This window comes from Netta rufina, assembly GCF_964035555.1.
Source record: "Netta rufina genome assembly, chromosome: 2".
NCBI lineage: Eukaryota > Metazoa > Chordata > Aves > Anseriformes > Anatidae > Netta > Netta rufina.
The window spans coordinates 133,450,703-133,594,881 of NC_140124.1; the positions used below are offsets into that span (position 1 = coordinate 133,450,703).

General features: G+C 37.1%; 2 protein-coding genes across 2 annotated transcripts; both read left to right on the forward strand.

Moving 5' to 3' along the window:
* The first annotated feature begins 4,670 nt into the window (after positions 1 to 4,670).
* Positions 4,671 to 14,833, forward strand: OTUD6B (OTU deubiquitinase 6B). Its single transcript, XM_084281318.1, has 7 exons — positions 4,671 to 4,871; positions 7,104 to 7,258; positions 9,692 to 9,787; positions 10,379 to 10,691; positions 11,026 to 11,087; positions 11,778 to 11,884; positions 12,426 to 14,833. The coding sequence occupies exons 1-7, from the start codon at positions 4,748 to 4,750 to the stop codon at positions 12,508 to 12,510; spliced, it is 942 nt and encodes a 313-aa protein (XP_084137444.1). The 5' UTR covers positions 4,671 to 4,747; the 3' UTR covers positions 12,511 to 14,833.
* Positions 14,834 to 41,228: 26,395 nt separating this feature from the next.
* Positions 41,229 to 107,456, forward strand: SLC26A7 (solute carrier family 26 member 7; the record flags this gene model as incomplete). Its single annotated transcript, XM_084281686.1, has 19 exons — positions 41,229 to 41,371; positions 43,552 to 43,844; positions 55,915 to 56,025; positions 59,089 to 59,261; positions 67,489 to 67,653; positions 75,239 to 75,391; positions 76,792 to 76,874; positions 77,713 to 77,860; positions 80,017 to 80,130; positions 83,237 to 83,314; positions 84,534 to 84,629; positions 92,304 to 92,410; positions 95,129 to 95,195; positions 98,803 to 98,919; positions 100,634 to 100,682; positions 103,639 to 103,739; positions 105,287 to 105,341; positions 105,431 to 105,534; positions 107,421 to 107,456. The coding sequence occupies 19 exons, from the start codon at positions 41,229 to 41,231 to the stop codon at positions 107,454 to 107,456; spliced, it is 2,193 nt and encodes a 730-aa protein (XP_084137812.1).
* Positions 107,457 to 144,179: the final 36,723 nt, after the last annotated feature.

Consider the following 144,179-nt stretch of genomic DNA (forward strand, 5'->3'; position numbering starts at 1 on the left):
ATGTGATTCATTACAGATTTAAGTGACTAGATTTGCATTAGGTCCAGACACTTAGATGTATAGAATAATAGAATCATTTAAGCTGGAAAAGCCCCTCAAGATCATCAAATCCAAACATCAACCTAACACTTTTAAGTCCACCACTAAACCGTGTCCCTAAGCACCACATCCACAAGTCTCTTAAATACCTCCAGGGATGGGGACTCCATCACTTCCCTGGGCAGCCCATTCCAATGCCTAAGCATCCTTTCTGTGAAGAAATTCTTCCTGATATCCAGTCTAAACCTTCCCTGGCACAACTGGAGGCTGCTTCCTTGCATGCTGTCACTTGTCACCTGAGAAAAGAGACCAACACCCTCTTTGCTGCAACCTCCTCTCAGGTAGTTGTAGAGAGTGATGAGGTCTCCCCTCAGCCTTCTTCTCTCCAGACTAAACAACCCCAGTTCCCTCAGGGTCTCCTCATAACTCATTTTTTAGTCCCTTTACCAGCTTTGTTGCACTTCTCTGAACGCATTACAGCCACTCAATACCTTCCTTGTAGTGAGGGGTCCAAAACTGAACACAGTGCTCAAGGTGCGGCCTCACCAGAGCTGAGTACAGAGGGACAATCCCTTCCCTGGCCCTGCTGGCCACACTATTTCTGATACAGGCCAAGATGCCAGTTGCCTTCTTGGCTACCTGGACATGCTCCAGGCTCATGTTCAGCCAGCTGTCAGCCAGCACTCCCAGGTCCTTTTCTGCCAGGCAGCTTTCCAGCCACTCTTCCCCAAGCCTATACCTGTCAGATACAAGCCTATACTTGTCAGATAGATGTTGAAGAAATATTAGGAAACAGTTTCATGGATGAGGGATCTTAGCTGCAGATGTCCTATTACTAAAATATACTGACGCTGTTTCCAGAAAACATAACTAACAACAGGAAAAGCTCATGTAGCTCATTTACAGCTGTAAGTGAACTTTCAGATAGCGCTCCGATCCAAGGCTGGCATCTTTAAGATAGAGGTATGGCGTAAACAATCTAAACATCTTAATGTGCACATATACCATGTCAGGTTTTAGGAGCAAATTAAAATGTGCTATATTAATCCTTATATTATGTGGAGGATTCAGTGCAATTTAATGTATACTTCTTAATTTATGCAGAATAATTGCAAATCTTACTACAAGCTGATTTATGACACCGAGAAAAGGAAAATTTAGCTACTTCTTATTCAATGCCCTGCATCAAATGATCCAGAGTGACTGGTTACATAGTGTGTAAGTCAGAAAACTGTCAACAAAACCTCAGTGAAACAATAAAGCTACTTTAAGAATTTTGTGTATGGCTACAGCCAAGTCTGTAATTCGCTACAGTGCACAACCAGCAAGAAACATCTGGGAGATAATGGAGGGAAATGAGATACACATTTACCTAAAAGTAGTAAGACAGCTTCTTTGCTTGACTAATGTTTTATACCATTCAGTTGGAGTAAGATGTGGATGCTCATTACTGCTGTCATGAAAACTGCCTGCTACACAGCACTAGCTTACTGATTTTGGCACTGATGATACAACATCTAGATTTTCACAGTGCCAGAAGTACTACAGGTTCCACCCTGACTTATAAAATACCTATGAACAAAAGGTCCTCCTGAACTTCAGCATGCTTACTAAACACTGGGAAACTACTGGGAGAAAGATACCAGAAATTATGTCAAAGCATAATACTACAAATAGCAATGCATTCTTTCATTTTCAGAAAATTAATATGAAAAAAGAGAACAAAACAGCTTGTAAATTCACTGTCCCAGTCAGCTGTTATCAAAGGTAACCCTCAGTCAACGACTTCAGTGACTAATTTGCCAATATTAAGGCACATTTCAAAAACACACCTTAATTCTGAAAATTCCTATTTTGACACTATGTAAACCAGATGATGCTTAGTACAGACCATTTTATAGCTATCATTGGTTTGGATGGGAAGTTTGAGTTTCTCTTTCCAAAACAGATTAATAAAATCCTAAATGTTAATACCAGAAAGGGTGATTATAATAATCCAGTCTCCAGACTCCTTTGAATTCTGAGAGAATTTTAATAAACTTTTCTTGCATGAAACCTGTAATTTACAGATGAGCTACTGCATATCCACAGGAAGGCACCTAGACTTGATTTAAAGACTTGTGTGAGTGAACCTATCACATCCTAGATAAAGTGTTTCACAGTTAGTTACCTCAGATTTCAGTTCTCTCCTTTTTTTTTTTTTTTTTTTTTTTTTTTTTTTTTTTCCAGCTTCTAACCGTTAGATTTTATTATGACCTTATTGTTAAATCATCCTTTCTGCCCAGGAACCATAATCAGCTGAACTGAGCTTAGACAAAATAAGGCTTTATTTAAACATTTTATTTAAGTGTTGAACAGGGAAAAGGCACAGGACATTTTTGGGAAAAAATTCTAATGTGCATGTTCCTAATGAGCTGGCAGGCCAAGACATCCTTGAGGAGCCAGGGATCATGGGGCAAGCAGGCAAGGGGCATCAGGACCCTTAGCACAGGCAGGGAGAGCAGGTAGCACACTTGCAGCCCTGTCAATCCCCCTGACATCATGACTGCAGATCCCCATAATGATGATTTGCATGAGAGAGCTGGCAGGCAGCCTTTGGACTACACCCCTAAGCTGTATCCACACCTTGTGGTACTTGGGAGCCCTTCTTTCTCAGGTCTCAGCAAATCCCTCCTGTTGCTCAGTTGTTCTTCTCTTAGCTGCTGCTGCTCTTCTTTGGTATGCTCAGAGGAGTCCTTCTCATAGTTTGCAATCCTGTGAGAACTGGTTGTTTATACTGTTGGGCTCTCGGTTTTCAACTTGTTCCAGTATTTTCAAGGCCTTTGCTGTTATCCCACATTAAACTCAGTTCAAAATAGGTGTCTGGCACCAAGCTCCCTTTCACAGGTCAGGTTCTCACAACAGGTTGATAACAAACCCCGTAGAACAGGACTGAGGCCTTGAGAAGTTGGCATTAAGCCTGTGGCCTATTACTAGCAATGGCAGTGCTCTTCTTAGTAATTTTCATTCATTCTACGCTTTGCAGCAGCAGAGGGAACTCAGGTTTAGCTGGCCGTGTAGCATGACCTCCCCAGCATTTATTGTACCACTAGTCTCTAAAATGTACTCCCTCATACATACTGTGTACTAAAATCTCCAATCTCATGTAGCCTTGATAATTGAGTTAAGATGTGTGGTGTTCAAATATGGGTAGTGTATCATGAGATCACTTGTAACAGCCCACTTCTATCATCACAGCACTTTGCATTTGGTCAGCTTAGGAACTCACTGGTATTTGTTTTATATATATCAGATTACTGCTGAAGATGTGACAGAAGTCTGACAAAAAAAAAGTAGAAGACAAAACCAGTATTTATTATTTTTAAATATAAAGTATTTTTAATGTATTACGTCAGTATATTCATATATGCATACATGTGTGACAAACAGGTCATTAACAAATTGATATACATGTAGAGTATATATATATTTTAATCAAGACAAATCTATCCCATATCTGGATTTGTCCTTATTCTGTATTTGTTAATAGTATACAAAAATACTTACAGAGGCAATTCTATCAAGTTCCAATGCTAACCTCTCTTTCTAGTTGAAAGCAAACCCCTCCTCATAGTTCTTCAATGAGACTTTTTTTGTTGTTGTTGTTTGGCAATTGAGATAAGGTTTGTTATTTGGTTTTATTCCAACAGGCAGGAAAAAAGCAGATGGAGGGAAGGGCAAAATATAACATATATTCAGGATACAGATAATTGTGTGGTTCGGTGCAGCACAGGAGTCTGACCCGTCAGCTTACAATTCTGCTTTAGATCAAAGTTTCCTTTCTTTGTGCTTGGCACTGTACTTGCAGAGGATCTGCTAATTCAAATGGAAAACAATAACAGCAACGCCGTAACAGATGAACACAAATATTTCCACTAGCAAGATTTTTGCTCAATTTACGTCATTTCGAAAACAATTATTAAAATTTTCAATTATATTTTTACCCAAATGAACACAAAATAAATGTGCCAGCAGTGAACTGAGCTTTGCACTCACTCCACACTAACACTCAGCAACAACCTGTAGCTCCGACATCCTCAGGAAGGTTTGCACACTCTTCAGTACACTTTGTGGTGGGGATTTAACCCCAACCAAGACATTTGGCTTTTACTATAATAAAAAGAGATATTATTTTATATTACCATAATAAAAAAGACTGGAGATAATGAGAAATCACGGTGGTGAGACACAAACCACAAACATCACAACTTGGAAAAGCTGGAGTCTATAAGCTACTTCATAGCTTTAATTAACTCCAGGTAATAAATAAATGAACAAACATGTACATAACACTCTATTTTGCACAAAAGTCAACAGGATAAATAAGCTCCTTATCGAGCATTGGTCGGCGCAAGGAGCTGGGCGGTTATTTCATCAGGGAGCAGAAAGGAGACGGGGGCTGCTCTCCCCCTAAACACCCCCTGCCCTCTTCACCCCCTCACGGCCCTACAAAGCAGAAAACCGTTCGGGCTGGCTCCGGCGTCCATGCCGAGCGGCGAGAAGCCCTTGGCCACCATCGCCCCCCGGCGACAGCGGCGGGGAGAGCGGCCGGTGCCGGCGATGAAGGAAGGGGAGGGGAGGGAAGGGCGGGACGCGTCATGGCGGCCGCTTCCCCTCAGCGCTGAGGCGCCGTGTGCGCGGGGCGGGAGGGAGGTGCCGCCGGGCGCCCATGGAGGGCTGCGGGGCCGAGGAGGAGGAGGGGATGGCGGCGGAGGAGGACGAGGAGGAGGAGGACGGCGGGCCCTTACAGCGCCTCGTCAAGCGGCAGCGCAAGGAGAAGCGGGAGCTCCAAGGTGAGGCGCCTCGCCGGGAGGAGGGAGCGGCCTTCCCTGCCTAGCGCCTCGCTTTGCGAGGGGGGGGAGGAATGTTTTGGGGTGCCCGGTGGGGTTACAGCGGCCCCAGCTCCAGGAGAGCAAGGGACATCGCTCACGATGGGAAGGAAGACGATAGTCGTGATATTACTGCTGCCTGCCGGTGTGGGATCTGTGTCTGGCCGCGTAGGAAGGGCACGGAGGGTGAGGTAGCAGCCCCGCCATAACAGCCAGGCTGCCAGCACCGCGCTGCCTTGCCCTGAAGTTGAGGGAGATGTGTGCTTTTGTGAGGTGTTCTAGGGAAGCCGGCCTCCCCGCTGCCCATGCGGCCACATTTCATTATCCCAAACGCGGCTGATCTGCAGTGATCCACCTCCAACCTCCCACCCGGCCATCCCTGTAGTAGAGGACCTGTGTGGGCTTACAGCACCGCGCTTCAACTGTTATGAGCCCTGTTTTACTGGCCCCATTATATATTAATGTTCTGCCAGCTGGATTCTGTTGAGTTTCATTGTTCATTGTAACCTTTTTGTTAATCTACATTGATATGGCCTTTTCCTTGTTTGGTTTCTTTGGTCTTTGGTGCGTAATATGTCAGTTGCAGTCTTCTTGTCAAAGGGTTAAAGAGGTGGAGAGAAACTATTTGGCTATTAACTAATAACAGCTAACAATTATTATTATATTTGTAGGAACTTAGTATTTTGAGATGGTTTTTCATCCCCTGAAGTTAACTGACATTGAAAAGACAGGTAGTAATCAAGAATTAGGTAGCTGGAGCACATGGTTCGCTAGCTGGGAGATGCTGAGGAATTTCAGTCCTCCCCTGCCTAAAAGGGCAGCAGGTTCTTTACAGAAGACTGAGTCCATCTTTGTGATGGAGAGGCAGGTAACTTAAACCTACTCACTTGAAAAACACATTCCCGAGAAGTACAATGATTAACTGACAGCAAAACAATTTGTTCCAAAGAATTAATGTAAGGTACATCTCAGCCTCTGAGAACCCAGCATCTCTTCCACTTAATGATCCTTGTAGCTGCCACCCCACAATGTACTCTCCTTGCGTACTGGTGAGTCCGTGCATGGATTTCCTTCTCCCTCATTACATCAATCTTTATGATCAGAACTGCTTCTTTGTCTAACTCAAGTGCTTCATCTGTGAGGCTGAATACTTGACATAAATCTTTTAGTGTAAGTATTCTTGCAGTCTCTTTTTGAAAAGTTTCATTATCATTGCCGTCACCCAGTCAAGGGTGAAGGGCAGTAAAAATGTACTGGTGATGAATGGCAAGCAGGGTGTTAAGCAGTTAGTGCTGGAACACTAAAACGGTGAATGCAGAAGTGAGGAGAGCTATCAGGGTATGTTTGTGTAAGTGCAAAGGCTGTGGAAGCTGAGTTTATTCAGCCTGGAGAAGAGATTATGGGGGATCTGGTTGTTTTCACTACCAAATGGAACAGGTGGAGCTGGACTCTTCAAGCAAAGCATAGTGAACAGGCTAGAGACAGGAGTTGGAAGTGGTAAGAAGAAAGATTCTCTTGGGAAGAAAAAAAGAAAAACATTTTCATAACAAGAATGGTTGAATGCTAGAAAATAATGCCCCCAAAAATTGCAGAACGTCCATCCCTGGAGATGCTCCACAGTCATGTGAATAAATTCCTGATCAACCTGATCTAACTTTGACATCAGCCCTGCTTTGAGCAGGAGGTTGAACTAGATCACTTCTGGACATCCTTTCTAACCAAACTATTTTGTGATTGAAGAAATGAAGCCTTGACTGAAGGCCTAAAAATACTTAAGGAACTTAAGCAACTTGATGCTTATCTTATTCAAGATGTACTTCTTGAATTCAGCTTTTAGAAACTTTATTAAGGATAAGTAATCTCTGTTTTTTCTTTGTCTGCTATAAAAAACATGCACATCTTTTCTGTGATAGGATTTGAGAACTCAATGACCAACTAATTTTATTTGGAAGAAACAGGCTGAGGTCTGTTGTGTTGATAAAATTTTTAAGTATTTTTAATAGCAACTGCATACAAGCTTTTTTCTTCTTTGGATGTTATGATTGTGTCTGTTAAGAAAATGTATGTGATTTTAAAATGTGTTAATTGTGGTATCTTGATGTATGTAATTTCTTTTAAGACTAGCCCTCCTTCTTCCAATGATTGTGGAGTAGCTATATTTAGAGGTAATATTTTATCTCGCTGCTTCTTTAACAGCAAAAATTCAAGGCATGAAAAATGCTGTTCCCAAGAATGATAAAAAGAGACGAAAACAGCTGGCTGATGAAGTTGCAAAACTGGAGGCAGAACTTGAACAGAAGCACAAGGAGGAATTAAAGCAGCTGAAGGAAGCTACACCTGAGCAGAATAAGGTATATGCCTTAACTTCAGCTGAAGCTGTACAGATACAATTAGTATTAGGACTTCATTAGCTTTTTAAAATGATAATGAAGTAATGTGTAATGATTTTAAAGCATTTCTTCTTTTCCTTGCAATGCTGGTAACTTTGGGAAGATCTAGCTATTATGCTGGAAGGGTTATTTAGCTGTATTCTTGTTGGTGAGCAGTATTTGATTTTGCTCTTACAGTGTGTTAGTAGCTCAGGCTTCTCAATGATTTTTTAATATATTTTTTTTAGTTCCTGTTGTGTGATAATTCTAATTATTTTATGTAGGCTACTAGGGTATTGATGGACTTTGACAGGCAATTGACTAATGCTGTGTGATTGGCTTTGCAATTCTGTCCACAGTATAATAGACCTTGTTTTTAAGAACGCACTTTCTGCAGACATGGGAGTTGGCTTAAATGCTTCTGTTCTGCCGTGTTGGCAGCATAACTATTTACTTGGATTCCAGTTTCCAGTGTGCTGCTGGATGGCAAACCATTTAATTTTTAACAGAGGATTAGTTTTACTAAAATCTGAGAAATACTGAGTGGAGTAAATCAGATACAATTAAATACTTTAATAAGATATTAAAAAATTACTATGCTTTAGCACTTAATAAATAGAATCCTGTTGTTGCAATCGATAGACTTAATTCTGTATATCCAGTACTGAAAAGATCTCTTTATTTGTATCTTGTTCTTGAATTTAAGTGCTGTTTGTGCAAGCAGGCCTGTTCATATACTTTCTTCACCTAAACAGCAGTACAGCTTCTGCCTAAATTGATGCAATATGGTTCTCTCTGACTGATGCTAATGCTCCATACTTTTCCATCTCCTTGAGTGATTCCCTAACAGAGTGTGGCTTTTGACTAGGTAAATCTTGTAAAGAAACAAACAAAAACCTGTGTCCTGGTTTCAGTTAGAACAGAATTAATTTTCTTCCTAGTAGCTGGTGGAATGCTGTGTTTTGGCTTAGGATGAGAAGAGTGCTGATAACACCCCGATGCTTTAATTGTTGCAGAGCAGTGCTTATACCAAGCCAAGGACACCTCAGACTTTTGCTCTGTCCTGCCAACAGGCAGGCTGGGGGTGCAGTAAGAGCTGGGAGGGGACAGACCCAGGACAGGTGACCCGAACTAGCCAAAGGGGTATTCCATACCATCTGACGTCATGCTAAACAATATATAGGGGTGGCTAGCCGGGGGGAGGGGGCCGGACTGCTCGGAGTTAAGCTGGGCATCGGTCAGCGGGTGGTGAGCAATTGCATTGTGCATCACTTGTTTGTACATATAATTATTAGTAGTACTATTATCATCATTGTATTATTATTATTATTATTATTATTTTCCTGTCTTATTAAACTGTCTTTATCTCAACTCACGGGCTTCACTTTCCATTTCTCTCCCCCGTCCCAGAGAGGGAGGGGGGAGGGTGAGCGAACGGCTGCGTGGTGTTTAGCTGCCAGCCGGGTTAAACCACGACAACCTGTCTGTGTGACACTTCCTGGACCAGGTGTTTTCAGATTTGTAACTTAATAGAGGCTTAAGCAGATTGCCCTTTTGCTTGAAAACAAGACTGAAAAAGATTTGTGAATGACTTTCAGGGAAATAATCTTGACTGAGAATCGTTTGCTGAGAATCCTTGAGAAAAAAGCAAGCATTATGACTCTATAAAAATCTTACATAGTAGTCTTTGCTCTGACGCTTAAGAGATGATTAATTTGTAAGCATTGAACAGAATGTGTCTTAGATTAGTTACAAGAAGCTGCTTCATTTTGCTAAGCAAGCTGTCAAAACATTGTGATGGAGGACTTTTCAAGCTAACGTCTTTGCTATGGTTATAGACTTCCCTGACAGGATTTTGGTTTGAGGTATATGGGTTCTTTCATTTCTCAACCTCTTTGTTCAGGTTGAAAGTATTACTGTGCATCCCAAAGTGACATCTGGTTGATGCCATAGTGAGATTAGTTTTGACTTTCTTTTTGAGAAAGGTCAACTCTGTCTTTTTCAAATGGTATTTATGTTTTGTTATGGACGGTGTAGCCTTCTCCTGCTTTAATTGTTACAGAACTGGGTAACAGCTCTCTGGGTGCTTAAGCTTAACATTCATTTGCTGGTAAGGCAAGGAAAATTTTCCCTTGCAGTGTTCAGACAGCTAGAGTTAAATTTGAGCTATGCACTTAGTAATAATTTATTTTCTGGGGAACAGTGGAAAAAGTAACCAAGCCCATGACAGTGGGGTTGGGGTGTGAAATGCTTGACTTGCAACTTTGACAGGCTTTGTGCTATATGGATCTTTGTGGAAAGCATTGTAAATACACACTGAAACTACCTGGAAACAGCTTAAAACTGTTTCAGGAAATGCACGTCTCATTTATCATTTATGCTAATAGAAACTTTCAACTTTTTTTTTCTTTTCAGATATATTCTATAACTGATGGGGTTGCAAATGTAGAGCTTGAGCAACTAGAGCAACAGATTCAGCAACCTCGAATATCAAAAGCACAGAAGAGGAGGGTATGTAGTGTTTAAACATTTTACAAATATGTTTCAGTTTAAATGAATATAACTGAAGTCTAACGATTTTACAGGAGACATTACCTGGCTAATTCAGTATTAATTTTGTACCTCCTATGTGTCTTCAAAATCTGTAGGGTTGCTACATAGAAATACATAAGGATTTTTTTTAAAGATCCACTTTTTTATGCTCAACCATGAATTGGGAATCAAAATAGGAGATAAAAGAAAAAGACGTAGGAGACAAGAAAAATATCTAAACCAAATTATTTTATTTCTTTATTAGTATTTTAGTGAAATTCTTATGAAAAATATGTAGGATACTGCGTGGGGAAAAAATTGAAGTGGTAGAACTTTACAGATTTAATAAAAGAAGCTTACTTCTGAAGTTTTTGTAAATATTTGAGTTTTAGGATGTATTGGTCATCTAGCATTTGTTAGGTTTAGAAGGTTTCTGAGACTTAGTATTACTAATTCAGGAGAGCATTTCACTAACATGAATGTACTGAGGAAACATTTGAAGAGTTAGAGACAAGTACTAAGACAAGAACTGTACAGACATCTTAATATTTGATGTGTTTTCAATCTAAGGAAAAGAAAGCTGCCTTGGAGAAAGAAAGAGAAGAAAGGATAGCTGAAGCTGAGATTGAGAATTTAACAGGTGCTAGACATGTTGAAAGTCAGAAACTTGCCTCCCTGTTGGCAGCAAGACACTTGGAGATTAAGCAGATTCCTTCCGATGGCCATTGCATGTACAGAGCTATCGAAGATCAGCTCAAGGATCGCCAGAATTCCTGGACTGTTACAACTCTGAGAAACCAAACGGCAAAGTATATGCAAAGCCATTTTGATGACTTCCTACCATTTCTTACAAATCCCACTACTGGAGACATGTATAGCAGAGGTAAGAATTGTGTCATAAGAGACTTTAGAAAACTTTATTTTATAATTCTTCTTCTTCATAATGATATGTTTGTTCCTGAACTTTATTAATTTGTTGGTTCTGCTGTGTTCTACAGAACACAGATGTACTTTGTTACTTGGTACACCTGAGTCATAATTTTATTTTATTAAAGAAATCTAGCAAATATTATTCCTTCTCTTCAGTGAGCAAATATATTTTCCTGCATTTGGACTTCTCTGGTTCTAGTTTTTCACTTTAGGATCAGTATTTTTCTTCACTTGCTTGCTCTTTGCTTGAGAGAACTACTAAAAGCTGACTTTTCCCTTCTCCACAGAGGAATTTGAAAAATACTGTGATGATATAGCAAATACGGCTGCGTGGGGTGGTCAACTGGAAGTAAGTATTCACTTGAAATTGTATCACAATTTCACAAATTATCAGTATATCTTCAAAAAAGGATTTATGAAGAAATAATATGCCTGTAGGCATAAGGAAACACATTCATAATTTTAGCAAGAATTTTCTCCTATAGCTATAAATAGTTTCCCAATGTCAGTAGATTTCTGATGGTCCCCTGCTGTCCTGATAAATTTGATGATAGAAGTTAAAGAATTTGATTGTCCAAAATATCACTATAAAGAATGACAAAAGGTGAGGGGGAACAATATTTCTTAAAGGGAAAGCATCTTATTATGCAGACTTAGGTTGTAGCAAAGCTGACTATACTGGAGCAATGTTGTTTTTTGTAATGTGAACTTTGAGCTTGAGAAAATGTTTGTTTTCGTTTATGTCTTTGCTTTTTATCTTTTACTGCTTTCTAAAACAGTAGTTATTAAATTATTAAAGCTAGCACAATGTTACCTGTTTTTATCATCAAAACTATTACCTTAAGGCAACTTATTTTAAATTACAGCTCAAAAAGTTTATTTTTTTGCTATTTTGCTTATTTTAACAAAGTTTAATTTCAAAACGAAATTGGAAATGTTATGCCTAAACTTATATTTGCTAAAACTAATTATTATGTCTTCTTCCCCCCTCACCATGTTGGATTTAATCCTGTTGTTGAATTCTTTTTATGCCTTACAGCTAAGGGCTTTGTCGCACATTTTGCAAACACCTATTGAAGTAGTGCAAATGGATTCCCCTTCCATTATTGTTGGTGAAGAATATTCAGGCAAACCAATAACACTTGTGTAAGTGTGTCATTTTACCCATTTTTAAAATCAGTGCATTTATTTCTGTATGAGAGAACTCACCTTTGATTCTCATCTGTTTTGTTTCATTTTCATTTATATGCCTGACATTGACCTTCAAGACCAATGGTCATTTTTTTCAGAAATGGTAGTTGTGATTTACAATGACTTTGAAGATATTATGATTAACATTCTTAAAATGCTGACAATGAGTCTGAAGCATGATTCAGTCACTACTTTATAGAATGCTGCAAGGTTATTTGCCTGTTAATTCCAAAATCATTGTGAAATTGATTTAAAAAAAATGCATCAGGAAACTTTTATTCAAAGCTTATGTCAATTTATGTCTGTAAGTCACCAAAATTAGAAACTCCTCATTGACTGTATATATTTATATTCAGTCCTTTTTTTATGACCATATATTTTTTCTAAGAACTTTTGCTAAAACTTGAATTTACTTAAGCTGTCTTCGAGTGCTCTTGATGTTTGTCATGCAGTATATTTTAGTTAAACTAAGCGGTTGTTTTCTAACTTTTTTTAGGTATATGAGACATGCCTATGGATTAGGAGAACATTATAATTCTGTAAAACTTCTAACAGACACTGCTACAGAAAATGGCAGCTAACATTAAAAAAAAAAAGAAAATCCACGTGTATAACAGTTGCATCTTCATACGTTGGGCTCCAAACAATTCTCAGAGAGACTGTGAAGTAAAACTACCTGGAATGGATTAACAATTAAAAAAAAAAAAAAAAAAAGATGTACCAGGGTTTTACTGTGAATCAGAAAAAGCTCTTGGTTTGAAACAAACAAAAAATGCAAACAATGCAACAGTATTTTGAACTTGTTGGTATTAATCATATTTAGAAAATCTCTAAAATGCTGGCTGTATAGATTAAAACTTTTTGTTTTAATAGAGCTTTATCACATGCCACAGTGAAAATACTCAGCAGTAAATGTTTTGATTAATCTCCAGTCTACGGAAGAATTAAGGTTACCTGAAGGTTCCTGTCACATTATTTCTGGCAGATTTTCATGATCATGGAAGAGTTGAGGACTTGAAAAAAGTTGACAGACTATCCTTTGCGGTGTTTATTTTAGTTTCAACAGGATATAGCTTTAATATTGTAATAGGGATCTGCTCCTTTATTTGGGCAGGGAAGAGCTGGAGGGAAATTCAATAGTAGAATCTCATGCTTGGTTGAAGGAATTGCAGTCATACGATTTTATGGATGTCTATTTAAGTTTTGGCCAAGGTTTGAGGGATTCACTTGTGTTTTGCAGCTGGCAGTAGGAACACTTGATGCTCTTCCAACTACTAAATCTGTTTGGAAGAGGATTGCTGTTTATGTACATCGTAGCATTGATGCGAGTTCATCTTTAATCTTCATCTGTACATTTTGATAACATAGAAATCTTAAAACCAGAAAGCTTCTCAATTTCTTCAGTTCAGGTAGTGAATTCTGTCTGAACTCATCATTTATGGATCTGCTGATTTAAGTGTCACCTAAAAAGCAGTATTTTATAAAGCTTAAAACAGCTGGTTCCTACAGGTATAAAAATAACCATTTTATTTTATGCCAGTAACTTTAAAGGTGATCTACAGAAGAATTAATTTCATTTTCATTGCTCCTTATTATGCACAGAGAAGACTTGAAGGGTGTTTGTTTTTTTTTAAATATGGCTTGTCTTTTTACATTGGAAATGAAGATTTCTGTATTGAGGTTGCTATAATTATGACTTCAAAATTAGCAGCGTTACTGTAATGCAATCATTGCTTTTAACAATAGATTTTTTTTTTTGAAGTCTTTGCCAATAACATCATAAATGCCTGTGTTATTTTAATGCTGATAAGTTGGTGTGGAGAAAAGCAGTTCTTAGCAAATTTAAACAGGTATGCCCTGGATTGAAGCTTGAGCTAACAGTGCACTTTTTGCAATCCTTTAGTGAACCTAGCCAGTGGATTGACCTTTTGGGACTTACAAATTCTAAAAAGTAAATCTGCTCTAACTCAAAGAGATACGTGTTCACTTTATGGATCAGATTATGTCTGATTTAAAGCACTTTGAGAGAGAAAAACAAAAAATAAATAATTATAGCAGAAGTCTAGTGGGTAGACAGGAGCTGGTTCAACAATAAGAACCTGTGCATTATAAGTTCTCTCCTGCAGTCACTTCAGTAGGGTCTTCTAGTTTGAAGGAACCTTCAGAGGCCCTTGTTTGGTCCTCACACACCGTGGCATTCGGAAAGCTGGGGTCTCTATTTCTGCATTTTGTTGCGTCAGGTACAGCCTCCAGTGCAACCCACCTTGTGCCTCCTGCAGCCACAGTTTGTTTCCACATCGGCCCTTGCAGGACCACCCCATGACGCTCTTTTTTTCCTCCTTTGACTGCTTTTATTGGAACCCGTTCTGCATCCTCCTTCTCTCCAGGCTCCGCAGTCAGAAAAAAGCTCTTCTACATCCATTCCTGGGGTTGGTGCGAAGGGTTTTGTTACTGTTTGCCAGAGGGTCTTGGGTTTGGGTGGAATATAATCAAAAGAAGAATCTGGAGACTCGGGCAGCCCTTGCTGAATGCGACGGAGCTTCTGTCCACTGGCAATATGAAACCGTGAATCTAATTTCAAAGTGTGTAAAAGGTGTGTCTATTCATAATACCACTGAATTTCACTAAAAGTAATACCCTTCTTGGTATTGCTCAAAATTGATACGAAATGCATACGCTGCTTTTCATAGATAACTTGTGAAAGAAGTTTGGTTTATTGGATTTTCATTCTTGTTTCATTACCTGAAAGAGAAAGATACCATGCCTGTACCAACAGTTTGTGATGCTACTGATGTTTACAATCTGTATAAAGCAAAAGAGTGTTTTAATATAGTGAGCGAAAGATCCTTGCTCATGTTGTATGGAACTTGCCAAAAAGTAATAAATTGGTTTATTTGTGGCGAATCTTGTTGTGGTCACTTTTAACTAACTGCATAATACTGTTATTTCATGGACACAGCTTTTGAAGCATTGCATTCTTAATTCCTTTCAGCGAGAAGTTCTTCACTTTATCACAGTTGTTGGCCATGAAATCTTAGATCTGTGGAGTGATATTTGAGCATGTTTCCACTGGCAGCCAAGCTGGAGATAGCATCTCAGTGTAATGGGATTAATAAATTAGTCAATGTGATGGTGAGGGTGGGGACTCAATCTAGGTGTCTCCTTAACCTGGTTTGGAGACTGGGCTGAGAGCAGGAGGCTACATAACGCAGCCCAGTGAACATGATGAAGTTGCTGTCTTAGTAGATGCAGTGGAGGACTGTGGTGGGCTGACCCTAAGACAGTTTGTACCACCTGTCCTCAGGGCAGGGAAAAGAATATAAAGAACAAAAACAAGAAAACTTGTAGGTTGAAATACAGAGGAGGAAAATCCATGCAATGCAAAGGATGTCTCTAGCCACTTCCCCAGCCCTTCTCCAAGTCAAAAACAAACAAACAAACAAACAAAAGAACAAAACCCACCGTTTTCCTTGCCTCTGCCTCCTTGCTCAGGTTTTGTCACTGAGCATGATGTTACGTGGTAGGAATACCCCTCAGGTCAGTCTGGGTCACCTGTCCTGCCTGTGTCCCAGCCTCTTGTCCACCCCCAGCCCACTCACTGCTGGGGCACGGTGGGAAATGGGGACTCCATTTATTTCTAATTAAAAAAAATCACCCTATTGTCTGAATAGGTTGTTGTTGTCCAGAAGTGTCCGCTACAGATGAGCGGTTCTCAGTCTTCTGTCATATGTGTAACCCATAGCCAGCTTTTTAATGGTTAAAGTGCAATGTTATTCTGGCAATTTAGAAGTCTCACTATGTGCACGGGCTAAATAAGTGGTTTTTCGAAGTCCATCCTTTGGTCCAAGCCTTCTGTGAAGAAAGGGAAAAACAAGAAATCATGACTACAGTACCTACTGCTCTATTTGTGTTGATCTGAGAGGGGAGTTCATATTAAAATACGGCATGCATTGATCTAAATGGTAGGGGAGAGGCGCATAAGCATGTGTAAAATTTTCAGTTAATTGAAATGAATAAATAGAATCTTGAATAAAGTTAGATTAATAACAAAAAGTACAAGCAGCTAGAAATCTATTGTAAACTGGTACCTGTAAAGAAGGCATTCCACTGCTCTAATAGCTAAACAGGGAGACCACATGTAGTGTCTGACATTTATTTTCTCTTAGTAAGACAAAGTGGCAGAGACCCATCCTTTCCTGATGAAAACCAGACTTTATAAGACCCTGTTGATTTCAACCACAGCAGCCTGCTACCAGTATACAAGGAAAGGCTTTAGAAGCTCAGCAGAAGGCATGATCAGAACACTAACCAGAATTTGTGTATGTGTATTTGATATAAATATTATAGTTTTATGGAGACATCCAGGTCAAGTTCTTTATATAAGTTCCAATAAAACAGATATCTTTCAAAATAAACAGGCAAAAGATTTGCCTTTCGTATGGTGTCATATGAAGGAAGAACCGCATAAAGATCCTTTCTGAAGAATCCTGTTCGCAGTGGATCTGTTTTCATTTGCAGTGCTATTGACATGGATTAAGTGTATGTTCTCAATTACCTCTTGCTGGAATTCTAGATGTTTTAGCTTTTGCTTATCACCTTTTTTTTTTTTTTTTTTTTTTTTTCTCCCTGAAACTGCTTGCATTTGTGGTGGTTGGGGACCTTTTATTCGCATTTTTGTTTGCTTTATAAGGAGCTAGTGCAATTGTGGGTGATGTTTTATTATGTCAATGCTTGGGAGGAAAAACTTTTAGGTTCTGTATAGAATTTAGTCTGTGTAGAATCATTTTCTCATATAACTGTACTCATCTTTCATATCTGGTCACTGGATTAATGTTGAGAACAACAAGTAGATATGAGAGAAAATGGATTAGTCTGGCTCTGTTGCACGACTGTGGCTCCTGGTAGGCTTTGAGCTCTCTCTGAAAGATTCTTTTTACAGCATTACAATTGCCTAATATGGATTTCCATTGGAATGTTAAACCAATTTCACATCTGATGTGATAGCACAGACAGCTAGTACAGAAACCATGGTCTTTGTGAATACTTACCAGCAACAAAAAGTCTAAAATCCCAAATCTTGGTTTTTAGTATGAGATTTTCATTTTTAAAGAACAACAGAAGGTCGTAATAATTTGGATGAATTCTATATTACTTTTGAATACTGTATTACTTACATAAACAAGAGCTAAATACAGAGATTAGGTATTTCTGTTGATGCAAATTAATACAGTATTTTCCTACCAAGCAACTCTACCTGAAAGCAAAAGCTGTCCAGTGTGTTGGCTTTACTTTGCCTCTGGGAGTGTGGGAAAGCCCTGGGAAGATTAATATTATTAATCTTAATCTATGTTATTAATCTATGTGGATCGGGTAGGGGCAGGAGGGAGAGCAGGAATGCTCACCTTTTACCATAAATTATTTAATTTTTTTTTTAGTAAATATATAATAAGAAGTGCAATAAAGCAAAAAAGTTCCTTGTGGATACATGTACAATTTTCATAATCTGTTGTGTTTGCATATATTAAAATATTGTCCCAGAGCTAAAACATTGGGAAGAGGAGAATTTGTTTCATAACAACTTGCTTTGGGGCAAAAATTTCACTGGAGATAGATCTTGCCTACTGTCCATGCTTGGTTCTTACCTTCCCTTTTTCACAAGCAGTTTAACAGGAGTCGTGGCAGGCCACACTAAAAAAACGTAAGGCTGAAATTTCAGGTATATGCACAGCACATCACCTCTGGTTCCTCAAGGAATAAGAGGTGCTAGCAGCAGTGTGATGGGACAGATCTGACAGGGTGGGATGGTGGCCCTCCAGCTGCTATGTTTTGCCTGAGTGTAATGTTTTTATGAATTGCAAAGGTGAGAATCATAGCTACCTGTGCTGGCAGTAGGGACGCTGCCTCATGTGGTTGGTATCAGCCCCATGCATTTTGCCAAGCTCTCCAACCTTCCTTCTTGGCCAGCTCTGGTCACCTTGTGGCTCGTGAATTCATTGATGTGAAGGTTGAGTAAGCAGAGATAGGCTCTTTCATAGACGGTGTGGGGGCTACATTGTGGTGTGTGTTCCAGGACATCCCAATCAGGTTTGTAGGACAAGTGGCATCTTCAGGGGTGCAACAGCCTTTGTGCAAGAGGAATGATGCTGAATGCCCAAGGGATGCCCAGAAGGCTGCGGTGAGAGTGTGTCAGGAAGTCCCATCTGCATCATCTGGTTAGTCTAAAAGGAGCGCTTCGGGCCATCATCTTTCATAAGCCATGAAACTGTTGCAAGTACAACTTTTTTGTTTTTAGCTCTCAGACACAGGCTGCCCTTTATCTCCCAGCTGCTCTCTGTGATGTATTTATTAATGACAAGCAGCCTGTGTTGATTACTTAATCTATGTAAGCAGCTGAGCAGACATAAAAATAAGACCTGCAACATAAAAAGCATTTTTTTCTGCTTTCTTTGGCTCTAGGAAGAACACTAACCCACCAATTCCTTTGTTTTGAGAAACTAATAAAAGCAGCAGATGGGTTATGATTAATGACCAGAGGCATACGGTATGTGTACTTTCAAATAGAATTAAAGTCCTTATCAGTTGCCTCCATATGTTAAAACCAGGTATATCATAAAATGAACTGTTCACACATATACAGACACACAAATCAGTAAAATTGCAAATAAAGTGACATAATCTCTATGTTCCTAATTAAACACATAAAGGTGTTGACTGAAAAGCTTTATCCTCTTTATTCTTTTTAAAAATTAGAAAAAATTGGAGCGCATAGCCTTAAATAGCAACAAAAATTAAAAATATATATATTTCCAGGGAGACAGATTTTCTGCAAAGGCTCCCTGAACTTTATCTGTCCTGTAAATGTTTTGTCTTGACATCTGAAGAGATTAGATTTATGAAGAGTCTGAAGATGTTGTGTTTGTTCAGAAACAAATTTAAGAGCTTCTCAGATGTGAGTAATGTTGTTTTATGTTTTAAAGGATTTTTTTTTCTTTTAGAGAATGTTTTTTTCAAAAACATTTTGTATGTATATATGTATACACACACACACGCTCGTATGTACATATTTAATGATTATTAAGTCCTGAAAATTCACTCTAGGAATTGCATTCTGGAAGGTACTTGAAAACCATTCTGATGAAACTAAGGCTGTGATGATTTTAAACTAATAGTTCTTCCTCACACATGTACATATCCTATAAAAATCAAAATCCAAACGAGACCTCAATGGTACAGAAAGTCAACAGTTTGTTGTTAAATCTTATTCAGGCTCCACTGAATTTGGAAGTAGTGAGGAACAAAGGGTGGCACATCTACCAAAGAAGCATTTTTCTCTTACCTGTATGCAGAAAGTTGGAGCACAAAACACCAAAAGCAGAATAGAGAAGGCTGTTGGTAACTGGGGATGCCTGTGTGAAATGCACAAAAATATCCAGGCAAAGAATGCCAACATGAAGGCTAGGTTAGCTATAAAGTTAGCTGAGTACAGAGATGTCAAATTAAACCAGTAGCATGCATTACAGAAACAAAACATGATCTGCACAAGGGAGATTGTGTATTCCTCCACAGGATCTGTTCTTATGTTAAAAAAGTTTCTTCAGAAGGGGAAAGAAACAAAGGCAGAGGTTTACAGGACTTACTGCTTTTTCTAGCTCATAATTTTCTTAATAAAATGAAAAATAACAATATACTGACAAGAAGTTGGAGAATGTAATAAAAGGATGTTTTAAATCCAACTTGAGAAACCGAGCTATTTGGTAAAAACAATAATGAAAGGGTTCATAAGGAAAAGCCAATAACAGAGAGGATTCTCAAGGAAAACGACCTACCTGTTATTCCAAAACTCTAAATTTTAGTTTTTCTGTTTTAGTTGTGTCAAATAAAATCTTTGTTTATTTTAATAAAGAAGAAATTGGTTGCCACGCCTCTGACAGCGTACCCAGTTTTTGCAGATTCTGTTATTTCTAAAGGAATGATAGCTTTCCCCGACATAACAAATGATCTTCCCCCCTCTAGTGCAAGGACACGTAACAAAAATTGTGATAAGGGTCTCTTTCTATTTAGACAGCTTTTAGATCCTAACATCTTCACTGAAATAGCCTTGATGCTGCATGTAAGAGTAGGGGTGCATTTTTTATTTATTTATTTTTTAATTAAGAGAAAGTGAATTCACATGATAGGTCCTTTGGAAAAACATCTTAGCTACTGAGTTTTTCCCCTGATGCTGGAGGTCTGTGGACCATTGCAGATCTAGGGCATCTTTATAAAGAAACTGGGACTAGGTTGTGCAACTGGAGTGGTGTGTTGGCTCGATGTGGGCTGTCCAGGGAGGGCAGGCTGGGAAGGTGAGGAGATGAGGCTTCTGCTCTATGAGAGAGCAGCTCTGATGTGCTCTGCTGTGGGACTGGTGACTGCTCTGTCCGTAGCTTGTGGGTCAGAAACACCGGGGTGCCTTCAACACACCAACCAATGTAGAAGAGAAGGTATGCGAAGCCTTTAAAAACAGCTGAAAGAGCCTGTAAAAGCCATTGGAAGAGCCTTTAAGAAGAGGTTTCTTGGTTGCAGGCCCTGAAGTTAAGGTCCATCACTGGTAAGTTGATTTCATGCATGACTTCTCAGGCACTGCATCACACTCATAAACAGAAACCTATTTCTGTTTATCATCATGCCAATGATGGAAATTCAAAGTATCAGGATTTTGATGTTTGACAAGAGATCTGAGCACCTGCTTGCTAATTGCTTTCCAGGACACAGATTCTCTGTGTTCCTGATGCAATATTTGAGAACATGTATAATTACACTTACCAGAGGCTTGACTCAAAAATCCGTTGTGTTGATTGTTCAAGACAAAAGCTTCCTAGACAAAAACACTTGAAAAATGCAGATAAAATAGGAAATTAAAGTGTGATTAAAAGGGCATGCCAAGAAATGTAAAGGTCAGCAAAACCTGGATGTATCTTTCAGACATAAAAAGATTTTCCCAGAGAGCATTTTAGTAATTGAAAATGTATTATTTAAGTAAGGTCAAACATAATTTTTTCCAATGTCATTTTTCTCTTTTGAGCAATTCACAATTGTTTTACTGGATTTTCTATATAGCAGTTAAGGTCTTCCATTTGCTTCATTTGCCATGATTCCAAGAAGAAATAGAATCACAGAATGGTTTGGGTTGGAAGGAACCTGAAGGATCATCTAGTACCAATCCCCTAATCTAAGTACATTCTAAACTATCATTCCCTTACAGAGGTTTCCCTGTTCACTCTGTGTCTTCTATACAAAACATAGGACAAAATTATGCTGTTTCATTCTATGTTTTAATAATCAATATTTGCTACTGTTATTCAGGAACACATGATGACCATATAATAAAGTAGGAAAATTTAAAATATGGATGTGATTTTGTCAGAGTATTGCACAGTCAACTACACTTTAATGCATTTTTAATCAAGCTAAAAGCTTTTAGTGGTTAATATAAATTAAAATATGAAGATTTTACTCCTTTTTTTATTAAGTTTCCAATTTTCTAAATATATTTTTTTTCTGCTCTACAATTTATCTGAGAGAATAGTATCTACAGATATTATTTCTCTGCATGTACCTGTCTTTGACTTACTGTGGTTTGTGATATATATTTTTTTGCTTACTGGAAAGATGCTAAGATTTAATTTTCAGATATGGGTAGTTTTGTTGTTGTTGTTTTTCTTTAATTTATTTGTTTCCCAAAGAGGATCCCACTGTATTTTTTAAATGCTGGATGCTGTAAAATTACTGACACTCAAAAAGAATAATCAAAATCAGATTGCTACAAAGCTGGAATAGACTTCAACAGACCCACATCTACCCCTTCTAAGCAGGATCATGCTCCCAAAGACCATTTCTCATAGATAATATACAAAGTTTTCTTTTTGTTTTTCAGTACTTAAGGAAAAGGCTTGTAGCAGTTGCCCTCTTTACAACTACTCAGAAACTGATCAGAAAACCTGTTCTGTTCTTTCTGATGAAAAAAAAAAATAAAATGAAGGCACTCTTCTCTTCCCTGCATGTCATGATTTCTAGTCATTCCTTCTAACTGTTTCCATCTCTGTCCTCTGGACACTCACTGCATTAACTCATTAAGATAGGCATCACTTTTAAATTATTTACCCAGTTTGTGGCTTAACTTCTCATTTCCGTAAGAATTCTTCCCTCAAAAAAGAAACAAAAAAAGAAAGAAAAACAAACACAAAATCTGCTCTTCCATCAGCAATGGAGTTAGAAACCACCCTGATTTCGCTGCGTTCATTTTTGGTCAGCCTGGCTAGCTGCATTCATGGTGAGCTGCATTCTACCCCAGATGGTATGTGGTAACAATATCCATACTGCCAGAGAACAATGTTTCTCTGATGCTTATTGCCATGCTTTATGTTTTATGCCATGTTTTATGACGCTTATTGCCATGTTTTTTTCTGGGATCTTTCCATGGTCATTTCCAGTGGCTGGAATGCAGAACCAAAACTGACTTCCCACCTGCTTGAGAATCAAAGGTGAAACTGCTGCTCATCTGTATACTGTACCGGAAAAGAATAAGGGGGAAAAGATTTGCTGGAGCAAGGTGCTTTTTGTTTTGTTGTTGTTGTTTTACTTTTGTTTTATTTATTTATTTATTTATTTATTTTCTGAGAGTTCTAGTTCCCTGGCTAGCTCTAGATCTTTAATGTAATAATAAGACAGAGTAGGCTAAATTTGAAAACTATTGCTTAGTAAATACATTTTATAATAAAATCTCCCTTTAATCCATTATACATGTCTTTTCCTGCAAAATTTATTTACATATTTTGAAAAGAATACTCAAGGTAGTGTATTTGTACAACAGGTGAAATTACCTCAGTAGAGGTCTTTTATCCTAGCTGATTCCTTACAATGTATAAAACATATTGCAGTGATGCATGTAACATTAAATGTTGCCAGATGGGCAAACTAAGTTGTTGCCTTCAAAGACTGGGCTTCCCCAGACTTATTACAGACATTACATGATATAAGAAGTCTTGAGCTAGTTTTTACAAATTTCATCTGCAACAGTGTGTAACATTTTTCAGATCAGATCACTATTAAGATATCTCTTCAACGACTGTCTTCAAACATGCATTTTAGTGATGGGAAAAGAAACAACACTATACTGTACACTGTAAAAAGATCTGTTAGATCTGTTAGATTATTTTTTTATATATATAGAATTTCTTGTGCATATAAAAAATGCATTTTGTGGGCTAAAAGTTGGTTTAGTGAATGAAAGCTATCATCTTAAATAGGAAGGGCATAACTAGGATGGAATATAAAATACAAAGTATTTCCTAGAGTACTTCCTATGATTCAATTTTAAAAGAAACAGCAAAGATCTATAAAGCCACTTGCCCATCTCTCAGAATTTATTCTGTTTCTCACAAAGCATTGACTAATGCAAGACCTTTGATTTCATGTAAAACAATAATTTTCAGAAAAATAATGTTATTCACATCAGTACGTTAAGTGAAGCAAAATGCACCTTTAGAATGGTGAATAAAACAACCTCCATACTGTTGCCTACTCTGTTCTGCTTTGTTTGTGGGTACATTCCTGTTAATCATGACAGTGAACAGCACCAGAAGAAATAGCAGAGAACTACATCAATAGAGTTGATAATCTGGAGTTTCTTAAAATGTTTTGCATTTCAAAATAATTCAAATAGTTAGATTTAGTTATATGACTTTAGTCATATAAAGGAATATTTGAATTATCTCATTACTAATCTTAAGAAGACAAACCTGTTCTTTCAGAATGATACTGATGGGCTTTTTCTAAAGCAGTGGATAATCTCACAGTATGATTTCCTTAACCTAAGAACTTCCCTTTACTTCAATTAAAAATATTTGAAGCATCTAATATCAATGACTAAGCAATTTTGCTGCTTCAGTTTACATGAACTGTTTTACAAATGAAAAAGAGAGTTGAAGAAATGTAAGTTTAAAGAAATAGATAGATTCTTCATGAAGTAAAAGCATAAAAAAATAAAGACATGCTCCAAGAAGTATGTGAAGTTGAAGCTCTTCCTTTGCAATAATTTAGGAGCACATAGTCCCCTAGTACTTCTGATAAATAGTTCCCATATTTTAATCAGACAGTTAATCCTTATTTGCTGTACTAGATTAATCTTGCCAATTGAATGACAGTTTACTGGAGAGTTAGAAATTGTCAGAAACAACCCATCAAGATCAGAATCATTGACATTAATACATTAAAATATCTTCTACTTGGCTTCTTTTAGATATGCCTAAATTTTATCTATAACTGTTTCAGTGCTAAAGACAGAGCAGCATACTGTCTCAGTAGTGAAACATTTCTTGCTTCCAATTTTTAACATGAAAGTTGACAAATTATTTATTAAAACACTGTACAAATTAATTATTCATTGTCAGGAATAAAACTGTTAGTCAATCTTAACGAAAGAGACTTTAAGATTATGGGAACAACTTCACTTCTCATTTTGCATACAGTGCATCTAACAAACATTTACTTTTGAAATATAGAAGTCTAGGAGTAGATAACCCATAACTATGTTGAGTAAATCCACTTATATTTTAATTATGAAACAATTCTGCATGCCACTCATCTTCCCATGGACATATAAAACAAACAAACAAACAAAAAACCTACCAATTGGGTACTTCTGTTTTCTTCAGTTTATGTTCTAAAGTAAAACAGTAGCTACACAAGCTTTTTTTCTGGAATCAATGCTGAATATTTTACAAGAACACAAGATTAGAGCACATAATATTCTTTTCATTCAGTTACTGTCTGCAACAATACTTTAACTAAATATTTAAATGACTGCACACCAAGATTAGTGGTATGTATTAACTCTCATTTACTTTTTATCTCTAAAGGATAATAACCTGTTTTAAAAATAGCAGGAAACAAAAAGTTAAGGTGAGGTGGGGTTAGAATATGATTATTAAAATTGGGTAAAAAAAAGTTCTTAATAACGTTATCGGTAACCTCAGTAACAACCACGTTTCCATAAATCCGAGCTTACTACACGACTACCCCGCAACAGCTCATTTGCAAAATGTCAACATTCAATCACAATTCTCTAAAATTCAGTTCAAAACAGATTAATAAATATGAAGCACAAATTTCATAGTTATATTCAGTTACAGTGTATGTGGTATGGCAGAATCAGAGAATATTTCAATTTTGCATATATCTCTGAAGGTCCTCCAGATGAACATCTAGCTCAAGACACCACTAATTTCAGATAGACCAGATTATTCTTTCTTCCTCTTTATGAGCATCTTCCTGTATGTAAAAAAAAAAAAAAAAAAAAAAAGGAAGGGAGGTAAGCGTATGAGCATCCTGTAAATCCAGACAGAAGAGAAACACTGGTCCTATATGTTTCTGACTGTGGTTCCCACATTTCTGATGCCTAGCTGGCCAGAGGGACCAGAGAAGATCTTTAACTGAGAACTTCCTCAGTTTCTGCTGAGTTTTACAGCTTCTTTGGACTCTGCCTCCTGGGTCATAGGACTACGAGGTTTCACTGGATTTTTCTACTTACATTCTGTCCTAGATTGATAGATCCAACTGACAGACTAGAACAGCTTGAGAGATATTTCTGTCTCTTCAGCCTATTTGCGATGCTGTGTTGTGTTCAGTAGGACAAAATTACCTGATGCTTATTCCTTTAGACAGGTCTTACATCCATTCCATTCTCATCCTTAGCCATCCATTTCTTACATGAGCTATCATACTTAGGTCTTTCCAGATAGGTCATCTTATTGGAGAATCATTCAGGATTAAAGTGATGGATTGTCATCTCTTTCTGCTGGGGCTGGTTACAGTTGAAATTGTTACTTAAGAACTTTGCCTGTTTGACCTCAGTCATTCCTCCCAAAGCTCTCCCCTGTATGGGTATCATGAGCACATCCCATGCCAAGAGGTGTTTTGTCCACATTTGTGCAAATGGTGAGCAACTCATACTTTGTTTTCTACTTGAATTTCAGTTTGTTATTTTTCATTTGTATTCCCAAAGATCTTTTTATTATTGCATCTCCCTCCAATTTAGCACCAGCTGCATATCTCATTAAAGTATTTTCTATTTCTTGCACCTCATTAAATGAATGTTATGTAAGACTGGGCTGAACAGCAGTAATGTACTTTGTCACACAGCATTAGCTATCTCACTTAGCTAATGCAATTTGCCCTGAGTATTTATTTCCTGGAGCTCCAGTCCCAACAAACATAGAGCATTTCTGGCAAATTTTGTTATGTGGTATTGAATATCTTTTTGCCTATTCAGACCTAAACTGCATCAACTATCACACATTTTATATGACTTACACCTCTTTTGAAAGGACTTCTCCACCTCAGAGTACATAACAATTTCTCTGCATTGCCAGATCTTAACACTTCTGCTGCAACTGCCAGTAAAAATTCCCACTATACAGTGATTTTTTAAAAAATCTGGGCTTCATCCATGAGTATCTGGATTCCGGCCATGGAGCTAATACCAACTAGTTTGTAGTAACAACTCTCAATTATTACTCATGGAATACATAATGAAAAGAGTGACTTAGAGGTAGAAGGTCCTAAATTCCATTGCCATCTCCTGCAGCCTTTCAGTCCCCAAGACACACTTTTATATATATTTACTTTCTGCAGTGCTGATAATTCTAACTTTTCCCTAGATCCTCTTAAAGTTACTGAATTTTTGGAGTAAAAAACTTGTGTGTTGGGTAATGAACTTTCAACCCCATATTAAATGATGTAATGCAGTTAAAAACTACTCTTGAAAGAGATTGAAGTGGATATTCCTCATTACAAACGTGTGTGACTTAAAGGATCACGTTATGGAAAAATAAATATAGCTTCATAGCCATAATTACTTTAGCTGACGTTCAGCTGAGCAGCAATAAAACATAGATCATCTTAATATGTATTGTTGTTAATCTTACCAATGATTTATAACATGCAAGCTAAAATTACCTCACTGGGTTAGACAGAATAAAGTCAGTGAAAAACAGCTAAGCTTGATAATTAAGCTAGACAAAGTGGCAAGTAGTTTTTTGTATTATTATTATTATTACTTTTTACCTGCTTAGTATATATTACCATAATATATTTAACTACTAAAAGACAATGTGAAATTCCTTATTTTTAGCTATGATTGGTCCTGCTGAGAATATATTCAAATAAAACAGATATTTCGGGTATTTCATAACAGTAAATACACAGTGTTTTATTTAATTAGCAAAACAGTATTGGAATGTGCTATGATTTTAGGTTAAGAAATACCTCCAGCCTTAAAATTCTTCTGGTAACTTGTGGAAGCAAAACAACAAATGAGAACTTCACTTTTTTTTTTCTTTTCTTTCTTTTTTTTTTTTTTTTATTTTCTTTTTGTTGTTGTTGTTGGTATTTCTTTAATAAGTTTCTTATCCTGTTTGGGATAGGGCACTTTTATTTAGGTGGTTTTCTTGCCTTCTTTTCTGATCTGAGGCAAGCATAGATCTGATAGGAACTGGGGATCTTTGTAATAAAAGAAAAATCAAATTGTGTAGTCCTCTACCTTTTTCCATTTGATGGTAATAATTATTTTTTAGATCAAATGCACAAGATTTTTATACTTATCGGGATATTTTCAAGTACGTTAGAGCAAAATGAGATAGTTATATTTCATCAGTCAACAATATCTTTATTTTCAATTTGGTCTTTGGGACCATATCTGCAGCATCTTTGTGCAAGATGGACTTCTCAGTTCACTATTTTTTAAGAAATCCATGGTGGAAATCATGGAGCAATTCCATTTAAAAGAAATAAGACTGGTAAACCAAACTTAAAATTTGGAAGAAAAGAAAATCCATCTGTATTTTATTGTTGTTGTTGCTGCTTGACATTCTGAAACAACTTGGAGCAATGTCTTAGTTCAAGATTTCCAACAGGACCTGGCTGGCTTTTCAGTCACGGACACTCTGTCATTGAAGTGCACTAGCACTTCTGTTCTGTAAGCCAGAAAACATAGGAGAAGATAAATCACTTCAAAACAAAGGCCTGATCGGATAGCCTATTTCAGTTCCACTTACTTTTCGCTCATGACCAAGTTGTAAAATATGTTCTCTTACACAAACCTAATTTTTATGAGATGTTGTGAATTGTGGTTGCTCTTTCTATGCTATCAGTTGAACACAGGTGCATCTTTGTGCTAGTTACACAGGCCACCGATTTGCTATGGTAGATAAGGTCACAGAGGTTAAATGATTTGTCTGTAATATGATGAATAGTACAATAGAAAAGAGAATTGGGTTAGATGTGGATGTGGGTTGAGAAACTGAGATGGAATTGTAAATCTGTAGAAAGCATTTGGAAATGCAGTACTGAAAAACAGGAAATCCTGAATGTGTACTATTCAGCATGAGCATATGTTTCTTTGGAAGTAAATAGATTTTAAGGAAGTGGCAGAAGTATTTGGACTTAAAGCTCTGTTGGAGGATCCTAGGTATGTGGGTTTACAGTAGTTTTCACAGAAGGACTTAATATTTGGTTGTTTTTATATAGCTTCCTAATCACAGGCTTTATAGTACATTATGTTTAATGATTTATTTACCTATAAAGCATTTTTAAGACATCACGTATGAATGCATTGGGTCCCAATATGGGTGATAAAAAGAGATTTGAAGAAGTTCAGCACCTTGGAAAACCAAATCTCTTAAGAGCCACTTGAAGGTGGACCTACTCATATCCAGCATGAGTGCTGGATTTCACAGCAGCTTCAACAGCCTCCCAGATGGATGTTGCTTCTGCTGCCACTGTCAGGACTTGGTGCGCTCTCTCCTTGTGTTACTCTAACCACTGCTTTCACTGCTGGACCCCAGCTCTTTGCAGCATCCTGTCCCTTTCCACATAGTGTAGCTCTTGGCTTTGGTCATCTTGATCCAAAATAGTGTGCGTGTGGCTCTAATGAGCAGCCTTTAGTTTTTTTGTGTGTGTGTGCTTTTCTCATTTTAGTGTTTCTGTAATAAAGTGAAGGCTGTTTGTCCAGCCCACCAGAGAACAAGCGTGTTTTACTCTGAGGATTTTTAGGGGATGCGGAAACTTCTGGACTGTAGTTCTGAAGCACTGGGCATGCAAAAGAAGACAGGACTGATGCAGCCTTATCCGTGCTGCCTTTTGGCTCTTTTTGTGTGTGAACCTTCCTCCTAACTTTGCTCAGTTACTTGAAATAATCCAAAAGATCAAGGGAGTGAGATAAATATGAATCAATATGGGCACCAAGGGTCCAAGGCATAATTTCGTTTTCAGGCCCTCAGCTGTTTATCTGTGTAGATGTTTCCCATGAAGTCCAAGCTAACTAGGCCTGTAGTGCTGCTGTGCAAATTCATTCCTGCTTCTTAATTTGAAAATAAGCTAAGTTCCTTCTATAGTCTCAGACAGCTGTATATTCCAGAAATAATGTTTTCAAATACGAAGAGGTTTTGTTTGTTTGTTTGTTTTTAAATATATTTCCTGCTTTAATTGTAAAAATCTATCTGAATTATAGAGTTGCCATCAGCAGCTGCATAATAAACACCCTTTAGGAAACTGTAAATGCAGATCACCATGACCTAACACTGACCATCCAGACCCTCTGGACATGAAATACAATCACTGGTGCCATTACTTAGTATCTTGTTAATTTAAATATTTTAAAGGCACAAATTTCTTAATATCTAGTAGTACTATCTCCTGTTATAATGTCTTGATTTTCTGAAGTAATTGAAAATTGAAAAGGAATATTTCAGTCTTTGTCAAATTTTTTCATAGTATGACCTTATTTAACTTCATTCCTAATCCTCCAGTCTTTTATATAAGCAGTATTGCTGTCTGCTCCTAGCTTAATGTTGTGTACATGACATAGAAGATAGAAGGTTCCTGTCCTAAGGATCTCAAAAAGAAAACATCTGTCTTAAAGACACAATTTTAGTTTAAATTGTGCCCTTGGAAGCCTTTGTGCCTTGCAAACCTTTTTAAAAAGCTATTTACAGGTTGCTTGACAGAATAAGAAAGTGAAAAGTGATTTCAAAATACTGATGTTATGACTTTTCTTTTAAAAGTATGTAAAATATCGATGTGTTTTACATTCAAATTTACATTTTTATTTTTCTTAAAAAGCTCTATCAGAAGAAAATGAAAATAGTCCAAAATATACACCTGGTGTCTATAGGGACTTTGCTATGCTCCTGCCCATCACGGTCTTTGCTGCTGCTGCACCGCAGAGTAAGGAAAGAATGTGCTCAGTAGATCAATCAGATTGCTCTCTTTGGTATTGTTTACAATAATTGTTAATTAGTTTCCTAGCATAGTACCTCATTTGTGGTCAAAATAAGATGCACACCAGATGGAGAGAAAATTAATTCCAAAGTAGTAATCTATCCATATACATAATTATTCCTTGTAACTGTGTAATGGTGGTGGTTTTGGCTGTTTAAGCTCTAGCAATGGATAGATCAAACAGATGACATTGCTTAAACATTATTCAGGGTTTTATTGGGTAAGCTGTAAACAATTGATATATGATTGCTTTTTGATTGGCTTCTTCTTGCAATCCATGCCTTTTAATGTGATATTGGGATTTATGTTTTTTGTTTACAGACTTTGGGTTCAAATTTTAAATTTGCATAAAGTGTTGCCTGCTAATGTATTTTGTCATTTCCGTTATAAATCCTACCTGCCATAAGTTTATAAATTGTCTTTTAAAATTTGTTATACAGGTGCCTTGATATGGAAGAAAATGAAGAAATGATGAAAAATATGGAATAAGAATCAGGTTTGAAATGTTTGGAGTTTTTTGTTTAACTTTTTTTTTTTTTTTTTTTTTTTTCTGTGTGTGTGTTTTGTTGTTGGTGTTTGATTGTTTGTTTTGTTTGTTTTCCTGGAACAACTTTACACTTAAAGAGTCTCTTATGCCTCATGGAAAACACTGAAAAAGCATGAATGAATTTATATTTACAAAAAAGATTTATACTCTTTGTTCTTACTCCTATGGACTTTTTCATGTGGAAGCAAGATTACTCTTTCTTTTATGTTAAGAATCTGATTATTCATGTTATTTCTCCCTCCTCTGAAATTACAGTTGTTTTTTATTTCCCACTCTTTGGAAATCATGGTGATGTTACACAGACAGAGCTGATTCAGGAAACATAATCCTAAACTTAAGTACATAATTAGTCAGTAATTTCAGAGGGATTCTCAACGCGCCTGAATTTAGGGATGTGCTTTTTAAGCTTCTTCAGCTGGTCCAAAGTTGCTTTGAAATTACTTTGCTAATTACTACTCCTATTATAGATACTGTAAGGCTTAAGAACGAGTAAATAAAAGTTCTATAAACATGCAGATTCTTCTGTAATTGAAGTACTTCTATAAGCTTTCTGTTTAGAATAAAGGATCATTGGAATGCAAACATTTCTGGAGACTTTTAGCTCATAGCATGATCTTTTCACTTTGAAGGATGCAAATTGCTGAGAGGAGATGAACTTTTGTACTTTTGTGCAAGCTGTGAGAGGTACAGGTTGGGTTATCTCAGCAAAGCTCCAAATATTCTGACACCTTTCTAGATTTGAACATTTGAGCAAGGGAGTGATATAAAAACATTCCATTTGCCATTTACTCTGAGGCAAAACTGTAAACATAACATATTAAATTTATTCTTATCATGACGGAGATATTGCTAAGAAGGCTGTGAGGGGTGCCCTAATGTATGAGAATGACAAAACCAGAGTAAGCAGTGTGAGCTTAGTGGTGTTTTCCCTTTAAGGTCTTTAGAGATTGTTGTCTTATATGCAGTCATATTGTGCTTCCAAATACAAGAAAATCAGAGTCAGAATACTTTCATATATGACTAATCTAAGATGTAACATTATACATGATTTAAAGATCAATTATTTCAATAGTTTAAAGAGAAAATATGCAGTTTCTCCTTTGGGTAGGGCATAAATCAAAATCCATTTGTGACAAGAAGAAAAACATCAGTGGTGTTTACATAAGTGCTGTCTGTGTGGGCATTTGCACAGACTTTTTCTTTATGTAGGAATACATGCACACATGCAGGCTTACCATTTAGAAACCTCAGGAAAAATATATATGGAAAAATTAGTATAATTTGGATACAAAAAGTAATTAATGTCTGATACAGGTTTTGTTGTTAGATGTAGATCTAATTGATGCTGTTTATCTGATTTTTCCTTTTCAAAAACACCTTCACTCCAGCATCAGGTTTCTCAGTGCTTCCTGTTTGACCTTATACTGACATTGGTTTAAGCAGCTGTCTCTTTCTTTAAATAGCATACTTTAAAAATCAACACACATAAAAATAAGGCAATATAGTGGCAGATATTAATTATATATGCAAATAAAGTAAGTCATTACTGGCAGACAGGACCCTCATTTATCAGACAGTGAGATCTAAGATGGTTGGAAAGGAGCTAAAAGAAGAGCTGAAAAACAAAGTCATGGTGTGGCTCTAATAGCTGCCCAAATCTTTGGTCTTTCAATGTCAGTTCCCTTTACTTCAATTAAGTTCTGTACAGTCAGTGTAAATGAAGGTCATCAGGACTTGCCACTGCTTTCCCTTTTCATCAACTTCTCTGTAAAATTTCCTCTTTCTCTTTACTGATGTCCAGAAAGCATCTTCAAAGTAATGGAAGAGCATATATTTTGGCCCATGAAGACTGAAATTTTAGTTGAAGATGACAAACTGCACATAGGTGAAATGAGCCTCCTTTCTCTCTCAAAATGTTTGAGTAAGCACACCAAATTTCTTTGAAGTATGGAAACTCACTCTCTGAATCTGAGTTTCTCTCTCATAACAGATCTCAAGTTTTCTACAGAAATTGTCCCAAAACATGTTTTAAAACAAGAGTGGTTTTTCAGGTTGAAGCAACAAATGTGTGCTATATGTGCCTTGTTTGAGGCACTGTTCTGCCTAGCTTCTAACATACAAAATTGTGAATTTCTGAAGGACAAGGAAAGACTCATTTGAGGGCAGTATTTCGAAACTGGGAAAGTACACAACTGACCTATGAGAGAAAAAAACATTAAATAATCAGGAAAAATCCTGTCCCATCAGCAAATTTGAGCACATGGGACAGGTTTTAACCAGGTGGAAGGGAAATGTCTGTACAGAATGTGAGAATCAAAAAGTGGAAATCTTGCATGAAAGGAAAATTAATTACAAGCCAGTGGAATAGAAAGAAAAACATGAGCTAAAAAATATAAAAACTTCAGAAGTAACAACATAACTTTGAGGGGAGAAGACCAAAGAAGGTGGTTTGTGCTGTTTAAGAGAATAAGGAACTAAACAAAAGCAACTGCTAAGCACCTGAATCAGCAAACTATTCAGCCATATGCTCAAGTACATTTTTTTATTTAACAAAACACTCTGCAGTCAATTGAGTAATCACTGGGGTCTGCAGAAACCTTTCCATAGCTGCTCTGAGAATTAGTTTAATCCCTTGGACAATCTTATTTATTTATTTATTTATTTATTAAATTCAGTGAGACATAGGTTTGTAGGATTACAGGAAATGAAGATGAAAAGATTATTTTTAAGAGTTTAATCTGAAAATTTTAATTCATATAACCTGAAAACCACACTCTTCCTGATTACTTTTAAAACTGTATTTGGAAAATCTGCATATAATCAATTGATATTTTTCTGTTTTGGCAATACATCTTGAAATACATGTTATGAGGAGATACTGAAGACACTCGGGCTGTTTAGTCTGGAGAAGAGAAGACTGAGAGGTGGCCTCTTTGCTCTCTGCAACTTCCTGAGGAGGCGAATTGGAGAGGGGGATGCTGGTTTCTGCTTGCTGGTAACTGGTAGTAGAACACGAGGGGACAACACAGAGCTGTGCCAGGGCAGGTGTCCTGGTTTTGTTAGGACAGAGTTAATTTTCTTCCTAGTAGCTGGTAGAATGCTATGTTTTGGCTTAGGATGAGAAGAGTGCTGATAACATGCCAATGTTTTAATTGTTGCAGAGCAGTGCTTACACCAAGCCAAGGATGTCTCAGCTTCTTGCTCTGTCCTGCCAACGGGCAGGCTGGGGGTGCAGCAGGAGCTGGGAGGGGACAGACCCAGGAGAGCTGACCCAAACTAGCCAAAGGGGTATTCCATACCATCTGACGTCATGCTAAACAATATATAGGGGTGGCTAGCTGGGGGAGGGGAGCCAGACCTCTCGGGGTTAGGCTGGGCATCGGTCAGCGGGTGGTGAGCAATTGCATTGTGCATCATTTGTACACATTATTAGTAGTAGTACTATTATCATCATGATTGTTATTATTATCGATATTATTATTTTCCTGTCTTAATAAACGGTCTTTATCTCAACTCACGGGCTTCACTTTCCCATTTCTCTCCCCCATCCCAGAGAGGGAGGGGGGAGGGTGAGTGAACGGCTGTGTGGTGTTTAGCTGCCAGCCAGGTTAAACCACGACAGCAGCTTCACACTGAACATTAGGAAAAATTTCTTTGCTGTGAGAGTGATCAAACATTGGAACAGGAACAGGCTTCCTAGTGAGATGGTTGCCCCACCTGCCAGTGTTCAAGAGGCATTTGGATAATGCCCTTATTAATTTCTTTTAATTTTTTACTAGTCCCAAAGAGGTCAGACAGTTAGACTATCTATGATCTTTGAAGGTCCTTTCCAACTGAATCATCCCATCCCATTCCATCCCACTCTTTAAACATAGTTAGAAGAGAGTAGGGTCTGGAAATGGTCTCAGCTGTCTGTGTTCCCTCAGTATGACAAAGGACAGATGACAACATCATAAGAGTTGGGGGTGTCAGGGGCATTGATTGGTTGGAAAACCAACTGAAGTTCTGCAACCCTTTATAAATATCTGTGGTGGCTTTCTCTTGCCCCTAGAAGCACATTTCAAACATCTTAAATTCATGATTTAATTAAAATATGCGCAATTCAGTCAGGTGATTATGAATTTACCTTTAGTTTTTGTGGACAGAAGGTCTTATCTCCCTGCTCCCACAACCAGGTTTCAATGCTATACACCACAGCAACGCCAAGATGTAGTTGTAGTGATTTAAACAGTAGTCCACTGTTTTCATTATAGAATGATTCAGTCATTTCCAGGAAAGAAAGATACCTAGTTTTAAATTGTCTAATGTGAGCAACAGTGGATATTTAGGAAAGCAGCATGTTCTACATAAATGCAGTCATAATAGAACAGAAGTATATACTAATAAACATGTGGAGCAGCAGTGCAAAGATAGAATACATTGCTCAAGATGATCTAGAACAGATTTTTTCTGCTGCAAATATAGGCCAGTAACAACTGGAGCAAAAATGTCCAAATGATAGAGTCTAGGCCATGGAAGTCTTGTCATATGTAGACTTTCTTTCTCTTATATTCAGTTATAGAAAAGATGTGCAGCTGCATAAAATGGTCAAGTAGCTGCATTTTGTTGGGTTCTCATCTCAATTATTCCGTATTTTAATGCAAATTAAAACTGGACAATGCATTTGAGTGCATTTGGAATTGGGGAATATACATCTGTGTAGTGGAAACTTTGAGTGAGTTATATGGAGTTGTCTGGTTGTAGTCTTTGGGTAAGTCATGGCTTATTAAGGAGCTGGCATGCTGAGTCACCCTGTGCTGGGTGACTGCACCCAGACTGAGCTGGTTTTGTTCCTCACACTTGGGAAGAAAGTGCTGGAGAGGTAGCAGCACCACTCCTGGTTTCTGAGCAGTTGGCAAGTACACTGGGGGACTTAGTTTGACTTATTTCTAAACAACTAGCATTTGCAAATTTTTTTATAAGCTATGGAGACATTATGGAGTAGTTTAAAATACTTCATATCAAGCCTAATTATTTTGTGTGTCTAGATCACTCAGTCCCAGATACTTTTTATTGAAGCACAAAAAGACACTTCAGCACAACAGTTTGTTGAGTTTGCTGAAGTTAATATCCTTTTTAGTAGCAAATTATTTATAAAAATATTTTTCTTATGAATATATATATATGCCTGATTTATATTTGGTATCTGTAAAAGCTGATGTTACAATTCAGAGTATTATTAACACAGGTTTTGTCTTCTCCCTGCCTTCTTAGCCATTAGGATAGCATTGTGTACAATACATTGGGTTTTCATATATATTTGCTGATATTTTTAAAGTGAATTTAACAAACAAGTTTTGAAAGGGAAAGCATTCAAGTCTTCTGGGGCTCATGCTTGAAAATTAACCTCTTTTTTTTTTTTTTTATTTGTTTGTTTGTTTAATTTATCATGGACTGTACATTCTTTTTGTGAAACATTTTTGCAAAGTATGCAGACTACAAGACATTAGTCTCATAAAGTACATTTTAAGACATTTGAAATTACAATGAGGAAACCAAGGATTATATGTATTTTTTAATAATTTTAGACCATTTATTCAAGAATTGTTTTAGCTGTTTCTCAGCTTCAGGGAATTCATTTGGTTGCCACTTTGGAATTTCTCTGGCTTACTGTCTCTGAGGGCAGTAAAATGTTAGCTATTTAATTACTAAATTATAATTATTACCCTTTATAGGCTTTTCTTTTTGAGTGGCTATATTTTCTGTCACAAGCTGTAAAATATATTACCATTGTAATTCATATTATGGCAGCTTACAGATCTGGTTTAACATGGTGCTTGATAATTAAACTGTTTCTTCAGTTAAGTGATTAAGTATCCTTTTCACTTTGTTGAAATCAAACCAAAGAATAAAATCTATGAACACTCTAAAGCTGCAGGTTTTTGTAACTAACACTTGCACTGAATCATACATCTCTGTAAAACATGTAGCAGCACAGTATGCAGTAAGAGTGGGAAGAAATTAGGTATTTAGAGGCTTTCACACAGAGAAAAATGAGTGAGATATTACCACGGGATGCAAAACAAGGGATTTCATCTGTTGAATTATCTGGAGGCAAGCTATTGCTGATTATTCATATAGCAGTATCTTATCTCTGTAACAGTGTCAGAACAGAAACTTATGTGAGAAAGAAGGCTACAGAAAGTGGGATAATATTTGATTTAGTAGTCTATCCCCCTGCCATAGATGATGTAACACTAGAGAGAGTGTGAAGAACTTTCTACATTGCTCACAGTGTTGAATGTAGTGTATGTTTGGGGGAAGAAATGGCAACTCATGGGATGCGACAGGAAAGTGATTCCTTCTGCACCATTTTTGAAGCAAAAGGCAGCGATATCACATTTCAACATTCTTTATCTCTTCCTTGAAATTCATTTGATTAATCTGTTATATGGCTCTGAAAATTATCCTTTTTCATCATCCTGATGGTGTTTAAGGTTTTCCTGTTTTTAGAATGCTCACAGACTCACAGTAGCTGTGGCACTGTGGGTAGTGCTTTTCAGTCACACCTTGCTACTATTCCAGGAACTGAAGTTCTATTTTCCTTCAATAAACATTGTGTGTCTGAAACTTGAAATCAATTTATGTTGTCTATTGATATAAAAAAACAATTACCATTTTGAATAGCTTCTTATATGATCATTTTTCTAAAAAGACTATTATTTTTTTATTTCACTTGAAAGTGGAGTAAATGAGGCAAGTGGCTCTCCTTTCTGAAGAAGAAATACCAGAAGGTGACAGAGCAAATAGAACCAGGCTGTTGTCAGAGTTGTATAACAGAAGGATAAGTGGCAATGGTCACAAGTGGCAGCAAGGGAAATTCTGTTTGAAAACAGACACACAGGGAAAAACAGAATGCAGTGAGTAGTTAAGCACAGGAATTGTTTGTCCCCCAGCCTTGGAGGTTTTCAAAATGCTCCTGAACAAGGTCCTGAGCAACTTGAGCTGACTTTGTGGTTATTCCTTCTTTGAGGAACTGTTTGGATTAGATGGCCTTCTGAGGTCCTTCCTGACCTAAATTGTTCTATGATTCTAAGGATATTTGGAGATAAAATTCCTCAGGAATGCTTGTTTCACAACAGTTGTTCCCAAATGCTTTTCTGGTAAGACAAACTGTAGTTATTGAGCACCTAATAGAGAACATTTAATCAGGTAAAAAGTAACTTGATGCATACACGAGTCCTTTGTGGGCTTGGGAACAGCATGCTGTATTTTTTGAATATAGCTACATTTTAGATGGGGATTTTGTCTTCTCGGCACTATCAGTGTCTCAGTGTCCCACAGCTGTGGGAGGGCCAGGTCCTGGAGCTGTAGTTCACGTTAGGTCTCAGACACAAAGATGGATATTTCTTCAAGAGATTTAAATGCTCAGCACCCAGCACCCACTAATCATTTTCAATGGAATAAGATCTGGAGTGACAAGAGGAGGTTGTTCTCTGGAGGACAGGGCTAGAATTGGAACTGGTGTAAATGTTTCCCTTCTCACAGCTTGCAGAGCACAAGTCAGCCTATAAGGTCTTCAGTGAAAGGAGCAGACGGTAGTAACACAACAGGAGTGCAACTTAAGAAAATGGGTGCGGTATTATATTTTCTTTCTGCTCGTGTTTGCATTTTTCGTTTATTAATTAGCTGAGGGCAGACTGTACCTGAGCACTGGGAGCACTTACGGTTCAGTACTTGCTAATCTAGCAGTCCACCTTCAGTTTCAGACCAGCAAATACATTTAAAGTGTACTGAATACTGTACTGAATGTACTTTTATTGCTGCTACAGAGATTTGATTTTTACCGGACAGTGTTATTAAGCTGTATACTTAATATTATCCAGTTTGAAAACTGTCATGTAGTGTGGCAATCAGGTCTGGATAGTACTCTCAGACCCTGCGAACATCGAAGAAAAATCCCGAGTCAAGCCACTGGGTGACAGTGTTGCTTCACACAGCTGTGTATAGCACAGCCTAACTGGAGAGTTCTGAAAACCCCATTTACAGCCAAGATGCTAAAGCTGAACCCCAGCTTTTTGGGTTAGGATCTGACTACGGTGCTGCCTGGAGGTTCACCTTTACCTTGGCATATTTCTGGTCTCTCCTCGGCACAGGAGTGCCAAGTGTTAGTGTCAAGCCACAGCAGCCCCTAAATATGCTATATGATGAAGAGAGGCTTTTTTTTTTTTTTTTTTTTTTTGGCTTAATCTGTTTTGTGAAGGGCTAGGATCTTACCTTTTTTGCTCCATATACACATTTAAGTATTTGATGTTTGAAATGAACATTCTTAAACTTAGGTATAACTGAAAATAGATAAAGTCCATCTGGATTTGGAAGATATACTGGGAAGTTTTGGACTTTGTGAAGTATATTTTGTTTCAATGCTAAAATTTTAGGGCATGAAGTTCCTTAAATTTCAGTAGTAAATAATTAGCATACTTAAAGGGATACAGCTTCTGTGGCCCAGTTTAATATTTTATGTGATATACACGCTTGATTATTTATTTATTAACAAATTCCCAAAATTCAGGAATACATTTTGGAAAGGCATGGACTTTTGTCACTGTTTTTGTTTTGTTCAATTTTTCAGCACCCTCTTATCATGCCAGTAGCTTGTATAATATAATAGTAGTAGTTCAAGGTGTTTAAAATCCTACATACCAGCCTTTATTTTAAATATGACTTCCATTCTAAATCTAGCTATGTTTTGTCAGGCATACTTGGAATTTTTCATATGATTTCTCTTGGAATTTTAACCAGCTTTCCTAAAGAAATAAAGATTGTGTGGCTAAAGTTTTTGTCCCTCTTTTATACTTGTCTTTCATATGATATCCTCTGAATCCTTCAGCCATTTTTATTGGAATTTGGCAGAGAGATAGTAGTACCAAAACTAAGGTCATAGAAATCCGGATAGAGGACAAGAATGAATGGAAACTTGTTTCAGCACTGAAAAAAAAAAAAAAAGTGAGGAGACCTCAATAGTTGTATGTTTTTTGATCACACCACGTACCTTCCCTTGCACAGTGAGTGTAGGTGAGAGACCATGGGGCAGTGATTTGGATGAACAGAATGCTCTTAGGGAACAAATGGTGTAAATCAGCAGGAACACAGGTTCAGTTAGCCCAAAGTTCAACTGCTTTAATGTTGGCTGCTTGCATATATTTAGTAATTGATCTGTCTTCTTGAGAAACCTTGCAAAAAGCAACTCGCATTATAGCCATCCTGACATAAATGATAGTCTAAGGTAGAAATAACTTCATTTAACTTCTGTGAGGATATGTAAACATATTTATAGATCTTGAAGAAAGTTGGTTTATGTGATACAATTTTTGTGCAAAAGTCCAATGATTTCCTGCAAAACTGCTTCCATATGAAGTGGGGATTAGGACTTCTGTCTTAAAATTTACCAGATTTTTTTCTTTTTCAGGCTTAGGTGGAAATAAGGTGTAAACATTTTATTTTTTTTCACCCTTTGAGGCCAGAAAATCAAACCTCCTAACTCCATGTATCCACCATGTATGTAAATATCCAATGTATGCAAATATTAGAGGAACTGATGAAAATACAGCCTGTCCCCACATAAACTAATGCATTTATCAATGAACCTATTTTAAAACAAGTGTGAAAAGCCCTCCAGATTTGATGTATAGTACAAAAATTCTTTCTTTTGCATAGTTTTTATATACTGTGTATTTTCCAGAAAAACAAGTACTTAGTCACTTGAAAATAGGTATTACTTATGTAAGACCATCAAAAAAGCTAATTGTAAACAAACTTTACAAATATGTGTGTGTACACACTGACTTAAATGCATAAAACCAAAGGTTTCTCATAGTTATCATTTAGTATTTCAGAAAACTGAGTTTTATGCACCTGTTTCAGGAAAGGAGAGGCTTTCAGAACCTTGGTAGCTCATAGACATTGTAATACAGTTTGTAGTATGACAAGTCTCTGTAGTTTGTTCTAACATCATGTGTCTGGTATGGTATGTCTTTCAATTAGAGTATTTATTTGTTTTACAAAAGAACAAAAAAATTTGCTAATGTTTCTTTGAGGTTGCACTACTGTGTAGTGAAAGGTTTACGTCTGCTTTCCCTTTAAAAAAAAAGAAATAATTTCTTTGTCTGGGATGTTGTAAATGTTATATTGCTTTGTGTCATTGCTGTGAGCACTTTATTAATTTCCAAGTTACAACGAGGAACAATCTTTTTCATGACTGCTGACGATGTTGATCAAGTCCAGATCTAATAATAATTCTATGTCTTTTTCTCATCAAAGCTATTGTTGGAGTAAAATAAAATTTCCACACAAATACCACATCAACATGGACATCCTAAAGACTCTGCATGTGCAGTTCTGTCTGTGTAAAACTAGCAGTGTGTATTTTCAAGTCTTAGCTGTAAGATGCTTGCACTCATGCATGCACACACCCATAGAGAAAAACCATCCATTGTTACTTGTGATGGACAGAAGTCTGTTGATACAGCTAATCCTAGGAGTTCAGATACTAATCTCGGCTTGACGAAACTTTCCAAATTTACTGACACTGCAAATACTAGGTGGGAAAATCTCAATTACAGACTTTCTCAAACAGCTTCAGCATTTTGATGTGAGAAGCCTGAAGAATGGCAAATATATTCTTGTGTGTTTAGTGATGAGTCTCTGGTTACATAATACTTTTTCTGACAGTTTCAGAATATTCATTCATAGCTTCTAGTGAACCATGTATCTTATTAAATTAGGATTAGTCTGTTTTACATCAGTACCCATATTTCTGTACATACATATCTAAGTGTAGAAATGTATTTAGATGTATTTTTTGTTCAGTAAATGCTGTTACAGTTAGAGGTACTGAATGTTTATTTAAAAGTAAGCAGCTCATGATAGGTAACTCACTTTCACTAGAAGGATTCCTGTCCACTGCTGATCATTTGAAAATAGGCAAAAGTCTGTGTTGTGAAACACTTGGCAGTTATAAAAGCCTCATTTTTGAACTCCATGAACTGCACTTTTAAGCTATAACAAGGCCAAAAAAAAAAAAAGTCAATATCTTGAGGTTTGTTACAATGAACAGAAGTAAAATAAAACTGTCTTGGGTGTTTGTTCTGCTCTTTAAAAGATGTACAAGTTTAATGGATAGGCAGGGCAAAGAGTAAGTGCACTGGTGTCCTACTTGGGAACTGTAGTAGAAGACATTTTTTGTGCCTTTTTTTTTTTTTTTTTTTTCATTTTTCTCTTTCCACTTTTGAGTGGACCTCACCTGAATGACATAGTAGAATGGTCAGTGGTGCATTTGCCCTTTTGCTTCTTCCCCCTCCCCCCTTTTTTTTGAATACAAAGTGTTTTTGTTTTTGTGTTTTTTTTTTTTTTTTTTTTTGATTAGTTTAGTTTAATTTCTTTTCCAGATTCATCAACTTAATTTTTAAGGTTGTACACCCAGAAGCCACAATGTTTTGTCAGTAACATTGTGATCATTAGATGTGAGTAGATGTGGCAATGTGATTTAGAAGAAAATTTCATATCACAAAAAATTAGCTAATTAAATGAAACTTTTATGTGTTAGAGAAAAAAAAAACAGACATTAAACGTGGTATGAACTGATATGACATGGGAGATGTGATAAAATTCAGAACAAGAAAAATCAAAGTTGAACACAGGAACAAAAATGTAATATACATTGTAAAAAACATTTATAACTATGAAAACCATCAAAGCCATAATATTTAGTAGATGACCAAGGTCATATTTAGCACTGATTAACTCTGAAATGTTAGAAACCTAATCAGATATTTGCAAAACTGGAGCATTGTTTCAGAACTACCAAAGCCAGGAGTTAAAAAATTGAGTCAAATTTCAGAGTATCAGGAAGTTGAGTTAGTGGATTAAAAATGAAATTTAATTATTTTTATTTGCCATTTAAAATTAATTCTAACCTTTTCAGGGGCTATGAAATAGCTTTTATTTGAGATGAGAATTGAGATCTCCTTTAAAATGGATAGCTCAGTGCTGCTGGTGATTTGAGCAGAATATCAAAACCATGGTACCGTGCTGAATGGACGGTGCTTTAGTTTTGTTCATCTTAAGCTAAACAATAAAACATAAGTTAATGTATAGGAGTAAACCTGAAATATTTAAATATATATATATATTTTTTTGTTGCCTGTTGCAGAACAGTGATAGGGAGGGCACATTTGCGAAGATGATGGATCTTGCATTTTAATCTAATTATTTTTTTCTGCCATCCAGAGGCATAAAACCCTTACTGCCACCGTGTCCTTGCCCCATATGGGACAAGGCATATAAACTTGACATTTACACCTCCCCCGTACGCTTATCACTTTGGATCTGCACACTGCCTACCACGAATGAGGGGTGCGAGGGGTGCTACCGCAGGACCAGCACCCCGAGGGCACAGCGGCCACCGTGGACGCGAGGGAGCCCCAGGGGACCCCCGGGGTGAAGCCGGAGGGGAGCCGGTGCCGGTGGGGGTCCCGCCGTGCTAAAGCTGGAGCGCGGCCAAAGGCACAGGGGATATAAGGCTGCCCAGGATATAAAGCGGGACGCGACGGGCAGGGATCCCAAACTAAGGAGAGGCGAGCCTTAGTAGTCGGGATCTCTGCGTTTCACGTTTAGATGATTAAAAGTGCTTAATAAGTACTTTTATCCCGCGTGGTTAGAGAACGGCTGCAGAAACTTTACGTGCCCTTGTTCCTTTTTTTTTTTTTTTTTTTTCCTGTAGCCTTGGAACTGCAAAACCTCAGAAGCCACCTGGAGAGCGCCCCGGCGCGGGGTGGCGCCGAGCCGTGCGTCCCGCTGGAGGGGAGCCTCGGTCGGGGCTGGCAATGCCGAGGGGAAAAAGGACCCGGAGTACGGGCTGGAGGAAAGTCCGGGCTCTTCGCCTGGAGGACATCAGGCACTGGTGGATGAGGCGGCTGCCCGTTTTGGAGTGGGTGCCCACCTATGACTGGAAGGAGAATTTGGTTCCCGACACGGTTTCTGGGATGATGCTAGCCATTCAACAGGTGACACAAGGTACAGTTAGCACAGCTGAGAGTCATATTTGGAACTGGGGTCCTGCTAAACTTCGTTGGTCTTCTTTTATCCCCCTATTATCCTAAAACTTTCTTTAAGACAAACACATGCTTACCTTTTCAATGTTGATTTAATCTAAATAAAAATATGAGTTTACAGTGTTAACTCTTATGTGTATGTAATCGAAGTAAAAATGTGGATGGAAATACCTTGTGTTATTTTAACTGATTGCTCTGAACTGAACGTTTACTATCCCATCCCTCTGACAGGTTTTAAGACTTAATATTGGAGGTAGGAGACCAGTAACTCTGTTCACACAGCATAGGGTTATATCTGATGTTTTAATCAGTTAAATGACCACATTTCCCTATTTTACATGAAAAACAAAATATATCTACATGATAATTGCACTGTAATGTGTCTATTTTATAATTGAATTTAAAGAAATGCCATTCTGGAGTAAGCATTGGCATTCCACTATTACCTGTGTAAACCCAGTGTGCAGCATAAAAGTTAACAACATTTTGTAGTTAAGAGGTGCTTCTTCCAGAAACATTACCCATGAAGAGGGTTTGTGTGCATACGCAGCTTGCATATTTCAGTTCCTATGTTGATTTAAAACTGTATTACCGTACCTAACACACCTCTTGTCAAGCAGCGATACAAAGTAGAGGTAGAGCTAGACTCCATTTAGCAGCTTAAAAATAAAGAAAAATCAATTAAAAAAAAAAAAGAAAAATACTCAGAAAGAAAACCCTGTGGAATGACCTGCAGAAACCAAAAGTCCCAATAATGCAAGTTTGCAAAATGTTTGCTACTGGGAAATAAGAGCTTTCATCCATTTTTGATATGTCTTTGATAGTGTCACCTTCTTTAGGCAATATTTTATATGTGTCTGAGGCAAATCCCAGCTGCTTGTCTGCTTCAGATGGATTTCAGCTCCTTGCCTTATATAAACTATATATGCTATTTCTTAACAATTTCCCATATTAACTATGCTTAACTATCATCCACATTGTTAAATTATAAGCACTACTTTAATTGAATTACACTGGAGCTGGAAACAACCAGTTTGTATAAGTATTTGTGCTTTTAAGGTAATTAGGAACATCTGCATTGGCATGATTGAACTTTAAGAACCTTAATACCGTAATACTGTAAAGTTTCTAATTTCACTGGTATGTACATATACAACAATTGTAATTAAAATGCTGTTAGTAACAGCATGGTGAAATTCATAAAAATATTAACAGCAGTTCTACTTTGCTCATGGCTTCAGACAGAAATTTCTTGTTAACTTCTTGTACCAATAAGTTAATTAATATGAGAGATTAATTTAAGATGATCCAGTAAAGATAGAAAATGGAAAAACCGAACACTGGTATGAAAAAGTTAGAAATGACTGATAATTGTCATGCAGAGCACAGTGTCATTGGGTGTCACAGCAACATATTTAAGTAAATTCACGTATACAGAAATATACTTCAGTTATGGAAAAATCTGAATCTGAAAGCATACACAACAGCTTTCTGAGTGATAAGAGCTGCATGCTTCAGGGCAGAGAGCAGCCCAGTAGTTTGAGAATAAAGAAAAACCTTCCCTCAGAGCTGTTTTTCACAATTTCCTACTGTGGGATATCTTACTCATCTGGTATTGGCCATATTCAGAATATTCAAGATGGCAGGTGCTCTGATCTGATGTAAAGTGTCTGCGTTTCAACTTCTAACCAAAAAATTAGAAGAGAGAACTGTCTTTTCTTTGTAAAGGAAGGGTAAGAAGGAAGTCACTGCCCTTAGTGGGTCATGGCATCATACTGAATGCAGCAAAGGTTACTTTTAAAATTGTTCCCTGTAGACTTTTTTAGAAATTGCTTCTGGATAATTCTTATGCAAGAGCAGTTTTTGGAGTCTACCTTGTGTAAGGGAGAAATATAGAAGACTAAATTAGTGATAGTATTAGTGATCAATGCATGCAGATAATGTTTGCTCCCCAAAAGTTTTTTTTTTACAGGGCTATTGAATACTTTAGAATATCTGTTCTTATGCTATCTTTTGTTTTGGACAGAATTTTAAAGAACTACTTCCACTTATCTTGTGATTTTCAGTGTAGAAGTGATTGCTATCTAAATGTGACTTATGCCTTTAAACTCTGTAAGGTACCTTCAAGTCAGGCACTCGAAAATTAAATTACGAGTTAAAAATTAAATCACAAGTTCATATATCACTTAATTTAGGATTAAAATGAATTCCACCATGAAATAAATAAAGTAGAAGGTAAGTGCTGTGGGATAGTGTCTAGGAATAGTGCACAAGAAAGGCCTGATACCCAAATATTCAATCGCCTTTACTTCCATGTGCAGTGTGGAAGAAATAGACCTTTAGAAGGCTTCCAAGGTGTTATGTTTACTCTCTCATATTATCCAACTATGACATAATCATTATCAAAGAATCCATAATGTAATAATCTCTGTAGAAAGTGAACCTTCTGAAGATGTCCTTCAAATTCAAACTGAAGGTTGTTTAAAACATGCTTAATTTGTGTTTGACCATGTGTAGGGAATTCATTGATCATCAAGTGTAACTAGTGGGTCCAGTACTGAGGTAGGGGAGACTGGACAGGGTAGGGCAGGGAGATTGGAAGGAGAGTCATGGGATTATTGTGATGTGCTATTTGGCATCTGCGAAGAAGGAGGGCTCAACACCAAATCTTTGCTGAAACCAAGCAGTACTTCTCCACATGCTCCTATAGTTGTTTTATTGTCTACTGCAAATGCAAGTTAATCTTAATTCACAAGTCTCAGAATTCACTACTGAATTCTTCTGTCCTGTTTACTCATCGAAACAATACCTGCACAGTCCCTGTCTATGTCCTCTAGTTTTAGTGTTTTAGCTAATTCAACAGAAGATGGTGGAAAGAGGTGTCCAATGTAATTACGTTTCTACAAATTGTATGAAAATGGCCATTGAAAACAGATCCTGCAAGTTCTAAAAAGTGGTAATAGAAACTTGTCAGACATTAGTTAATGTGTAGCAAAAAAAAAAAAAAAAAAAAAAAAAAAAAAAAAAGCCTTTTAATGCCCTGATTGCTGGAAAGATGGAAAGATTCAGTTGGAACTTGCACTGCAGGACTGCAAAGGCAGTCAACCTTTAATCTAAACAGACAAAATAAACCAAGCTTCATTAGTTCAAGCACACAAAACTATAATTTTTTAATAATGTCATTCTCAACATCTCATTTTTCAAACACAGAATCATTATTCTTACTCTGATACCTAAGGCTGAAAAATAATCTTAGAATCTTAAATGAACTTGGTTATCCAGTGTTGAAGTTTGTAGCACACTTTCAGAGATAGCTAAGAAATCTCAGTTTTCATGTTTTAGTAATTACAACCTAATTTGTCTGTTTCTCAAAAATCTGTTTTTTATAGACTAGAGAAACAAGTGTCTAAATTAGCAATTGAATCCTTTATTTGCTTCTCAGACTAGTACTTCATTCCCTCTTAAAACTCATTAATACCCCATCAACAGGGAGATGATTTTAAAATATGAAGACTTTTCTTTCTGTTTTGTTCTTTGTTCCTTACCCATACACACAAATTCAATTACTGTCTCCGTGTAGATGATTTGTGAGTCCCTAATAAGATTTTTCTCTCCAAATTAAACTTGCGTAAATAAAATAAACATTCCACAGTGTAGGTATCTACTTGTCAAGGAGCTGCTCTTGCATTCCTCACAGTCAATGGAAATCTAGTTGGTAAGAGTTAGTGAAATTTATGGTGTTTGATGTTGTAGGAGGTAGTGAGTGATTACATCATTTTTGTTTGCTTGTTTTTCTCTTTCCTTCACTTACTAAACTGTCTGTATCTTAACCCACAAGTTTTCTCACTTTTGCTTTTCTTATTCTCTCCCCCATCCTTTGGAGGGACCAAGCAAGTGGCTTGGGGGTGCTTAGCTTGACCTTGTCAAGGCTGGTTGATTGTACCGGTAAGATTTCCACCAAAAGTAATAGAAGACTGGCTCAGGGGTAGCCACGGAGGATGTAGACATGAAAATTTAGGCGAGGTATTTCCCAGCCATTATAACTGTGGCATTGTGGGTAATAAACCGTTCATGTTTAAAATAGTTAATAAGGCTTTTCTTTACTGTATCTCATCCATTAACCTGTCACAGTAATATCAAATTTCTGTTTGTGGCTTTTCCATGTGACCTTGACTTCATCTATGTAGGCAAGAAGCATACTTTGATCAAATTGTGTCTGAATTTTTCTGAGTTTTCTTGCATGATAACATTAAGATGCATTATGATGTATTCTTTCCATGCAGCTAAATCTCATAAACCTGTCAAACTGATTTTCTGTAGCCTCCTGAACATGTGCTATAACCCATTCATATCTGTTCTGAATGCAGCTGCTTAGCTCATTTTCAGTCTGTGGTAACTTTTTATTGCACTAAACAAGTTATTCATCTTTACTTTCAAGGCCTTTCATAGGTGATCTTCCCTGGCATTATTTATTCATTACCAAGCTGTTGATACATCTCTGATTAATCCATTTTGCTAGCCTTCTTCATCCAATGTAATCTTTTCAAACAAATACCTTTTGTGCCCTCTCTTGGGATATAAAGTATACAATACATACTGCCTGATATATTGCATGCCCATCTCAGTTTTTGCTTCTCTTTTTGATTCTGTATAGAATCTCTCTCTCTCTCTCCCCCCCCCCCCCTTTTTTTTTCTGCTTTCCTGTCAGAACTATGTGTACTGTCTACATAGTACACGGCCTCTAGAAGCCATGTAGGTAATGCATCAGTAAGTTTCTCTGACTGTTATGGTCTGCAAAAATGTAAATCTGAGTTTGTCTGAAAAAGGCTATGCAAATTTACCCTCTGTTATGCAGCTGAGTTCATAGCCGCAGAAATTATTCTTAATTATCTCCCATAATCTGTTTGAATACATATATTAGTGTGCATAACTTATTTAGATATGTCAGTTCTCTGTATAGTTAGGGGACGCAGATGTATCCAAAGTGTAAATCAGAGTACTTTGGTTAGGACATTACATAATGTGCAAGGTAAGTTCTCTGATTAACAACTGAAGTTGTCTTACTCTTTCTGGAGGTAAATTCCTAATATAGGTACCTAATTTTAGACAATATGAACCCTTCCCCCAAAACTTTTTCCAAGATCTTGATCTAGGTTAAGATAACTATAATCTTCTTCTGCAAGCCATTAATGACCAGAGAGAATTCTGCTTTGGCAAATATATGACTTAATTTATGTTTTGTGATTCACTGGGTGATGATAATACTTGCACCTTTCACTTTACATTGTAGGATCTTGGAGATCTTTACACTGTCTAGTAATAGCATTTAGAGTAACAAAAAAAAAAAAAAAACAGTTGCAGCACATGAACAAATAAGAATAAAATAACATGAATACATTGAGACTTAAAATCTAAAAATGAACAATTAAAATATAAGGATAAGGAGATATATCTCCTTATCACATAACTCATATATGCATTAAATTAAATTTGCCTGTTGTAAAAGGGATCAGAACACAGTGCACAAAGGGATCCTTCACAAGTTTGTTTCCCTACAATATCTGTTGCTGCTCCAAAAACTGAAGTTTTAAACTGAGGTATATCCATTAATAAATGAAGATAAGTGTTTATCATAAAAACAAACAAACACAAAGCACACAAAAATCTTCCACAAACCCTCACTGTATTTCTGATTCCATCTTTATATTGTTAAGTTCCTGATATTTGGCTGGATTCATAAGCATTTTGCTATTTGTTCTGAAACAAAAGTGTGACCATGTGCTATACTGCATATACTCAAAGGGTACCCATATGGAAGCATGTGGATACAAGACTTGGACTTTCATGTTTATTGGATTTGAGGTTACAGCAGTGTTCTGCTTTTATTTATTTATTTTTTAAGTATACTTTTTGTAGTCAGTGAGCACATGTATATAGAATTTATACATAGTGTTATACATTAGCTGGCTTTCCTATGAGCTATCATGAGAAAGAAATGCTTTGGCTCAAATAGCTTTTGGTGTATTGTTTTTTTGGAGGGGTGGAGGGCCCTTGAGGCGTATTTCCTCCAAAAGTGAAATATGTAGATGGCATCTGATGAAATTAGGATTGTTATTCCTGCCAACTTCTTTTTTTCATTCTGCTAGCCCAATAATAACTCACCAAGGCTTGGTGTGTTTTGTATGTTTTAATTAAAGTTAATTTAATCTTGAGCAGGATTTATTGCTGAACAACTAATTCCTTAACACTAGCTGGAGACCTTGCTGTTAAAAAAAAATGGACTATACTGCCTTCATGCATTCCAGAACTGGTGCCCAGTGTTTTGGAAGGCACGATGCCAAATATATATATATATATATATATATATATATATATATATATATATATATATTTATAGCTTTTCATGGAGGAACCTCAGCTGTCTTCTCAACTGTGATAGTTGCTGTTTCTTTTTGTTTGTTTGCTTCTTTTTTTTTCTTCCTCTTTTTCTTTTCAAGCTCTGACCATAAATGCAGACATAAATATACTCCGAGCAGACTAACTAGAGCTAATAATTTTATTAAGGAGTAGATCTGTCTTGTAAATATACATCTGGCATACAAATAGCATATGTAGATGAAATTGAATAAGCACATTTGGAAAGAGAGCCAAAAAATTTCCTAGAGAATGCATTGGAGAATCCGTGCAGTTCATAAATGATTTGTGGAAGAAAGTCTCCAGCTGAACTCTGGTATAGTTCTCCCTTACAAAGAATAATGATGTAAACTGTTAATGAAATGTAGCATATTAGTAAGTAAATGCAGGGCAATATTTCATATTTATACAACTTTCCAGCAGACGACTAAGGCATTGGTGCTGCTGTGAATGCACTATTTTCATTCCTAATGTCTGTTAAGATTCTTCCAAGTTGCACATGTGCTAATGCAGACCTGTCTGACAGACTACTAGAAATGTGAATTCAGCTTCTCAGACCTCTGAATCCTCTGGAGCCAGAGTACAGGTATACGTGTTAGTATGACCAGACAAGCTGTTCAATATCCCATCCCTGCGCCTGGGACGTACCTGAGCACCATGGACAGAGACTGACAAACCCAGGGAGTGTTGACTCCCTGAAGAAAAAAATGACTTCAACTATAAACTTCTAGGTCAGATAGATCAAGAAGACTGTTAGTGCTGAGATCCTTGACCATCATTTTGTCAAAATGGATGGTTTTCTTCATAGGTCTCATGAAGTTGGGTTCATCTTGGGTTAAGGCCTTTTATCAGCCAACAACTGGTCTTTATTTCTCTACAGTGTTGATGCTACTTAAGAGGCTACCTCATAGTTTAGTTCTCTGGTTATTTTTACTGAGGTGTAGAGGAGTTCTCCTGTAATCCCTTTTCAAAATACTTATTTTGTTTTATTTTAGAGATGGCCAGGTTCTTCATGTGTTATGGCTGACTGGTGTATTATAGTAATTGGTCTAAATCTTTAATCTCTGTTTGTTTGTCAATAACATTTTTTTTTTCTTTCTTTCCTGGATTTTCATGAAAAGAAAAGAAAATGCTAGATTTTTTTCTATCTGTTTTTGGGTGTAAGTATGTAAAATTTTATGTACAGAAAGGTCAAGGTATCTTGATTAGAGAATTCGTAAATGAGTCACACAGTCCACTTGTTTCTACTACTGTAATACTTGATTGTCCTTTCTTCTGAACATAAAGATACAGCTGTGAGTATCTGGAAATCTGCAAAGTGGAGAAGTAGAACAGTGTTTTCCCAAAAATACTTTTGACGTAATTCTCAGATGGCACATGGGGAAAGATTCAATTCAGATACTGTATGACTAATACAGTTGAGATACTCCAGTCTCTGTGGACTGAAGGTGACAGTTGCTTGGGAAGGTGCTGCACTAAAGCATCCCTGAAAAAGGAGAGAATGGTTGCTAACACTTGTGTGGACTCTGAAAGATTTATGCTAAATTTTGCAGAATCTATCCTCCCATTTTGCTGTGAAATTCTCCACTTTCCTTAGGCTCTGAATGGCAGATTGAAAAATGATTTTTAGCTCTTTGTACCTTCTCTTTAAATAAGTTAAGCAGAAGGTAAAATCCATGTGTGTAGCCCCAGAAAATTATGCCATTAGGAAATAGAGATCTTGCAAGCATGTGTGCACCATCAAAGAACTGATACCGAGCTTTCCAATTTTTGAAGGAAAATTATTATTTACAAAGGATCATTTTTTGTGCTAATAGCTCTTAACAAGCCAGTGCCAAATAATCTTGCAGGGATGTAGATTTGTGTTAAGAAATTGTTATGAAATATACATATTTTTTGTTAACTCAGTAAAAATTGTTAGCCTGAAGTTAGAAATTAAAGCCTTAGATATGAATCATTGGCTGTTTAATTTGTTGGTTTTCCAAGAGGGATCTATAGGAGACTCATTAAATGTGTTAATTCTGCATTTCAGGACATCTAGAGGAAATGCTTTTCTTATTACATAATTCAGCATTGTGAAGGAGAGAAATTGACTTTTTCTGAAGCATCAGAGATTTTTCATGACTACAGATAGTGTTTTGAGAGGGATAAGATGTGTTAGTGTTGTTTGGGGTTCCATAAACTTGATGTCTGGCTATCTTAATATATCACAGAATCACAGAATTTCTAGGTTGGAAGAGACCTCAAGGTCATCGAGTCCAACCTCCAACCTAACGCTAACAGTCCCCACTAAACCATATCCCTAAGCTCTACATCTAAACGTCTTTTGAAGACTTCCAGGGATGGTGACTCCACCACTTCCCTGGGCAGCCTGTTCCAGTGAATATAGTCTCATTCAAGAAAAGAAAAGTTACAATAATAATTTTTACTTATATAGTAATGTATGCTACAGTATGTAGCAAATGTATAGTTTTTCACAGTAAATAGAAAATGAAGAAAATTTTGAAACTCTTCAGATTAGTTGTAGACTTGCTACTTTTTCTGCTTCTGGTTTGCATACCGCATTTCTAAAAGACATGGTATAGATATCCTCTGAACATACATATGTGTCACCAGCTTTTTTCCAAATGCAAAGAATTGTTAATCACTTCATCATACTATGATGATTCATAGTTCTTTTTATGGAAAATATTTTTTATTGCTGTTACTGTGGTTTTGGCTCTAGCCTAATTAGGAGAAACTATCAAATTAGCAAACTGACAGACCTTTATCCTGTGGTAGGCCTTATTTCTGTTTGTATCAAGCTTGTTATTCGATAGTTATCTTCATTTGATAGCTACCAAGAGTGGTGCCACATCTCTTGCTTTTCAGTGTGGCAAGCTGTGATTGTTATGCATCTGGTGCTAGCCAAAGAGCGTGGTTTTCAATGAAACTGCGTTGCACAATGTTATCTTATGATAAGGAGTTAGTTAAAGCAAAGAACCACAATATTAATGTACTGTATTTGAACTTATTGTTGTTTGCATTTCTTTCCATGGAATTTATATTCTTATATGAGAACCTTAATGTCACTGCCATTGAGGCTTCTCCACATTACCACTGAAGATTACATGGGATCCTTGTTTTATGATATATTTCTTCTGAGTATTATTACTGTTTGGAATGAAAAAAATTAAAATAACATTTCTTGTCTTTTGACTAGTTCTTGAGCATATGGAATGCATTGTAGTGAAGTTTAATATGAAAATTAATGAAGTGAGCTGAAATATACTACTGCTTATATCTTTAAAATGTATTTGAACTTTTAGAACATTATATGTCTTACCAGAAATCCTGAAGTCTTTACTAATTCTGTTTTATAATGCCCCTCTGCTCTTACACACAATTGACACATTTCAGTAACAGGAACAAAAACCCAATGGAGTCAGGACTGGAAACAAAGACTGGTAATTTTAGCTCTGCCTTAACTGCCATGACCTCACCATGAAAAGAATGAGCCACCACATCTAGAAACTTAGTACAAGAAGACTGTGAAAGGTCCACAAATGCAAAGACAAAAACAAGGGCCAGATTTATGTTCAGATTATCTGCCTATAGATGAGATGTATTTCTCAGCAGTAAGTCTGTGAGCAAAGTAAAATTCCTTCATGGATCCTGCGGGTTTGCTGGTCTGGGTAGCCCATTTCACAGTTTTATAAAACTTGTCTGTAAGAGTTCAGGTTGTGCCTCTCAATTCTTCTGTGCCCTGTTCAGAGAGCTGAAATGAGATGTTGATGCAGTTTTTGTATTGCTTCTTGTGCTCTACACACAGCTTGTACAGCTTACGCTGGATCAAACGCATTCTGGCCATAATTGTCAAAAGTTTCAATTGTCATAACGTCCTAGGAAACATATAAAAATGTAAGTACATGTAGAGAGGCAATAATTGGCTTTTACAGTCAGATGACAACAGAATACTTTGTGGTAGCTGAATCTTTGTTTTCCTTTTAAATACTGAGAGGAAGAACAATGTATGCTGTTCTTAATCCTCTATTAATTGGAAATATCAAATAGGAAAAAGCTAGTGGTCCCTCTTCTGGAAGAATTTTAGCTTAGCTTGTGGTATATTACTGTAACCTCTAGTTTTGTTTTGTACAACTTCTAAGGTAACCTCCTCTTGAACTGAATTATAAAGTTTCTTAGGGTGAAAACTTATTAAATATGAACCATTTCCTTTTATGAGGAAAACTTGTCAGTTCCTTTTAGAAGGAAAGCTTCAAGGTCCAAAATTCTAACAATTAAATTCTAATGTTAGATATTATAAGACTTTAATCTGCTTTCTGCAAAAATGGACATTATTTTAAAACTTGTTTTTCAAAATTGTTACTTTTTCCTAATGAAGAAGGAGTTTATGTGCTTCCCGAACACTTAATGGAAGACAGAGAGCATATAAAAAAACTAACAACTCCTTCGATTCATAGATGTGAACCACCTCTCTGTCCCAGACTATGCACGGTCTCTTACCCAGAACACACACACACATATCTATATGAAAGCTTAGACTGGACTCTCACGTTGAAGGTGGACTTCAGAAAGGCACCTTGTGTACTGCACAAGCCAGTCCTGTGTCCCTACTGCAAGATGTGGTATCCAACAAGATTTACAGAGGACCTCTGCCAAGCAATTTCTCCTAATCTTAGTTTCTAGAAGGAAAAACAGTGAAATGACAGTATAGGCTGTTGCTCTGAAGCATAGTCTGAGGAGTCTCTCTGCTGCCTTATAAGAAGTCAATGTAGACTTGTTTTCTGTCTTGGGTATCTGAAACTGAACAGCAACCACAGCTGCTGCTCTGCAGATATGTCTCTGTTAAAAGAGGCATATTGGGAGACTTTCTAAGAGAAAGATGGACATTGTCCTCTATAGCCAATGAAGGTAACTAGCAATCTGTAAAGTTAAATCCTAACCAATTCAGTTCATTTTCTATTTCAATATAAAAATCAAATATTTTCTGTGTTTCTGGACCCACAGCTTTACATGATGAAAAAAAAATGTTAATATCTGAAGGATTAAAAAAAAACAGGCACCTAAAAACAATGAACTCAGGAATATTTTTTTGTTGTTAAAAAGATCAGAAGAAAGCAGACTGAAAGGGCTCCATCCAAACCAAAATTATGGGTTTTGAACTGCTTGTAAGAAATAACCATCTGACTGCCTGGAGCCCTGGCAGTTTCAAACCCTTGTTTGTTGGAATGGGGGGTGGAATGGTACTGCCTCCTCCTGTGAGGGTTTTCTATTAAAAGAGTTTGGAAACCTTATCAAGAAAACCTGGAAAAACAGTAGTTGAGGCCATAAATCATATCTGTGACCTATTTGTTTCTGTTAGTGATGATGATGCAGAAGAAAGCATGAAGATTTTGATGATAGACAATAGATGAAAAACCTTTCTCAGTTCTTCCTGATCCTTGTTGTAAAACTCTCTTTGCAATGGCTTATGGTCTAGATTTTTGTAAATGAAGGTGTTTCTTTTCCTGCTCTTAATAAAATCATAGACATTTCCTCATTAAAAAAAAAAAAAAAATAGCAGAACAGTTTTTATTTTACCTTCATGCAAAGAAGTAATTTCATTTAACTCTCCATAGGGCTGGCCTTTGCTGTTCTGTCTTCAGTCCATCCAGTTTTTGGTTTATACGGCTCTTTCTTTCCTGTCATTATTTATGCCATATTTGGAATGGGTCGTCATGTTGCGACAGGTAAGTGTCTATTTGCTAAAACATTTTGTGAAATAAGGAACTGGCAATTGAAATAAAAGTGTGTTATAAGATCAATGGAAGGAAAATAATTTAAAGACTAAACAGAAATATATATATATTTCTTCTTTTTATGACTATTTCTTTTTTTCCAGTTTACACAATGTTGAATTACCCAGACACCAGGAGATCCACCTCTTCCTTAAATGAGGTTTCACCTAGTTCAACAGGGACAAGCATGAGGAAGTGGTAGCCCAGAAGTACCAGACTCCTGACATCAGCAGAGCTGCGTATAAGTCTAGTCCTGAAAGTCCTAGTCCTGGACAAGCAGCGTGCACTTGTTGTGTGGCATCCTGTATTGCTCCAACTAATGTATGCTTGTGGGACCAGTGACTGGATCTGAAAGCATTAATAAAGCTCTTTTTACCCATTAGAAATATCTCTATCTGTATATCTCTATATACAGTACAAGACAAAGTGCATCTGAATTACATCAGTGTCTTTAGGTTTTGCAACATGGACAAAGAAATAATTCGGTAAATTCTGTTTACCTTTTAGGGGAAAAGCCATCAATGCTAAATTTGGCTGACTAGTAATTCTTATGCCAGTCATTCTAATATTCAGTTAAATTATTTAAAATTTCTGAACAGCTAAACAATATTTTAGAGCAGGAGGAAAGCCAGAAGTTTTTTTTCCCTAAATGTGCAGAAAGTTTTTGAGCCTTCTTATGTCTGAGAAAGAGCTGTGGATGCCAATATCAACTTGAAGCTATAAAGAACGTTGGAATGTACTCTGCTGATTTAAGAAATATTTTTTAAAGTGAAAATTTAGAACTTGGAAAATAATTTTGCTACTTGAGTAGAGATAGACTAGTATAACTAGTACACTTTTTTTTTTTTTTCCATTAAATATATTAACACGAATCTATAATGAAAAGTTGTTAAAAAACAATAATTTGGCAGTGGATTGTCAGCTGCTTGTTATTGTGAGGTTATTAGGAAGATAAGAATGTCTCATATGATCATATGTAGGAAAGTGGATAAAACGGTATCTGGTTGACCTAAATTCTACTAATGAAAACAGATGAGGCAACAAGTAAGTGCAAGCAGATAAGGCTGATCTTTTATCCTTGGGAGGGAATAGCATTCAAAGAGTGATTTACTGAGAGTTCCTCAGCTCTATGGCTGAGAATTCCTGCACAATCTCTTTTGTGGAAACCTGGAAACCTGTTCAGATGTCTTCCAGACAAACAAATGTATTATTATTATTATTATAAATAAACTTGTGTGATATATGTTGTTGAACCTTTCAGTAGAAATGTCTCATGTACTTATCCCATCAGCCACAGTTACGTAATTGTGGCAAGCAGGCTGAATTGGAGCAATAGTGCCTCTCTCAGAACTCCAAATGCTCTGTAATTGCTCTTGTACATAGCTGAAAATCTCCTCTCCTAACAGCAGCTTCTACAATATCAACAGGGCTCTCATATGTGCACAGGCTACAAGAATGTCCTTTGTTAGTTAAATCACTTATGTTAGCAGGAAATAGGAAATTTTGTCGACGGCCATGTTCTGTCAACTTTTACTTGAAATATCTTTTCTATGACATTGTTTATCTAATTTGAAAGATTATTTATCTGAATAACAAATCCCTACATGTTTTTCTTGTCTGCTCTTTATATAAGTGGTTTTGAAGGATCTTCTGTTAGTATCTTTATCAGTGATAGGAAGGCCATGCAATGTGGTAGGTCAGATGTACACAGGAATCAGGAAGGCTAAAAAAATGAATTTGAAGACTGCTGTGGAGAAAATGATCAAACTGGTAGTTAAAAGATCTTTAAATACATCAAAGTGAGGAAGACAGGAAGGAAACTGTTGTGACACCTTTCTGACAAAGATATAAATGGGACATTCTGTAACAAGGTCACAAGACCATTGAACTGCCAGAAGGGCTCTGGAGGGAATCCTGGAAACTGTATTTCTCCCCTATTATTACAGACTACAGTAAAAAATAAGATCACTGAAAGTTATGTATGATCAGAGTTTGCTGGAAAGGTGCTAATGTGACTTTTACATAGGAAAATCCCATCTCACTAATCTCCTAGAGTTCTATAGGAGAGTTAGTAAGCACATAACAAAAAGAAATACTTTGAATGTAAGATATCAGAATGGTCAAACAGCTGCTGATAAGGTTGCACACCAAAGGTTATTAAAGAAACTAAATTGCCCTTGTGATAGAAGAAAAGTTATTTTATTAATTATTAGCTGGTTAGAAGATAAGAAGATAAGAATGGTAATTTTTCAGGGCGGAGGAGTCCTAGTAGGGTCCCAAAGAACTTGTGATGGGAGCTTTACTATATCGAGGCCAAGGTGATGGTAGAACTGTACTCACCAGGTTCTGTACAAATAGGGAAGAATAAGAATAATGAGAGCTCAATGAAACTGGTGAGATCACTTTAAAAGAAAGTATAGAATAAAGAGAACACTATGGCAGATTTTGAACCTCTGGAACCTGCTCCCAGAGGACATTGTGGAGGAAGAAAATACAAGCAGGTTCAAACAGAAGATTCAACAATTAATTTCCTAACCTGCCTCCAGTGCAGATTATTTTTTGATTTTTATTTTTATTTTTAAACATACACATCTGCTAACTATATTGGGCTAATAATTAGGTATATAGTATGATTTAATTACCCTAGAAATTTGAATAGTGAACGTTTGGGACCTTTAGACAAAAAATATTTCATCACATTCATGGTAAGTCAAAAACATCTGTGGTACCTTCAAATAATTGTGAATAATTATGTTTCAACCTCTTTTATTAATATGTCTACATAAATATTCTCATGAAAAGTTTGCATTTAATTAGATATCTAAATGGTATTTTACATGAAGAAATTTGTAATATGTGAAAATATTATCTTAGAAATTATTGTTAGGATTGGACAAAATGACACTCACTCAAAATGGCCAAGTTTTGAAAAAGTGATCATTAGTGATGAGCACACATATACAATCATTGGTAACTTTTTTTTTTTTTAATTTTTATTGTATTATTTTTTTTTAGGAACGTTTGCTTTGACTTCCTTAATATCTGCCAATGCAGTTGAACGTCTTGTTCCCTCAGCTGGCACTAATTTCACTGCAAACAATAATTCAGGAGTCTTGGGCCTATCAGAATTTGAAATGCAGAGGATTGGAGTTGCAGCTGCAGTTTCATTTCTGGGAGGAATCATTCAGGTAAATGGTGAACATACATTCTGTATGCTGCTGATGTTTGGCATTTGTGACAACTCTGACTTTTGTAATATACTTTTTTCACTTCTCCAAGAAAAACTGATCATTGGTCTGGTCTAACGTTCATGAATGTGCTTTAAGAATTTGCTGTTTGAGATGCAGTAATTATTTGTATACATGCTCCTAGGGTGTTGTAATGTGAAGTAAAACCACATTCCATCAGCTCTAATATAACATTCAGTTGCTGTCGGTGTTCCCTTTCCTTCTCCTTCAGAAACAAAACATGAATCACCTCTCTGGTAAGCACTGACATATTCCTGAGGTTTTCTATTGCTTTTGGCCTAAAGAGAAATACTATACAATATTCAATAATTAAAAACAGTAGGGGAAACATCTTTAAATTCTCTTTAGAGTTCATACACCCATCATTAAAGCAAAATAAATTAGTAAAACAGATGTCTTCAAATGATTCTCCAAAGCTTATTAAAATGATCAGAGGTCTTTTAAATTTTTTCTCTTTTCCTATTTTCACCACAAGCACTGAATTCCTTTATCCATTGCCAGTTGCTTAGGTCTTCAAAGAAGGCTTCCATCTTTCCTTGTAAATATTAAAATGGAAGAAATGTTCCAGCACTTGACATGCAACACCTCCTGGGTACCTCACTTCCTGGAAGAAATCCAGATTCCTACACTTGGTGCTTTGGTTCCCTCTACCATGCAAAAGATGAGCTAAGGAGCCCACACTGGCATCTCCTGTGGCTTGGAACTTGGAAGAAACTGGGGCATAGGCATATGTTAGTTGGTAGGGAGTATCAAGAAGTGTGGCCATTCCTGCTTTTTTTTAAAAAAAAAAAAAAATATATATATATATATTTATTTTTTTTTATGTTTGTTGTTGGTGGTTTTGTTTTCTTTTATTGGATACAGACTTGTAACTTGAGTTTACCATATGAGGGAACCCCCAGAGACAACATGTAGAGTAGACCTGGTGCAGATAACATCACACCTTTCCTAGAGAGGCTGTAGTAGTCTCCCTCCTTGGAAATCTTTAACAGCTGTCTGGACATGGTCCTGGGCAAACAGCTCTAGGTGGCTCTGTTTGAGCAGAAGGTTTGGACCAGGTGACATCCAGAGGTCCCTTCCAGGTCCCTTCCAACCTCAACCATTCTGTGATTCACTGTGAACCACTCTGTGATTGTGTCTGGCTTCTGTATGTGCACCAATGAGTGTAACACACCACTGCATCGTGTAGAGTGCTTGTAACAGCTAAAAGTCCTTTGAGTATACACATTGGTACTGCTGTGCTCAGAGAATATCAGTCTCTTATGTCATCCCCACTTGTGTGTTAAAATGCCAAAATGCCTAAAGTGGGAAGTTGCCTGCATTTGATCTAAGTTTAAAATCCAATGCAGAAAAATTTTACTTAGCTGCTGCAGAATCCCATTAGGTGTGTGAATCCTCTAGACCTTTTCCTCTTTCATTTTGAAAAGTTCTGCTTTTTCATATGCTTTAAACTGCCCCAGCTGACTTATCTTAGCCTCTATCCTATTTAAGCCTGATTGGAATGAGAAGAACTGGAAAATCCTTTGCTCGAGTCTTCAGAGTGAGTCTGGGAGGGAGCTGTGCCAAGTGTGTGGGCAATTCTCCCAGGTCAGTAAGGTTGTTTTTATTACAGCCCTACTAATAGAGTTAGTGCTTGCTGTGCTGCCACTAGTGCTTCATGCAGGTATAATGGTGAGAGCATTTACCTGGGACACGGAGAACAGATTAAAATATGCATTTCCCATATCCCAGAGGACTGCCTAGAGGCTGCTCATCACAGACATTCAGGTGGAAGTCCAGATAAAAACTGTGATTAAATTTTGCCATCATCTTAGGTGCTGTGAATTGTGAGAATATTCATTTCTCATTTTGATTCCAGTCTCCTGGCTAGCAGTTGCTGCAGTTATCAGATAAGGAGACAAGGTGAATCTTGCTGGTAGTGGAGAGCTCCATCAATGACCTGTGTCATCTTCTGATCAGAGTAAATAAAAAAATAATGAATCATATGGAATAGGCGTTGTATTCTGGTATGAGAAGATTTATATGACATGTTTTGGAGCAATAGATTTCCATTGAGGACATCCTGAATTTCAAAAGAAGTGGAATTGTCACTGTTGTTGGGATGGTACTTATCTGGGGAAGGAGCAAACCTTCATTTTGTTGTCTTCTCATAAAGCTGTTTTTTTTTACATTGAAACACAGTGTTCTAACCAGTCCCTAATTACATGGGGGGACATAATTACATAATTACATTACATTAGGGAAACTACAATAAATGGCTGATGCTGTGACTATTCCATACCATGGACGTTTTCAACACAAAGGATGAACTGTCCCTCTCCAAAACATCATGTTCCTTCTTAGAAAGAGTATGTAAAGACTTGTACTTACTTGGCCAGAAAAATGATTTGACACTATTTTTCAGCTACTATATCTAAAAAGCATTAAAAACAACTTTTATAATTGGTTGCTGATGAGCAGTATTGGAAAGAAAAAAATGTTCCTGCTTATCCAGAAAACATATTAATGTGACCTGCTATAAGTTTGTTTAATAAGGAAGGAGCACCTTTGAACATGAAGCATGTTTTTGAAAAGCTAATATTCTAATCCAATACTTTGCTTCCCTGTGGAGAAAATTATGTTGCACTATTCTATGTAATACGTAGTTCGTTCTGAAACCAAACATAAATCTTTATTATACAGTGGTAATCAGGAAAAGAGCTCATTTTCCTTTTACAATGGAAAGATTTAGTTAATGACTTTCTGCAGGCTGATATTCTGCATCTTAGAAAGGACAGCTAGGATGGATGGGAGTTCTGGTTCCCACAATGACAACACAGCACAGCATGCTATGTGTTAGTCTAGACCACAGAAGGAAGTCTTCAGGTCTTGGAGTGAAGAAAGCTCATTCAACACACCACCAGAAGCTACAAAATACTTTAAACTCAACTATAATGAACTTAAGAGCAGTAGTTCTAGGAAGAAATTCTTTACTCAAAGGTTGGTGAGGCAGCCTCTGCCAGTGCCTAGAGAAGCTGGCAGCCTCTGCCAGTGCCCCATCCCTGGAGGTGTTCAAGGCCAGGCTGGATCTGGTCTGGTGGGAGGTGTCCCTGCCCATGACAGGGGGTTGGAACTGGGTGGGCTTTAAGGTTCCTTCCAACCTGAACCATTCTATGATTATAAATCAAAAGAACAAAAGTTACCAATTATGTCTATTTTAACAGGCTAAAAAGAACTTTAAACCGGTGACTCAGTGAAGCTGAACTGTCTGTGTCATGTTGGTCTCCAGAAGTTCCCAGGATATCTTCACTTTAGCAACCTTTGATTTCGAGATAATCTACAGAAAATACCAAATGAAAGTTTCACAGTCTGTACTGTTTCCTTACAAGAGATATTCCCTGTGCTTGAACTCATCTTCTTAGCCCAGGCAGCAAATGATTGAAAAGAGTACCACCACTTCTAGTTCTGTGTAATGTTCAAAAAAGAATCATCTCCTTCCAGAACATGGAGTTTGGAGGGTTTTAAAATGTTCTCCAAAACTGAATTCATTTAACAGGTAGCACATTATCAGACTCCATTACTTTGGACAGAAAGTTTGAGATTAGTGATTTCCAAGGAGCCTGTTATGCGTGAAAAATTCTTACTGGCCATAAAGTTAAATTGACTACACAATGAGAGTGGAATTTTAACAATAATAAACTGAGCTTGTTGTCATGGGAAGTAAGTATTGAAAGTGGACAAGAACCAAAAGTGCTTGAATTAATGAACATAGAGGAGTTTGCTTTCTGCAATTACTCATATCTCTTCTCCTTGCTAAATTCCCATATTTTTCTTCTACTCTACCACTTCTGCTTAATCACTTGGTTTTATAATTTTTTTCTGTGATTTTATTTATTTATTTTTTTTTCTGTAGTGTGCATTAACTCATCACTGCTTTCCCTCACTCTCTCCTGGGTATTTTCCCTTTCCCTGACAGCTCCTTCTGATTTCATATGCATGAGCTTTATCAAGATTTTATATCTAATGAAAGCAAAATTAATCTCAAGATTAATGAAAAAGACACAGAAACTAGAAAAAGACACAGAAAGAAACTAGAAAGAAACTTTTTTTTTTTTTTTTTTTTTTTTTAACTCACATTACTCTCTCTTTGAATTACTCTTTCATCTCCTAGGAACTAAATTTTGAAAAAGGAAAAATTCTGGAGACAATCCTAAACTATGTGAAAATTTTATTCTTTTTACAGTTTAAGAAAAACCCATTATTAGTACTGTCCTGGTTTCAGTTAGAACAGAATTAATTTTCTTCCTAGTAGCTGGTGGAATGCTGTGTTTTGGCTTAGGATGAGAAGAGTGCTGATAACATGCCGATGTTTTAATTGTTGCAGAGCAGTGCTTATACCAAGCCAAGGACACCTCAGACTTTTGCTCTGTCCTGCCAACAGGCAGGCTGGGGGTGCAGTAAGAGCTGGGAGGGGACAGACCCAGGACAGGTGACCAGAACTAGCCAAAGGGGTATTCCATACCATCTGACGTCATGCTAAACAATATATAGGGGTGGCTAGCCGGGGGGAGGGTGCCAGACTGCTCGGGGTTAAGCTGGGCATCGGTCAGCGGGTGGTGAGCAATTGCATTGTGCATCACTTGTTTGTACATATAATTATTAGTAGTACTATTATCATCATCATATTATTATTATTATTATTATTATTATTATTATTATTATTATTATTATTATTATTATTATTATTATTATTTTCCTGTCTTATTAAACTGTCTTTATCTCAACTCACGGGCTTCACTTTCCATTTCTCTCCCCCGTCCCAGAGAGGGAGGGGGGAGGGTGAGCGAACGGCTGCGTGGTGTTTAGCTGCCAGCCGGGTTAAACCACGACAAGTACAAATAACAAAAAGAGAAACTTATTTGCTTTTGGCAGTATTTTGTATTTTATTATTTGCTATTCTGAAGCTTCACAGTCAGTTTTCTCTGTAATTTTTTTGCATCAACAGGGAACAAAAATCATACAGTACACCAGAAAAGACTAGGAACCCACAAAAGTTAGCATCATGACAGTAATGAAGATAAAGTAGATTACTATAAATTTTAAATTAGTAGATTACTCTAAATATTAAACTCTGCATTTTGATTATTGCTCAGTGGGTGAAAGATTTTATGACATAACATAATGTGCTGTAATTGTGCAGTGTCACATTAGCTTACTCTCAAATGGTGTTTATCCAAAAAGCACTGTTAGCCAAGCTATGGACTGTGTCTGTCCTCCAGCAGAGAAGGTTAACTTGAGACTTGATCTATGCCTGTATAAATGCTAAAAATACATAATATATACATCACAAGAAAACTTACATGAAAATGGTTTTGGGAAGTTGATGGCTTGGGGAAGTTGATTTCCAAACAATGTTTTGCCTTCTCTCTATCTAAGCTGTTCTGTACATTACTAATATTACAAGGACAACAGAAATTTGACATGCCAGTTTATGCTGAAAATTGCACCCTTCTATTCAGATGTTTTCTCTTCTGGTTGCTTCATGGATGCACACTTAATTAATTTAGCTATAAAGTGAATAAAGAGCAGGATGTACATGCTGATGAAGAGTTGCCATTTTTTCTGGAAGTCCCGAGTTACCTTCTATAGTAAGAGACTGATGATCAGCATAGGCAGGTGCTCATTGTTTCATTGAGCGGCTTCAGAAATTGCCCATCTGAAACCATAGGCCAGATTTGTATTTATTTTATATAACCCATAGTTATACACAAACAATAAGAAGTATGCTTTAAATGTGACTAACCTTTTAGTTTCTACCTGTGAAGTAGGGTCACATGGCCTCAAAATGCTGAAAAATTAAAAAAAAAAAAAAAGTAAATGTGTATGAGATGCAGAAGATATTTTCTGTAATCATAAATCTCTAATTCACTGTAGTAATAATAACTTTATCTGAAATATTAATATTATCTAATATTTCTCAGTGATATTAGTTACCTCACTGAACTGCCTCTGTGGTTTTGATTTTGATTAAATAAATATCCATCTCATCCTCTGGAAAATAAAATATAATACGTTTAGAAATTTCACATCAGTACAATACAAACTGATCTTAGGAAACAAAGAAAAACTCACTAGGGGAGGGAAAATTTATTCCTTATTGAACTTTGCTACTGCGAACAATATTTTAAATATCTGAATAGGCACACTATTGGAACAAACAGATAAACAAAATATTTGAAGTTAGTAATTATTGGTTTCAGGCATGACTAACTAAATTACTACTCACTGAGAGTATAACAGTAATTATCTTTATTGGGGTCCAATCTGGAATGGCAATCAATGTTCTGATTTTTTGTAGTACTGAGCAGTTCATATAATATTAGTTGGAAATAGAGAAAATTATCCTCATATTTCATCTCAAGGGATTTTATCTCAAGGGATTAGGAAATTGCTCACTAGAGGTTTTTATGTTAAATAAAAACCGCTCTGTTTTTATTGTGTGTGTGTGTTTTATTATTTTATTTATTTATTTATTGGTGAGCTTTTATACTTGTAGCTCAATGCATACAGGTGAAAAAGCAAATGTTGGTCATGTGTAAGGAATAGTAACATTTGAAAAGGATTGTTTTAACCTCAAAACTACAACAAAAACAAATATAAAGGAGACTGATGTGTTCTGAAGTGACTGTATTTAATATGGTAAACACAAAATAATCCTCATGGACAGTATTGTCATAAACAACTCTGAGCAGAGTTGTTTAACTTTTCATGCAGAACAACAAATGCAAAAGGATATAAAAGTAAAAAAAAAAAATACTTTTTGATCTAATGAGTCTGCAGAACTCACTGTAAGGGGGATAATTTAAATATAATTTAATGTAATCCAGCAAAGTATTGCATGTTATGCAAACCACAGTAGCATCTGTAAGTCAGTAACAACCTTGGTCAAAGAAACAATCTCTGTCAAATCTCATTCTTTAAAGAAAATAAGTGATTGCAGTCTGGGATAAAATGAGATAATATAGTAGGACACTTAATACTTTGGGGTTTTGTACTATATTTGTATGAAGAATCTACAATAGTTGTAAACAGATTCCCAGATTAGAGAGGAATTCTATGATCCTATCCCTGCACTCTGAAATAACTTCTGTAAAAATTTCAGGGCAGCTGAAATTATCTTCAAGATCAAATACATGTATAACTGAGCCAAAGTCTACTTTTCTTTTTTTTTTTTTTTTTTTTTTCCTAGAGGAGAAATCTAGTTTGAATATAGGATTGTGTTTATGAAATTAGATGTTGATTTTCCTTCCTTTTTTAAAATTTCTGATTTTATACAGATATTCTATTTTAACTTCAAGTATTGCCCAAGTACATAGGAAGTAGATTTTTAAAATCTTTAAAATATCTTGCTTTTACTATAATTGTATAGATTTTGTTGAAACAGCACATGAAACCATATAAACTTCTCTGGTTTTCTGTAAAGAAGAAAATATTTTTGTACTCTCCATCATCTAAAGTAAATTCTGTATCTCTCTTACCTGAATAGCTGCAAAACCAGAAACCTCTGCATTTGAAGTTGATGTAACTATGGATTGGTCATACACGAAATATTTGATGTTGTAGCATGAGAGCACCAAGTATCATGATATATCAGACAATATGTTCAGGGTCAGTAGGATATCAGGTGGCTAAAATTCTGCCAGAGGAGCTAAGATGATGTGTCACTGTGTGGGATAGGGACGCTGGTGGCATAGTGTCCTGGGGCAGGGCAGAGCCCTCTAAGCCCTCTAAGTTGGCATTGGTTAGGTGGACCACAACCCTTTGCCTACTCAGTATGACTATCAGAGGAGCAGGAATGAGTCGGTACCACACTTATTCAGCTGATGTTTTTATAGTATTTGTTTTTCTCCCATATTTGAGTAAGAGAGAATAATAAGTGTCACATGAAGACAGCTTCTCTGAGTTGGCTTACATTACTAAACTAAAGGTAGAATCTGGTAAACCAGTGATGTGAATGAGATAATGCAGATGAACCAGTGGGTTCAGTTTTAAGTTCAGTTCATCCTTCAAATGACTTGTGTGTTCTATTCTCAATTGTCTTACAGTTTATTAAAATGACTCTCACTGCCCTATCACCAGGAAGCTGCACTTTATTACACTTACTGATGCACATACCTTTGCTTTCCAGGTAGCAATGTTTATGCTGCAGTTGGGCAGTGCCACCTTCTTGTTAACAGAACCAGTGATCAGCGCAATGACAACAGGAGCAGCGACACATGTGGTGACTTCACAAGTGAAGTACTTGCTGGGAATGAAAATGCCATATATATCAGGACCACTAGGATTTTTTCATGTGAGTTCTGTAAATGAGATGGGTTATTTCATTAGCTAACATTTTCTTAACACACTATGTGGTCTTTTTTCTTTTTTCTTTTTTTTTTTCTTTATATATATGTGGAGAATTAGTGATGCATGTGTGAATGAAGAAAAAGTAACACTAAAAACTTTTTTTTCACTACTTCTGTTTGTAGAAAAAGATTAGGAAAGCTTGATGAAGAGTTAGCAGGACTGGTCATATTTTGAAATTTAAAATATAAACATATTATAGCATCAATAATTCCTTTCATTAACATGAGCAATTACAGATTTTATACACTTACAGGGTGGGTTAACTTCTGCATGATAAGCTTCTGAGAGGGAACACTATATATTTCAAATGTCATTATTTTTCTTATTATTTTCTTCATATTTTGCTCAATGTAACACAACCATCATTGTGGTAAAAAGAAAGTGACTTGTGATTTGTGGATCTGTTATGCAAAAAATTACCCTAGATATGTTACGTGTTACTTTATGACTTTTTTTTTTTTTTTTTTTTTTCCCGGAAGTACATCAAGTATACAGCTTCAAGGTAGCTTTTATAAAGTGCATATAACCTTTTATATATTATCATGGTGTCTCCCTTTGGAAAGTAGACATTGATGGCTGAAAATTTTAAAGATTTCAATGCTGTATGATTTTACTGCACAAAAGATCTGAGGTTGATTCTTTAAGTTAACTTACTCTAGCAAACTGAGTTTAGGTGTTGTGAGTATAATATCTTGTCTGAAGAATTAGTAGTATTATAATAATATCTGTCAAAATGATAATTTACTCATAGCAAAATTATATTTACTAGCTGAGTAGATATTTACTTTGAATTGATTGTAACTGATGATTTGGTTACCAGATGAGGGAGGAGGTGAGGTTTGTTTTAGTTAGCTACTAAATTAGGATGCCTTATTTAAAAAGATTGACCACAGTTTCTTGCATTGCTCATCTCTTCATTTTCTCCTGTTAGTTTGGGAACTTGGTTAATTCAGATTATGTAGTTAAAAGGAAAAAAATATTCACTTCAGAATGTTGTTTTATAGTATTGTATACATTTGGTAACATTTTATTTAGATAATACATCAGTAAGTTTTTCTACAGGAACTATTTATTAATGAGAATTAGGGACATATAATAAAGGCAAGTAAATATATCTTGTAAGAACATAAGTCAAAATGTCATAGTCATTTTTATGAGTAGTTGGTTGGCCTGTAAGGCAATTACAAATGATTCACCATATATTAAAAAAAAAATGTTTATTCTTTAAAAGCCTTTTCATAAATACTTCTTAATATAAAATGAGAGCAGCTATTTTTTTTTTCTTTCTTTCTTTCTTTTTTTTTTTTTTTTTTTTTTCCTCATGATATTTCTGTGGTGACTCTACTTACATATAGGCATATTATCATCTTGTAGAGATGACTAGTGTTAAGTACCACAGCCAAGACATAATCAAAACATACATTATGAGCAATAATAAAGAACAGAAGTAACACAAGGAAATATTTCCACATTGGTGTGCTGATGATATCATAAGTGAGGTAATTCAAATGCTTTGAAAGAAATCTATTCCCTTATCCCTTATATTTTTTAATGTGTTTGAAACAAGGTCTTTGCCCTTCATTTCACTTTCGAACCCCTTTGAGCATTTTCCAAGTAATTTTTTTAAGGTTTTCAATTGCTCTATAGAATCATGTAAAAACAAATCAACAGCAACAACAACAAAACTCTGCAACTTAATAACAAATGACAAAGCCTTCATATATAGAAGGGACAATTTTACCATAAAAGTATTTTTAAATGCTTCTGGTATCTGTTTAGACTTATGGATTGCTTCAAGAAACTCTGGTATCTCAGTCAACAGCACTGAATTTGGCAGTGTGTTTCTGGACATGTTCTTTACTCCAAATTCATGAAACCCCAAAGACTGGTATTTTTGCATTTTATTTGTATTTTTTTCCTTTCTCCACTCCAGATCACCTCCCACTCAGAAAGCCCATTGTTTTGCTTCAGGCAGCCTTTGGGTTGGCAAAGCAAGAATAAGAATGTTTAATAAAGTGTGATAGGAGAGTTGAAAGTAAAACAAGCCAGTGAAATATATTTTACAGTGAGTGAGATCACGAATAAATATGTAAAAATGAGCATTGTATATGGAGAACAAATCTACTACACTGGCATTGAGCCTATGGGATTGTTGTGTTTACACATAGCTTATGTAATTTATTACATTTAATTTTCTCTGTATATGATTTGTAACACTGCAATTGAGCTGCACATTGCAGTGTCAATAGAGATTTTACAAAATGGAATGGCAAGATGAATGTGAGAAAGACAAATGGTGAGACAGCGCTACATGTGAAGTCTAAATTTCACAAGGGACAAGAAGAAAACTATCAACAAGTTTTACTTAGTATCTGAAAACAGAAGGACATATCTATATTTGCCTTTCATCCTTGTGTAGATATGTTTATCCTACCACAAGTTTGTGAGAAAATGCAGCATTACAAAGTGATCTCCTGTGATGTGACAAACCTACTTTGGAAAAAACAGTCTTTTGTGGTTGTGTTGCAACTTGTTTACAAAATCTTGTGGTGCTGCAAGTTAGCCGAGAAAGCCTTCATGTCCTTTCATGTCCTGTTCAAGTCAGTCCTTTACCTCCTCTTTTTCATGTTTTTTTTTGTGTTCTTTTTTTTTTTTTTTTCCCCTCTGATTTTTTTTTTCTTACGTAATGTGCTGTATTTGTCAAAAAGAAACAAACATTTTTTAAAAAATGTAGTAGGGCGACATGCCCTTAAGTTGTATAAGGTGTTATAATTTGAATTTTTAATTTTTGAATTTTTGTTTATTGAATCTAATTCTTCATTTGTTTGCCTCAGCTTCCATTCTTGTTTTTGAAATAATCTTTTTTTTTGGCCTTTGACACTACTCTCCATAAGATCCTCATAGAGAATCTTTCTACACTATAGTGTCTAATGGCCAAAGTCTAGTTGGAGACCAGTATCTAGCAGCGTACCCCAGGAGTCAGTAGTGGGTCCAATTCTGCTTAACGTCTTTGTGAACAGTCTTGATGATGGGCACTCTCAGTTAATTCACAAATTACACCAAATTGGTAGGAATGGCTGATTTACCAGAAGACTGTGATGCCATCCATGGGCACCTCAACAGGCTGAAGGGCGGGACTGACAGGAACCTCCTGAAGTTCAACAAGGAGAGCGCCCCTCCACTTGGGGAGGAACAACCCCAGGCATCAGCACATGGTAGAGCCACCCATCTGGAAAGCAGCTCTGCAGAATTGGATCTGGGGGTCATGGTGGACACTGAGTTGAACATGAATGAGTGATGTGCCATTGCTGCTAAGAAGGCTAACAGTATTCTTTGCTGAATTAGGCAAAGTATCACCAGTATGGCAATAATGGTGATCTTTCTGTTATACTCAGTGCTGGCGTGGCAGCACTTGGAGTACTTTGTCCAGTTCTGGGCTGCCTAGTACAAGAGAGATCTGGACATTCTGGAAAGAGTCCAACATAGGGCCACCAAGAGACTGGAACATCTGTCCTATGAGGAGAGGCTGAGAGAGATGAAACTGTTCAATCTGGTGCCCAGTGTGAGGACAAGAAGGAATGAGCACAGACTTAGGTTTGCGCCTAAACGGCTTTACAATTAACAATTGTAAATTTACAATTTTACAATTAAACTTTACAATATGGGTGATAGAGCACAGGCACAGGCTGCCCAGAGGCTGTGGGGTCTCCTTCTTGGAGACCTTCAGAAGCCGTCTGGATGTGGTGCTGGGCACCCTGCTCTGGGTATCCCTGTTTGAGCAGGGGCGGGATCGAGTAGTCTGCAGACAGCCTCATCCATTCTGTGTAAGTTCTAGGAGTCTTGGCTATATATTTTTAGAAAAATAACAAATCTTATTTTTTATTCAATTTGTAAAGAACGAAAAACATTCAAAATGTTTATGTACATTTCTTAGTAATTCTTCATTAGAATTATACTTATTCAGCCTTCTTTATATCTCAGTTTGTCTAGGCAAATTAAATTCAACACCAAAGCCAGAGAAAACTAATGCTGGCAGAGCTCATTTTAAAAAGACCCACATCTCTTTGACTTTAACAATTAAGAATCAATCTATTTCTTCCCTTTTCTTACCTCCTTACCTTAGATCTAGCTCAGACTTTAATGGCTTCGTGGGCACAGCTTGCAATGTAGTTTTCCAGATTGCTTTCTTTGTCCTAATTAATCACAGCTCCTGTTTGGGCACTGAGCCAAGGTCTTCACTCTCTTAAAAGTGCATTTTTAGAAAATTATGGATACAAAGACTTATCCCAAGTCAGTCAAGACACAGTCCACATTGTCTGATGACAGTAGGATAATATGTGGTTAAAAACTGTCATTTGATTACCATCCTTCAGACCTATGACATGTAGATCATTTTATTTAACAAGTTGATTTTAAAATGTTTTTATTCCAGATTCTGAGAAATGTTTGTGCTGGTTTATATTGTTCATCCTCAGTCAAAAGTCCAAGGCCAATGGGATGGTCTACATCTTCCAGTTTATGAGAAAAAATACATTTCTCCTCCAGTTTCTTCTTATTTTCCATAACAATTTTTAGAACTTTTTATTGTATCTTTTTCCCTTATAAATTATGAAAGACTTCATAGGAGTGACAAGAGGAAAAATCAGGAAGCTATTTGTAATTTACTCATCCTTCAAAATAAACGTTATGTCTTCAAGGAGAGACAGAATCAGAATGGGGAAAAAATGTCATCATATTGACTACTTTTCTGCTAGAACAGTACTCTTTCCTAAGATAATTTTTCTAGTCCTTTTTCCCATCTAACATAAATATCTGTATTTAAACTCCAAACCACCAAACCTTGTTAGCATTATACATTTGTTTGAAAACAGATTCTGTGGGGCTGAAAATTATTAAGTATATTTTGATAAAATTAAAAATTCCACTTCCAGTTTATTTTAGTGATCTTTGTTGTTAGAAAAAGAAATACCTTTCATTTGTTTAATTAAATATCTGTCTCAATTGTTAGATTTTATTATCCTTTATGCTGTCTTTTTAAAGTAAGATACTTGTGAGGCAGTCTAAATCTATAGCCTAGATTTTAACTTCTGTTCTCTATACAGTTTGCATTTCAGGCTACACAGCAGGAACCAAAACTTTAATGCAGAATTCCAGGGACTGAGCCTACCTTGTTTTTATTTCCCCTGCAGCTTCATTAAGCATATGCATTATTTCCATTTTCATGCCTCTTTTTTTTCCTCTAGTGAGCTAGCCCGGCTAGCTCAGTCGGTAGAGCATGAGACTCTTAATCTCAGGGTCGTGGGTTCGTGCCCCACGTTGGGCGCCAAAAAGACTGTCGTGGTTTGACCCGGCCGGCAGCTAAACACCACGCAGCCGTTTGCTCACCCTCCCCCTCCCTCTCTGGGACGGGGGAGAGAAATGGAAAGTGAAGCCCGTGAGTTGAGATAAAGACAGTTTAATATGACAGGAAAATAATAATAACAAAAGTAATAATAACAACAATAATAATAATAATACAATGGTGATAATAGGAAAATAATAATAATATGTACAAACAAGTGATGCACAATGCAATTGCTCACCACCCGCTGACTGATGCCCAGCCTAACCGAGCAGTCCGGCCCCCTCCCCCCGGCTAGCCACCCCTATATATTGTTTAGCATGACGTCAGATGGTATGGAATACCCCTTTGGCTAGTTTGGGTCACCTGTCCTGGGTCTGTCCCCTCCCAGCTCTTACTGCACCCCCAGCCTGCCTGTTGGCAGGACAGAGCAAAAAGCTGAGATGTCCTTGGCTTGGTATAAGCACTGCTCTGCAACAATTAAAACATCGGCATGTTATCAGCACTCTTCTCATCCTAAGCCAAAACACAGCATTCCACCAGCTACTAGGAAGAAAATTAATTCTGTTCTAACTGAAACCAGGACATCTATGCAATGGACTATTGCTTTTATTCATAAGGCCTGAAAATAATTTGTGATGGGGATATAATTATTCCTTTGTATGTCATGATGGAAGTTTCCTCCAACTTTCTTCAGTCCTTTGTAACCATTCCATGGACTTGTGATTTTTTTCATTATTTTTTGTTAATCTGTTATCATACTGATTTATGCCTCATTTTCAGGAGCCTCAAATTCAGAGTAGAACTGAAATTACAGTTCACTGATAACTGTGTCCTCAATACTGGAGTGAAGGCAACTGCATTCTTCCAGGCCTGTTATTTACAATTTTGTATTCATCATAATATATCCCTTTTATTCATTCACAGTCATTCTATTCCTATTCCTTCTTTCTATTCCACAGGTTACTTATGTTTAGCATTATATTTCCTTTCTTCATCACAGATGCAATATTATTCTGACTACATTTTACATCACATTGCGCCACACCTTATACTTCAAGCAGCTGAGGCCTCTCATTTGCAGCTCTGTAGCTCTGCTCCAGTCTCCTCTTTTAGCACTTCATTCTGTCTCTCCCTTGCAGTACTGTAGCCATTCCCCAACACCCTGGAACCTGCTGTGTCAGGACTTTTAATCTTGTGGTCCAGTGTGCTTTGCACCCTTGCACCTGCAGATTCCCACACAGGGCTGTTTTTCCCACAGAAAAAAAGTTTCCACTGATGTGTGAATCATCCTTTCTCCCCCCAGCCTCTTTCTATCTCTTGCTTTGTGGCTTTTAACCTATAACTTCATGCTAGGGAAAGAAATAGAGCCTCGTAGATAGCATTAGTCATTTAAATAGTTATTTAAATAGCCAACAATACACACACAAAGCATGACAACTAATTAGTATATGCAGCATCTGGACCTGATAAAAGTGTGTTCTATGGAGTGCTTTTAGTATAATGGGCAAGAGCAACCAACACGGAGACTGAGTGCATCCTGATGAAACTATACAGTTACTCTAGAAACTGTACCCCCATGAGTGCTGAGAGGGGGGCCTGAGGAGGGCAATCATCTGGGAAGATTCCTCTTGCTTCTCTTCCCAGCCACTACTGCATTTATTCATTCTCTTTTTCTTCTTGCCCTCTCTCTTTTCTGTCTTTTTTTTTTTTTTTTTTTTCCTTAGAAGTTACTTTTACCATTGGAATTAATGGATGTCACAAGCTATGGACACCTAAAATAAATCTTTGTGCAAGCTTCTCTCAACATTTTTGTGCAACACTCATTTTTGTCATTGAATTTAATGAAGAGGAATAAGAAAAGGATAAGTATCAGATGTACTGGAATTTTCTAGCTTGCTTCTGCCAACCAATAGAAATGTATACATTTTTATATACAAACATTCACTACACTTTTTGAGTCTTTGAAAATTCATAGAATTTAGCAATGATAAGTTAGTGATTTTTTTCCTTGCAAAATGTTAAGTGGATGTTAGTGTGTCAGATGACTCAAATCCTGGAGTACTGATTCTGATCTCCTGGGTAATTCAAAGCATTTCAAGTTGTGTAGAAGATGTCATAGCACTTGACCCAGAACAGTGTATTTTGTAAACTGATTCTAATTTGTTGTTCTTCTCAATCACTGTAGATTTATGCCTACATATTTGAAAATATCAGATCAGTTCAACTAGAGGCTTTACTTCTCTCCTTGCTGAGCATTGTGGTGCTTGTTCTTGTTAAGGAATTGAATGAGAAATTTCAGAGAAACATTAAAATTGTTCTTCCTATCGATCTAGTTTTGGTAAGTATGAAGCCAAATATCAGATGTTTTCCTTTACAGAGTTTTCAGTGGTTTAATTAATCTGCTAAAGTTTATTATGTTGTCTATAGTTACCCACAACCACACCTGCCACTTATTAAATGGATAGCTAATTTTCATGGCTGTATGTTAAATGTAAGAACAGGACACAGTTTGGCTAAATAATTAAGAAAGAAGTGACATACGTTCCCAATTTGTGTAATATTTTTCATGTGCTTACTACTTTTTACATAATTACAAGAATATGGAGCCTAGCATGTTAAAGTGTAAGAAGTTTGATGTAGAAAATGAAAAGTAACTGACACATTGTAACTCCAGGCAAGTCTTGTACTGGGTAGTTCTGGCTCAGATATTGCCTGTTATTTATCTGCAACAAATTTAAATACCTAAACTATTGCTTTCTGTAAGTTTACTTACAGATTTCCTTTCATATGGCATAGGCTAAATTGAAATTAGCTATTGCATTGTAAATCTCTACTTTAAGGATTAAGCTATGGTCAGATAACTAGCACCAGGACAGAAGTTTCTGTTTTTCTCTAGACATCTAAAAGATTTTTATTTTTATTTTTTTTAAAGTGAAAGATTATTTTCAGAGTGGATCATCACAATTACTGTCTTTAAAAAAAAAAAAAAAAAAAAAAAAAAAAAGAATCCTTTCTCATGGGCAAAATGCTGGAAAATGAGGTTCTGGTCCCTGCTCCAAGATCTGTTTCTGTATTGTCTTTTAAACAATACCAGAAAATGCAGCAGACCAAGGATGATGGACTGGAGCTTGATCCTGTTCTTGTAGGATTTATGTGATCAGCTCACAGAAAGTACAAGAAACAAGTTGAACATCCTTGGGACCAAAATCTCCTCTCCCTCAGCAAGGTTTATACATGCTGGAACAGACATATAGGAGGCAAACACACCACCTCTTTTGTGCCGAAGTTGACTCTGCCAGTCTGGATTAGATGCACTCAGACAACATCATCTGCCTCAGACCACTCAGGAATAGTTAAATTATGAATTACTTTAAGCTGTTGGCATGAATGGAAGTGGCCTGAGGCACATGCTGTACAGGGACAGTTTGATGCTGATTGTCAAGAGGCTTTCCAGAGACTTTTGCAGATTGCTTTTATTAACACAGAGCAGCCAAACTTCACTATAGACCTTCTTCAGACATATTTTCTAAACCCATTATTGCATCCAGATCTTAGATTCTTTTGCCTCACTTCCACATTTGCTGAAATTTTAGTAATAATACTTCCCTGTCATAGTTAATTGTAGTAAGGATAAATTCATGAACCCTGTCATGTGTTTAGCTATGGCAATAACAGGGACCATGTGAGAACCTGAAAGCAACAGAAACATAACGTCTTTCTCTGTATTGAATCAAACAGATAATTGCTACATCCGCTGCCTGCTACTATGCTGATATGGAATACGTCTATGGGCTAGAAGTTGTGGGACATATTCCCGAAGGGTAATGTGCTTTTTATTAGCTTCTGGCTTTTAAATATGTTTAGTTCTGCAAACATCTTGTGAAGAGGTCAAAGTAGTTTTCTGAAATAAGAAATGGCAAAAATCTATCATGTCCATTTCTGAACTCCTCAAATACTCTCTCACAGTTCAGTCCCACATTAAAAAGGTGTATTGGTATAGATATTATCATCAAATGCAAACTTTCTTGTACATTTTTGTAGTTATTTCAATACTTTATGGAGTAGGTACGGGATACCTGATGATGTCTAATGGATATATAATAGAAAGGAGATCCTAAAGTCCTTTTGTGGAGTACAGAGGTGGTCTGGGGTGATTCAGTTCTTAACTGCAGCGTTTCATAGCAACCCCCATTACAAAGTCTCCCTTAGATGGAGTACATTTCCATACCATCCATAACCTATGAAGATACTAAGTGGTTTAAAAGATTTAAATTGAACTTTTCAGGAAAGCCAAGTATGAAAAAGTAAAAAAGATATACAGTCGAATCTCTTCTATTTCTTATTACAAAATTAGTGAATTGGGGATTTTATGTCAGTGGAGAGAGAGATAATTTAAAGGGAGCTCTCCATAAATTCTCAAACCACAGTTTACAGATGGAATTCTCTATATAAAACTTTCATCTGCCACTACAGTTTTTCCCTGCGGTTCCCAATAGACAGTTATCTTACTAATCTAAAATATTGATAAATATCACCTTACAAGTATTTAAATGTTAACCAGGCATACAGAGACTGTTTCTCTGTTTCTCTTGTATTTTCATGAATTGCAAAATTGCAAAAAGGATTGCTTTTTTTTTTTTTTTTTTTTTTAAATTACAGGCTACCACCACCAAAGCTGCCGCCCATGAATGTCCTGTCTGAAGTAGTCACTGAAGCTTTTGGAGTAGCACTGGTTGGTTATGTAGCATCGCTAGCTCTAGCCCAAGGCTCTGCTAAAAAGTTTAAATACACTGTGGATGACAACCAGGTAAAGCTCTTTCTCCTCACTTAGGGAGACCTTAAGGTCAGTAAGCCTTGAAATTGCTTCACCATTTTGGAAAAGTGTTATATATGAATGCCCAGTAGGAAAGGATAAGTTTCATGTGGCATCCTGAGGCCTTCCAGTGATTACTGTAAAACCACAATCTAGTACAAATCAGCTCTGTTATAGCATAGTTGGTTGAGATATACCTTTTGGGAAAGTGCTTCCTTCAGGATAACCTCATAATGCTGCATTTGGTCCAGCCAGCAGCCAATTTAGGTGTTAACATGTTTTTCCAGTGTTTTAAGGCAAGACAGCTTCTCTTCTGGCAGCTGAGGTCTTAAAGACCAGCTAAGATTTTAAATCAGCTACTGATTAAAGAAACAAAGCAATTTTAAAAATAAACCGGGTACTTACAGCCCCAGGACATTTATAATATTTATCAGTTATAAAATAAGGGTTATGCAGAGTAGAAGTCCCATCTGAAATAAAGGTTTATTTATATAAAAGAAGCAGGGTGGGTTCAGAGAGCACTGCCAAATTTGCAGCTGTAAGAGCTTTCTGTGCAGAGTTCCATTCTGCAGCAGGCAAGCTGCAGATAAAAGTGGGGTGTTTGCTTCCTGCACTACCCCACTGCTGGTTATGGTGGACAGGTAACTTCAAGCCAAGTGGAAATCCATGGTAGGAAACACTGCATTTTAAATAAGGTCCTAACTACCAAATAGTGCTATGTGATGAGAATGCTGCCCACATTTTGCTGTTAAATGGTTTGAGATAAATGACATAAAGCTGGATGATGGTTTTGCATACAGGTGGTTTTGCAGCTGGAGACATTTGGTCATTCTATCTCAGCAGGTCAGACTTGCTACATCAGTGAATGTGCTTTGCAGCTTCTGCTATTACTGGAAATGTACAGTGACAATGTTCTTGTTTACTCAGTTCTCTAAAAAAATGTTCAGAATGAATACTTTGTTTCATGAATTTCTATTGATGCTGCAGAACAGTGTTTCCCAGGTAGCAGGGGGAAAGCACTTTGAGCTGATATGCTGTAGTGTCTCAAGGACACTAAATGGAGCACAGCAACCTGTGTGTCTTTCTGCATGTTTGGAAAACTTGTAACTTACGCTACTTAATTACTGAAGTGGTGGGAACAATTTATATGTCTGCACAGAATAATGGAGCAAAGAGCAAACCCTTCATGAGAACAGAGCATACAGTGTGGCAGCATAGTGGCAAAGATGCATTGCATTCAGGGGTCAGGCAGAGGGGGCTCTACATGGTGATACATTGATGTGCAAGGCTATCTTGTGTCCTTTACAGTGGTGCTCTTTAAAGTGGTGCTGTCCTGTGCTGGGGAGACCAACATATGATCATGTGTTGTCCTGGCAGGATATAATACTATTTGTGTACTGAGCCTGTGTACTTCTAGCAGTACAGATGTCTTCTCTTACACATTCCCCTCAGGAGATGAAGCCTCGGGGTAGGAGGCTGATGCTGGGTAGCCAAGTTGGGGTGCTTTTGAAAAGCTTTAAAAGCTGTTCATCTCAGGCTGCAGACACAAGGTAGTTTCCCCACTGCACTTTTTCTTCTGTAAGTCATTTTCCAGACTTGTCTGCATTTTGATTGTGAATATACATCAAATGCATTTGTAATGAATTACAGTATACAGGTAGTGTTGCTGCCATACTTCACTTTCACTAAAGCATGCTATGAAAAAAAAAGAAAAAAAAGAAGAAGAAAAAAAAAAGACAGTGGCTGTCTTCTTCCAGTAGAGTCATAAGCCAGAAAAAACTTGGACGTTCTCCAGATCCCACTACTTGAGACTGCTGCCTGTTAAAAAGCAGATGTGTATCACGATGTAAATACTTTTGCTGAATTTCATCTTCGAAACTTAGCACTATCATTTGTTTTGTGAACAAAACGTCTCTTCTGCTTTTGATGAATCTGGGTTCAGTGGCTTTCAAAATAGCTCTGTGTTGCAAGAAGATACATTATACTGGGAGATATTTTATCATGTATGTATGTGCTATTTTCCCTCAAAAAATATGCCCATCCTTTATCATTGCTAATATTTGCATAGGAGACTCCTTTGTTGGCTAGAAACATTGAAATGACAGAATAACAGGGGGAAAAAAAACATATTCTTTTTAACAACTTTGCAGGAATTTTTGGCTCATGGTCTCAGCAACGTGATTCCTTCATTTTTCTTTTGCATACCAAGTGCAGCAGCAATGGGACGGACGGCACTTTTATATAGTACAGGCGCCAGAACACAGGTAAGAGGTTACAGTGCAGTCAGTAGGAGAAATAAATCTACGATGCTGCTCACTGGATCTTGCAGTTGTTGATCCATTGTACTCCTCTCTTCTCCCTTTTCCTCTATCCCGGAAAATTACTCTGCTCAGTCAATTTTAACAATCTGCACGGATCAGCAATCATCTTACTAGGAAAGCTAACGGTTCCCCTTATGCATTTTTACCACTTTAATTCAATAAAAACTCTTAAGTCTGGGGCAGTAAGGTGCCTTCAGTGCTTTGCTTTCAGACTGCAGAAAACTATACAGAAGACTTTTTATTATTATTATTATTATTATTATTATTATTATTATTATTATTATTATTATTATTATTATTATTATTTATCTGTCAGCACTGTAACAAAAGTGCCCTCTAATGGTGTCTAAGGAATTTAATGGTTCAGGCTAAACTGTTGTTTTTTGTTGTTGTTTTAAATTCATTTGGTGCTCTTATATGATTTTCAAAATAAAGAGAAAGTAATCTTAAGAGCTGCTCCTAGAGGAAGCAATGCTTCAACTTCTGCCTTGTGACATGGTGTACTTGTCCTGTCCCTCAGCATTCATTGAGACCACAGAGATGACATTTCATTTTTTCAGGACTTTTTTTTTTGGCTTTCTCTTTCTTATGGAAATGAAATCCAAAAGATTCTGTGGCAATAGCTTGGAAAAGAGGGAATTGTAATCAAAGAAAATGCTCACTGTGACCCTGTAATATTGTTACCTGTGCTTGTGAACAAGAAAGGCAGCAAACTGCTCTTCTGAGACCTTGGCATATGATGGCACCATGTGGGCTACCCCAGCTGGGAAACCTTGAGCACTGCCTCTCCTTCCTTCCTCTGAAACTCAAACGTCCATCAGTGTCATCCTGCCACATAAATGTGTAACATGGAGTTTGTTGCAATTGTCCTTTTATAATGCTGGCCTTGCCTGTATAAAGGTCATTAATTACAAGGTAAATGCTAATGCTAAATGACTGACAAGCTTAAGCACAGTCTGTAGGCACCGATGTTTCTTGACTATATTGTGCAATTGTTTCTCAAGCAGACACCACAATACTGAGAAATGATACAAGGCTTTATTTCAAAACTCTGCATGTTAATTATGTGCTAATTAGCCAGCACACTTCTCTGAACGCAGTTAATCATAATGAATAATTTATCCAATAATCATCTTTGAAAGCATTTATATGCAAATAGTTTAGCTACCACTTTGGTATTATTTATTTCAAGTTTTTGCGTTGGATTCAATCTCATGCCATGTGCCCTTGCCCTCACAGACATCCTCTTCTCTTACCTGCTCATACATGTATCTTTTGTTGGCAAAGTGCAGTTTTACTGAATTGTGGGAAGCTTTAGGGTAACCTGAAGGCCTATCTGGGTAATCTGTATGGGTTGAAGGCATATAGGACATCTGAGTTCTGGAAGATATAGGCAAAGGCCCCACTAGAACATCGTTCACAATATGAAATGGAAAAAGAAACGAACATGGTTTGAAGTCAAGGTAGGAAGTCCTAAAATAACAAGTGTTGACTTGCTTTATCCACAGGTTTCATAGTATTGCAGAGTCTGCATCCACAAATTGGACTGTGGTCATACACTAGGATTAGGAGAATGCTTTATAAATAAGTATAAAATATTTATAAGTGCATAAATAACAACATTCTCTCTCCTGCCTTCTTTGCCTTTGTTTTTGAAGACAACATATCTGTTCAAGACCTTTCTTCTGTGTCTGTCTAGGCAGAATGAATAAATTAGAATATCACTAATTGATGTTTGCCATATCATAAGGAAAAAAAAAAGAAAGGAGCAACAGCTTGAGTTAAGTACACAGGGAGACATGAGAGAAATGTGAAGAGCTTTGCAGAAGCTATATGCATAGCCCTCTTTTCTCCAAAGACTACATTTTGCGTTCAGTGATGTTGCATATTCTTCACTGACATATTTTCCAAGGAGACAACAGAAGTGAAGGACTGTATCATAGACTGAGAAGTGTCCTTCAAGTAGAATCAACACTTTTTTTTTTTTTTTTTTTTAGTTGGGAGGTGCTTTTTTGAGAAGGCAGAGAAAGGGAAAAGCTCCGTGTGACTCTACCAGCAGATTTTGTGTCCCTTTTGCTGTAAACACTCTGTCTACCCTTCTTGATGGTATTTTTAAGTACACCATGGCTCTCTTTCCTAGTGTTTTAACAACTTGTCTGGTTTTGTTTTTAACAACTTGTCTCTTAAAATTAAACTTAATTATTTTAGTAAAGAAACATTTTATCAATATAAAAATAAAGTGAGCATCTGTCTACTTACCATCAAAATGTTCTGTGAATCTGGACTGTATCTTAATGAGACCAGAAGTTCTCTACTTTGTGAACAGTCAGAGTGGAGAAGGAGATTGCAGTTTTACTGTAGTTTTCCATCAGATTAATACCATGAATACTGTGAAGTAACATAATTCTTAGGCCATATGTTTGTCTGGATTCATGTTACTTGCATTAATTATCATTATATATACATATAAATGTAATTTGCTGCTATGTTTTCTAAAATAAAGTGCATAGCCGCTATAGCACAAGGGTCATTGGTAGTTTCTGACTTAACCCAATAGCTTTCCAACAGCTTCCTTTCAGTGCCAATCCCAGTAAAAGAAGTTAGAAAACTTGTCCTGTGAAAAAATAATAATACAGTTCTTCATATATAATTTGTACTCAGTGTTATGACAGATCTGTGATTCACTGCAACATAGAATGCAATTGTTATAAATATGTTATGGAATGACACTGGATGCTGTAAAACATCTGAAATGAGATATTAATTACACACGTTTCATTTAAGAACTACATTGGTGGCATCATGGTCTCACTCTGACATAATGTTCTAACCCAGATATTGGTATCCCTTACTATGTTCTCACTGTAGTTGGCTGAAGGTAATCACCCTAGATAGAAACTGAAACTACATGTTTCTGCAATCCATAGATACATTAATAGCTGACATATTCAACATCTCATTCTTGATTATGTCTACAACTTTTAATAATAAAACTTTTTTTTTTTTTTTTGATTGGGTGATTAGATTGGATTTTCTTTATTTATTTTAGGTGGCTTGCCTTATCTCCTCTGCATTAATTCTTGTGGTGATCTACACAGTTGGACCAATGCTATACTGGCTGCCTATGGTATGTTCCCTATCCTATTTTTTTTGCATCAAATATTTTCTAAAGACTTAATTTCTTTGAGGGAAAGAAATGTCGTATTACATCTGAAATAGCTCCCTTTAATTTCAATGAGAGAAAATAACTAAAGGTGACTGTGTAGTATATGTAGATTTTACACATACATTGTTATATATATAAGCTATCACTTAAGCATATAATAAAACATTTCTCTTCTACTTACTTAAAGTACTACTTAAAGTCTCTTCCAACCCAAAGCATTCTATGATTCCATTAATTTTACTTAAAGATGTCAAAGATGCTGAATACAACCCCAAAATTATCTAGAATTTTGCTATGTTTGCATACAATTTTAAAACTTACTTCATGCTATTGTTTGCAATGTCAGATGAAGGCAGAACACTTTTCAAAAACATCCTTTTATAGCTTATTCTACTCATGCAAACCAGAGACGTCTGAAGATGCACAATATGTCTTTTTTCTTACTATACTCTTTTCCTCCCTTCATTTTTATATGGAATATATGTAAGTTTTGACTGTTTTCCTATAGAGTTTTCCATATTAGAAAAAGAAAAATGTTTCATATGTTGCTTTCTTGATATTTTATTACTTCTCTCCTATGCTTTTTCAGTCCCCTGTACCTATTCAACATTGCAAGTTGAATATTCTCCATCATTCTTGAGCTCCTGAAGATTTCTTCATCCTCTTTTTTTTTTTTTAATTAATTATTTATTTATTTTTATTTGGAGGACTATAAATTATCTTGTCTGCCACAAAATTAATGAATTTTTATTTATTTTTTATTTTTGCATTAAACACTTTCTGCAGGTAATTATGAAGGGAAATTTAATTTCTTCGCTGTGGAGAAGTTTAGCGCTGATTTGCTTTGGAGTCCCCCAAATGTGTCAGAATGTAGTTGGTCTGATGATGCATGGAGAGTCTTGGAATGTCCTGAAGTTTTTGTCATTTTCTCATAGTCAAGTGCCCTCTAGAATGCCTTCAAGAAAGAAAAAGAATGTCTGTGATACTATTATATTTACATCAGAAGAATACTTGAAATGCTTGAACTTATCCCACTTTTGAAACACTAACTTCAGATTTTCAATAATTTGATTGCAATATTGATCACAGAGTTGGAGAAAGAACATTCATTTTCCCTACTAATTTCATAACAAGCTTTTGTTTTTCTTTCTCTCTCTCTTTCTTTTTTTTTTTTTTTCAGTGTGTGCTAGCAAGCATTATCATTGTGGGCTTGAAAGGAATGTTAATGCAGTTCCGTGACTTAAAAAAATATTGGAATGTGGATAAAATAGACTGGGTAAGTGAAACTCAATCCTAGGAGTTTTTCTTGAGGGCCTTTAATAAATACTTGCTAAATAAACTTTAATAGTTCTATGGCCTTAGAATAGATAAGTGCAAGACATTATTATTAGGGTTTTTGTGTATTAATCAGCCAATTTTCTGTCTCAGAATAGCAGCATCTGAAATATCAGCGGTTTGTATTTAAAAATAATAATAATAAATTTTAGAAATTTTGGCAAGTGATAAAGAATCAAACCCGATTTAATGTTGAAAATGTATATACTGTCAGATCAGATCAATTAGATATGTATCTAATTTTGTAAGCCTACTCTAGCCAGTTAGCATGTTTTTGCTATTGGCAAAATTTTTTATTATTTTGCTATTTTTTGTTATTGTCAAAAATTCCAGTATCTTTGTTCTCTTTGGATATGGAATGACCACACAAGACAAACAGAACTGGAAACACCAGAGATGCAGAAAGATGTATGTCCTAGGGTGCTGTAGGTAAATTGCCTTAACTTAGAGATTTCGCAAAGAAAATATGTATTTGATCATAATAAAAGATTCTGCAATATTAGAGATAAAATAGAGCAGAAAGAGCAGACAGGCAGGAAGAGGCATAGTAAGAAAATACAGTATAATGCAAAGTCTGAACAATCTGACATACCTTTGCACAGAATTCCCAGCAAATATTAAAGATGACTCCATGTCAAGAAGACTTCTAGATTTCTTTTCCAAGGGAACCTTTTGAACATATTGCCTAATTAGTGGAACCAAAACTTCTAACAGCTTTCTAGATCACATAAACACATATTGATATCCCATAATGATTCCAAAACTTCTGTTTATGCAGTTTCAGTTAGCAAATATTTATAAAGGTATTTTGGGCACATCCCCCTGTTCTGTGGTGGGAGGTACAGGTTTCTGGAGGTAATATTCAATTTTATTGAACTCTCCAGTGACTTACTATTCTACAGGGGCAATGGTCATTCTATCCTGATTAAAATATAAATATTTTTATAAAGTACTGAATTTCAATATGGAAAATGGAATTGAGTAAACATCATCAAGTTTGACTATGTGAGGTTTCTCCTATTCCATGACAGAAGACTAGAGTTGATTATTATTATTATTATTAATAATAATATTAATATTATTGGTATAATCCAGAAGAAAAAGTCTGTCTTTCATGAAATCTTATATTCCTAGCAGCAAAATTCTGAAATTATTTTCTATCGCATGTACTGTATTTGGTCTTCAGCTTCACCCAGGCTGCCAGTGACCCAAATGATAAATGGTGTGGATCAAGAATTATTTCTGGGACAGTGGACTTAAGAAAATTGGTAGTTGTGGGAGGGATCTATAGCTTCCCTAACAATGCATTGAGAAAATAAGTGGTTAAGTTTTCCAGCAGAATATTCTAGAAGCTCACTAGCCTTGATGCATCTTTATAGGCAGACTAGCCTGATTGATTTTTGCTTTTGTAGTTTTGGCAGAAAAGGATGGGTGAGTAGTTATTACATCTCTGACATCTGTCATTATTTTTAAGATAGGTTATAGAGAGGGAGAGTTTGCTGGGTTTATCTTTTTGACTGAACGTACTTGAGCACCGATTTATCTTCAAGTAGTTGTACCATCAATCCTTAGCCTGACAGGGTAAATCATCCTGCTTTAAATAGCATAATCTAAAGCTCTAAACATGGATCTTATGTTGCTGCCTAGGCTAAGGAGCCCCACCAAGCCCAGTGATTTGAGAAATTACAATGGTGTTGATTTTGGCCTGAAAATATTCACCCAAGACCTGACAGCTTGTTGGAAACAAATCAGTTCCATTACCAGGTTATCCAGAGCATTTTTAAGAGAGAAACTCTTACAAAACATTTGGAAGTAATTAGCAGCTGTCCTTTCTGGAACTGATTCTTTGAAGGGTGTGTGTCATGTAACATAGAAGTCAGGTTTGTTATGCTCACGTGTCTGGCAAATGATAGTGCATGGAAACATAATGTTATAGTTTTTGTTACCTTGTTCCCTCACACTTAAGCTTCTCACTGAACACAGTTTGTCGAGTAGTGATTTATACATCATAATCCTTTCAAATGTAAAAGGTACAGCTTGAAATCTCTCCATTCAGCCACGGATTGCTTTCTCTCTCTTTTTTTTTTTTTTTTTTTTTTTTTTTTTTTTTTTAATCAGCTTTCAGGAATGTCCTGCTTTTAAATCCCACCCCTCAAATCACAATGAACTTCTTTCCAGCTAGAACATCACTGCTCTTGTTCCAGAGTCCTTTCCTGTCATTCACAACTTTCACATTAACTTTAAAGGTCTCTTGCTTCAATTAAGATCTTCTGTTAGCCCCAACACCTTTTCAGATTACTTCAATGATTTCAGATAAATAACTGTTCTATTCCACTGATATGTGTTTTAAAATAACAGTATGTTTACATAACTATATAATTTACAGATTTTCTCCTCCCTCCATCTTTTGGTTGTTTCTAAGGTGTTGATCCCTGTGTTATCTATGTTTTGTACGCTGACCTGAGAATGATTTGTCATGAATTTTTGCCTCTTTTTTTTTTCTTTTTTTTGGGGGGGGAGGGGAGGCAAGATGAGGTGGGGGAGGGAAAGTGGACTTTTTCTGTAGGGGTACCTCACTTTTCAGGTCATCAAGTTCAAGCATTGGTTTCTGTACCCTTCCCAGCAAGGGTAATTCCTTCTGTAGGCCTACTTGTTAACATATCTTCTCTTTTCTATTCACCAACTTGAGAGTGCACTTTCCTAGTATCAACAAAAAGGCCAGTAAAGTCCTTGTTAATTCTTTTTAGGGCTGAAAATCCCAGACGAGCTGCAGCTATTCTAACTAGTTAAAGACAGATAATGGACTGCTAAAGAAAAATATTCATTTTGTTGTTAACATTTGGAAACAGAAATTATCAAATACAGGGGAAATGTGTTTCAGAAGGTGAAAAATGACAATAGAATAAGGATTATTCTCATGAGTTAAACAGCTATATAAAAGGGATTTAGGGTATTGAACAGAGAAATAATATTTAAAGATAAAAAGTGTTAGAAATTGTACAAATGACTTGGCTAGGAAATGACCTCAGCTGAGACAGAGTTAAGTTGTGTGCCTGACTTGTAAAACAGAAAGAACAGCAACAATTTATGGTAAAAATTACACATTCCTTGCATGGTGCTGTGATGTGAGAGGTAGTTATGGATGAATGAATTGTAAGTGCACATTTATTAATATGTAAAAGATGTAATCAATGATACCAAGTCAGCAATTAAAGTAGAGCCAACAAGGGAGGGCTTACTTTCAACAAGAGCCCTCCAGCATCTTGGCAGTGTGGGTTTTTAAGACACAAAGCCGCCACATTGTCTAACTATTTTGTCAAAATAGATTGGAGTAGGGGGTGCAGGGAAGGTCTTCCATGGGATTTTGGAGCCCATTGGTGTAATTTCATGCATTTTTAGAACATTTTATCTTCTTATCCTCATGTGGATAGCCTCATGATAACATTTTAGATTTGTTCAGGTATTCTTCATGGTGAAGCCCTGTTTCGTGAGAGATCTCAGAAGGCTTTGCTAATAATCAAATTTCCACAGAGTAGCAAACAATCCAGCTCTTCTATGACAATAATTTAACACAAATACTTCTAGGTTATGAAGTCCTAGATTTTCTATCCCTCCTGCATTAGTGAACATGCTACTCTGTGTTACATTAATTTTGTTGCAGTTTGTCTAAGTGGAGTGGGAAGGGATTTACGAGTGCTTAATCCATTGACAGTGTGATTGCCATGTAAGTTCTTTTTAAAAAATAATATTTATATCAGTCCATCTGTCTCCAGGCAGTCGGCAGAAACAAATACCCTCTCAACTCTTGAGTATGGAATGTTTGTGAAAACTGATATTAAAAACGTACTGTATCATCTACTATTCATCATCAGTTCCTCTTGTATGACTGTAGTGGACTTGAGCACTCATGTTGAGTTTTGGTGCAGGGTACTCTGAGGAATGTATGCAGGCATCAGTCATTTGTCTGCAAAATAATAGAATCACAGAATCATCTAGGTTGGAAGAGACCTCCAAGATAACCTAGTCCAATCTCTGACCTAATACTAACCAGTCCTCCCTTAAACCATATCACTAAGCTCTACATCTAAACGTCTTTTAAAGACTTCCAGGGATGGTGACTCAACCACTTCCCTTGGCAGCCCATTCCAATGCCTCACAACCCTCTCAGTAAAGAAGTTCTTCCTAATATCCAACCTAAACCTCTCCTGGCACAACTTTAGTCCATTCCCCCTCATCCTGTCAACAGGCACGTGGGAGAATAGACCAACCTACACCTCGCTACAGCCTCCTTTAAGGTACCTGTAGAGTGTGATAAGGTTGCCCCTGAGCCTCCCCTTCTCCAGGCTGAACAATCCCAGCTCCCTCAGCTGCTCCTCGTAAGACTTGTTCTCCAGACCCCTCACCAGCTTCTTTGTCCTTCTCTGGACATTCTTCAGCACCTCAATGTCCTTCGTGTAGTGAGGGGCCCAAAACTGAACACAGTACTCAAGGTGCGGCCTCACCAGAGCCGAGTGCGGGGGGACAATCACTTCCCTAGCCCTTCTGGCCACACTGCTTCTTATACAAGCCAGGATGCTGTTGGCCTTCTTGGCCACCTGAGCACACTGCTGGCTCATATTCAGCCGACTATCCACCAATACTCCCAGGTCCTTCTCCGCCTGGCAGCTCTCCAACCATTCCTCTCCCAGCCTGTAGCACTGCTTGGGGGTTGTTGTGCCCCAGGTGAAGGACCCGGCACTTGGCCTTGAACCTCATACAGTTGGCCTCAGCCCATTGGTCCAGCCTATCCAGATCCTCCTGCAGAGCCTTCCTACCCTCGAGCAGATCAACACATGCACCTAACTTGGTGTCATCTGCAAACTTACTGAGGGTGCACTTGATCCCCTCATCCAGTTCATAAATAAAGATATTAAAGAGATGTGGCCCTAATACTGAGCCCTGGGTGATGTTAGAGATGGATGTACTATGTATCCTTCCTGCAGTCTGAGCCTCCTCATGGACTCAGTACCTTCTCTACCAAGACAACCACTGAATGAAGAGGACTTTAATAGGATTCTCTTACATGCAAGTGACTGGCATACTTCACAGTATATACAGTGCAAAGCTTGTCAGTCAAATCATGTTAGGGCATGATTATATGCTTTTATCCCACCAAGTTCCTATCGCAGCCTTCCCCCAGTGGTGGATGTGTAGATCCTATGAAATTCAAAGGTCTACATGGAAACACACTGCCCATAGAGTTTCAGAGATAGTTGCTACACACGTGCAGTCACAATACCTCCCAATGCTTCTGATACTTTCTGATACATACAGGATTCAACATAAATCTGTATCTTCTACTTGTTTCTTTTCTCCCTCTTTAAAATATAGTACAAACATATTTTGAAGTTGGATTTTGTTTTGATTTTTGAGAGTAACGTGTACCTATATAATACATTATCTCTGAGGTTTGAAGAATGAAGTGGTTAGATTCTATCTATCCTGGAGTATGTACTAACAATCTTAAAGTAAGTTGCCAAAGAAACCTTTGATGTTTTTATGACTTCTTTGTTGAACCTTACAACAGCCCATGAATTAAAAAAAAAAAAAAGTCTAGCAGATTAACATAATTCCCACATTCCTACAAATTCCTACAAGTTTGATGCTACTCTGTATGAAAAGTACTGACTCAAGGCCAATATAAATCACTGAAAGGGTGATTGGCAGATGAGAATATGATTGTTTTGGCCCATCCTCTACAACAATAGGAGTCTCTGGTTACAGTTAAGATGTAAGATACTATGCTGCTAAAGGGGCACTCAACTAGCTTTCTCAGTACTCAGCAGTACTTCAACATTTTTGGCTTTGATTCTTCCAGTGTAGACTTTGTTTTGGGATTTCATCTTTCCTTTTTTCTTCTGAGACTAAGAAGAATTTTGCAGGTCTTGCAGCAGATATTTAGTTAGATGTGATATCAAGAATGAGGTGACAACAAGGCACAGGTCTGCAGTTGAAGTGGATTGCTTGATCTCAGGCTTTGTCAAGGGTTCAGCCTTACCAGAATGGGCCAGCTCTTGATCCAAATTAATTTGAGGTTTGTAGTCCTTCTGTTAGCCCTTTCACATTTAGAAAGCTTCTTTATAAATACATAATAAATACATTTAGAATTAGTTCTTTTTTTTGATCAGTCAGTACTAAACTTTTTTTTTTTTTTTTTTTTTCTTTTTTGTGCAAATATATCCACAGCAATTTGTAAATTTGTATAAGATCCCATTTTAAAATATTACTGGAGGCTGAGAACTGTTTCAAAGAATGAACCACCTCATTTCCTGGCAGCTGGGTCACAGAGAAGACCGCAAAACCTTTTGCAGTAGTTAAGAATTTTTGAAGATGAGGGAGGAAAAGGTTTCTCAGTAGAGTCATGTAACAATCTGTCCTCCATGAAGCATGAACTGTATGAGTTACTGTTTATAATACGTAAAATAACAGTTCTGAAATCTACTTGAGCAAAATTCCTGTGGTTAGGCTGAAAGTACGCTATTGTCTCTGGCTTTCCTGAGCTAAGTGAAAGCATCAGAAAGGGTAATTTTAACACCAATTTTGCCATTGTAATGTGATCTGTTCTTCTGCAAACATTAACGAGAAGCACTGTAATTGTTCAAAGGGGTACCTGTGGAGAACTGTATATTCACAGGAGTGAAAATACTTGCCATTCTTTTTTAACACTTTTTATATAAAGCTAAGGTGGCAGTCTTTGCTTAAGGGTCCCTCAAGGAAAGAACTATGTGCTGAATATTAAAGTTATATAAGAAATCCAGTCATTTATACTTCTTTTAATTTAAAAATCTGTACAGCTCTATGCCACATGGAGTGTGGAAATATAAATGATTATTTTTGTTTAGAAATAAATTAAGAAAAAAAAAGTCTTTTTTTTTTTTCCTTTTAAATATTTTAAAACCCTTTTAAAGTGACTTTTGTTTCAGATATTCTTCTTTATATTTTTTTTTAATTATATTTAAAGTGAATTCAAAGTATTATTTATCAAGCATTGAAAGATGGGGAAACAATCTGAAACTTTACCAATTTCATGTGAACAAATTCCTTCCCCAATATTTTAAACTTGTTATAGAGTTGGTTTATTCAGCTATAGTCTGATAAATGCCACTTTTAGTTAACTTCCTATCAAATTATAATTCCCAATTAAATAACTAGTGTGAGAAGAGCTCTTTATATGTGATCTTTAGGGTACTTCATTGTGTAAAAGGAAAGGAGGATTTAAACTGTGTGCAGTGAAGAAGCTGACAATAACTTACAATGTGAAAAAATCAAATATAGGTTTAACAAACTGAGTTTATTCTGAATTAGACTGTTAGTGCAACTTCATGTACTGTTTTAAGGAACTCCAATGTGAACTTCTGCGAGCATTAGGATGATGTGTTCTCTAGTGGAGTGACATTATTTTGATTGATAATTCAGTCTTCTGTATTTGTCAGTTCAAAGATCCAAGTGTTCACCTCTTTATTTATTTTTTTTTATTTTTTATATATTTTTTTTCTGACTCGTATAATGTGCATTGTCACAAAATTAAAGCTAATTGCCATTTACCTAATCAAGTTTTTTTCTTCCCTTCTTAAAGAGCATATGGGTTAGTACTTACGTGTTCACAATCTGTTTTGCTGCTAATGTGGGACTGTTGTATGGTGTTGTCTGCACTATAGTAACTGTGATTTTCCGCTTTTCCAGGTAAGTTATAATTTATTGGAATGTTCTAGTATCACATCGTTTTGTCTTCTTTCTGGCATATTGCTTCACTGATGGGATATATATACAGTACACTAAATTTAACGAGACCTCAGTTTTTAGTTGCATAGAATCACAGAATGGTTGAGGTTGGAAAGGACTTCCAAGCATGGACACCCAGAGCACCACCCAGAGCCCAGCACCATGTCCAGGTGGCTTCTGAAGGGCTCCAAGGAGGAGACCCCACAGCCTCTGGGCAGCCTGTGCCAGGGCTCTGTTGCCCACACAGCACAGAAGTGCTCCTGGTGCTCAGGGGAAGCCTCCTGGGGGCCAGTTTGTGCCCAGGGCCTCCTGTCCTGGCACTGGGCACCACTAAACACAGCCTGGCTCTGTCCTCCCTGCACCCTCCTTTCTAATTGCAGAAAATTATAGGATAAGATCATTCAGAAGGAAAAGTCACACCTGTAGGCTAAAACTTTTTGTACTATGGCATTATTTTGTGATTTCTCTTAATATTACACATCTCTAGGACCCATTAAATGAAGGTAGCATAAAATCAACAGAGCAATCAATAATATAAATTTGCTTCCAATCAATACTTTTTTGTTTTTGAGAAAGAATATTTCTGACAAGACTAGCACAGGATTGGCAAGCTGATATTTGTTTTGCTAAAACACATTAATGAAAGACAATTACACAACATTTTCTGATGTCTGAAATGTTCACTGTAAATTATATGTAAGAATTAGAAAAGTCAGGACAAAGTAACTAAATCTAACATAAATTCATATATTATTTTCCATATATTACAGTTGCTACTTTTGATCATGAGTAAAGGAAAATACTTCATGATTATTTCTTACCACAAAATTAATCCATAGCTCACCAGTTGTACAAATAACTTGTAGGCAAACAGGCAGTTGTTTGCATGAACGTTTAATTGCACTGGAATTAAATACCATATAGACAGTTCAGTCTAATGCTCGTTAAAATTGTGCAGAGCTCTGTTAACAGAATTAATTTGCAGAATCAGCATGAAAGTAGCTCAAAATTACAAGGCAATTGCAAATTATGGCAGATGGTTTCTGCTTGAAACAATCAGAACCTTTCTTGTAACCTTCTGCTACTCAGCAAACTAAACTATGGGTAAATTCTGCTAGTAAAAGAAAAGTTTCCATGTTATTTACATACTGTGGTTGGATGACTGAGGTTCTAGTGATAGGACTAGAGGAAATGGCCTCAAGTTGCACAAGGGAAAGTTTAGGTTAGAAATTAGGAGACATTTCTTCCCAGAAAGAGCAGTTAGGCATTGGGACGGGTTGCCCGGGGAAGTGGTCGAGTCAACGTCCCTGGGGGTGTTCAAGGAAAGGTTGGACATGGTGCTTAGGGTCATGGTTTAGTGGGTGACATTAATGGTAGGGTGATGGTTGGACCAGATAATCTTGAAGGTCTTTTCCAACCTTAATGATTCTATGATTCTATAACAAAAGGGTAGGGATATTTGATTAAAAAAAAAAGCTTGAACCTCTGTTATTGGACAGAGACCTCAGCCTGAACCTGCACTAATAAATAAGACTCTTTCCAGTGATTTTTGTGGTCTTTGTTCATGTTGCACATGATTGTCCATTAAATATAAAGGCACTGAAAGATCTAACAATCTTAAAAGTTGTACTGCACAGGTAAGTTTAGCATGGGAACATGCAGTAAGTCACCCAGTAATGGACAAAAATGTTCTCGGTAATGACTGTTGCAGAAGAGTTAGACACTAAAGCACAAAAAATGTTGTAGATGATTTATTGTGAAATCTCTGTTCAGACACCAGAGTATTGGACATGGTATGTTATGTATCAGAATATATTAAAAACAGCAGCAGCTACAGCTAGATTTATGCAGACAGGAGAGAACAGCTGAGTTTTGCAAGCCTCATTTAGCTGACCCCAGTACCTGCAAATACTCCCTGTGCGTTGCTGCATCTACTAAATGCTTGTGTTCTGGGATGATTTCCATTGCCTAGCTTTAGGCACATAGCTCAGATGATAGCTAATTTTATAGATATCTTGTTCTCCACTTAAATGTGTTGCTGTAAAGGATGTATGGAAGTAGAACATCTTACACTGAACTGCCTTTTCAAGGCAACTTTCTCTTTCCACTGACCATATAGGGACACTGTACCCATAGGGACACTGACTTTTCCAGTTAAGTCCTCCACTTTGACAGCTATAGCATAATGTTTTGTTTTATCATACAGAGGTGCATCAATTTTAATGACAAAAAAAATATCCTTGATTTTCCTAACTCATTTCGACTGAGTATCTTTGTTTCCTTTCCTTACAATATGATTTTGTAGGTAAAAAATGTTAATTAAATCTTTGTACATTTGAAGTTGTAGTTTATATATTACATATATTGATATAAGACTAGCTCTCTGGCCAGATATAAGTCAGTAATGAAATTTAATATAAACATTTTATTAATAATATTTGAATAAATATATAACATTATTAAATTTTCATATTGATATTCTATAATTCTAAAATTTGCCTTTTACTCTTAACTTCATTATGATTATGATTAATAAGTTTTATATGCACACATATATATATGGATTGCATTGTCATAACTTTAAACTTGCATGCTGTAATTTTGATGTGTTTCACTTTCTGTTTCTGTTCAAGACTCTTATTGTTTGCCTCACAGATTTTCTGTTTGTATTGGTTACAGAGCAAGGACACTGAGTTTGAAAAATATGAAAGAAGTGGAATATAAATACAAAACAGAAGATAATTGTGTAAGTTATCTTTTTATTTTCCTTGTTTGTTTGTTTGTTTGTTTGTGTTTTACTAATTTGTATTTGTGTTTGGCAAATGTTTTCCATCAGAGCTATCTTAGGCTCAAAATCTGAATTTGGTTTGGGTGGGTTTACTGTTTTGGAATGCTGAACAATGCTGGAATGTGAGAGGCACATGAGAATGGGGAGGACTCTAAAATGTAAAAACACTATTGTTGAGGCTGGCCCACTTGTCAATTATTATTATCACTTTTCATTCTTAAGAGAATTGGTGGAGTAAATTTGTCAGAGATGGGTAACCAACATTTGACTTGCCTGCCTTTTTTTTTTCTTTTTTTCGTGTGTGTGTGTGTCAGTTAATACAATATTTGTACAAAGCCCTATGCATCATTTTTAAGCTAACTGCTCCCTATATTTTTATCCTAAATGATTAAGATTAGTGCCAGTGACCATGTAATAACAAAGCACTGTCTACAGACACTGGGGAAAATAACATTTTGTTAAGAAAGCAAATTGCTCAAGAGGTTATTAAACAGAAAAAAAAAAAAAAAAAGGAAAATATTTTTAAGATTTATAAAAAATGTTTTTAATTTAATTTATGGAGTCACTGCATAATTTGGGGTAATTTTTAATGTACGAATGTTAGGGTAATCCAAGTTCCACTGGTAAATAACAGCTTAGACATAAGCAACAAGACTTTTAAACATGAAAATATGCAAGCTTAATGATCTACCCCACCATTAAGGTCTGTGGATTTATAGGGATTATTTCATCAACAGGAGAAAAGACACTTTGATGTGGAAAAAATTAAAAGGGCATTTAGAAGCTTGTTTGAAACACGTTGTACCAAAGGCATTCACTAAACCGAATTCTTACCCAAGTGTAGAGAGAGCTGTGCCATATGCGCAGGGCAATTGGCAACATCCTTCTAAGTGACAAAGTAAAAATGCCTCCTGAGATGGTGTTTTTTTTTCTTTCTGGGCAGGGAAAGACAAAAATAAGTTATTTTCTCTCAGAAGAGTTTTTATTGAGAAAGGAGTTAGAACTAAACTACAACCAGGACTAATAGCCAAATTTGGCTTCTCCATCCCAGACATAAGGTTATACCTAAGTCTTCCATCAGCTTTATTTGGCCTTATGATTTGAGACTTTCAAGCCTTTCACCTCATAGTAGCTCACTGATGATCGCATGCTTTGATCTGCCTTATTTTGTCTTTGTTTTCATCTTCTACTTTGCCAGTATGGCACCGAAGTGCCCCCTTGTCTCCATGCTAAGCCATGTATGGAATAGTTTTTAAGGGAATATTTGCAGTAGTTCTACATTCAGCCATGTATTGACCTCTGTTTTACCCCTATTTAAGAGGTTTTGTTTAATTAATTTATTTCTCATATATTCTCTTACCCATTTTAATTACTGGTTAGGCTTTACCACTTGATGTACTGAACTATGTTGGTGATATGATGATCACATTCACAGGTAATTGTACTAAATCACTATACATTTTCTGGGGTTCATTGCCTCAGTTCTGGATGTCTGAAATGTTTCATTAGCCTGTATGATGTCTGCTACAGTGGTGTCTGAGAGTTTGTCTGGTTCTCAGAATTCTACAGTAAGGAGGTCATTTGTGTGGTTTGTGGTAAAGATTTCCAGTCCTGTTTTGCTTAAGGTCTGTTGGGAAAACTGTATCTTCAATGCAATCCCATGATTCTTTGAACTTCTACAGAAGTTGTCTCTCTGTCAGCTCCACTTACTTGTGTTTGAATACAACCTAGTTAAGTAACTTTGCATGTCTTTGACTTTCATGAGGAAGAATAGAGGCTTTTGGAGTTTATATTCTCTTACAAATTCTCAAAGTTTAGTTGTTTGTTTGTTTTACTTCCTGTTGCCCATTGTCATGAGTAGTTCATTTCTGAGAGCTGATACTTGCATAAATCATATATTTTATTTTGGCATAAAAAATCAGTAATGAAAATAAATAGGATCTTGCTGTGCAATGTTCAGTTGTGGATTCAGTGATCCTCTTTCTTTCTCATCTGTTCTCATCAAAATGCTCTGAACTTCCATATGTAATCCAGAGATCCAGCCTCCATGAAAGACATACCTGAAAGGCAAATTAACCCTATTGTGTTTTTGCCAACTCGAGCTTATTAGCAGTGTTGTTATGGATATTTAAAGATCTCTAGTTTCATGCTTGTTGAGTAGAAAATGCTACTGAAAATATGATCCTGCTTATTCCTGCTTTACAGCACTAGAGGCATAAAAGAATACAGTTATTTATTTGAATATAGATAAAGAACATGCAAGTGTAGTATCTTTTACTAGATCAAATAGTACAACTGGAAAAGTAAAAGACTGGAATGGCCAGCAGAGTTTTCTTCAAGTCTTAAATACAAGCAGCAGACATCAAAGCAGCTGAGAGCAATTGCTCTACACTGAGTCAGGTCTGTCTCAGATGGTGATAGAGAACAAGTTGTTGGTATCCATCACATAGATGGGACATTTGCTGGGGAAACAGCAAGAATGGGGTTCTTTCCCAAGGAAGAGAGACACACAGTTGGTTTATAACCTGTGGAAAGTGAAGACATCAGTAGAATTAGGTTAATTCTACCTAGAAAACATGTGTGTCAACTGAGCTGCTAATATTGATATCTAATATATTTATATATGCATATATGCACATTGAGACTGGCTTTTTACAGTGTGAAGTTTGGATGAAACTTTTTTGATAAAATGCAGACAGGATCCAGGGCAGACGGTGGTTCTTGTGCAGATTATTGATTATGTTGGTTGTAGATAAATGATAGCAAAATTTTAAATCTGTGCCTCAGGCTCAGTCTTGATCTAGTCAGTGCAAGTGGAACCATCAGGAATTTGCTTTTGCTGAAGGGCTTAGTGAAGTAAGAGTGGCTACAGAAAGATTTCTTCCAGGGCAGGAGCTTCTGCTGCAGGCTGTAGTTGAATGATTTTCTGCTTCATCTTCAGCTCAGGGTGGTAGGAGAACTTGGGAAGTTGGACTGGTGGGAATTTCCTCTTGTAATGAAGTCAGTGGTGTTTTTTTTCATTTCCATGAAAAAATATCCCTATTGTACTACAGTCATCTTCAGATGACCAAGATTAGCATTATGACTGTTTCCTTAAACCAGCCACATTGTATGCTCCAAAAACTCATTTACTTTTTACAATACATATCATACTTATCTAGTAGAAGATTTTCCCAGTCTGCAGACCTTGTCTTGCTTGTGTATGGAAATCACACCAACTGAAACAGTGCTCCTACTATTTGCCAGGTGATAGTTCTTAGTATTGTGCATTGGAATTAATGATTTTGCTTTTTTTTAAGAACAATTAAAAAAAAAAAGTTAAATTAAAAATAAAATCAAAATAAATTAAAGATAATTTTCATTACAGATTACTCTTTTACTTCAGTCATGTATGAAGCTGATCAAGATGGTTATCCATTAGATCATCCTTACAACCCAAAGTTCCTTCTAGATTGATTTACAGGAATTTTCAAGACTTTTTAAGAAATTACTGATGTTGTTATTATTATTTTAATTTGTAAAACCAAGATTAACGTCTCAGCATTTTGTTTATTTCATTTCACAGCAATCATTAAAACAGGTAAAGATAGTTTCAGTCAACAACCCATTAGTCTTTCTGAATGCCAGGAAATTTCATGCAGACCTTACAAAAATAATCCAGAAGGATAGCATGAGCAGCCAGGCATGTGAAGATGTAAACAAGGTAAGATGTGCTACATGCTTCAGTAATCATGGTGACAGTGTTGAAGAGCATGATTGTTTTCTTTGCATTTTTTATTATAATTACTTGAAAAGAATATCTTTCCTACCTCTCTATATGTGGTCCTGTAAAAGACATTAAAACACTTAGCCAAAGCTCTTCAAAATTTCTGGGAACCATTACATATCCTCAGTTAATGTGAGGTTGTGACTTTGAAAAGGCAATGAGTAGCTAAAATTCTACTTGAATAAAGTTGTGTGTTATTTTTTGTTATTATTTTTTTGTTTGTTTGTTTTTCTTCGCTCTGGAGATGACTCCATGATAGACAGATGCTTCATTTCTGATTCTATGAATAATTTTAATAGATATAGGAAGAAGGTACAAACTGCTTGAAGTTTTCCCCTAGGGTGGTGTTTCTTTTTCATTTTCTGCACTGATTGTATTGGAAAAATAAATAGCACAAAAATTTTGTAGAACTTGTTTTTGGAAAATCTCCCAGTAAGGACTGTATTTTTAAAGTTTATTTGCACATAGCTACCAAAAATTCCTACAATGTTCCCAGAAAGAGGGGAAAATTTATTATTTTTCTATCATTACAATAAAGACATTCCAATAAAATACAATAAAATATAAACTGTAGGCAATCTCATCTGGTTTGGTGAACTGCACTGGGAAAATCATAGATACTTTCTCGATGGTTTGTTAAAACAGTAATATTGTCTACCACCTCTGCTGTCTCTTGCTAAAGATCTGCACTACCTTTCCTACTCTGATGGGTGCCTTCTTGTTATTCAGAAATCCAGCTCAGATATTGTGCTGCTTTTTTTCCTTAGCTCTTCGAGTTTAACCGATTTGGATTACCAAGATAACAAACTCCCAAACTGAGAGAAATTACTTAGGATTTTCATGGAATTAATTTATGAGTTAATTTAATAAGTGTAATGAATTAATAAGTTAATTACTAAGTTAATTTATAAGTTACTTAGGAGTGAGATGTTATCCTTTGTCTATTCTGGAAATTACTTGGCAGTACAGCTGACTGAAATACTGTGCATAGTTTTTGTTTGTTTGTGTGTGTGTGTGAAATAATGGTCTTTCTATGGAACATAATGGAAATGAAAAAGAGTTGCACTTTGGATTTTGTTTCCATGCTGTATTCTGTTTTAAACATGTCTACTGACAACTTAACATTCATATTGAAATCATTACAAAAACATTTCTCCAGATAAACATAACTCTTTAATAAATTTACATCAGAACTATTCTCACTAAAATCTTAGATGAGATTGCATCAAGTAGAAGTTAATCTTACAAGTTTTCTAACTTGAATTTATCTTTTCAAGAACATCTTTCTCATCTTTCTATTACTTCTTAACCTCTGCTTTCCCAAGAGCATAATTTTTATAATATGCTTTATATTGGCTACAAATATCAAAGAGATTGAGTCATCTGAAGGAAAAAAAAAAAAAGTGAGGTGTGAGGTTACATTTTTATATGACATTAAAAATAATTAAAGGCTTGCTCAGCAGATATAACATATCCAATAGACTGTTGCATACAATATGGTTTTTGGAGAGAATGAGTTAATTTTGCTATTGAAAAAAAGAATTCTTGTGCATTGCATTGATTTTCTCTGGTTACTCTGCATTGGATTAGTTTTCCTTGGTATGCTAATCGTTCTTTGCTTTCATTTCAGTGTGAGCAGAACACATTACTCTGTTCATTTTCCAATGGAAGTTGTCATGGTGAGTTTATTTTCTATAAATTATATTAAAACCAAGATGGATGTAAGTGTGCAAAATGGCTCCAGGTTTTTCTATTTATTTATAGGTGAACTCAAATTGTCTGGAAACTAATATTTCAGATAGATCACACCTTCACTGAAGCATGAGTACTAAAAATTATTAAACTGTTAACCTTGGCCCAGCAGATCCTGTTTTTATTCTGTTCTTGACTGAGTTTATAAGATTTCAAAAGTGGGAAACCAATGAAAATATTTTTTTTTCTGCAGGACTTTCTGGTTATTTCACACAAATCAATCTATGCATACTGATATAGGTACCTAGTGTGTGTGTGGGGGGGGGGATCACTTCCAGCTTTGCCGCCTTTATTGGTCTTCAGCCAAAGGCCTAATAAGCTGTTTTGCTAAGCTGTGATCTTGTTTTCTAGTGCGTTTTTTTGTTTGTTTGTTTGTTAGTTGGTTGGTTGGTTTTGGTTTTGAGCTCATTGTGGGACTTGAACATTAATATGCAAAACTAAAAATAGGATGGGATTAGGTCTATGTGAAGTCTTTGTGGTCTTTAAAGGCATTGAACAGAAAAACTCATAAATGTCATCTGAGTTATCAGTGACACAGTGGCCACCAATATAGCACAGTAAAACTGTACAACACAGAATAAAGAAAAAAAGAAAACAACTAAGGGTTTGCTTTTAATTAAGGATTAAGCTGGATAATTCTACTCTTCCCACATTTTATAGCATTTAAATCAAACCAGAGCATGTACATTCCCATGGGATAGCTGGTAGAACCTTTTGCAGAAGATACTTTATACAGATGACTTCATCACGGATGGAATTCAAATATTGTGTTTATTTAAAACACTTATAAGCATTAAGACCACAGTAGAGAATCTGATTTGGGGGCTGTTGTCTGATAGTTTATGCTTATTAACTAGGCTCATGACATTTTTATGTTTTTACAGTGTTTACTTTACTTGGGGTTGATAGAATGTTTTGCTGTAGCACAGCAACATAACGATAATGGCTATTGAGACTATACAGTGCTATACTGTAAAACAGTAAATGAGCACACAGCATTGTGTTTGTGGGGAGATCTTTGGAAGGTCTTGTCAGTACACATTTCAGGTTTCATTGAAATGTGGTTTCATTGGATGAACTGGTATCTCACATTACAGAAATAACAGACAGCACAGGACCTCTCTTCTGATTGCTTTTTTTAAGCCTTGAGGACTTAAATGTTGTTGTTCTTTGTACTAATCAGAGTACAGTGACTCTTTGTGGAAGCTTTAAAATAAAAACTGGTGAGGAGGAGAAAAAAAAATCACTAAAGCAGCTTGGGGCCTAAATTTTTAGAAAGGAGGTGAGCAGGAAGACATAATTCTTGTCCTTACATCAGTCATCCTAGAAGGCACAGCAGCATCTTCGTCAAAATCTTTATTTTCAGCTTCTGGGGAATACTGATTTGACATTGTCTATATCAGTAACAATTAGTTTCTGTTGCCCTTGCCCAGTGGTTCAGAGGCAGCAGGTCTGTACCACCCCATCCCGCCCTCCTGAAGTCAGGCAGCCTCCACTGAACGGCAGGATGCCAGCTTTTTGGGAAGGTAATGCGAGCTCCAGTCCACCATTGCCTCTCTCCATATATGCATATGCACATGTGTGTGTGTGGTTCCTTAACGATGTTTGTCAAGGAAGGGAATTGAGTATGGTAATAGTAGGGTTTCATAGTGTCCTTGTGCAACATATCAGCTAAGCGCACTTCAGGTGTAAAGTGAGCTCAACTTCTGTGCTTGAATGTAACATTTAAAGTTAAATAAAGTTAAATCAATTCCCTCCTTCCTTCTCTATTTATTTCCTTCCTTCCAATTTCTTCATTATTGCATCTGTTACACAGAAGCAAGTTACCTGTAATTATATTTATTCCAAATCTGGTTTTGAACTGTCAAACTTTTAACTTTTATTTAAGCAGAATAACAATAAAAAGGGAAAAGTAACCTCAGGCCATTTTTTAAGGTAAAACTTGTTGGAACCTGCAGATATAGTGTGCATGTTTTTGGGGGTGAGTAAGTAACAGGGAAAGAGTAAGTTCTTCTGGTTTGGAGACAGAGGTTTGTAGAATTGATTACAGTAAGCAGAGCAGCAGATCTCATAAATCCTTCCTGGTTTTCCACTGCAGTAATGCCAGGCAGGCTTTCTTTGAAATTCTTTAATTTTGTTTGCAATGTGTTTGTCCTGTCCAATGTACATTAATAAAGAAAGTAAACCTCTGGAGGTGCAAGTCCAACAGACTCAGACTTCTGTCAGAAAGGAATTAGCACCATTATAAATCTACACAATAAGAAAATTCGAAGTCCTCTCAAGATTTTAAAATCTTTTCCTCTGCTGTGTCAAAACCATTTCAATTAACCTATCATTAACCTATCTTTACATTCATAATTCCTTTCATATTCATCTTTTTTTTTTTTTTTTGGAATTTTATATTTTGTGATAACTAATATTAAACCTGTTATTTGTCCACAGACCAATGTAAATAAGATGTACATAGTTTTCTTGTTTTCCCTTTATGAAAGCCAGGAATCATCTGCATGCTAGTTCAGGACACATTTAGTATGTGCGTAGTTTAAGAATCTGAGGTATATTTTCTGTGTGAATCCTAAGTGAACTTTCCCAAACAAGCCAGAATCATGTAGAATTTCAAATCTGAAGAACTTTTTTTTTTGTCCAGGAGAGACTATTTCTGTCTGATACATCTCACTAATATGTTCTGCCTGTTGACTTCACCCCGTTGCTCTGATGCCCCTTCATTTATCTGTACTTCTAAAATGTGCTATTTGCTTAACACGTGTCTCAGTAAACAATAGACAAATTTTACTGTGATATTTTGGCCTTATTTTGTTCTGTTGTTATACAGATTTCTTGACTACTTGGTAATTAAAGCTTTCTCCTATATCAAATGTGCAGGTGAGTCACTGCAGCCATCTCAGAGTGAGCGACGTGTTTTGATATTAGATTGCAGTGGACTGAGTTTGTTTGACTACACTGGAGCCTCCATGTTGCTTCAGGTATTTTTAACACCAGATACATTCTGTACATAGAAATATATGATTACGCACACAAGTTATTGGGACCAGTTACTAGTCACATCACTGAGATTAGTGGATAAACATGGTCACTTATGGAAAAGATGAGCAGAGTTTTGGTACCAAACTGCATTATGTTTATATAAAATTGTATATTAGTACTTCTAAATATTTTAAGTGACATTCAGTGCAAATGCAAGTATTCATATTTAATGGAAATTAGTTTCTGAAAGCACTCATTTTTATGCATTTCTTTATTTTTAAGCTGATTTAGGTCTTATTCATCCCTCTCATGTCAGTTATGTCGGTTATATAACTTGGGTCTCAGCCGAGGCCTTTTCTTATCCTAACTATTTTCTCAGTTTACTGAAGTGAATAATTAAGTGCTAAATTAAAAAAACAAAACAAATCAAACAAACAAACAAAAAAAACAACATATCTAGGTGTGTACATAGTCAAAAGGAAAACTGGGATAATTAAGTAAGGTGAATGGAAGTTATTCTTTATTACATTCCCCCTCAAAATAAAGGCATTCATTAAGCTTAGTAGGTTAATATATATATATATATATATATATAACAATTTGTGAAACTGATTTCCAAAAGGGCTTTGAGATCTCAAATTTGTGGGACACCACTCCATCCTGGGCTTTGAGATACAGTTTAGGGTTGCAACCTCTAACTGAAAGACAGGTCCAGAACAGAGTTACCCAAAGAAGAAATGCACTCCTTCCATGTTACACTCCTTTCCTAAATATCGTCAATGCTGCTAGAGTTAAAGGGATTTTTAGTCTGAAGCAGGCTTTTGGTTTCTGTTTAAAATTAGTTATTCTGACGTGGTAAAAAAAAAAATTGCTTTTATTTATTTATTTATTTATTTATTTTTAATGGGGACTGCTTTGGATGCTTCCTCATCTGTCAGAAAAGGCCCTACTCTTGTTCTAGAGTAATTTTCACTTTTTGTTACTTTTTAGCTTATTGGATACCTAGTCTCTGTGAAGTTGCATATTTTCAAAGAAAGGATAAAGAACAACTTACTGCAGAATGTAGCATGATGGCTACGGCAATTTTCTGATAGACTGCTGGAAGTTTCAAAGTTTCATAGGTCAAATTTCTGTCTTTCTGGACTGGTTGGTAAGCGTACAGAAAGAAGATGCAGAAACTTGTTGAAAAAGGCATACTGGAAAAACGAATCTAACAAATATAATTATAAATGCTGTATAATTAATCATTTTAGTTTTATTACCGGTAGAACTGTAGGGTACTTTGTGGAGTGGGGAGGAAATGATGCCTTCTTGTTCAGTGTGGATTTGCCTCGTTTGTGTTATAGAGGGGCTCTCTCTGGTGGCTGCTGTCAGCATAGCTTGAACAGCAGCACTTCATGCTCTGCCCGCTTTGAATACATTCTTTTTATGTGTGTGTGTATTTTATTCTCTGTTGGTATTTTAAACAGTTATTTTTTTTTCTTTTTTCTTTTTCTTTTTTTCTTCTTTTTTTTTTTTTTTTAATTTCATGTTTTCACACATATAGATTTACATGGATTGTAAAAACAGACACATTGATGTGTTGCTAGCACGCTGCAAAGGCAAGTATCAGCTTACAGCAAATTTTTTAACATGACAGTTTATATATCCTCACTACCTTATCAGTGCTCATATGTTTGTTTTATTACAGCTTCCTTGATAAAAGCAATGCAGTACGGTGGAAATCTTGAATCTGAAAACCCTGTCTTCTTTGAATCTGTTTCTTCAGCAATCGATGCCATTCAGATTCACAGGGTAAGACTTATAGCAGGGGTAGATAAAGTCTGGAGGGGCTTCTTGGATGCTCACTGCACTTTGGCAGTCTGTGGAAATCTCATTTATCCAGTGAATGTTTTGTGCAGAAATCTTTTATCTGTATCTGTATTCTCTGCAACCAGTCCTCAGACTCTGGGGCTGCAGCTATCACATTTTCCCTGCTTGCATTCTCTTCCTCTCCTTTTGCAATAACTTCTATGTCTTCTATGCTGGATCCAGAGGCATGATGTTCAGGTGCATTAACCTGGGTGCATGGTCCACTGGAAAGCATAATGTCATCTCAAAATACCTAACAGAACCTCTCGGTGAGGGAAATCACCTAGTACTCAGCTGTGATTTACTAAAACTGTACTCTGTTCCTCAGTCTGCATTGCTTAAACAGTGTGCCTCTAGTTAGCATGACCCTGAGATGCACACTTGTTAAGTAACAGAGAAGGCAGATAAATTTGAGTTGGGGTTCCAAGCTGTTCTGACCAAAACACTTCTGGATCCCCGGCAAATTTGTTCAGAGCTAAAAAGCCCATCTCTGCCTGGCCCTGCAGTGTAATGTGTTGGCTCACTGGTGGAAAGAGGGGAGAGGACATGTATGAGGTGGAGGGCAGAGCTAGAGGGAGGAGATAGAAGGATTTGATCACAAATTGAGCCTAGAGGCTTGAACAAGCATTTTCTTAAACACATATTTATTTGCACAATAATAATTCTTCCACTCCTTGTTAAAAGGCTATAAACCTGGGCTTTCCTTGTAAACTGTATAAGCTTTTTCCATTGTAATCCCAGTGTAACTGAGCATGCATTATAAGCAGTGTGCTTTCCCATGGTTGTATTTATGATTCCAAACATGGCTAGAGCTCAGTTCAGAGCCCTCTCCAAGAGACATTAAACTAATCATGGTCTGTGGTTTCTGTTTTCTCTTTCTTCCCTTTACTGTGATCTGGCACATTTTACTAATTTAATTAGAGCTGCCTATGGACAAAATACACTTTCCATTGATTTACCCAGATAAGGTGAGTTGACTCTGTTGTTCTGGTGGATTGACTAGGAAAAGTATGTTCTCTTTGGTGCTTTTCAACATTTTTCTTTGTTGCTCTGCAAAAATAATTTACTGCAATGGTAACTGCAGGGCAAAAATAATGGGGATAGCTATTGTATATTTTGCCTGGGTCTGATTAGAAGAATTAGCATGATTGTTGTGTTATAAAAGATTCATGTTCTTTATAGACACCAATTAATGTTCCTAACATTCTTGCAAGATAGCTAGTATTCCCATTTTATGGTAATGGGATGTGGAAAGACCAGGATAAATGTCCAAGTAAAAAGGAGCTCAGAAGTCCATTTTTCCAGGAACTGGTAATGTGCTTCTACTGGAGTTGCTAAGCAAGTCAAAACTCTGAATAATAGTTTAGTGGAACAGTCTGAAAAGCTTGCACACAGTCTCACATTTTGAACGTAATTATTATGGACAGTGTATGTACGCTGCCAATGCCTCTTTAGAGCTTTCAAAATATGTGAGTTGGTTTCTTGATGTGTTCCTTGCCTTTAACAACTGAAGATAAGATAATATGGACAGGAGTAAAAAGGAAGGGTGACCGCAATAGCAGCACCACATTGTAACTGTGTCTACACTTCACATGAAGTGTAGATGCTAAGATGCTAAGGCCAGCAGGAATTTTGAGTGAAGAAAAAATGGCAGGATAGAATAGAAAAGAACAGAGTGGAAAGGGGTGGAGATTTATGGAAAGTGATTTGTTTGGATTTACATTTCTGATCCCCTCACATCAGTCTTTCATCCACTACTTTTACATGCTATTCTAGGAAAACATTCTAATATTTGTTTATTTTTTTTCCTTCTGTTTCTCACAATTTAGAATTACAGCAAGTTCAGTGAACAGAGTGAAGTGTGATGCCGACCCATCAAATGTGGCTAGTCCAATCAGCTCATATTCAGAATGAACTATACCACAGTTTCTCCTTAGCAATTTTTTTTTTTTTTTTCCAGGAGATCACATAGATGCTACTTTGTATGCCATACATATTTACAACATTCAGTAATGACAGATCTGCCATTCAGAAAAAAAAAATATCTTTAGCTGCTATCACTCAGAGAATGTTCATACAATTGTTCTATAATGGTTTTATATAATATTTTTATACACATTTAGACACAAATTATTAGAAAGCAGATGTGGGGTATTGGCTGTTTACTCTCTTTTAGATATCTTTTATTATAACATTAGTTGTAATATGCATCTGTAGTTTTGTGCATGGAGTAAGGAGACATGAATTCTTGAAAGCAGTGTGTTATAATTGATACAGTATATGCAGGAAGCCATATACCAATGCATACTCTAATAGCTTTACTTATCCTTTGTGCTGTTCAAGATAGCTATTTGCAATAACAGCATCATATCACAGCTAACATATTCTTGCATTTTTCATATTTGGTTATTATATGCTTTTTAATGCCTGCCAAGGTCAGTGAGAGCACAGTATATTGAAAGAAGGCAGATGGATGTTGTCTAAGTGCACTGGACTGTCTCTTCTTCTAGTAGATGTCATGAGTTATTATAATGGTTTGCTATATTTTCGGTGTCACAGGTATTCTTTAGCTCAGATTGAAGAGGAAAAATTGGTAACATTTTTCCAAAACTTTTTCTTGTTTCCAGCATAGTCTGCATTTCTGAATTGCTGCTGGAATTTGATCAGGGCTGGAATCTTCAGCTGGGGCAGCTGGGAGGTGACCCTAGAGAGACACAGAAGGCATGTGTCAATTTTCAGCCCAAATTCCAGCTTATGTGAGCACACAAACGGGGAGTGTGGGAAGAATTCACAGGTTGAATTCACACGTTTGGATTGCAATTATGGATTGCCATCAATCATATTAGATTGTGCTATCACATCAGTATCATATTATTTGGCAACATATGTGAAGATTTTTTCCTCGTCTTTTTTGCCATATATGTACACAAGCTGTAAAATGTAAAAGTTGAGGAAAAAAAAAAATGAGAATGGATGAGGAGTATGTAATTACCTCACTGACCTTAAACTATGGAAGCTAAAATGTAAATGAATATGGCATGGCTGTAATGGTTATCTTAGCACTACAGAGAGGAGAGAAGTATAAGGGTGAAGTGCATAAGGGAGAAGCTGGAGTGCATAGCCAAAATCTAATGCTAAGCATCCTCTTTTCAGCAGCAGTTACGTTTGTATGTTTGTCTGGACACAGCTCTCTCCGCCCAAAGCAGCTACCAGACATAGATGAGGCAGCTCACGGAGTGATTTTCACATCTTGCATATTTTTGTTAAGGCAAATATAAGCCTTTCTTCTGTCCTTGGTCATTCCACATTACTAGGAGACAATGGGAGAGAGCCCTGTGTTCTTTTACCTTTTCAGTCATAGGTGACTATTAGGGCTATTTCACGCATTGTGCCACAGATGAGCAGAAGCATTCTTTATGTGTTCTACTAAGATAACGTTTCAAAAATACTATGCAAAATGCTGATTAGTAACTGTAAGAAGCTTGTTATACACAGAAGTAAGTTCTGTTCATTGTGCCAAGTGCATTTGTGTCAGATGCTGTAGTTGATTGCAAATGACTCATTACATCCTTGGACATAGTAACAGGCTATAACATTTGGTTATTAATTTTCTCAGACAGTTTTAGTAATTTATGAACACTTTAGAAACTGTTTACATTGTGCTTTAATTGTAGAAGAATCAACTGTATGTCACAGCTGAATGGAGATCTCTACTTAACTGCAAGCTGAATAAATGAATAAAAGTTATCTTTTCTATTAAGTTCGTTATTTATTCTTTGATGGCTAAATGTATTTTCTGAAGATTTGTGGATATGTTGGTTAATGAAATTGTTAAACTGTGGTCTTTAGCAAAGATAGCATCGACCATGAGACCTTCAGTTTTGTTCTGAATGATCTTGTTAATGAAACAACACAGATGCTGTTAAAATTATTTGTAATGTTAGTGCCTGATGAAGCTGTCTGCATCAAATTAAGAAATTTGTAGTGCTAATCAAAATATCTTCCACTTTTCACTGTGTTCAATAGAAATAACATTGCTACAGCTAAATGGCTGTTTTGAGATGGACATTTATCTCCCATTAGGTCAAAGACCTTCCTGTGACACAATATCACTTACAAATGTGTTTCATCTGTGTAAGACTACAAATTCAAATTGTCTTAATGCTGTGATTACTGCTTAATTGTCTCTCAGGGTAGAATCAAGGAAGAAATACATTTCTTACCTTATGACTCTGACTTTTCTAATCTTCCAGCACTGGGGCTTGGGATACTTGTAATGTTCCTGTAATATATTTTACTTTGTATAATTAACCTAAATTTCCTCTTATTTCTGAGCATATAAATTGTTAATTAACTTCCCTTTCTGGCAAGTAGCACCACTAATGACAGTTTTTTCTCAGAAGAACAGAGCATTCGAGGAGTCCTTGAAGGTGCTTTGAAGCTGGCAGCAATGGAAGCTTCCCTTTCAATTGCTTCTAAAATATCTGCACTGAATATATGCACTGAATATCTGCTTTGCCAGACCACTGCTTTACAGAGCAGTGGTTACTGGGTGAGAGTCTTTTTTTTTTTTTTTTTTTTATTATTCTATGAGTTACCTAGGAAGGCAAATTACTTCAGTGCTGAAGTAATTTTATTTTATTTATTTACTTATATTTTTTTTGGACCACCAAATTATTGACATTTATGAAAACTGGTGATTTGTGCCTGTCTTTAGGTGACCAGATGCTGTCAGATTTCATAAAGTAGTGACTGACTGCCAGGGAATTATCATTGATCTCTCTGCTTGTGGCCTGTGAGATGCTGAATGTCTCATCTGCATGACTCTCTGCAAATCTCTGCTGATTGTGTGTGTGCACGGTTATCTGGCAAACAACTGCCTGATTATTTGGTGAAGATTCAAGGAAACACCCTAAACCTTTTAGTTTTGGAGTTCAATATCAGTTTTAACCTGTCCTTGATGCTATTCTGTATATACTGTCCACTGGCTCTGGCTCACAGGAAGCATTAGGCTGTAACTTATGCTGAGGTCTGCAGCAACTTATCCCCAGATGTCCTGTTAGCTGCACCATATTCTTCTTGAGCAGGAAGGCAAAGTGAACCAAACTCACCCTGTAGCAAAGGGGCTGCACAAAGTCCATGTGCTATTAAATGCCCTGGTATCACTCTCAAAACTGAGATGGATTGCAGCCAAAAGAATAAGGGGGCTTTGTTATTCTGTCCCCTTGAGGCAGCCATGCATCTTTGTACCTTCCAGCCTGATTTACCTGAATAGACATAGGGACTTTTCAGAGTAATGCAAAGTTTTATTACTTGTGCTTGCATGTGTAAGGCTGTGTGTTGGTAGCAAGGAGTCCAGTCTTGCAAAGTGCTGAGCTCCCCTGGTTCCTGTTGGTTTCTGAAGGCAAGAGAGATTCTACTCCTCACAGCAGAGGTTTGAGGAAGCATCTCCTCACCTAATGTGCCATTCTGCAAGGTTTCACCTAATGAAACCAACAGGGGCTCCAGGCAGTAAACAATTCAGAAAATCTGGCCATTCATTTTGATTCCTATCTGTGTACTCAGATGTACAGGTTTTACACCCCTAAACTCAAAGCATATGGAACATGTGAGTTGTAAAGATCCATGTTTCAATATTGCACATTTTGGTGCATTCTGCACTACATAGGAAAACATTAATGTAATATTATTTTCAAGAGTTGCTCAATATTTTTAGAGATTTTGTATTTGTTTGATGTGTTTAGGATTTCTTAGCTATTTTTAGGAATTATTTCTAAATGTTAGATATTATATGATGTGAATGAAGAGTTTTCCCATAAAATTTAAGATGCGCTAATCAGAATATGCTAAAATGGGGATCTGATCATATGCTTCTTTCAGAATTTGTGTTTCACACGTTCCAAAACAAAGCAAGCAATGCGGAAAAAAAATAGAGTGCAAACTGATGTTAAGAAGTGAACATAGTGACAATTATAAATTAGGCATAAAACGTGTAATAAGGAAAAGACTGTTAACATTATATTTATGCAAATTAAATGGTTCTAATTCTCATCATATGTCTTTCTTTTTAAAGGTTATTTGCCCTGATTCTATGATTCAAGTGTCACAAGGTCTGACTTCAGCTGCTTTGACATAATTTATTTGACAGCTCTGTGTGCCATAAATATATAATGTAACAAGGAAAGGTATCTTCACTGTTGAATGAAAACATTAATGCGTTAATACTGTGTATGAATACTGTTTGACATTTAGTAGTTACAAAAATAAAATACACAGTATGCCTTGAAAATATGGCACTCCTATTTTTGGAAGATACTTTCTTTGTCTACAGAAAGTAGCGTCTCATAAATAAATGAACAAGTGCACTTCCAGTGTGGATGCTAAATGGTGCTTTCATCATTAAGATGGATTTTTAGTAAAGATCACATAATCTGCATGTTTCCATATGTTTTTTGATGCATTATTTTTTCTTATTTCAATTTTGTGTATTAGCATACACAACAATAAATTTATACAGAAATAAATTGGAATATGAGCCAATTTACATGTGGCAGCAGGAAGATGCCCTCATTATTTCAATACTTAGCAGGTGTTTTTTGTTGTTGTTGTTGTTGTTTTTTTGTTTTTTTTTGTTTTTTTTTTTAACGTTTTGGTCTAACCAATCTGGGCTGAGATATTTTTCTTTCTCCAACCTCAAAATATATTAGATCTTAATAATGAGAAAAGAGAAATTGTATTATATTCAGAAGTTTGGCTTCCTCACAATTCTTAGGGGAGTATGGTGTCTAACAGATGCTTTTACCTATATAAAGAATACAGAAATCTTGGGCTAATTTTCCCAATATTGCCTCTATGCATATACAGTCATTTGAATATATCTTATTTAACTCGGTAGTTTACATCTACAGATGGTGCACACTGATGGTATAGCATATATAAAGTCTGTGGCTTACCCCAGTATAAGGGAAATTATGGGTAAATCCTCCCACTCCCTTAATAACTGCGATGACATCAACAGAAAAAAAGATCGACATCCCTTTAAAAATTTGGTCTTGAAAGTAGTAGCTAAATTTTTCAAGCCTGGTAATTTAGGAAAGCATTTACCTCTACCAAAATTAATACAACTTCTACATTTTTTTATTTTTTTTTTAATTTAATTTTACAATGGTTTGCAAAATACAAATGGCTTGTAGTGTCACCAAATTATAGTAGATATACAGTGAAATATTCTTAACGATAAAGGTGTTTTTGTTGTTCTTGTTGTTTGTTTTCTACATCTATGCTTGACTACACTCACAAAATGGCAAGGAAAGCACTCTGGAGTGAGATGGCTGAGTAACCTCATTCTTTTTATTCCCAGAACTGGAGCCCAAGGTGGGCTCTCACCAGGGACATGAGAGGTAGCTTTGAGCGCAACTTCTTCCCTAACAGGAGTCCTCTGGCTCCACAGCATTTCTGGAAAGCATGACTTGCAGAAGCAGAGAAATGGATATCTGTTTAATTTTTTCCTAATGTGCCTTCCAGTACTAAAAAGGCTTTTTGTGCTGGATATGTTCAGGTGATTAAGGATTGAGAAGAACTGAGGGAACAGATGTGTAAGTGGTCATAAAGGTCTGTGCTGTCCCTGTCTGACTTGGTGATTGTAAATGCTTTTTATGTCCATTGTGCTTTAAAACTGCAGCCAGAGTTTAAGAATTTTTTAAAACTCCACAGTGCTGGATTAAGCTGCACCTGATCCTTTCACCTAAATCCCACAAAGTACCTCCCACAAACTAGACACACTGTCTTTATTACATCTGAGAGAGAAACGAATTTGATCCCGTAATTGTTACTAATAGTTGTCAGATTTTGTTGAATGTTGTTTTTTGCACATTTTAGCTTGTCTGTGAATTGCTTTGTTTATGTAAAGAAAGCCACCAGCAAATAAGCTGACATTTGTAGACCCAGGTAGTATGGATAAAAAAGCTTCTTGCTCATCAGTTCAGGAAACAAGGTTTCTATTAGTCTACTGACAAAGTGCCAGGAGCATTGCAGAATGACACATAATCTGTCTGGGGTGGTTTTGGGTTTGGACCACTTGCAGCTTCTGAAGGAACTGAACCAGCACAGTGATAGAAAAAGTGATTATAGAAACATGAGGACAGGAGAGGACCTATTCCATTACAGAGCTGCAATCTTTTGTGTGATCTGGTAGCCATGTTTTATAATCTCAAGGGAATGGTCTTTAAATCAAACTCATGATTGCAATGGACTATCACAAACATTTGAAGCCTGAACAGGCTATAGTAATTATAGCAACAATTCGTCTATGGCAGTCTACAGATGGGAGAGTTTCTGCCTCTGTGGACCTGCTGTGTGTTTACATCTCTATTACTAAAGTCCTCTTCTAATATGTTTTAAAATAATATTATGACATTTCACATCCAAGAAAGTTTAGTGGTCACAGTACTGGAATTGTCAGTTTATACTTCAGTGTAGATAGTTTATACTTCAGTGTAGTTAGTTTGTACTTCAGTATAAACTAATAATTTTAAATGCTCTATGAATTTTCTTTTAGGTTCCTTTTTCTCTTTGCTTTCTCTCTAACTCCTTTTAAATCTTTGGAACTTCATTGCTTTCTGTTTCAAGCTTTCTGCTTGATTCCTTTAGCCAAATTCTTAATTCAGAGTACTTCCATAAAGGAAGACATGTTTTGAAAGAATGAGAGCAATCCTAACTGATAAGGAAAAAAAAATCAACCTCTCTTTTTTGGTCTTGGAGTGTATCCAGATATGAAACAGGTTTTGGAATATTGCATTTGCAATCTGCATTTTCATTTTATTTTCAGCAGTAAATTTGTGTTTAAATCTGCCGATCTTCAGGTTCATTGCTGGCCTGGCTCCACTGTTGCTTCTACTTCACATATCTCCGGCATACCTAATGTCTTCAATTCCCAGCACCATGAAACTGAGGTGGTGACTTTTAGGAGACCCATGATACTCTGGAGACCAGGGTCTTGAAGGCTTCACTCCTTCCTTCTTCCCCTGTCCTCTCTCCAATAAGCTCCTCTACAGCTTGAGTACCCCATGCACAACAGTGACTGTGACACACATGCAATGGTTCAGATGCAGAGCTGGAGACCAGGGCTGAGATGCTATTGAGATATGAGGCCACGGTGCACGGGACTGAGAGGAGGCAGAAGAGTGTGGGAAGAGACCAAATGAGAGAAGAAATATCATGGGAATGGGAGTGTGTGATACTGTGCATGGATGAAAAGTCTGAAGGCATGTGGGGCAGCTGGGATGTCAGGCTGCACGGGGATGCTGCATAAGGAGGCACATGACAAAAAATTCAACCATTTGCTATTGGCAGGCCCCTGATTAGCAGACAAGTAATTTTTCTGCACAGGTGCCAATTGCCTCACACAGATAGTTGCCCCACACTGCCACTGAGCCTGTTAATGTAGTTGTAATAGCATTTAAATTACTTCAATTTTAAAATTTAAATTAAATTAAATTTTAAATTACTTTAGCAATAAAAGAGGGTGTTGAGGTTTTTTGTTTGTTTGGTTTTGTTTTGTTTTCGAGAGTAAGGTTTCTTCTTTCAGACAAAATGCAGTATTTATAGGTGTTTCATCCATAACAGCGAGAAGTACTTGTATGAGCAAGCTGACATCTGTCTCTTTTAACCTCACAGACTACACCTTTTCAGAGAGACAGGTGGTCCATAAGGAGGAACAGGTGTATCCTGAGCATTAACACCTCCGTGTTGTGGGCAGTCTTTGCAAACAGCACTCAAAGCACTTCAATCATTTTTCCTCCATCAATGCCGCTACTCAGATACTTCAACAGGAGCCAGTGGGGTAGTGGCAGGCACAGTTCATGGCACGTGTCCAAGAAAACTTAGGATAGGAATAGAAGTGTGTTAGCTAGAGGAGAGGAAGGTAAATGAGAAATATATTCAGCCATAAGATTAATTCAAAGATAGGATGATAGTCCTACTGCCCCATTTATTGGGAGACATCCATGTAGGTTTGGATGGCTGCTGAACCTACCTTCTCCCTGGTCCCCGGCTTAGAAGGGCAACATCCTGCTCACCCGGGCTGTGTGCTCCAAGGTGTGGTCTGAGAACTTAAAGTGTGTTTTGACAGATCACCAAAATCTGCCCCAAATCTGCTGTGCTCAGGTCTAGTTCTGACACCAGAACTACAAGTTTGGGCACCAGGTAAAAGCAAATGCCGCTGCACTCATCACAGTCAGGAGCAACTGCCAAGACCTCTACCAAGCACTGGAGGTGCTGCCTGTGCCTGTACAGGTATCAGAAAGGACTTTTCCATGCAAATGCTATTTTCATTAGCAAGTAGGAGGAAAAAAAAAAAAAAAAAAAAAAAAAACACTGCTTAATTTTGTGGGGTGTAAAGTGTGTCTGTACCAGCAGTTTCTTCCCCATGGAAAACAGAAGATAAGTGTTGGTGACATTCAAGTTCAGGGTTTCTTGTGTGTTTTTTTTTTTTTTGTTTGTTTGTTTGTTTGTTTGTTTGTTTGTTTGTGTTTTTTTTCCCTCCAATTTCTTGGCCATGTTAATTTAAGATAGGTCCTTAATGTTATATTAACATAGATTTTTATGTGTCAATTAACAAATAAATTCATTATGAAAACTCATTTAGGGAAGGGCTCACACCAGACAAAGCCTTGGGGCAGCTGTGGAGTGCCGGGATGCAACATCTGCTCCATCAAATTGCACTCAGACATTGCCATTCCTTGGCTGTTCATCGTTGCTCAGTGGCGTCTCAAGCAGCTACGTACCTCCCCAGGACATACAAGTTCAGACACAGACCCACAAAGGCCAAATGTCTCCTTTGAGTCTCCCAGGCATAACCAGCTAAAGGAAGTTGTCAAGGCACACAACCCTTTGACATGGAGAAAAAAAAAAAAACCTGAACAAACTACATGCCATGCTGATTTGTCATGCCAGGTTTGCTTTTGTTGATTTATTTAAGCAGTATTGAATTTGACATCCATTTCAAACACTGAATCTACCTTTGAAGCCCACCTATTTGTTATGTTATGAACCTCACTCTGCAATTTAGCTAACGTAAAAATGCCTCCCATTACTAGCAGTGGTGCCTCTCATGACATAACAGAAACTGACTCAGAAAGTAGCATATGCTGTTATCACCCATAATAGATCAGCCACATCTCAAAGACTGGAAGCCAAAATTACCATTTGGCATGTCTGTAAATTCAAATATACCGTCTGTCCTGAGTTGAAAATTAATGGAATTTTGTCTATTTTATATATATATCAAAAGCTTTGCTTTCACTATTGCCATAAAAGATTTTTCATTTAGTATTTGTATTATAGAAACTCTCCATGGGTGTTTAATGTTGTTGCAGTCCTCATCAGGCTGCAATTTGTAAAACACATCCCCTTCTGCCTCTCTGCAGATTTCTTCCTCCACATCTAGGTTCAGTGTTCCCAAAAACATAGAGCTGGGAGGGAGGACACTGAGAGGCTGTTCTGTCCTAAGGTAGGACCCATGAAACCATCCCCAACATTTACTTGTTAATAAAATGACTGGAAATACTAAAATTTTACACATATACACACCTCAGTCTACATAACTGTAGTCTATACTCTATATATCTGTGTATATGTATTATGAAGATTCTCCCAAGTGGGCCGGCATTATTTAACTTATATTTTAAAAGGCCTTATGATTCAGAAAGGGGCAATTACTAAAGAGGAACCTTATCTGCACACTTTCTGAACAGAAAACTTCCCGAGAGCAGCCAGATTTCCATGCATACGCATTGCAGGATCAGACCTTTCATGGGTAGCTCATTTCTACACCTGTAGCTGTGGCACACAGACAGCACAAAAAACTCCTGTCGAGGGTATGTTGGTGTATTTTTTGCCCAGTTGAATTCACGGCCTTTTTTTTTTTTTTTTTTTTTTTCAGGCAGCCTCTGCCACTCAAGTGTTTGTGATGAAGGCTTCTTTTTGACAGCTACAGTTTCTAAAAGGGACAAATTATGCGTCCAGTCCTGCAAGCCTGCCTGCAATGAACGCCTTTAGAAATCAGTGGAGCTTTCACATGGCAGATGGCTCCCCAGAATTGAGCTCTACATAATTTTGCGATATTTTAGCTGGGGATATTTTAGTGGCTTTTTCCCTATGCATGACAGCATGATTTGCTGGCTGCTAGAAAATGTCATCAGACCCTTTCTCATTCCACAATGAAACCTTTGGATTATTTTTTTTTTGAAAGAGAAATATATATATATTTTTTTTCCTCTTGCACAAGATACTGCTATCTGATAAAAAACTGTGACACTAAGAGGCTGGAAGGGTAAAATAGGCCTAAAGCCACAAGAGAGGGGGAGAGGTTTTTTTTGTTGTTTGTTTGTTTGTTTTTTAAATACAACCTTAAAAAAATGTCCCACTATTGAAAATATTTCTGTCCCTTAAAATTTATATGTAATTATATACATCCCTTATGTATCTGATTTCATTTAGGATGTCCTCTGATTTCTCCTGGAAATCATTGAAGGCAAGAATATGATAAACTCACCAGGTTGAGTTCTTTTGCATTCTCTCAAAACAAGAAAATTGTTCTAGAGTAAATTTCATATTCATTACAGAGCAATCCACAGTCAGCCTGCCTCTTGCAAACACAACAAGGGGAAAAACATCACTGCAAACTTCTCCTGTTTTGCCAGCCTTTGTCTGAGTTCCAGAGAGAATTAATTCATTATCCCTGGCAAGGGTTATGTCTGCATGCAGAGATTGCACTGTGTTAACTTGTACCAGAGCTTGCAGTGTAGATTTTGCTCCTCAAAGTTGGTGACACAAGGGGTTAATGGTAACAACACATATTCCTAGCAGCTATTATAGTGTTTGAAATGCCCTTCCATGCCCAACAGATGTTTAAGTTCAAGAGACCAGTCAGTGAGTGAAGCAAAGGCTGTCTGGCTCCTTGGGCAGTCTATCGAATGACACGGGAGTCCCATTCAGACATTTTACACTTCCCAGTGTGTCATTCCCATGGAATGTGTATGTAGCTATGACTTACTGGCTCTGGCTAGTAAGTTGCCATCAACTTTTTGAATATAGGTGTAATTCTAAGCATTTACCTCTGTATTATAGACAAAAATAGGTAGTCGAAACACTTCTTGCTCTTCCAAAGACTTACTAGTCTGTAATGTCATTTACAGCACATAGAAACACACACACCTCTGTGTAGTTTTTTCAGTTTTACTTTGTGAACTATTCCTTTCCAATATTTCAAATTGTTTTCATTAAGCATTCATTTGTTCTTCACCTTTCACTATGATGAAGACTCAACAACACTAAAATTAGCGTGGTTTCCTCATTTCCTTCTTTATACAACTGCCATAATCAATGACATCGGCTGATCTCTGAAGACAGGAACTGCTAGTTAACCTTCATTGCCACTCTTGGCTGAACAGTTGCCTGGCTTTGCAGAGCATAAGATTCTAAATTAGAGAGAAATTGTGGCTATATTTAAAAATATGGAGATACAACAGGAATTTTAACATCAGGATATTTTGATTACAGACCTTTGTTGTTCAGATAATGAACACTTCAAGACATGAATCTTGGCTATGGATAAGGATTTTTTATTCAAAATTATTTTTTACCACTGCACCAACAGTGCAGAGACAGACTCTATATCAGAAAGGTTTGAACACTTGGGGGAGCATGCAGAATCCCACCTCATGTCTCCATGGTCATTTCATGTGCTGGCCATCCTGAGCTTGGAAATACAAATGAGTAAAAGCCTCCTCCTAAACAGAGGCCTAGGCATGATGCAGGAGTCCACCTTTCCTTTGGAGGATGTTCCTGTACTAAACACAGGAGAGAAAGCTATATAAATGGGGAACAACAAGACAAAGACTTTGCCTTGGCAGCTGAGTCAGGATTTTTTTTTTTTTTTTTGCATCTGGTAACTGGTGCAGCTCATTACTGCATCAGTAACAAGGAGTCCACATGAAGAGTTAATTAGCACAAGTTTAGAAAATTAGGGAAATGGGACCTTGAGGAAGCAGTCTAAGGCATAACCTGCAAACCCATTTTGCTAATCAAGAGGCATTGCAAGTTTGGCTGACATTTGGTTTAATGAACAACTTTCATTGTCAACCTCCTTCACAGAGTTCAAAACCATGTAGCTAAACTCTAACTTTTCTAATATTTTGTTGAAGGACTGGACCATTTTTCATCAGAGGAATCAACAGATTATGATTTCCCATTCTCCAAATGATGTACAACCTGTCTCTGTCCTCTTTGCTCAAGTCCATAGACCTAGCTTGGTTCATATGGAGGAAAGAGGAATTCATTTCGTTATAGGATGAATATGTCAGAATTAGCATTCTTTGCACAGACTTACTGAACCAGAATAGTAAGATTGATCCTCTCTATTTTTCACTTTGAGCAGCACATTATTTCCTTAATATGCAAGTACTCTTCTCCATATTTTGGAGGAGCCTCTGGTTTTTGAGATCTTGACATAATGCCATCTAAGTAGTAGCTTTCACATGCACATGTGCTAAGTAACAGCCCACAGCAAAGACAGTCTCAGTCTCCTTTTATGTTCCAAAAACTTAGTTACATAACGATTTTAACCTTGAAGCTGATACATCTGTTAAAGATCTGCTCCACCAGAAGTCCTTAAAAAATTCAGTTGGTGTAACTTACATTAAAATTTAGATACAGAGGAGTGAAAACAGGGAATACTCATTATCAGAGATAACATTTTTTGGAATTGACGGAGTTTTTTGAAATGATTTTTTGGGGCTACATCTGGAATAATGGAAGTGGTGCTGTCTTCTCCAGTCTGGGATTTGTGAGGAGCTAGTTTTTGTAGTGACAGAAAAGGAAGAGAAATCCCAAGAACGGATTTTTATCAAGACAACAAGGATCAGTTCATTGGTCACCAAAAATATCATTGAAGAAGTGCTGGATTCATGGAATGACCCCTGAAAAAGATTTGATGTGCCTGAGACATTCCCCGACATGTCTAGAAGGTGAATTTTGACAGTTCCCAGCAGCATTGTAAAACAGAGATGTTTAAAGAGAGGATAAGTATGTCAGAACAAATTAATTCTTATATTTTATTCTAAAAAAAAAAAAGTTTCATGCATTTAGGGTGGATTTGGGGGGAAAAATGCTGTTTTCATTAAAAAACAAACACAAACAAATAAACAAACAAAAAACATTTTTCCAGTAGTTTAATTGATTTGTCAAGTAAAATAAATGTGCACATAAAATGCCTTTTGTTCACCACTAATGGAAAATATATTGAGATTTCTTTAAAATATTTTTTCCATTTGATTTTTGTATCATTAATTGAAAGGTTTAATATCCTTGAATTCTTTTAGTAAAACTTATATGTTAATTGCAAAATAATTTTCACAGGGAAAATCATTTTGATAGAAAATTGTCAATTTAGTCTGATGTAAATGAGAAAGAAATCATTCCATATTGGTGGAGAATAACAATGAAATTATAATGTCTTGAGGAAAAGTGAGTTTAATTTAGGGAGACAAGAACACCAATGATTCTGCAGCTGAACATCTGAGTTTCATCTGATGTTTTGGATGCTTACAAGATCCAGATTTTAATTCAGAAAACAGAGCTGTCTTGACCAGAACTTCTGTGTTGGTTTGTTTCTAAGTTGTTAACCCTTCCAGGAGATGCTAGCATGGGCAGCTTGCAAAGGGCTGACACCTTCCAATAATTTGATGCTAATTCCTGGACATCAACTGAGCTGAGATGGTTTTATTTATTTATATTTCATTTTTCAGTTATAGTAAAAAAGAAACCTAGCTAATGCAGACATGTATTTCATGTACTATCAATATTAAAAAGAAAAAATAAAAGATTTTTTTCATGCTACATTCTTTGGAATTAAATTCTTTCAAATATTTGAACAACAGACATTTACAGATGCTCTGCTTCATTGAAAGTGAATCTGAAGTATGTGCAGCTGTGCTTGTAAACTGTATCCAAGAATAAATGAAATATAAAAATACTCTCAATCTAAGAACAGAAACAATATAATTTGATTATTTGATTCCTACAACCATTTACTGTAGATGTTTGTAACAATAATATTGATTATATGTTTTATGCATTGTTATAGAATTACAATTAATGTTAACTTGTCCATTAACTTGTTGTCATTAAGTATATTCCTGATGAAAAATGCTTGCACTTGATTTGTGCTCAAAAACATTAAAAAAAAAATAAATTGAAACTAAATAATGAACTGTATAGGAATTTCACTGACTACCCAGGCTTGTGACTTACTATCTAAGCGCAGTATTTTCTGAAAACAATTTTATAGAAGAGCTTCCTGAAGAAAGTGCAGTTTCATTATTTTCAAAATACTTAACTTATTGATTTTGAGAAAACTTACTGTGAAAAAAATAGTCAGAACAAGATTGTTTGACTATCTTATTCAAATGATTTGAATATTGAATTTTTATATAGTTTTAATATAAAATCAAATCCAAACACAATGTCTTACACAATAACTGGAAATTTGGAATTTTTACAATCTTGAGTTGAAGGATTTTTATCTTCTCAGAACGATGATACTGAGGTCAAAATAAAACAATGTTGGAATATATTGCTTCAATGAGCATGTACTAACATTTTCTGGAATTTTTATTTCATGAGTAATTTTGGAGTTTCAGCTCACCATTTCAATTAATTTAGAGCAGAGAAAAAGGAAAATATTACTCAAAGTGGAATAGAACTCCACAACAAAGGGAATATCTTTATTCCAAACAGTATGAGAAAAAAAAACAAAAAAAAAAGTAGGTGGAAGACCTTGGTCTGTGAGGTTGCACTTATATGTGAAAGGACTGATATTACTTGCTATATTAACAAATCTGCATATGGACATATATTAAATGAAAACAAGGATTTTGACCTGCCAGTTAAAATACTTAGGGATTTTCCCTCTGTATTGCCTTACTTTTCAGTATATATTTACCACTTTTATATGGACACATAATTTATACCTACTCTTCACTTGACCCGAGCCACTAAAGCAAAAGTACTACCATTAATTCAAGTCAGTTTATACAAAGACTCTTTTCATTGGCAATGAGCTGCTCCAGCACAATAACCTAACAAAGGCCCCACATAAAAGATTTTGTAATGTATTTTTAGGGTACTTTGTATAATTTTGATCTACTTTGGTTTACTTTGCATACCTTCTCTATGTTAATATTATTTGAGTTCTAACTACAGTGGACATTGTATAAAACTACACAAGAACCAAAGAGGGAATTAAAATAATAATAATAACAAAAAAGAATCCTTTCTATCCTTTCATTTGTGGTCAGTCACCACTGTACTCCCTCTCATTTCTTTTGAGATTTGTAGCCAAGAGCAGATCTATGGCCATCTGTTTTTAATCTGCTATTCAGGATGATAGTCTGTGGATCAATGAACTCTAGCCATAGTCTATAGAGAAACTGCAAATCTTTTTGGGATAATTTCCAAAGGATAATAATATTCACAAGAGACTTCTTTTGCCTTCCTTATCTCAAACTACAGTTTTTCATAAAAGAATAGTATCATAGCTGCCTGTTCCAACAATTGCTACTGTCATGATGCATTATTGCCACTGAGCTAAACAATTGAAGTCATAAATCTCTGAGCTTTTAACTATGCTACTACTGCCCAAAGGAGATTTTGTGAGACAGCAGTGGGCTAAAGACAGTTGAGAGACTAAATGCAAGAGGGTAAAATGGGACAGACAAGCTTCCTTCTAAAACATTGTTCAGATTTTCTTGCAAGAAGAGCTTAGCATGAAATAAAGTTACTTGGCAAGTATGAAATTAAGCAGGGTACACTTGCCTCAGTTAATGCCCAACAGACACTGAACTTACTGACATAAATGAGCAGTTCCTCTGACTGTACACTACCCTGAGAAAAACATTTAGGCAGGAAATGAAAACTACTTTTTGCTGTCCTACTGCCCATTGACTTGTCATCTGTTGAGAGTAAAATACAGAGCACTACTGTCCCTGGCAATTGTGTACTCACCCAGTGAGCACTCCCCTACACTCACACTTCTGTGCATGACCTGCAGCCGTCCTCTCAAAGCCAAAAAATACCATGTTTTTAATCTCTTGAGAGGGGCCTGCAGTGCTGCTCCTTCTCCCCTCCCTTGCTGTTCCTGAAGAAAAAGCTGGGACAGTATATTAAACAGAAGGAGATGCAAGTTTTTTATTCACAAACTGATGTTTATAACAGATGTTTATAACAATAATATTGATTATATGGTTTATGCATTGTTACAGAATTACAATTAATATTACTGAGTCCATTAACATGTTGTTATTAAGTATGTTCCTGTATATTAAGTATGTCCCTCCTATACTGCTGGACAGCCCAGAACACTCTGCAGGGTTGCCTGGAATCCCTCAGGGCTTAAGGATGCTCATTATCACACATGCAACACTGTTGCTTGCAGAGGGGCATGAAGGCACAACAAGGCAGCCTACTAACCTGTTCCAAATAAATATGAATATACAGCAGTCCTTAACCATTAACTCTCAGATAAGGCTTTGTTATTTCTTTCAGAAATCTCTTGGAAATTCAACCAGTGTAAACTCAGGAATGTTATCTGATGCAGCCCTGATATCCAAAGTGCATCAATACACTGAAATCCTTGTTGATGTGAATACTCATATTTTCAAATTATTGTTATATACTTCATGTAAGCTGCAGCATCCTCAAGCCTCTTGAGAAAAACCTAAGCTGTCCATTCTTTCAGATTCTTCTAACACTATTTAAGTATGTTGAGATGCTGCATTTTAATATGAACAGCCAAAATCTCCCCTTAGGTACACAAATGGAATTCCCAGTGAAATCAATTAGAGTTGTCTTGGAATCTTCCAGAGTACTGTAAGCTTTATACTCATTTATATCCTAGATGTAATTGGAGATATATCATGTGAATTGACTAATGGAATGCTGAATCACCCCCATTTCACTATCTGGATGGTTCATGTACTTAAAGCTTTTCACTTGCTGTGAACTTTCAGAACTGGAGCATCTTTGTACACCTCCACTTGTACAAATCACTTCAATTTTATGGTGCTAATCCTCCTCTTTGTTTTGTTTTGTTTTGTTTTGTTTTGTTTTGTTTTCAGGGTGAGGGGGGAGAGCTTATATGGATTTTCTGCTAAGAAGGAAAGAACTATGGGGAAAATTGTACTTTAAGTTTTAACTGAGGCAATTCTTACATAAAAGTATTTCCACTCTAAAATAATACAGAGAGCATTTTGTAGCAAAACAGATTTTATGCATAAATCAGTTACCCAAATACTGGGAAGTATTTTCCAGGGAAATGACTACTATAATGAAAGTTCAAACTGTTGAAGTATAGTGCCTGCCCCATCCGTGTCCATAGAGTTTTCATCACTGTTTTTTTTGCTGTGCAAGATTTCACCCATCCATGGGGTCACAATTCTCAATGATCAGTGGAATATTTAGAGCACCTAAGAAAAGAATGGAATGGAGATTTCTTCCAAAATACTCTTTCAAGAGCACATAGAAACACTAACAAGCACTAATAAGTTACTGAATCTGAAATTACTTTTACCTGACAAACTATATCTATTTTATATTAAAAATAATACGCATTCCTAGCTTACACAAAACATGCCAAATTAATTATAAAATATGTTGTCTGAAGCAATTTCTGAGATATTACTTTCATATTTTAATATAAATGTTTTCTTGGTTTTAACCTTTTCAGTTTAGACTGAAGTAAAGCTAAGTTGGGGTGGAATATTTAAGACATCTATCTGGAAGATATAAGTACAAGTCAGAATCATAGAATCACAGAATGGTTTGGGTCAGAAGGGAGGTTAAAGATCATCTATTTCCAACCCCCTTGCCATGGGCAGGGACACCTCCTACTAGATCAGGTAGCTCTTCTAGATGGCCAGTGTGAATCGTCTTTGTTGATAATAGTAGTGTGAGGAGTCATATAAGTAGGGGGTAGTACCTTGATTCATGCACAGGAGAAAACACATTTTCTATTTTCCTTTTGTTTCTGCCACAGAGTTAGTTAGCTTCAGCTTTATGTAAGAAATTGCCTTCCCAACCACACTTTTTTTTTTTTTTTTTTCCCAGCCTTAAACTTTTAATGAAGAGATAATCTGAATGAAACAGAATATTTTCATTGAGTCTCCTGCTGTCCAAGAAGCAAGGCATTTACTTAAATAAGATTTATCTTCAAAACAGAATATATTGATTATGTGCTATCACAGTAACTGAAGAATTTCTTTGACCAGGTGATTGATGGTGGTGCAGTGATTTTGTTTGATGGATGTCAGTGCATAGGAAAGACAATGGTTTTACGTGATGTTACCAACAGATTTCTGAAGAGTTCAAATCATATTTGTCGTTTACGGGGGTCAGGAATCTAGGAAGATTTAAAAAAATAATTGATGTTTCTTTCACAGAACAGATTTTTCATTAAGAATACCATAAGATTAGGGTACTGTCTTGGGTTTATGTGGCAATGGCCTGGTAGCAGGTGACCTGCAGGGCTGTGAGCAGAGCCCAGCAGCTGCCCCATGTCAGATCAGAGCCAGCTCCAGGCGGCTCCAAAGGGACCTGCTGCTGGCCAGAGCCAATCCAATAAGCAGTCTTGTTTGCACCTCTGTGAGAGCATATTTAAGAAAGCAAAAGAAGAAGAAAAATATATATCTGTTGTGAAACAGCAGCTGGGAGGGTGAGGAGTGAGAAGCAGCCCTGTAGTTCCTCAGGTCAGTGAAACAGGAGGGCAGGTGCTCCAGGCACACAGAAGCAGTTCCCCTGCAGCCTGTGGAGAGGCCCCTGGTGGAGCAGGCTGTCCCCCTGCAGCCCATGGGTCCCACATGGAGCAGATCTCCACGCTGCAGCCCATGGAGGAGCCCCCAGTGGAGCAGGTGGATGTGGCCTGGAGGAGGCTGCGGCCCATGGAGAGCCCCCACAGGAGCAGGCCCCAGTCCAGAGCTGCAGCCCGTGGAGAGGAGCCCACGCAGCAGCAGGGGGTCTGGGGGGAGCTGCTGCCCGTGGGGGACCCGTGCTGGAGCAGTTTGCTTCTGGGGGATGGACCCCTGTGGTATGGAGCTGTGTGGGAGCAGTGCTTGAAGAGCAGCAGTCCACATAGGATCAGTTCGGGAAGGACGGCATCCCATGGGAGGGAACCCACATGGAGCAGGGCCAGAGTGGTGGAGACGAAGTGGCAGGGACTGACCACAGTCCGTGCCATTCTCTGTTACCCTGTGCTGCTCAGAGGGGAGGAGGACGTAGAAGAGGGTGAATGGGGGAAGGTGGTTTTGGTTTACTTTTAATTTTTCACTGATGTAGCCTGCTAGTGATAGGCAATACATTTTATTAATCTCCCTATGGTGAGTCTGTTTTGCCCATCACGATAATTATTGAGTAATCGCCCTGTCCTTATCTCAAACCTTGAGCCCTTTCCATTGTAATTTTCTCCCCCATTCCCTTTGAGGAGGGGAAGTGAGATAGCAGTTGTGGTGGAGCTCAGCTGCCCAGCAGGGTAAAACCACCACTGGTACTTCTTAATTGGTGGGTTTTTAACTACTTAATTACTTAATTTAAAATTCTTTCAATAAATGCTTCCTAGCAGTGAAACAATTTTGCTAATCAAGTTTAATAAAGAATAAAGATTTACTTTTTTTTCTTTTTTTACATTTCATCCTCAGAGTTTCATCCAAGATCCATGCAATATTTCCATGAACACAGAATGCACCTGCTACACTCATACATTGTACATTTCTAGGTGGGACTGTATATGTCTAAATTTCCTGTTGGGGTTTCTAGTATCCCTCTCTCAGGGCTATGGGAATCTCAGAATCACAGAATCACAGAATTTCTAGGTTGGAAGAGACCTCAAGATCATCGAGTCCAACCTCTGACCTAACACTAACAGTCCCCACTAAACCATATCCCTAAGCTCTACGTCTAAACATCTTTTAAAGACTTCCAGGGATGGTGACTCCACCACTTCCCTGGGCAGCCTGTTCCAATGTCTAACAACCCTTTCGGTAAAGAAGTTCTTCCTAACATCCAACCTAAAACTCCCCTGGCGCAACTTTAGCTCATTGCCCCTCGTCCTGTCACCAGGCACATGGGAGAACAGACCAACGCCCACCTCGCTACAGCCTCCTTTGAGGTACCTGTAGAGAGCGATAAGGTCGCCCCTGAGCCTCCTTTTCTCAGTTATTCTTTAGGAATGGTAAGGAAATCTCTGTGTGTGTGTTCTTTGAAAACAATCACAGTTAATTCACCCTTTCTCAACATATATAGGAAGTACATGAAAGTATATTCCTTTAAAGAAAAGAAGTAAAAAAGCAGTTGTTTCTTGTGGTGGCCATTTTGTGCTAAAAGCTGCAATTGGGGCTTCTTTTTCAAGAAAAATACAACTTTAAGTTACATTTTCCCTTCTTTTTTTTTTTTTCAATTTATGTTATGCCTGGGGTCTTGGTATATATTCACAACTACTGAATCTGCTCTAAATATTGTGGTTTATTAGTTTTACAGAATTTTAGGCCTGTCTGAGCTGAACAAAACAATACAATGATATTGGCTGAAATTGTGTTAACAGTTTTATCATTATTTCTACTTCTTTAATTCATTTGCAGGGGTTTTAGCAGCTGTGGAAAATGTTTGTTTCCTGCAGCCCATTAGATGTTATGGAGGGTTGGGAACTTTACAGGAAAAATGAGAAAAGATACTCACCACTTAGAGTTTTCAGATATTTATTTGTTTGACTCCAAATCCTCTGTGTTTTCAAATAAAATTAGATACAGAAATGAATAAAACATTCTTAGAGGATTGAAAACAATCTTTTGCCAAAGATGGGGCATGATAGGTTACAGCATATTCAGTCAGATGTAGATCAGTGCTATGGCTACTTAATGAAACAGCCTTGCTAAACCCTGTGCTTCTATTCACTTGCAAGTGACCGCAAGAGGTAAGAAGATCTCCTGAGGTAGATATTTTCTGGCAAACTGAGGCATCTAATGACAGACAACCCCCTACTCTGGGGGCCTTAGAAGGAAAAGGAATCTAGGTTTTCGTATTGATTATACAGGATATTGCGTTAGCCAGAAGACTTAGCTGAACACCTACAGTGAAAGCTCTGGTGCCTATCTTGGGTGGCCCTTTTGACCAAATATTGCACTCCTCCTGCTTCTGCTTCAAGGACGGAAGGACAGGGTCAGGGTGCAGGGACAGGGACAGGGACTGGTGTTTTGGCTTTCACTGAACATTTTCTTGACATACAGCTTGCTCTCTATCTGGTACTGCTTTGGTGTCAGCCCCAGAAAGTGCTGTGCTGCGTACCTTATAGCTTTGCTTTAGTGAGGTACAGGAGTATACTGAAATTTGACCATGAAATGAGGCAGGATATGAGAGAGAATGAATACAGGACTTCATGCTTTTAAACTGTTGCTCAGTAAGAAGGAGTGGTCTTGCTGTTTCAGAACCTCAGGTCAGAGCATATTTTACCTCCTGCCTTCCTGGCTCCCTGCAGCAGCATCAGTGAGGATGCTGCCAGCCTGTGCTGAAAGCTCGGGCAGCAGTCTGTCTGCAGAAATCCCTTAGCCATCAACACCAGCCTGCTCCTTTCATCCACAGGGGAAAGGCAAAGCAGTTCCCCATGCCCCATGGGGAGAAACCATGTCTTCTCCCTTCTCCATGGCCCCTGCCTGGGCAGGGACCCTTGCTGTTCCCACCACATCCTGCACCACTGGTGGGGAGCAGTGAGGTGCGTGTGGGGTTCCTGACGGGGGCCTTGAAGCCAGGCAGGCTCTGGGGGGTTGCTGGTCTCTGCATGGGGGCACAAATGTTTCCTGGCTTCCCGTTGTTCCCATCGTCATTGGTGCCTGCCCCCAGGGCCACCACTGCTCCCTCCCCAGCCTCTCTATGCTGCAAGCGCAGCTTGTCCCTCATTTGAATAAAACCGTCATCAAAACCATTCAGTTGAGTCAGCTATTAAACCACTTAATTCCAAAATCCATACCATGGGTGATTTAGAAAGGACAATTAAAAAGCCAGGGAATGGTCTCTATGGTTTTTTTATTGTGAACTTCATCAGCTCAGAGTGCTGCTTGCCATCAGCTTTGCTAATAAAAGTCTTGATACACAAATTGAAATAGTGTTTTATAGGTGCCTGCTTTGCTTCCCCTCCTCTAGCCCGGTCTGTCAGAAAGTGATTTCTTGGTTATAAATCACTCTTATTTTATTTTATTTTATTTTATTTTATTTTATTTTATTTTATTTTATTTTATTTTATTTTATTTTATTTTATTTTATTTTATTTTATTTTATTTTATTTTATTTTATTTTATTTTATTTTATTTTTTTCTGACCGCAGATTTAGGGCCAGATTAAGAGCAGCCATGACACAACCAACAGAGAGAGATGGCGATGAAACAGCCACCCAGTGTAAGTCATGTGGCTCCTCACAGCTGGGTCCAAGGCTGGTCTGGGATGTCTGGTGAGCTTAGCACCCTTCTCCTGGTCAAAGTCAGGGCTGGGGAATGAGGCAGCTCCATCACAGCTCTGCTACTGCAGCTACAACAGCTGAACACAAACTGTCCTTGGGATCAGGAGCAGGGCTTCAGCCTCACTCGTACCAGTCTATGGCAAAGACGGTGAGACTTCCTTCTGCAGTTAAACTGAGCAAAACTTTTCTTTAGTATCTATTAATTCCAGATTAACAAAACTGAGAGGTGAATGACTAAAACTATACAAAACTCAGAGCAAGATTAATCTGAAATTAATTTTTGTTCTCATGTTGTCCCTGACTACACAGAAAGGAAGCTGGTTTCCCAAATAAGGTTCCTTTTTCGTGACAGCCTATGTGAACCTTGCTTGTTCACATTCTGCAATGTGTGAGCAAAAACCTGGCCCAGATCATTTGTTCTGCCCTTCCATTTCTGCTGGTGGGTCAAACTGCTATGGGAAAAGAAAACTCTGAGAGATCCTCGTATTCAGCCTAAACCAGTGAGAATCTGATGTGCTAGGAACTTGGATTGAGCTCAACTTCCCTTTTGATGAAAACAATCCAGGCAAATGCACAACTGAAAATCTTTCCCTCTTCTCTCAGTTAAAACGGAGGGCACTTTGGAGCAGGGCTGTGCCCTCACTGCCAGAGCAGAGTGGTGCAACAGTGCCGGAGCAGCAGGGGTGGGAGCTGCCTCTTTCGAACATCAGCATCACACCTGATGTGAAACCTAGCAGACAGAGACCGTGACTGTGCTGCACCCAGTGTGTGGGCCTGTGAAGACACTTCGTCTCATGTTCTTCTCCCTGACAATTTGCTATCCCAGCCAGTTGCCAAGGCAGTGCTCCTCGCTGGATAGCATTAACAGAGGTGTGTTTCCTTTCAGCTTCTACAAACGTCTGGTTTTCTATTTCTCTCCCTTTTCCGTTTCCTGTTGGCGCTACATCCTAAACTCCTAACCTCTTACACACATGCACATTTTTTCCCCCCTTACTGGGAGGTGCCGCACAATGAAATCCATGTAGTGAGAGTTTGGTTTGCTGTATGTTGGAGCCACACATATGCTAGCCAGTTTTCTCACCCACACCCCTCTCCGTGGGATTTCTCAGCACACTTGCTTCCCAGCTCCTGCACTCAACATGTGGTGCAAAGTGTAGTGGAATATCCGGGTCTGAGGCCCTGCAGTGTACATGAGGACTCTTCCTGACTTGTATTAACATTACTGCCAGTGAAATCTGTGGCATTTTGATTGCTTTGGAGCTCCAGTCCTGCAACGCCTTTCTCTCCTTGCCCATATGAGTCTCCTTTCGGCTTTTTGTCTTCACATGAAAGAGAGGGCAAAAAAAATCTTTTGATGTTTTTGGGAATATTGCAAGATATTCTCAAGAAAACACCATTTCATTTGCTCAGGCTCTTGTTCATACAGGCTTTCATGACTTCCAGGATTGACTATTTTAATTTGTTCCTGGTGGTGTTCCAGATTGTTTGCTAAACTGGCTGCAGATGGTTTTGAATGTTGCTGCTGCCAGAATTGTTACTAGGACTTGATCTACAGATCATATTTCTCCAGTCTCACGTTCCCTCTACCCCAGTGCCTGTTAAGCAGCATATGGCTTTAAAATTCCTTTACTGACTTATAAAGCTTGCAGTGGCTCTGATTCTCTTTACCTTCCTGACCTTTTAACTCTTTAGACTTCGACTTAGGCTCATAGCTTTTCTGATGTCCACATAGCTTTTCATAATGTCCACTGCTAGTTCAGAGCCAGCATTCAGAACCAGGGTTGAATATGGCTTGGGATTTTGCTCCTTGTCATGCTTCAGTGAAGTAAAAGGAGTGGGATTTTCTTTCTGCTTTGGTTGCCTAATATTCAATTGATTATTCCAAGCTTTACCCTAAGCTCTTCTGCATAGATGTACACACAGACATAGGCACACACAAGGTCAACGTATAGGCAGTACACTGCTACCTTAAAATTAAAAAGTGTGAAAAAAGACAGTTTGATTCTCAGCTGGTGTACAAGAGTAGTGAAATCCCAGAGAACCAATTCCCAGCTATTCTGTGCAAAGAGGGAGAGCTCCTTGTATGTGCATGGCATGCAAAAATTGGAAACACCACCTGTTATTTGTGTGCCCTTCATACACTCTGAGTACTGAAAGCTCAGGAATATCACTCACAGCTAATTACGAATAACTGCTTTCTATTAACATTGTGCCATCTAAGCTGAAAAGCAGGTATTGAAAAATGTTACCTTTCCCAGGTATATCTAGTCACAGAGCATTTGGTTCATCCCCAGCAATGACCAAGACCCTGGTGCAGGTTTCCACCCCTGCCAGATGCAAAGACCCCAGAAGGGAACTGGTCACCTGGAACTGGGTGTTTGTACTGCACAAGTGGCTGAAATTTTTTATTTGCTGTAATCTATGGGAATTTTGTGACAGCCAAGACTTTAAGGAGTGAGGTTTAGAAGCAGCTTGTTTAGCTAAAGTTGGCAAGTGGATGGAAAGTGCCCTTGTTATCAGTAACCTAGGCCATGATTGTCCCAGGGGGCACTGAGATTTAATCACAGGGTGTCTTAGGGCCCCCTTCCAAAGATGAGCCACTCTCCAAGCCAAAACACTGACATTTATTCTTTAAGGGTTAATCCAGGGTGGATTTCAGTCCTCTTGCTAGCCATGAGCCCCTGTTGAGCACTGAGTTTTTTGTCCCAATCTGGGACTTCAAAGTGCTCCCTTCTGTTCTCACTGAAACCTGCAAAACCAGGGCAAGAACCCCAGTGCATTTCACTCCTCTGCCTTCACTGACAGTCATGCAGTTATTTCTGAGATGATACATAAGAGTTTCTGTGATCTGAGTAGCTCTGCCTTTACAGATCTCTTTTTCTTCTTAGTCTCCTCAATCTGATTCTCATGACGAGCTCTTAAATCTTTTGCACTTATTCCTTTTATTCTGTCTTTCCATAAACTCTCTTCTGTTCCACTTTCTGGTCAGTCTTCCCTATAGAAATCCTTCCTAGCCTTTGTATTTAGTCTTCTGGAGTTGATCATTGTCACACACACACATATATATTTATATCATCTTGTAGATTTTTTTATTTTTTTTATATTTTTTAATAAAAAATACTTGACTAGGAAAAACAGGGGAAAAATGAAACGAGAAAAAACCAGAAAATTCTAAAAACTTATCTCCACTGCCCTTTAATTGACTGAATTCTAGCTGTTTTTCTTATGTATTGTTCTGTAAAAAAAAAAAAAAAAAAGAAAATGGGAAAGAAAGGGAAGAATGAATGGAGAAATCACCACATCTTCATAAAAATCCTTCTCTCAAGATAATTGCATATATTACAGAAAAATAAGTCTAAGTTCAGATTAGTTTTTGGAGCATAGAATATATTAGGTTTATTCCTGTATGGTAAATTTGTCAAGGGAAAACTGGAGTACTTTATAAATAGTTAGTATACTCCAGTAGAGTTTATGAAGTATATGGAAAGGAGCTGTAAGGGAATATAAGGCATAGGACATGAAAATTCATTAAAGTTCATGACAATTTACAGTTGTGGTGGGGAAGCCAAATGACTTATACAGTCCCCAAGTATACAAGCAGGTCAGCCTGTAGAAATTTGGAATTATTTTTCTCCTGTGTGTGTACTGGTAAAGCTAATATGAGAACATAGCATAGAGGTCTACAACCAGCTTTTTATCAATATGTTGACCAATTGGGGAAAAAAAAAAAAAAAAAAGAATAAAGGAATATGACCCCCCAAAAATAAACAAATTTATTTGAGAGCTAGAGAAGTTACTTTGCCTTCTCAAACTTGAAGCTCAATGTGTTTATTCGAGTGAAAAGATGGATGTTGAAGTAATCTTTATTCCAACAGATATGGCCATAACAAGAGTTACAGCTGGAAGCTCTGGCCAGATGAAGACAGAAGAAAACATCAGATGTGCTCTGAGCAGCAAGGGCAAATAACTGCTGCAACAAAATATCAAACCAAAAAAAAAAAAAAAAAAAAACCAAACAAACAAACAAAAAAAAACAAAACAAAACAAAACAAAAAAAAAAAAAAAAAAAAAAACCACCCACCACTGATTTTGCCTAAACAAGTCTGAATGCTTTTCTGGAAGACTTGCTTTTACTCAACATAAGTTTTGTTTTAGTCACACATATTAGTGGACTCACTCAATATGTGAAGCCTGGATAGATGTTGGCCACCCTGGCCTTAAACTTTAGCAGTCAGAGAGATGACTTACTGGGTCCACTCAGGTTTCTGTCACCCTTGCTTCACACATAAAGGTGGAAAAACAACCCTGGAGGATTACTTCTATTTGCTTTTAAAAGGAGGAAAACAATGAATATTATTTTTTTATAGAACTGGTTAAAATGTATTTCAGCAGATCTTTTTGATGCTTTTGATTGAAGTTAAGTGCCTTAACAGTTCCAAATAAAACTGTCTAATTTTGGTTTGTTGACTTGAGCTAAAATGTTATCCGTATGAGCTTCTCTGATTCCTCCTGGGAACTGTAGCTCAGATGCAGCATTCCCATTTGTCCGCTGTGGCTTGGGGTCTCCAGCTGAGCTGGATCTTGTCCGATGTTTCAGCTTCAGGAATGTCTATGCTCAGTCAAGGAAGCTTTGGCAAAAAGAACTGGGGCAAGCACTATCTGAACTAAACTCCCTTAAGGTACTGCTATGACTTCTGTGACCATTAAGTAAAATCTAACTGATTTGATTGAAATGTTTTAACTAAGCAAAACATTTCCCTTGGAGTCAATGTTACACAGTGAAGACTCAGAAACCTCAAGGAATATTAATATTTCCTCAAAGTAAAGTTCAGTTTTGCAGAAAATGCATTTTCTATGAGAAAGCGTTCATGGAAATTTCCTGACTTTTTATTTAAGAACAAGAGAACCAGTTCTTAATTGAAAGGGGGAGCGTGCCAAATATTAACACCCCCAGGGACAGCAAAACTGATTAAATACGTGTCTAGTGTTCTGTTTTTAATCCAAGGGAAACTACATCGACGACATACATGTTGTTTTAAGTTTTTTTCTCATTTTTATGAAAAAGTGTCTAAGTAAAACAGCATGTTCTTTATACTGGGGTTCCATTCCCTCGGGTTGCTCTCATCGTGCTCATGGCTGCTCTTTTCTCTGTGTGAGCAGACATGCCAGAAGCATGAGGGCTAGGAGCAGAGATGAAAAAAACACTAAAGTGGTCTGTGTGCACGTCTGACTAGCTGCCATTGTGAGCCATGGTGATCTTGAGACCTGAGCTATCTTTCATGAGCACGATGATAGTTACCATTGACTTCCCACGTGGCAGTCACTTTTACCCTCTTACAGGATTGAAACCCTCAGGGCATGCTGAGACCACTGTCGTCTGTAGTGACACATCTATTCCTGAAGCCACAGCTGTTACAAACAGCCCCAAATGGTGACTAAAATGGGTGAAGTAGGATGTTAGAGGTGGCAAAGTCTTGCTGCTACTGAAAGAACTGGAAAATGCAGATTTTAACTGGAAGCATTATTATGGTCCATGTTCAATCATTCAAAGCAAGCTCTGCTACTTAACCATCTCTGGATCCAGATGCAGGGCAAATTGCAGTCTTTTTCTTAAAAGACTTGCAGTGATATAAATCAGATATTCTGCTGTGTAAGCTTCAATGCAAGGGAGATTTTGCCTCTTAACTGCACACAGATTTGACTGTTGTGAGACAGCTTGCAGGACTTGTATATGGCTCAGAAACTTGTAGACTTTATTGTAAAACAAGATTTCAAGGAGACCTTGAACTCTGCTTGCTTAGCCACCACTAGTGCCTCTTATATTTTTTGTTTAGTAAGTATCACCTTTCCAGATATATTTTTCTCTATCTGTACACATAATGCTATCCAGAAAAAAAGATATATAACAAATATATAACAAATATTATAATATTAATATTAATATTATATATTAATATATATAACAAATATTAATTCTCTCTCTCTCACTCTTTTTTTTTTTTTTTTTAATATGAAAATCTCCTTTAAAGCCTATACCTGCATGTCTTAAGGACTTCCTGGTAAAACTACTTGTTACCAGACAATAATTGTTGCTGGACAGACACAAATTAAATTAAAATATAGTAGATAGCCTAAGAAAATCATTCTGATCTTCTTCACTCTGATCAACATTTACTGCTTGTGTATCCACCAACTGCACCATCAGAGTCATCAAATTATCTTAGTACCCGCTATGCTAGATCCACCTGTTCCAGAAAATGCACGTCATTCATCACTATACTCTGACAATGATGAAAATGTAAAGATGTGGAACTACCGAGACTACTCTTAATACTGATTTAACATTAACCAAGGCTTTCAAATCTCTGGCACAATGTGCCATCTCTGAAAGCAAATCTGCATCTCTGTAGAACAGACCTTTAACTTCTCAACAGTGATCACATGGTCTATTGAAATACAACAAGGTGACTTAAGGAGAGTCAGGATTGCTTGAGCAGTAGCGTCTTGATGGTTTTAAATTTGTAGGACAGGTTATAGCAATGTTATTGGAAAAACTGTAATGTCAGCTGATTAAGTGCTCATTAAGTTGCAGCAAAATGCATGATTTTTCTGGAAATATGTTGCATATTTATATGTATGTGTGTCCACATACACTTTTTTAAAAATAAAATTGATACAGTGTCCAGCTGACATAAATCTATGTACATTTCCACACTCTTCACTGGTACTTATTTCCTGAAAACGCTGATGGATAATTGTAACTCTGGAAAATATATTTGCTTAGGTGACTTTAAGGCTGAAATCCTTAAAGTGTAAAATACCTTTCAAGAAAGAAAATGTCTTGTCCAAGAGTCACACGTTAAAGGAGTCAAAGGTCAAATCTAAACCTCTTTTACGGTACAGAAATGGGGAGCTGAGATCACATTAAAACACAGTCCTGTTCTGTAGACATCCTGAGATAAAGCAGAAATTTAGAGAAAAAGTCATCCATCCATAACAAGCAGGTTCTTCTCATCAGTGAACACAAAACCAGAGAAGCAGAAAAGACCGGCAAAGCGGTAGTTTTCTTTTACCACTAATATGTGGATGGCTAATTGGAGAGCACTGTGTGACAGTCAGCAACAAATGCTCAATGTATGAATCAAGTAATCCAGTGAAATGGTCAAAGACAAGCCAAATTGTTTACAGGAGGCTTTCAGTGTGGCAGAGAGTTTCAGAGCAGCTTTGCCAATGCACAGCTAAGCTCTGCTGGAGATGTGCGTAACCAATTCTCAGTGTCTGATCCTGGTCTCCCCATACAAGAGTAGTGACCATGTCTGTCTGCGTTAGGTTTGCTCCCTACATTTTCTGGATTATGCTGTCTTTCAAATGGGTAGGTACATGGAGCTGCACAAGCCCCTCAGGATGTCAAGTAGTCTTCAACAATTAAATGCATTATGCATTTCACTTCATGAAACATGATACAGAATGAATAAATCTTGACGTCACTATAAACTAAAGGAGGAAAAAGAAGGGAAACCTATCAAAGAGCAATGTTAGAATAAATGTAAACATAATAGTTCTCTGCAGTGTGATGTGGATGGGTAGCACATCCCCAGTCTGCAGTGCCTAGAATGTGCCTAAGGGAGGAAGTGGAAGAGCTGCCGTGATTGACACTTGTTACCAGAACCACTTCTGGATTAGATTACGACTGTCACATTTGTGACAGGGGTTTCCTGGCCAGAAATATGTGTGCATGCACCACCCAGACGGCCTGCACATGCACTGGAAGTGCATCCCATCCTCATGTCTGATGTACTCTGCATGTGCTGTGCAGCTGTGCATGCATAGTTGTCAGATGGACCCAGTGCACATTGCATTTACACTGTCATCTGTACAGTCTATGAACTACTGGGGGAATCACATATGGCACATGTACACAATGTAGTATTTCTGTTTGCTTTTGGACTTCCTACATCCTGAGATGCAGCATGAGGGTAAACAGGGGGCATGCCTGGGACAAGCCAGACAAACGGGGAATGTTCTTTCTTGCATATGTTTTACCCAAAAGGTGATTTTGTAAAACTTGGAAGATGTCTGTTGTGAATTTACAGACTGACACGGGCAGCATGAGCAAAACCAATGCTTTGTTCACGTAGTTTAAAAAAAGTGTTTAATACACAGCTCCTGGACTAGGCTGAGAATGAAATAATATCAAAGCAAGAATGCATTGTTCAAGCAATGCAGCACAGCTCCCAGATGCATAAACCTTTGGAGTAAAATAAAAGCACATGATCCCCATTCATAAAAGCAGCCTTTGGTGGCATTTGCTCTGCCTTTGACTTGCAAACACTCGAGTGTGAAAGCTTTTGTTCATGAGGATATCTGCAGGACTGCGAATACTCTTTCACATACACTAGTGGTAAAAAGCATATATGTATGCAAACCTCTCTGCAAATAGGTATCTACTACAGTGAGTGACCTGAATGCTTCTCTTCATTTCAGGAGTCAGGAAGGAGAGAGTCTATGCTTTTGGTGACCGAATGAAGAGTTGGTAGAAAGGAGCAGATAAGCAGTTCATAGATGTCCTGGTTTCAGTTAGAACAGAATTAATTTTCTTCCTGGTAGCTGGTGGAATGCTGTGTTTTGGCTTAGGATGAGAAGAGTGCTGATAATACCGCGATGTTTTAATTGTTGCAGAGCAGTGCTTATACCAAGCCAAGGACATCTCAGCCTTTTGCTCTGTCCTGCCAACAGGCAGGCTGGGGGTGCAGTAAGAGCTGGGAGGGGACAGACCCAGGACAGGTGACCCAAACTAGCCAAAGGGGTATTCCATACCATCTGATGTCATGCTAAACAATATATAGGGGTGGCTAGCCGGGGGAGGGGGCCGGACTGCTCGGGGTTAAGCTGGGCATCGGTCAGCGGGTGGTGAGCAATTGCATTGTACATCACTTGTTTGTACATATTATTAGTAGTAGTACTATTATCATCATTGTATTATTATTATTATTATTATTATTATTATTATTATTATCATTATTATTATTATTATTATTATTATTATTATTTTCCTGTCTTATTAAACTGTCTTTATCTCAACTCACGGGCTTCACTTTCCATTTCTCTCCCCCGTCCCAGAGAGGGAGGGGGGAGGGTGAGCGAACGGCTGCGTGGTGTTTAGCTGCCAGCCGGGTTAAACCACGACAATACGATAAGTTGTTCATATATTCAGAATTATTTGATGAAATGTGTGAAAATCAATCCTGTGCTTTGATAAAGCTGTGTCTGGTAATGAGAATATAATGGAGCCAATACACACTGTGATAGGTGTGCACAGATTTTAGGAGTGTGCAAGTTAACATTTTACGGTGCACAAGCAAAGATGGTTGAAAGATTTACAGAAAGGAAATTCAGAATAAAAATACAGCGAGCATTTTTGCCAATAACAGAACCTCTCACGGAACGTTTCCCTCCCTTGTCATTTCGATTCAAGTCCTAAATGTTATTCACTGACACGCAAACTAACAATGACATTTTAAAGCTTGCACAGTGCACATGCATCCAGCTCCCCTAGGAAAAGTCAGGCAAACACCTGACGCCTGCTGGGAATTTTGCTGTGGGTGCCAGACAGCTGCTGCCCATCAGTGTTTCCAGGTGTGCTTATTCGGCTGGGAGGTCGCTCCAGCTGCAGACACAATCATAGCAGGGACCCAGGCAAGCTGCAGAGACAGAGGACATGTTCAGATTTTGCTGCTTGGGCTGCCTTGGTTTTGCCCTGATTTAGAGCACCTGGCTTGTTGCAGGATGCAGATGTTTGCTCTGTTGCCCAAGAACCAGCACTTCATTCCCTTTATAATGAGCACTGTGACCTGGGGGAGTTATTAAATCTCTGGTTCAAAAGAGCCTAGTTTTCCTCTCTTTTTGTTTCTCAGCTGACAGTCTAAAGTTCACAAACAGATTAGTGGAAGAAGTACATAGAAATTAAAAACTTAATTTTCAGACTCCTCTGAGTCAAATCAAATTGACAATTTGAATTATAGCCTGCACTGTTCTTTGTTTCATTTTACTTTGGGGAAATCCCTAGTTATAGTTTTGCTTTGTCCTTTACTATAATTTTAGAAGCCTATATTTAAAAATTATTCTGAAGCAACTTCTAGCATCTGAAGCAATTTTAGGACTACTGCAGAGTTGGTGTGAGACCAGGCGATATTCAAAATTGAAGAGATTATACCTTACTCAGGAGACTAGGTACCTTTTTTAAGACCATCAATTTAATTAAAAAACACAGACACTATATTAGCAGCAAGCTTATGGATCACCATATGCCAGTCAAACATAATAAAATACATGCAAATGTTAGATGGCATATTCTTTTGTCTCTGAAATTAGCAATCTCAGTGAATATTCTCTATGCCATGTGGGGGGATTTACTTATTTATTTGGCTTTATGTATAGAAAAAAGTGCCTATCCAACTGTGTACCTTTTGAATGATAAGAAAGGTTATAAGTAATCCATTGGCAACAATGCTTTCTTTATAGCTTATGGTTTGGCATTCACACCTTCCATCAGGGATGTCTGCATTCTGCACAGCATTTACATTGAGTTGAGATACCCCCTTTTTCTATAAACATGCTTTTACCTTTGTAGGTTATTTGCATTGAAGGGGAAAAACGTCATGAAACTGAAGCCCTGGAGAAAATCACTTATGCTCAAGAAATGCATTTCAACCTTTCTGTCTGAACAGGTTTGTTTTCTTTTCCAACTTCATTCTGCATCATTGTCACCCATCCGCTCGGCCATTTGTACTTGGGAAGTCAGGGGACAGGAGAACCTTTGCTCTTTGTATTGCTGCCACCGTCAAGAGCTGTAGTGGGAACTGGGGAGCAATTATTTAACAGTTCCCATGACTTTGTGTCTCTGGGAATCTTAATAGAAGCAAACTAAATGTAAGAAGGGACAAGCTCATGACTGAGAAACATGCAAATGATACAAAATACATTGGATAAAAAATCCAGTATGTGAATCACATGTGAGGAAAACCTCAGAAATTATCTTTCTGTAACATACATCTAAAAAGAAAACTTGTCTTAAGACAAGTTCTTATGTTGCCAGTATATGACATTAATTTAATGCCAGGGGAAGGAATTCTGCCATTATTTCCTCCTATCGAAATATGATTTTGATACCATTGCAAAGTCTTTGAGGAGTTCTGTTGGCATTATTTTTGGTATGTTATCTTAAATTGTTACAGCTCTGTCTAAAGACATTATTTCTATCAGTACAGGATTGTCAGAAGTTTTCTAATGTCTAAAGAAGAATAGCTCAAAAGAGTCACATGTAAGGAAATTACCTTTTAAAACAATTTTTTTTTCTCTTTTCTTTTCCCATGAATATGAACATTCTCTGCTCAATTATTATATCTGCTAGTGCTCTTGGCTTACCCTGGAGATATGCCATCATATTCTGATTAAGGTGAATTCTTTCAAATACATTCTGGGAACAACAGTAACCAAAGTATTTCCAAAGATGATAAATCCTAAAGGAGATAATGACAGAAAGACCTAGATTCTAGTTCTGATGTGACTTTGTTTTTCAGGTATGAAAAATGTAGAGGATTCCACTCCAATTTTCACAAGTGTTTTAAAACTATTATCTAAATATTTAAAAGTAGTCCTAGTGTATTTTGGTAAGTGTTTAACAAAACATAAAATGCCACATTTGTTAAATGTCTTCAATATGCTGACACCTGTAATCTAACGTATACAGAAAGCTTATTGCATTTATAAAGTGCTGTTTGGGGCTATCCAATCAATATTCTTTTTTCATGGTGAAAACTTGCATTGTTCTTGTTAAGTCATATAGAAAAAGAGAAATGACATCTGAGGAGTGACAAAATATACACTTTTCCCACAGTTGAACCACACGATGTCACTGTTTCTCTTTCCCAAGAAACAACCTTTGCATGTAAAAGTAGACCAGATTCTTCTTAAAATGACAGAAATGCACAGAAATTACATAAAAAGCAAAGAAATTAAGTCAGACGTTTCCTTTTGTATGTGTGAGTCAACCTAGGCAATGTGTTGCCTATGTAGAATAACAATTTAATATTCAATTCAGTCTCATAATGTACCAAGATTGATATATTTTTGGTATATCCCTCCAGACAGAACTGACACATATCAATATGTCCCATATTGCATAAAGAGTCAGGCAGAGCTGAATAGAGTTCAAGATAAAGTTAATGTAAGACATTAAAACTTCTTGTAGCCTTCCCTATTTAGCACTGAATATTTCGAAAACTTAGCACCTTTCACTACCACAAAGCTGGATTTTGACAAACACATGCTGTTTCTTGAGACTTCATTTGATCCCTCTATAGGATCATTGGTTTCCTTCATAAGGATTGTCCCATCCTAGATGTCCCAGTGGGATGCTTGAAAACGACTTAAAGAAGCTCCAAGAGATCAGTGAGCTTCAGGCACTATTTTTCAGAAGGTCCCCAGGGCATTTCAGGAAAGGTCCTTTTCACACAGTCATTTTGATTCTTCCTTTTACAGATAGAAATAAGCCCCTCTTCATTGTGATGCACAGGGGAACTCCCTCCCTCCTTCCAAACCTCTTTCTGAAGTGCCCTGTCCAGAACTCCAGTAACGGTGATCTACCGATTCACACAAGCAATGCTATTTATTTACTTAGTGTTGGCTGTTGATTCCACTTTCAGTTTTCTTAGGCTTTCTAGGGCAGGAATCTTGGTCTGTCTGAATTTCTTTTCTGTCCTAAACACACTGCTTGCAGGTGATAAATAATGAAAACATTGTGTTGGTGTTAGTGCCAGCATCTAGATTCTTCTCATACTCTAAGGTCTAGTGGCACAGGTTTTAAGAAATATTGTGTGTAGGAGATGACTACTCCCTGTATTTTTTTGGAGTGGCTTGTGTAAAATGGAGGCATTCTGGCACACACTATTCACCTCTGATTTCTATCCTCTTCTCACAGCTTTAGTGAAAGGGACTCTTCTATTTTCATTCCTTTTGTGGGATGACATATGAAATATATGGAAAATGTGTAGGAAGGTTCTTCACAATTGCCAATTTTGTCCCTGCAGCCCACTGAGATCTCGAACTGAATCACACCCCATCTTCTACATGTCTGAAATAATTCCTATGCTATTCTTTAAAATGGCAGCCAGGAGTACGTGGGAGGTGGGTGCAGTGACATGAAACAGAAGAGAGTGCAGCACCTGAGGAAATTGTCTTTATAAAGTCAAGGACTAGATCATCTGACATCTCTCTCTAAAGTCTAAAAATTCATATCACTGAAGAGCTCCTAAAAATAATTATGCTTTTAATCTTCATTATAAACAATGAAGGTACTTTGCATGAATCAGTCTCACTAGTTCTCCTTCCAAAAGAGAGAGGAGCTAGCAGTCTGGGGTGAGGGATTGTGTGGTGGTTAGCGAGACATATGGTGTGCAGCATAAGGACCATACTGGATGCAACTGAAGGCAGTAGCAGAATTCCCACCCACATCAGTTGATCCAAAGCTGGCCCATAAACACTTTCTTTATTTGACAACCATAGTATAAGTGACTTTACATTTTATAAATGGACTTTAAAGAGGGATTATGAATGCCATTGAGCTTGCCCATGCCAATGGCATCCTTGTTGCCATAGGAACTAATGTACTTGAAAGGTGGGACAAATGTATGGAAATTAAGGAGGGCTGGTAGGGCAGGTACCTAAATAAAATGCATGGTGACAAGCACTACCTAGAAAAATTTCCACTCTGTTTTTAAGAATATTTAGCTGAATTAGACAAGGCTCTCCATAGGCTGGAAGAGAGGGTTGTGGTGCTTTATCTATTGATATGAGGTGTCCAGATGACATGTTTGTTCCCTGAGGTACAGTCAGTCCGAAACTGGCATGAGAACTGCCTCCAGACTGCTTGTACTGCTGTCACAGGGTAACTGGGGGTCTGACAGCAGTGTCGATAGGCACAACTTCAATCACATCAGTCAGGCAAGGATGAGAAAGCAACAGAACGGAAGGTGCA

Bases quoted from the DNA above. Each gene is read 5' to 3' on its own strand.
- OTUD6B (XM_084281318.1), top strand. From the start codon at position 4,748: ATGGAGGGCTGCGGGGCCGAGGAGGAGGAGGGGATGGCGGCGGAGGAG. The intron at 9,788-10,378 runs GTATGTAGTGTT...TTTCAATCTAAG, and splicing joins CAAAAGCACAGAAGAGGAGG to GAAAAGAAAGCTGCCTTGGA. The intron at 10,692-11,025 runs GTAAGAATTGTG...CCTTCTCCACAG, and splicing joins TGGAGACATGTATAGCAGAG to AGGAATTTGAAAAATACTGT.